Source organism: Calonectris borealis, chromosome 1 (assembly GCF_964195595.1).
Source record: "Calonectris borealis chromosome 1, bCalBor7.hap1.2, whole genome shotgun sequence".
NCBI lineage: Eukaryota > Metazoa > Chordata > Aves > Procellariiformes > Procellariidae > Calonectris > Calonectris borealis.
In genome coordinates this window covers 78220769-78359877 of record NC_134312.1, presented here as the reverse complement: position 1 = coordinate 78359877, position 139109 = coordinate 78220769, and the positions used below count along the sequence as shown (strand labels likewise).

The window sequence follows — 139109 nt, the reverse complement described above, 5'->3', positions numbered from 1 at the left end:
CCCTTTGTACAAGCGTGTGACACTGGTAGGTGTCGTCTAGATCTACCCGTGTCCCCGAGCAGTCCAAAGTACCATCAGTGTCCTGACAAAAGACCCCAGGTTGATCTTTTGTCCCACAATTTCACCGGGATCCTGACATTTTCTTTATACTCCCTCATACTCATGCTAGGAAGTTGTCATTGCCAGTAAAAGAGTGGGAAACAAGCTGAGATAAATCAACGGTAGGGAAAAAAAAGGACAAAAACACAATTAGAGGCACAAGGACACCTCACCGAGTCACAAATTGCCGGATGCTTCCACTGCTCCGGGAAAAATCCTGCCAGACACACATTCCTTGGCTTCTGCTGGTGGCCACTGTCAGAAAGGGGGGCTATGGGACGTGGGGTCTGACCCGGTACAACTGCCCTTACAGCTTTGGCTGCACAGCGTGCCCCTTGCGCTGCCTTTTCCAAACAGAAATTGGCTCACTGTGGACTCATCCTGCTCCTGAGTGATTAGTTCATGCAATATCTTTTCTTTCTTCTGTCCATCTGGAGAAGCCTCCTCCTCACCCCACTTTACTAAAATTAGTAGGAATTTCTGCTAAGTGCACAACTTTGTGTTCCTACTATTAAATTGCATGTCATTTCTCTTTCTGTTGTCCGCAGACTCATCCAATTCTTTCCATAGGGTATTCCAATCCTTTTCTGTTGTAACAGCAGGTCTTGGGTTTATGTCATCAGCAAATTTCATTAGCAGACTCATGTTTTTTGTGCCAAGGTCACTAATAAAATTTTAACTAAGATTAGTTCTGAGATCAGTCCCTACGGAACTGCATTAGTAACCTCCTTCCATCTAGAGTTCCCCTTTCAGCACATGCTATTGTCCTTACTTTTCATTTCTTACATTCATTCGCATCTCTCCATCTTAATTAATATTTTCTCGCATGGCATCCTCTCAAATGTTTTATTGAAGTCCAGATAGATTTGATCTACCATATTTGCATTGTTTGAGAAAATGATTTATCAGACAAAGATACTGGCTTAGTCTGGTACGTTCTATCTTTGGTGAAGTCCTGCTGCATTTTAACTAGTTTTTCATATACCTCCACGTTTTTAATTAGTTTTTCCTTCAGCGTTTGTTCTAAAGTTTTGTGTACTAATGAGGTCAGATAAAAGAGCCTGTAGTTGCTTGGATCAGTCCATTTTCTCACCCAGTACAAGTCCCACACAAAAGTCTGTAGACTTTTCAGTGTCTTTCCTGTGCTGCTGTGGCCACTAGGTCTGACCTGAAATTAAGGCACAGCATGCCTGTGATTGATTTTAGACTAACCCCTCAGGCTGAAAAAGCCAAATGTTAGGTTTTTTTACTTCAAAGCCTGCCTCACAGGTTTCTTCCGCAAAACCACGCGTTCAGATTGCCTAGCTCCCGGACTTACTTACAGTCATCCCTTTGGGATTTTATGTATGCAACCTGAATGCTCTGGCATTGCTTTGCATATACCTTTTTTCCATTTCAAATGCATTTCTTCGTGTTTGCATTGTTATTGTATTAACATTTTGTCTGCAACCCAAAAAGAACTGTTGAAGAACACTGCTTCTACTTTCCTCTTTATGAACATATCCAGTCAATGGATTTAGAATAAATCTTATTATTTTAACAGAAAATTATTTTGCTCGTCTCCAGTTGCAGCCAAATGCCACCTCAAAATGAGATGTAGAAGTGAAGCTCATGGGTAAATGAAGTGTTAATTTTGTCCTACAGAACCCAGAGAGAGCTTTTTCTCTAGCGTTAGTTTGGTCTTAAAAGAGATCTCGTTCCATGGACTTTGCCACTTTCTTAATTAGCTCCCAATTGATACGAGACTCCAGGCTGCTTTCTTCCAGATGGTGAAGACCAGGGTGAGGTCCTTGCTGAGAGCGACATTTAATTCCTCAGAGCAGTAGCACAAATGGGAGGGGAGAAGGCAAGTCCAGATTTTTGGCTGGACCGCTGTACTTCCATATCCTTCACCCAGCATGAAACTCTCCCCTATTGTATTTCAGCCCCTCTATGTGCTTTTGCATGTCCGAATAAACGGGTTGTTTAGAGATGGCTTTACATGGACTCCAGCCCACGGTACTGAGCTCAGTTTGTAAAAGGAGATTATCTAGAAATTTGGAAGAGGGGAGCTTCCAGTCACTGAGGTCCTCTCAGCAGCAAAATTCAAATAGGAGTAGTGATGACTGCAAGGACTGTAGGATCGTCGCTGGGAGACTTTGGTGCTAACTCAGCTGTTCGTCACCTCCTTTTGGCAGAACGCCTGTGCGAGGTGTATACCACTTGTCTTATTTTAACTGTGCTGGTAGATGATCAATATTCTGTAGGTAGGATCTAAAGCTAAGTATAGACTAGGCTTTGGTCACAGAAAGCAAGTTTTACTGATAAAACAGTGGAGTAACGTCAGGCTGCAGATTTTTACTTGGTAAAATATCACCTCTGTTTTCTCTCAAGGTGCAGTAGGTTTGCATGGTGGGTCTCTAAGATAAGACTCAACACTGAGGCCAGCTGACCTTATGCAAACCGGAGGAAAGATCAACAGAAACAGCAAGGTTATGTTTTCGAGTAAGGCTGTGACATCTCACTAGGCTAAGCTTAATAAGTCATGCAACCTTTCTTTGTTCAAAGTAAGAGAGTACTATATAGGAGAGTGTACCCAATTTGACTCTACCATGTGTACATATTCTAGCCTTTCATTCCATATGAACAAGAACCGAATGTATGCTGTTTGTCATCTCTAAATCTGTAATTTATATACAGGTTCACTTAAGGAACATAATTCACTATTATTCAAATTTGCTTTAGAGAAAGTTGCAAATGAGAGCCCTCTAATGCAAAATTACTTAATATGGGGCACCGTGTCTTGTTATTTATGATGTATAATGTATCAGTTACCACGATGATTGCAACATAAATACATAGATTCAGTGGAACCTCCAGTGTTCTTTCAATGTGTCTGTAATTTCTAAAATAGCAGTGCAATTCTACTGTATGGATAATAAAGCAAAAATATTAATTTAAAAGGCGAGAAGAAATTCCTGTTACACCACAGAGTAAAAAATAATATACATCAATAAAAAAGAATTGCTTGGTTTCTGGTTTTGTTTCTTTAATACTTCTCCCATTCAGGCAACTTGTCAGTGCCTTTCTTTGCTACAAAATAGAATTGAACGCCGAAGAAAAGCTGCAAATCGAAAGCAAGATTTAAGGGACTGAAAAGTTGTTTGAATTTTGTTTTTCCTCTCCATTTGCTTTCACACATGTTTATGAACTCACAGTTGGATTTCCTCAAACAGGAAATTCCATGGTAATTATCATTAGTGAGCTATGGTAATAGCAGTCCCCTGAATCCACAGGCTCTTTTCAAAGTCACTCCCTTTTAAAGGAAATAAATGCTAATATCGGCCAAATCCTCATTTGCTGGGTTAGTGTCACTGAATTTAGCAGCAAACAATTTACTCTGGCAAATCATCCATACTCTCGTTTCAAACAAGCTTATTATGAGGCATAGAGTAACTGCAAGAGTAGTGTGGTATGACCCAGAAGTACTACTGAAGCACTGCTGTACAAATACGTTTGGTGCTTTAGTAGAAAATGTAAACAAAAAGCAAAGTGAGCCTGGCTGGTAATTCCTGGAGGGCAGAGATAAGTAAGGATCAATGGGAAAAGATTACAGATATGGATTTTTCTGAGAAATACCTTCCGCAACCACAGAGTTCAGAAAGAAGCACACTGGCCCCAAGCAGTGGTCCACCCAACCGAGGCCCTGCCTCTCAATCCATACCAAATGTGTCAAAAAAGTCATGCGCTTTCTAGAAGGAAGACATTACAAAACCTGTCCCTCATGAAGATTTTAATGGAATCCATAAAAGATCTGGTCTTCAACCAAAGTGTGCAATTTAAATCCCTTTCTAAATTTTTAGCAACTGATGAATAATCTCAAAGTCAAGCTATTTTCATCATTTTCATCAGCTCTTGTCCAGAAACCTGTTCATGAGTTTCTTTCTACCTCATCTTTAGCACCTACCTGAATTACACATACGGTGACGACAAACTTAGCTTTCCGACATGCATTCATCAATCAGAGTTTGTTCCCAAGTTATGGGCTGAGAACTGGCTTGTTTCAGGTCTGCTGAACTGCTTGGATCTGAATTTCTACCAAAGCTTTGCAGCAGTTCGCATCAAGAGCTCCCTCTCGGTAAGCACAACTTAGAAGTGCGACTGTATAAAAAAGGACATTATTGTCATCAGAACAAAAATGAGAATAGAGTTCTCCCCAAATCAGTTTCCAATGCAAATAAAACAGCGAACTGTAGAACCAGCACATATGGCAGTAGATTTTTATTAATTGGTTAACAGCTCCAATAACATAGATGCCTACACATCAAAGTCATGTAAACAGAGCTCAATCACCATATGGAACTAGACCAAGATGGTAACGGGCAACAAAGCAAGGCAATCCTATTCATGTTCCATATGGCTTCTGTTGACTTCTATCTATAATGCTGAAACTTCTCTGTGCACTATTATGGAGTATCATGCTTTGCTTTTCAAAATGGATGTATGAAATTAGGAATCCAAGTGTACCATTGATGGCCCCAAAATACAGAAAGTTTGTAAAGAGAACTTAAACTGGATTTTTTTAATATGATTTTTTTCTATATCAGTGTCATGCTTGCTTGAACCCTACTTAATTTTTTTCTATTTGATGAAGATGCTTAAGCTAAATCTTACTCCACTATCAGGAGAGCCTCTTCTACACTAATGAAACAGGTCCTTTTGTTGTAGCACAACTATTGCAAAATTGAACCTTAGGAGAGAAACACAAAGGCTGCTGGCAGCAAATACAAGTAAAAGTATCTATTTACACATTCCTTTATCTGCACATTCCAAGTGTATAGGCAATGTAGATTACTTTCCTCTCTAGCAAGACAAATGGACATAGATTCTTATTCCACAGTGACAAGGCTAGAAAGACATAGATACTTTGGGGAATTCACTTGGGAGAAACAAATCACTATTGTGAAAAGCCTGATGCTTTTTCTGCTTTCAGCCTGAACATATATATCATTTGGAGCTAATAATTAACAGTTTGGATTTTTCAGACAGATGTGCTAAGTACATCTTTTGAAAATCAACATAGAAGACGGCCCTTGCAGTGTGAATTGCCAATGCAATGGAAGTGCTTTTCCAAGTGACATGGGGGTACAATCAAAGCACAGTGGCTTTCAGGTCCGAGACTCAGTGAGTAGGGGGAAGAGATGAGGAGAAAGCAGAAAGAAGAGCCTTCCATCTAGTGGAAGCTTTTTTTTTAACAGCTGATTCAGAACTGTCTGCAATTTAACAGTTTAGTCTAATAACCACCACTTGCAGAGCCCTGTGCTTCTATCACAGCATATAACCTACAGATTGGGATGCTCCACTGATACACGGTAGAGCCTCGAACCACTTTCTCACCTTCCTTGGCACGCTCAAAACTCCTATTAAGCAGTCAGTGTTCAAGTCTAAATTATTTCAGAAATGAGGTGCGGGGAGCATGGTATTGCCTTTATTTTTCTTCCTAAAATAGGAAAGTGATTTGAACTGCAATATCTGTTTGAACTTGGAGCCTTCCTTCAGAAATTGAGAAGGGCCTAGAGGCTGGCTGTTGAACCACATCTTTATATACTACCAGACATATGTCTCATGGTTGGTTTAAGTGCTACTGCCCACTCTTTCTGTCATTTTGATTTTTTAGCTGGATTGAAGCAAGTTTGATGTCTAGTGTCCAAAGTATGGAAAAGAGTAAGTGAAAAGGGGGAAGTTGCTGTTTGGGATGCACTGACTATCAAGCAAATGGGTTTTCCATCCTCCTACTGCTGAAAAATGAAACTTCTGGCAGCGGGAATGGCCTGCAGTGCAGAATGAAGGTGGCATCGCATGCAACTACCACAGCTAGTACCATTTCTCCGTAAATAATTACCTGCTTGAACACTTAATATTAGTGCCCCGCACGTAATTAATTTTGATTCAGATCTGGTGCCTTTCCTATGGTCAAGTCAAAAGAAGGTAGTTCTGCTTCTTTCCTTGGTGGTCTTGTGAACCTGAAGATTGTACCTGCAAAGGATCACCTCCACCTGGCAAGGCACGAAAAAGAAAACTGGTCTACACCGTAAAACACACACCACTGGGCTTTTGCCTCTCTCCCATCAATGACAGTCTTCTGAACAAAACGCAGCAGAGGACTTGCATGCTTCATTTCCCTGAACAGATTGATAAACCGCAGCAACACCCTAGCAGGTGCTGAGGTTTGAAGTCTCCCATTTGCCTTTTTTTTTTTTCCTTGAGCAAAGGCAGCTGGTGAACTATAGGGAAAATAGGAAACTTTTAAAGAAAGGGCTTAATCCACCATCTGAAATTCACAGAAGCATTAAGTCATTATTCAAATGAAAAGCTGCTTTTAGCCATTAACACATTTTTGTCAACAACAAAAAAGCAAGATGCTGATATGAGGGCAGATATGCGCATTCTTATTTATATGGTAATTGAATGGTCAGGGAGTTTGCCTGTTATTTTCCTAAGACATGGTATGCGTCAATTAAAACTATGTTGTGCTACTCTTCTAATGGAACCTGGCACCATTAAGAGATCTTTTCTTCTTCCTAAGATGTGATGGGGAAAGAGGCATTGAAAGTCAACCAATTTATGCAACCTACTTTGTAACATGATTGCTGGCTTTTGCCTTTCTACAGACAAAGCAAAATTAATAATTCTTCTCTGTAACAAGTGACAAGAGAATTATTTCTGTCTATCAAACCCCTCCTAAATAGGAGTAAGAATATTGCTTCCCCTCCCATAAATTTGCATATTTAGAGTGTTCTTAGTAAAATTTGGTGCGTTATAATTCAATGGCTCATATTCTTTGTCAATCAGGCTTCTTTCAAGAGTGAAAATATTTTTAAAAGCCAGTGTACAACTGCAATTCTCTTTCGTCCAAGCAGCACATGCTGTAATTCGCGGTGCAAAAAGCTCCGGCTTCATTTAGATGGGCAGAGTTCCACTGACGCTGGTGGTGCTGTGGTCGGGCTGAGCTGGGTCCAAGAAGTCCAGCAAGCTCCACTGCAAACGCACCATTAACAGAGATAATTGCCAGTGCTGAAGAAGCACCCTGAGAAGACATATCTTACTGTTGTATAAGTATTGTTTTAATACCCTTGGTTCATCACTCAAGCTGGAGCTGCTGCTTAGCGTTCAAGCCAAGGGAGCCATTTGTCACCGTTTTATGCCTGCCTGTCTCTCGATTTATGCAAATTCCCCAGGGCCTCGCCAAAAAGAAACCAAAAAGACAATCACTATCCATGGTGTGGGATTATTAGCATTTTTTGCTGAATGTGCTTACACATATGGCACTAGTTTTCCTACCCATGCAACCTCAGCCCAAAAAGGGACAAGTTGAGGTGCAGAAAGGTAAATACCTCGGTGCTATCAGGAATTACAGAGGTCAAAACTGTCATTTAGAAAGGGGTTTGAAGGGGTGGTTGTCGGAAAATGTGAACCACTCATCAGAAATTTGTAAAAGGTGAGTTGCTTAAATCTCAAAGTAGCATGTCTGGATTACAAAGATAATACAAAAGGACAAAGGTCAGACTCACAGGCTATCTAACACCCCTCCGCTCTGAACAAGTTTCCAGCATCCCATGAGGACACATCAGAGCACGAGCGTGGAAGACGAATTGCATATATACTTGGCATGCTAAGCACAAGACCAGTCCCTAAACACAGACTCTGTAATCCTGAAGGGAAGAATAAAATATCTTCCCAAATAAATTTGCACTAAATCTGTATGATGCCTTTATCCCATCACCCGTTTTGGCCATGGAACATCTTTCTGCAAATGTAATTTGGAGAAGGTTTTAGATTGGGAACAATGGGGTAGGGTGGTGGTTCTGGTTTTCTGGTACGCATGAAAAATAATGCAATATTTACAAAACCCAGTGATGCTGACATACAAGTTCTCAAATTTGGATCCCACCTGCAGTGCCCTAAAACATATTCTTTTTTTATTTAAAACAAAGAGGGGATTCAGAAGACAAGAAGCATTCATAAGCCAATAGAATATATGTACTTAAGGTAAATAACACAAGTTGGCCAAAGCAATGCTAGACAGTCTAATGATCTTGTAACAGTGCAACTGAGATAATGGCGAACTTGAGAGCATGACTGATAAGCAGCTGGACTAACATGGACGATATCTATAATCCATCAGTGAAGAAAAAAAAGGACCAAGAAAAAGCTATGCTGGACGCTGTGATTTTGTAGGATGAGGAGGTGCAGCGGAGGAAGTCTCCCAGTATATCTGCAGGTTGATTTGAAGCGTCCGGAGTGGTTAAAGAACTTTGGTCTTAGCTGAACACGTGATGAATGGAATTAGGATTTCGCATGCGGATGAGGTAAGCAGCCAATTAACAAGTACATATAGAAGATGGTGGTACTACTGCTGCTCTTTGTATTAACAATAGCAAGTCATACCCCAGCTAAGTTCAAAGGCTTATGGTGTTTGACACTTCTTATATGCTTAATTGGCAAAAATGTGTCCCAGGAAAATGACAGGTAACATCTTACCAACACTAAAAAATTGTACTGTTTTAGCTGTAATGATATAGTTATTGCAGGACAACTACCTATAGAAATGGATGCCGAAGGCGTTCTGCTCATGCACTACCATTTTCATCAAAGACCAGGATTCCCACAAAAGTATTTAGAGCTGTCAAAAAAACCCACATGGTAAAACAAAAGCTTAGACCAGATTCATGTATTGTCCCTGGACATATTCGAGAACCCTATTGGTAGTCACATGTACCAAAAGGAGAAAGTTCAGATTTAAGCTAGGCGAGTTAAAAAAAAAAAAAAAAAAAGAAATGTTGCACAGATTTGCACTGGGATTTGAATTCTCCCAAATTAAGGACTGTAAAAGTTTATGACATGTAAATTTTAAAAGCAAATGAGCATTATGCATTATTCTTGAAAACATTAATTCCAAGTTGCACACTATTACAGAAATATCCCACTTACCAATACCAGAGTTTTTCATAAAAAATTATATGAAAAGCATTTCATTTCATCATGATCTAAAGATACCACTGTGGAAAAAAGAATTAGGAAAACCCAAATGCAGGAGAAAAAAATATGAGTACATTTTGCTTACAGAAATAATAATATTTTTGATCAGGAAAAATAGGATATGCTAGCTGAGGGGATGCCAGCCTGCCTCCCCTTCAGTTCCTGAGGGAAATATATTTGTTATATACCCCTGCAAACAGGTAGAGGCTCTACACAAAGACAATGATGGGGCTTAGAGCAGAGCTGGATATTAGAGCCGATGTATTGGAAATAAGCCTGCTGATGGCTAATGCTCATCTGCAAGCGGGGTGAGGAGGCGGCAGGAATACAGCGATAGAGATTGTGGGCACCCACTGAAGTTTTCTATGACTGAAAATAATTTTCTATAACCAAAGAGCTCATGGGGAGGAAGGGGCTTCTGGGCCAGAAAAATGATTGCAGCTACAAAGCCTGGCAGAGCAGCGTGGGGGTTACACTTTATTCATAGGAAGGTTTGAGAAATCAGTGGAAAATGACAGGGAGTCAGAGAAAACAAAATAATGCCGTAAAAGAATTGAATGTTGGAAACAAGGAGTTTATGTTTTTTTCATGGACTTTTGCATTTTTCTTGCATATTTTCACTCTAAGCTCTTGCATGCACTCCCAGAAATCTGCCAGATCAGGCAGAAGAAAATGAAAACAACCCCATGTTCCCACCTCACCCCCGCGCGAGAGATTTTTTTTTTGTCCCTTCTGTTTTTACCCCAGGCTTTCCTAATGACTTATTTTTCTCATTCATCATGTATGCCATTCTGCCTGCCTCTTGTTCATTTATATGTCTCGTTGCGCAGCACACCTTCCAGGATACAGAGGTTGCCAGAGTGACGGTGCGTATTTCAAGGGTGACAAAAGAAGTCATTCATTTAAATAACACACCAAAACTTGTGCTGAATATTCCCAAACACATCAGTACTCGGCAGATAATCATTGTCCTTGACAGTCTCTTTGTAAGGATGTACCAAGTGAAGATTATTCAGAATAGGCTGTAAATGCAAACTGAGTTGTGTTTGAAAACCAGCAAAGTCGAGGCAGCTTGATAACCTATGGAGCTCCTGCAGTTATAAGACTCCATGGATCAATTTTTGGAATCCCTGGTCCCATTATAAATTCCACAAACAATATTCTGCTCCTGGATGTTAACATGCTGAGTGTAGCAAGGAATCAGTTTACAGAAGTCCCTGTAGAGAGGGCAATGATATTACAGGCATCTGTTGTATTTTCAGAAGCATTACGCTGCCTTTTCTCCGAGGGTTATTACTATGAACAACCACTGCACCTGAAAAAGCCAAAAGCGATTGGAAATAAACCAGGAAAAATTAAAAGAAGGTGTATAGTGCTTAGAAATTCTTTGAAAATCTCTGTACTCACGCAGAAACTTTCTGAATAAAGTCCCAAAACTACAGGGGAAATTCTACATATTCTATAGATGGTATTACTCAACCACTGCATATAAAGAAAAAAGCCTTTTTTTCTTTATATGCGTTGGAGGAACTCAAGCCTCGGGCTTCACTGTGCTAGGATCTTCACAAATGCAGAACAGAAGGGAACCAGGCCCACAAGAACTCACAATCTAAGAAACACGCAAAAATCAAGCAGCAAAGCAGGGTCAGCAGTGAGTTAGGCTATCTTACTAGAAGGTCTTCCAAACAGTGCAGGGCAAGTACCGTCTTCTAGCTCATCCTACGAAAAATCTCCAAACCAATACAGTTACGATCAAGTAACTTAAAAATACCTTTTGGCCTAAAGGAAGGCTCATCTGTGTGTCATACTAATACTCCTTATCTTGTATGGGTGCCTGCATTTTAGTGTATGATAGCAGTTTATTATTTTTTTAAGGTTGATTCTAGCAATAAAGATAGCTGGAGTTTCCAGTGATAGCAGATAACAACAAACAGCCTTCCCGGTAGTTGAATAGTACGTCTGGTGAAGATCTTTGCACAGAAGAGAAAGGATTTTGCAAATCTGCTTATGCGATTAGCGGTAGTTTTAGAACTCCTTATACAGTGTCTTTAGAAGCTGTAAGCTAGATAAAAACCCCAGAAAAAAAGGCCAAAACAAAAAGCAAGACTCCAAATTTGTGCAAATAAACCTTTCACTTGGCACTAAAATCTCTAAGCCTGTACAGACAATCAAGCATTGTGTGGTGAATTTCAATTAGATTTTTATTCAAGATTTGCCTAGTATGCTTTGATATATTTTCCTTGTGATACTTTACATTTGATCCATCTTTGCCAAAAAGAGAGGGGAATTTTGGGGCGTAGCGTGAACTTAGTACGCTTCTCTGTAAGCCCATCAATCAGTATTGTGTCTGTTGCCGGTTGGGTATTACTGCTAAATAATATATGCACATTAAGTCCTCCGCTTGGGGAAGTCATTAAATCTGAGATGATAAAAAAATCTCCAGATCTAGAAGTAGTGCTACAGCAGCTACTGCCCAGGAACTTTATCAATAGAAGAGAATTGATACATTGGCTATCTTGCCATCTCAAATTGCCAAAGAGCCAGCGCCGTGTGTGCTTCCACACAGAGCAGCTGAAACCCTTATAGAAGTAATTGGTAGCTCGCCAGTTGAAAGCTTAGGTCAAAATCAATGGCGCTGCTGGCTTTCTAGGTATTGCTGCTATCTATTGCTGTAAATTATGATCGGTCACCTTGAGAAAAGCACTGAAAGTTGAAGAACAGACCAAAAGCCTATTTAAGTAGCTCATCATCAATTATATTTAGACAAAACACCCTGTACTGAGTTCACCCATCTTTCAAGTAATTTAAGTAACTATGAACAGAAAGGGGTCTGTAATTATTTAAAGCTGAAGTGCATCCATCCTTCATACGTTACATAGATTCTAGTGAAATATTGGGTTTGTCCCATTCATTTATGTTAACACTTGGTCTCTCATTAATGCTTTAAAAGGACAAGACTCCACGTCTCTGAATCTCTTTTTCCATGTTTAAGATGAAATGTGATTTGCTGAGGACGCCATAGCTCGTAGGGGAGAGCACACAGGGCTAGAAATGGGCATCTGGCAAGAGAAGAGCGCTATCATTTTCATACTATCAATTTCGTTTAGCTTTGTTATTTTTTGGCAAGATACGGGCATAGTTGAAGTGACTTGTCCCAGGATGTAAAACATTAATCTCCGTTCACATATTGCTGTTCCAGGGATATTTGTTTTGCAAAGTAATCTTTAAAAATAGGAAAGTGAGTACCATGAAAGGCAGCATTATTCTGAAACCTATTTAAGAAAAGCAGATTTCTTTGCTGGAATTCATACTGCATCATTACTGTGATCAAAAGTTAGAGGAGGCTTTTTGATGACGTTGCAAATGCCTCTGCCAGATGTGAGAGGTTGTACAAAGTTGTTGCATGAAGTGCTGTTACAAATAGAGTGATTCTTAAACATTGGAGACTGTCGATTGCACTCATGTCAAGTGAAGCAAGCTGAGTTACACCAATTAGTGCTAATAATAACATCCTCAGCTGGCATAAAGTTTTTAATGAACATTAGGATAGCGGTGCCTAACAAGCACTCAGGGACAGATCCTTGCCTTGCAAAGTACTCTGCAGAACACATTTATAACCCCACGGGCTAAACAGACAAGGCGACGGCAAGCATCAGCTCTCCGATTATTACTTTTTCCTCTCATGGGTTTACTCTGGAGGTGAAGTGGTATATGGAAATCAAAGCAAAAAAGAAAGGGAACTCTGGAGAAATAAGTATGAAGAGAATAGGAGATAGGGTTTAAGCAACAGCCAGGTAACACGAAAAGAGAGAAAACTGAGTGAGAGCTGTTGTTTGTGGGCTCCTGCTTTCCCTATTTCTGTTGACTGCTGGCGCTGCCTGGCTCTTCCCTCTAGTGTTTCACCACCACCACGTGGTTGAAGGAGAGACTGTTGGATCCAAATTGCTGCCGAGTGCTGCAAGGGAACCCCCTTTCCCCACTGCCGGATGGGGAGAGGTGGCACCCCTCCTGCCATGCTTACCCCGCTTCTTTTAGCACAGCTGCAGAAGACGGTAATAGAGGGACTGCTGAAATGCTGCTGAAGTCTCACCCTAACGTTGGAGTAACAACCTCCGAAAACGAGTACCCTCGTATCAGCCAGACTGTGTTTCATTTTAGCGCGTGGCTGGTGGCCTCAGTACTGCAAGGTAGAAAGCATTGCTCAAAATTAAATAGCCTTCACTGGCGGGGGATGGCTCAGCACCTCGCTGGACTGAGCTCAATTTTGCTTTATACCAAACAAAGCCAGATGAAAGTAGAAGTCAAGCAGATCTTGGCCTCTGGGGTAATCAAATAAAATAGACTACACGCAGCTCATGCTACAATAGGGCCAGTAAAAACAAAAGTGTCAATCAGCTATTAAGGTAATATATGAGGAAGCAATCTTCAAAACTGAATTAGGAAGCTAATGCATGCATTTCCAGGAATGGGAATAAAGCATTTGCTGAGTAGTCCTCAACTTCCAGGTAAGCCCTGGAATTCAACCAGATCTCCATTTTCTAACTACATTCCCCATAAAACCATATAGTGTTAATAAAAAATAAAGAAGTAATGACAACATTTGTACTGCACCTTACATCTCAGGATCTAAAATTCACCATCTAGAATTCTAAAATTCTAATAGTTTTTTTTATGCCTCAAAAATGCAGTTTGTTTCATGTCATTATTATCTATTTCAGAATCAAAACTTATACATTAATTGAAGATTCTTTCTGTCAGTTCATATGACGTTATCAAATTATGTCTGGTCTGAGATTATTTCAATACACAAAATTTTGCTTTAGCATTTTGAGACGGATTTTTATCTTCAGTAAATCTGCCTCTGATTGTGCAAGGTCCACTAGCTGAATGCAAAGTTATGATATTGAGCTGCTAACCAACAGCGGGCAGAGAGCATCACTGTAGCTGTGAACGTTGCTCAAAGTCCAACATACAAATTTAAAAATACCACACAGTTCTGTCCATGTCAGGTGTCAAAGCAGCAAAGTGGAAATCCAGAGTCTGACACTCATTAAGAGCCTGTACTTTTTTTTTTTTTTTGGGGGGGGGGGGGTGTATGAACTGTAATCACAGCTATTTGCTTTGAGAAGAGCAAAAAATAATCTGCTGCTCTCAGCACTGCAGCTCATTGAATTTCCTCTCACGCACGTGCATTCACATACCCCAGCCTGACAAAGCAGAGTTAACACTGTGTATTTATTAAACAAAAAGATAAGGACAATTGAACTGATTCAGTGTTTAAATACGCCGTAACGTTTCGATGTCTATAAATCTTGTAAAACAAAGCTGAAAAAATTTAACAGCACTGAATTCAGTTATTTACACGGAGGCTAAAAAAGGCTCAGCTGCTATTTCCTGAATGCAAGGTCACAGGCACTGTGGCTTCAGAGGAGGAAAAAAAACTTGCAGGAGTGGGAAGGAAGCATCGTTTATTTGCGAGACAAGAATATATAGAAACCACCCTCTCGTAGGAAAAAAAAAATCATTTAAATTAAACTATTAATAACTACCTAGTTTATAAATATGTAACCCGGATCCTTCTGTCTTAATTTTCTTCCCATTTTTTGCTGTTGCGTTTTTAGCTTTCCTGTCTATAGTCAGGCCCCGATACTACAATGAAATCCAGAGCTCACCTTAGGCTCAGGCCTTTCACTCTTAAGTAGCTCATTTAAACAAGGTCTACCAAGATGTATGATTTTAAACATATTCAGTCAAACCTGTGCAAAAGGCTGCCTGGGTGCTTATTTTGGTTGAAACCAAGTTTATTTTGGTTCAGCTAATATGAGTTAGCCACAGTTTTGCACACTTTGCACTGGTCTGGCATAAACTAAAATAATGAAGTACAGCCAAAATCAGAATTTTAAGTGTTGGAAAAGAGTGTGCGCTTCAAACCAATAAAATTTTTCTTCTGGTCTACAAGACTTTGATTAAAAGGTACTAATAAAAGAGCTGGATCTGTGTTATTTGTATAGCTAATCCTTATATATGGGATATAGGATAAACAACAGCAAACAGAAAAAACTAACCCATAGAAAGGCTGCTTAGAGGCAGATAAACAATCACAAACACGGTGTCTCTTGACGGTAAAGAAACCTGCAGGAGTACCAACAATAGGCAATTCCTTTCGCTATTATTTTCAGTGCTGCAGCCTCTTTGAGATGCCCTTAGTGCTTCACAGTGATTAGGGAAATGGGGCACTTTCTTCACTTACCACCCATAAAGTCTTAGGAACCCTGGAGGAAAAGCTCCACAATCATGCAAATACAGAAGGAGGCATTTATGATCTTACTGAAATACATCATTTAGGCCAAAGAAGTTGAACATCTGCATATGCCTTAATATTTTTAAAATTATTCTTGGAAAAATGAAATCAGCAACATCCCCTTTGTTACAATACAAACTAGCGTGGCTGCCCTCGGTGCTGCGAAGGCACTTTCAGATTCCCCAGCAATTTTGTATGGTTGGTTTCTTTCTTTCTTTCTCTCTCAGGGGTAAAACAAAATAGTTATCAATGTAAAGAGAATCTTTGCTACTTTCCTATTTTGGGAGATTCCCTGCTTTGTGGTTTACATCCTCTATTCTCCAGTTAGGTGGCGGAGGCCAATATTGCAGAGTATATATTTATCTTTGTGCTTCCCACAAGCTGAGCACAGATATTTTATCACATCCATTTCAAATTAGAGTGTTTACGCATTTCCTTTCAGGAGACGGAGAGATTACCAAGGGCAAAGAATTGCCCAACAAAGTTCTGAACAGCATTGCTACTAAAAGGGGATTTTTTTGCTTTTTTAAAGACGAAGCGAGAGATGGAAGATGAAAGCATCTTACCTGCTTTGGTGATGAAAGGGAGATACAGCTTAAGAAGTTTTCTGGAGAGGAAGAAGCATATTAGAAGAGATAAATATTTCTTTACAAAAAAAACCCCACAATCCAAAACATTGCTGTGCTTCGACGCAGAGATCAAAACCAGGCCTGCCATTTAGAAAATAACTGGAACGGGTCCATGCAGGCAGGGAGCACTGGAGCCTCCTCCTTCGAGTAGGTTCTTGTATGCTCATGTTAGTGCTGGCGTGTTATTAGTGCTACTTAGGTGGAATTACTTAATGGAGTAAGGGACAAAGTTTTCCAAATTTCATCCCTGGCCTGGGCTTCTTGCACGCTTCTTTGCATAAACATCAAAGAATGGGATTTTCTTCCTCTGCATAGTGGCCATTTAAAACTTACTGGTTTCAAGAGAATCAGCACAGGATGAAAACCAAATTTTTTTGAAACTTCCACCATTATATGCCCTGGTTCATGATTGAGGAAATGTGTAAAATATTCTTTTTTCTCATAGATAACATACTGTCCAATTAGAGTCATGTCAAGGACTTAATTCTGTAGTTTATCAGAAATTTTTGTGAAAATTCCTCCAAGCTTAACGTGTCAATTTACTTTTTATTCTTAACAGAGCAACATAGCCCAACACTAGTGAAATTTATGGTTTGACCCCATTTCTGTTTCTGCTTATGCTTTCCCAAAGCCTAACCTTAGCCCATGAATGCCACGTTTTCTGTATTTGTGATGATTCATCTGACCATCTGGAGGAGCCTAGCAGCTCTGGATAGAAAGCTCTATTGGCTGATAAATCAATTTATTGTTTCCACACACAATAGTACTTGCCTCACCTCCAAAAGTCAAGTCAGCCGTAGTCCCTGAGCCAAAGCCCTCAGATGCTATGTACGTAGTCAGTACCATGATATCAGCTGGAAAATTAAAACATGTTTAATACAATCTGTTTTGGTGTCAATCCAGTTCTAGAAGGCTGTAATCCATACCTGAAGAGCCACAACCAACAGCTACTGGAGCCTCCTCAGCAGGGGGACCAAAGGAAGAACAGGCCTCTTGCTCCGCATTAGACTGAAACAGTTGGGGCAATTGCCACTCTGCTCTTCTTCACTGGATAGGAATTTTAGCTCGCTTCTCCCTCCCAAAGGACAGAATTCACACTGAGAAAAAAAAAACCCCAAAATCAAACCCTCCAAGTGATGAATTGTCAGCTAGTTCTTTGTGGTTGTTACTTGACATATAATGTAATACTGACAGAAGATAACTCTCCCTTCCCAGTCATTGTCAAAAGTCACTAAGCCGTTTTTACGGTGTCTTCTACCGATTCAAAAAGGTCTGTACGCAAAAGATGGCCTTACAGAAGGCTAATCCCAACACATGGTACTTTGCTGCCAAATATTTAAAGGGCAGGACAAAGGGCTGTGTAGCACATAACAGTAGAGAATCCAAAAGGGAATCAAGCTTTGATAATATCTCTCCCTCCCTGCAGTCTGTCTCCAACCCTGTCCCCCTTCTTGACAGTGTTATTTTATCTTTATAGAGTGCTTTTTATTTTGTGGAGATGAATGCCCAGAGACGAGCACCAGCGTGTTCAGGCACAAGGCACCAGGCATCATCATTTAACAGTTAGAAACACCGTGGCATTGCTCAGTAGCTGGAAGTCGATGAGTCAGCAGCGGGCGGCGTGGCGGTGTGCATCTCAAAGCTGTGCCTGTGCTCGGCTCTTTATCCCCCCTTACTGATGCAGCTAGAGCCCAGGAATACGGGGGAAGCTCTCCAGAGAGTGTGGTATGCATGGATGCTTTATATTACTCAGCCAAGTATAGTATGAGGCATAACACTCAAATGAGTAACGCTTCTTTGCTTAACACGGTAGCTATTGAATGCTCTATCTTCTCCATTCTGAAGCATCAGGTGATGCTTCTAGCACCTAGGCTTCTGGTGAAACCCTAATAATTTTAGTACTGAGGTGGGGGAGGGGCAGGGAACAAAACCCAGAAAGCTAAAAAGAGAGTGAAGGGCAATTACAATTTGTTAGAAAGCTTGGAAGAGGGAAAAAGAGTCCTTGCAAGAGAAGGGAAGAAGAGGATGGTACAGGAGAGGCTCTGGGTAGAAACATGCTACATGCACTAGCCCTCATGCACCGGCATACTCTGCCCCAAAATATCTCAAATTAGATTACGAACAAGAGGCTAAAAGGAAGAAATGACAAAAAGAAGAACAACGGAAGGAAATGAAATCAAATTGTCTTGGAGGTTAGCTGCTCTGTAACTCTCTTGTCCCAAAGGTGATTTCAGTTTTGGTCTTCATGTAGCTTTTTAGGAAATGTCTGTTTTCAGTAATTTTGGCTTGCTGATTTCTTAGAGATATTTTTACAATAAAGTGGGTCATGTAGAAAGATTTAGAGGAGAAATGTGTGGCTTTATGGAGGACTGCCAAGAAGAAATCATGGTTCTCAAGGACGTCCTGCTATTGCTCAAGGACACCATGCATAAGGTGACTGCAAAGAGGCTCAAAGTGGAAGCAGCATTTGGGAAGAGGCTGTGGCATTTACAGCTACATATCAACCACTTGAGGCAGAGTGAAGTATTTTGATGCCATGGCAATACTTGCCTCAGTTGTCCCTAAACTTCTTAAGCCACCAAATCACTTCCAGCATAATGATCTTAAGAACGGAGAAGTTAAAATAAAACATAACTCCATCTTTTTGCGAGCAACCCAACACTCCCTTGTCCATGCTAGCAGATGACACTGCTGCCTAGGAGGTGTCTGGACCAGGGCAGGTGAGTACATACAGGTAGCATGTACCTTCTGATTGCTCTTTTTTACATGGAGCATAGGATATATAGTGGGTGAGCAGAAAAAAACATGAGGGAAAAGCAAATGGAAGAAGTGCTTTCCAGCTGTCCCCTGCCCTGGTCAATCCATGCCTAGGTATACAAATGTGCCGACAATTTAGTCTGTAATCAGGTAGCTTTGGTAAAAAACAGTAGCAACAACCCTTTCTCCCAATTCTCAACAGTCACTAGCATTAAACAAATTGCTAAATGCATTCTGCTCGTGTTGAAGAAGGGACCAACTAAAGCACTGCATAGCTTAGCTCCCTTTCCTTTCAGCACTGTCTGCTTTGGCACTGGTATAACCTAGCATGACTATAACTTGGGGGTACTAAACATGGAATATTGGCTGATTCATCTACAAAGGCACACAGAAAGCAGTCTGAAGCCTTTGTGTCTTCCGTCCTTTAGATGTGAAGGGCTGCATTTGAATTACGGAAGATATCCCATTCACTTCAGAAGGAATTAACTACATCAGACCTTTGTGGACAGCTAGTCAGAAAATGGCCCTGAATTTGCCCCTCTGTCCAATTAAACTATTTTGCTTGATTTACTTATTCCCCATATACAGCAGAAATGAGGCTGTGTACAACTACTACTGTTTTGAGTTAGTTTTTTGTTTTGAAAGTCTTCCCTGGCTTCCTTCACATTATCTTAGTGGTATCATTTTTTATGCCAGGTAAGAAGTACTTAATGCAAAGTTTCCAGCTAAGGGTGGATTAAATCTAGACAGCAGAATCAGTGCCAAGCTAGAGTAATGCAGACAGCTTGATCAATTCACTTAAAAAGGAAGTGATCTGAGCACGATAGCTTTGTGAGAGAAAGCATGCGTACGGCAGGGATGAGAAATAGCTTGTAGACTTGAGGGCAATCCTACCAGACAAATGCATCAGTAGTTTCTCATTTTCAGCTATCTGAGGCACAATCAGTCACCTTATCTGACTTGTTGGTGTGGAACCTCTGGGAAAGTCTCAGGCTGGGTCTTATACTTTAAGGGACATATATTTTTATTTCTATTCAGGACAGAGCTTTAAAGCGCTGTCTGTAACTTTCAGGCAAGTAGGTTAAATAATACTAGGATCCATGAATCAAGCTGGGTTTCCTTTTCATAGTTGTTACTGATGAGGAAGAACATGCAGCTAACGTGATCGTGGGATTCAGTCAGTTCATCCCTTGTCTACCCCCATCAGCACTGTTGCTTGTTTTCAACAAGGGCCTACACAAGATATGATTTGGGCCCCAACTGTAGGGTATTGGCATTCTTCTCCCCTTCCTCTCAGTCAGCATCCTACTGTGTTAATAGCTGCCCTTTCACAAGACAGGGATGTTTCCAGAAACAGCGCAAGTTTTTTCAAGGTCATTCTTGAAGGATAAGCTCTCTGCAGCGGAGCGACAAGGGGGAGGAGGGCAATAGGCACCCCACAAGATTGTGGTGGGCTCTGTGGGATCCCCACGCAGTTAGAAATGAGATGCAGGATCCACCACCTAAGTTAGGCTGTGGCTCTGAATTGCTCCTTCTCTTCCACTGAGCATCCAAACCATCTGTGAAGAATAAGCATTTAACTTCCATGCTTTTGAGATACTGTATGAGCTCCTGCCCCACCATTGGTTTGCTTTAAAAAAACCCCTAGAAAATACTAAAGGAGCTTTACTATGTGTAAGTAAGGCATAACCAATATGAGTAGAAGACTAGATTCATACTTCAAATAAGTAGTTCCTAAGTACCATGGTCTCCATGGCCTTGATCTTCATTTATTAACTGGTGTTAACTAGTGACCTTTTGCCATGGTTTTACATCTTGTTTGTTTGCATACAACTAACCACGCAACTAAAATGTATCTCTTCCTTTCTCTCTCCTGAAATTGTTACACCTTAAAATAAGACTTAACTTAAAATGGGGGAGGGGGAGAAGGAAAAAAAAAAGCAAGTAGAATTAATCCGCTGATTTTCTTGAGTTGGGTTAAGAACAGGCGCAGGCCATACAGTTTTATTTGGTGTCACTAATTAGCAAGGTATTGACAATCTTTGCTCATTGGCCCTCGGATTCGTGGGATGAGGGGGAACTTTTTTCTTTAAAGAAACTTCATTTCAAACCTTCTATTTAACTGGGAGAATGTTTGCAGCCTGCAGCATTCATTTCTGTATCACTTCTTGCAGCTAGTCCCAGTGGAAGGGTGAAGAACTCTGTGATTTGCTCCGTTATTTCACCATCTCTAGATCCCTTTGCACATCCCCACACCGCAGTGCCACTTAGCAAGTATTACAAGTGCACTTTAATGAAAGGATTTTCTATTTTGAATCCAAGAAACCCCCAGCATCTGGGGAAAGAAAGCAAATACCTAAGGTTCTCTGCAGAGAACCCTCAGTCACACTTTTGGCAGTAGCGTTATAGGGGTCCACACTCCACCTATAAAATAGTAAGCAGGATGCTATTGAAGAAGAATACTTTCTAGTCAGAGAAAGCTTTTCCTCTGAGGGTGTTTCTAGGCAGGATGAGAGGAGCATGCTTTGGGGAAATGTGGTTGGAGAAACTCTTCCCAGAAACCACATTTCTCTGCAGCTGGTCTTCCTGCCTTGAACAAAATGCAGATAGCCGTATATGCTTCTCCCAGTTAACATCTGGTTTTGTTTTTACAAAGCCTTTCATGGTCCTACCCAGCGCCTGCCAGATATGGCACACACAGACTAGAATACAAAAGTGTTTCCTTCTCTGACTCAAGAACCAGATAATCAGTTTGAAGAACTTTGACCCAGTGCTGCTGAGAAGCTGAATAATTTGTTAGTCAGATTCCTAGAGAGGGAAACAGAGCCAAGACCCTCATTGAAGCACACGACATTTCAGAAGGCTCTGAAGACAAAAGAAATGAGAATTCAAGTTCCACATCTTGTTCCTCCCCCATATTCAACCATCAGACTCTGACCAGTTCCTGCCTCAAAACAGTCTTCACATTTATAAAGAAAATAAAACATTCTGCTGGGTATACCCACACATGCCTCCTCTCTATTAATGCTCAATGGAAGTAAAGAGATGAGACCAAATCCCTGCGGATTAGAAATCTTAGAAAAATCCCACTTGAGAGTTACTTGCTCTGCTCCAGATGAAAAACAAGCAATACTGCCACTCTGCTCTTTTTCAGTCTCTTTGAAAATCTCAACTTAAAGTATGATCTTATGTGCATAGCTTTGAGTTCACAGCGTGCTCCTACTCCAAGGCTTTCAGGGTACCTTACTTCCACTTGATATTCTGCCCCTTTTTGCATTTCTGATGTCTGGCTGCACAAAGCTTATCAAAGGGAGTGCAATCTGATGCTCCTGCTATGCTTTCCTTGTAAGGTCATGGATTAAACACCGCTGTCCTTGTTTGTTACAAGCCCTTTTCTCTAGTTCACGAGGTTAAAGAAATTCCATCACATCACTCACACTGTTAATTAGACCAACGTACAGCAAGTGCTTGAAATTAGAAGTATTTTTCCAAGTGCCTTCTAGAAAAACTCTGTTGTAAATTCCCTTGGACCTATGAAGCGAAGTGGCTTATGTGGGACCACAGGATTCCAGGCAGCCTAATGCTAGACCTTCATATGACCAGATCACTTAACCACAAAAATCCAGTCTGTCTTCTCTGTAGCTTCGTTAGGCCTGTGAAGGAAGCAGCAGGCAGGGATCAAGGGGACTGTGATTTGACTATGTGCTTGGCAAGGGCCGACTCCCTTTTTTGCAGCTTGGGTGCACCCATACAAGAGATTTGGGTCAACAGGAGATGTTCAGGTGGAGCTGAGCTAGGCCTGACCGAGTGGTTCTTCAAAGAGGTCCTTCATGACCTCCCAGGCCACATTACAGAGGGCTCCTGAGCTGCACTGAGCCAAGAGCCCTACCTGGGTGGCAGACACGGGGTGAACTGGACTGCTTCTGCTCTTTCAAAGAAAAGCAACCCCTGAAAAGCTCTTCTGTCAGCAGCGGTCCTTGCCATGGGCCTTGGCCAATATCCAGAGTTGGGGAGGCATTTTGTTGCAAGGCTCAGGATCCTGCTTCCCATCTTCTTCTCCCAGACCCCCAGCAGGACTCCTCAGCATTGGCCTTGCTCACCTCTTCACTGGGCATCTTTCCAATCACTGCATCTCCTTGGGGAGTCCTCAAGGATGACTGGACTCCATCCTTTTCAAAGAAGGGCTGTGTTCAGTCTCCCAGACAAGCAAAAACCTGCACTCCTGTGCCCCAACTCTGATGCTCTTTCTCCAGGAGGACCCAGAGCCACCTCTGTCTCCTCCAAAGACAGGGAAAACCTTGCCCTGAGATATCATGGGGCATTCTCACTTATGGCTGCAGGAGGTCGGACTGTCCTCCTGGAAGAGGAAGGCCTTCATTGGGAAAAATGTATGATGTCACCTCCTGAACTGAGAACAATGTTGAACACTGTCACTCCAGCCTGGTGAAAGCCGTTTGTGAAAGGTTTCATCTTGTGCTCTTCCTAGTTGTCCTCATGTGGCACAGGACAGAAAAGAGCCTGAAAAGGCTGTCTGCAAAGTGGATGTGCCGCTTCAGGTTTGGACCGTTTCACTTCGCACTGAGATCAGAAACTGTGCGAGCAACACTCAACATAGGCTCTGTCAGCCAAGGTGCCCAGGCACTGCAAACCTGTGGAGCTGGCAGAAGCATCTTCTGGCACTGTCTGATACAGCTGCCTTGTGCTACCTTGATGTGAGCCTCCAACGCAGCTAGAAAAAGGAGGGACTTCCGAAAGGGTAGAGGATCAAGATCTGATTTTCTAGGAATTAGGCTCTCTCCACTGATGGGAGCTCCTTGCAATTCCCTTACAAGTGTCCTCAGGTTTTCACTTCTCAGGGTCTCATTTGTGTCTCCCAGCTCCCTGCTTCATGCGTGAGCCTGGAGGACTGTGTGTTCACTGGACTATGAAACGATCTGTTCAATCGTTAATTTAGATAGGTTCTTTTTATAGCCTGGGACAAGCCCTTGAACTTCCGAATCGTTTTTGCTGGTTACTCAACAGGAATAATAGAAACTCCCAAAGGACACGATTAATATTACAGTGTGCCTAGGCTGCATGAATGCTGTCCCATGTTACCTCTAGATACTGTAAAATGGCAGCAGAGATCTACACCTGCCCTTGCCTTTACCTATACCTTCCTTCCCCTTGTGCCTAAAGATTTAAAAAACTGAGCACAATATTCACCTCCTAGTATATAAAGTATGTTGATCCAACAACATCAGCAAGTTAACTGTAGTTTTGCTTTTTAAGCTAGGTGTGCAAAACAAAACAGCCACTATGCTGTTTAATATATTACCACACTAATGGTGCATAAATAAATCACAAAACCTATTATCTCATGCTCTAATATATATATTAAATTCAGTCATTCATCAGACAAATATTGTAGACCTTTCTTTGTATCATAGCCAGGAATAGCAGCATAGAGCTTTTATCAACAATAAACTGTTAAACCTTCTTGCAAGCCTAATTGAATCATCCAAAGCATCCCTGAAAATGACTGAACAGTTCCATCAAATAGTTTCAAACAATCACAGAGATTTGGCAACTTGCAAAGCTAGGTTACCTCCTACCTACGTTGAGGATATATTTTTAAGATACAGATTCTTTTTGAACTCAGCATTTCCTAAGGGCATCTTAAATTACAACTCAACAATGACTGCGAAACTTAGCTTTCATGTTTGCACAATATATCTGGTTTTCAGTGAAATAAATACACATTCTGCCCTTATTTCTTAAAATAGCAATGCTGGAGTATATTGTACAGATAACCATTCTTGGATTCTCTGTACACACAAGTATCCCACTGACTTTCATTGGAGTGAAGTTTTTTTTTTTATTTAGTCAAGGTCTTGGGGCACAGTGATAGAGCAATGAATATGTCTTGCTAGACATGAGTTAAGTGCCTCAGTCTGAACTTGTTTGGAAGTCTGCCTTGCCTGAAGATCAGCTATACATGACCTAAACAGCCAGATGCAATGATAATCACTCCCTTTCTTGCGTGCTCTGGGAATTGGTGTCTGTGAGCTGTGTTGGTCCATTGCACCACCTGCAGCAAAGCAAAGCTCTTCACATATTTTCAGTGCCACTTCTCCCACTCCCACAGCTGTACCGATTCTGTGCAAGCAACCTTATATCCTCCTCATGTCTCAGAAAAGCCACCAAGGTGACTCATCAGTACTAAGGTTTTCCTTATCATTAAGGTTTTGCTCAGCTTAACAGAGTCTTTGATGGTGATCTCATTGTCAAAAAGGTTCACAGAGTTAATATCACAGATTTCAGACAAGCAATCAAGTTAACACTCATGAGAGAAGCAGCATCACCAGAGGAAAGGAGGTAATATTCTATGCTGAGCTGTGGGGTATGAGCGAGGCACAAATGAGATAGGACAATACAAAAAGCCAAGGCTAGACAGTTCAGAAGCACTGCGGGCACAGCTCTGGCACAGGCACACAGAAAGAAAGAGGACTAAGCACTTGGCTGAAATGCTGTGCCAGGCAGAAAGCACAGTAAAGACCACTGGTCTCACATACACAATTAGCAGATACAGACCTATGTGTTTTGAGAAAAGATGCTGTGAAACAAAGAAGTCAACCACATCATGGCTGAAAGCCAAACCTACCTTTTTCCTTCACCACTTAGAGGTAAAGTGTGCCATTTGAGCCCAGAGAGATAGAGGAGGCTGCCTCTCAGAGGCATGGTGCCTGTGAGCTTATTAACAGTATTTTGCATCCTGAAAACCTCACGCATGGGAAGGAACAAGAGACTGATTTGCTGGGGACACCCTTGCCCTCAGCTCTCGACACCATGCCAGCCCCTCCGTGCCTTTCTGTAACCTGCCCATTTGCTGTGCTTGGGACCCATGGAGGAGTCTGCAGGGCCTTCCCTGGACACCTTCTATGTGCCAGAGAAATGCCTAAACTGTGACTTTAAGGTGATGGGCAGGATATGAAACGAGCTATAGCTGCAAGGCAGCCAATCGAAAGTCACAACAGAGAGTCATGGTCCACTGGAGACTTATGACAACCAAATAGCACCAAGCCAAGACAAAGAAGGACCTAACTGACTGGATGACCAGAGACCACCAATATAAGCAGAAGTTGTGTCAGGTCAGGTTTGGGGAAGCTCCCGCAAAGACCCCAGAGGAGACCCGGTAGACTTGAACACTGATGGTAGAGAAGAGGTCCCTGCCTTGCAGAGTGCCTGAGGCAGAGGAGCTACTTGTGGGGACCCTGGTCCAAATCTGTAGGAGGGTCATCTGATCTCTCTGTAGAAACGGATCTTTCAGTTACCAAGCTTCAGCAGCCCTGCAGCAATGCCCATGCCTCAGGCTACTGGCTCCTGGGCTGGAGTATAGGGAAGTCATCAGCAACTCCAGGCATGCCTGGGGTTAGAGAGGAGGTGTGCAAGGTAGAAGCAAGACAGCTATTGCAAGAGCTACTTGCTCCAGTTCATTAAAAGGGCCTTCCACATCCCAGCTCTCCACATCTCAGGAGATGGCCCTGCTGTGACAGCTGTGTTGGGCAGCCTGGACTCTGCCTTTGTGCACTGCCCCTCTGCTTTTCTTCCTCTCACCAGGGTCTTTCAAAAGAGCAATTAGTTCTCCAAGTTGTTCAATCTTCTCACCTTCACCATGAGATGAGAGACCATGGAAGGGGCGTTCTTCTGAAACACCACGCAGCAGCTATTGCCCAGCTTATCACTGGAGTGTGCATGGCTCAATATGCCACAGGAACCAGGGCCTGAGGAAACCAAAGGGTGCTAAGGTTGTCTTGTTTCTCAGTCCCCGTCAGCCCACAAATGAAGACACAAATTTGATCAGAAACTGATTTTCTTGTAGCAAGCTCAGCATGTTGCTGCTGTTCTCTCAGAGGGACTTTGGGAAGTGAGAACACAAAAGGCCTTTTATATACAGAGCTGGCTCCTCCGCTCTCAGATGCTGCATTGCTTTCAGATGCATTTATTTGGAGCAATGGTGCAATCCAGTGGCCAGTTTGGATAGTAACACAGTAATACTGTACAAGCTCTAATCCACTGCAAAACCAGGAAGCACCCAAAGGGAGCTGCAACACCACTGAGCACTGTGGAGAAGCAGTGATGTCTGTCGATGAGTGGTCTTGAGAGATGCACAAAGGATCCATGTTTCTTGGCAGGAGAGGCTCAGGACTGAGCTGTTGGAATCAATAAACGGGGCGGCTCTTCTTTAGGGGCAGTAGGGCCCATCCTCACAAAACTGTACAACCCTCACTAACATTTTTCTGAGTATTATTTTCCTCTGGTGCTAAGCATAGGTGCTGCGCATGCTGGCGCCAAGCCCACCACACTGCTCTGGTGCAGAAAGCACGTCCCAGAAGAGCACCTGCACCCCAGACCAGGGAGCACACTGCTTCCACAACAGCCCTCCACAGCAAGGAAGGGTCCCACCGCCTAGAAGGCATTAACACTGCCACTGTCAGTAATAAATTAACACTTTAAATGTGCTAATTTTCTGAGGGCCAGCATCTGGAGGCAGGAATCTGGATTTATTTGATCTGTTGCTATAGACTAGGTATTTTGGCCTGGAGAGCACCTGGAGAGAGGCAAAGAAGTGGGCCTGCAGGATCCTTTCATCCCAACAGGAAAAGGTGTAGGCTTGATACCACTGCTCACCCAAGGACTCACAGAGGTGAGGCCATAGAAATCCTGCAGAAAGAGCCTGTAGAAATCTTAGAAAAATCTTAGTCTGAAGATTGACTGCTACCTACCAGTTGTGAGGAAGGACCTCCCCTCTGAGAATTGCCTTTGCAGTCCTGCACTGGGAAAATGTCGGCTTGTGGCAGTGACTTGAGCAAACCTTGCACTGCGTAGCCCTCCTGAAAAGCCTCTGCTGGAAGGGGAAGTGTTTATGCCGAGCAGACTCGTTACTCTGTGTAGTTTTTACATATGCTTTAGTGTGGAGAAGAGAGAAGAGGAGGTGCTGCTGAAGGAAGCTGTTCACCACTTTTGACCATATGAGATGAGAAATTGTCTTCTGCAAGCCAGGCTGCAACAGGAGTACCTCCAAGAAGCCACTCAGCTCTGGGTGCATCTCCTTGCCATCTTCACCTCCCTCATCAACAGACTTCTCGGCCATGCAAAAAGGAGCCGAAGAAACAGATCCTGAACCCCAACAAGATTATTGTGGTGTCTGTCTTTGTAGCTTGTAGAGTCAACAAGATTGGTCAGAAAGACAACAGCATCGAGGTTAATGAGGGAAAAGAGACATTCCAGTGGAAAGAGCAAACAGCATAGCCATTTTGAGTCAGTCCTGTTTACAGTTATTTCTCCCTTCTTAAACATGCAGCCTGGCCACTGGCACACCACTGAGGGAGCCTATCTCCTTACGTGAAGCCAGTGGTCAGCTTTTGACACAGAGTGTCCCAATGAGCTAGCTGGCAGGGTTACCATACAAAAGAAGAAATAAGAACAGTATAGTCATCCGTATTAGAAAAGACAGAGAGTTAATCCCAGCGTGTGCCAAGAGCAGAAAAGCAGGACTTCAGGTTTGATTTAAAGCATCCTCTGGGAAAAAACAAACAAGTAAAAAAACCCCACCCACCACACATAAATCCCTGAACTCCACTTAACCAGTAAGAGGAAAATACATGACAGTTTCAAGAGTAAGGAGAAAAAAAAAAGATATCTTTGTATGTATGGGACTGTTTAGCAGTGACTTGGTGCTATATTTGACTACTCCTACAACCTGAACCAAGACTGATACATCCGCTGTGAGCATTTAAAAATGAAACATTTAAACTGCAGCATTACCAGCCAAGAACCCCCGCGCACACACAACATTTAAGGAATAACTTTTGGAAGATACAAAAGGTTGAATATCAAATTAGTTCTTCAGCATGAGCAAATCATTAAGCGATTCTTGCTGACAGAAAATTGAATTCACTTGAATCTGCACAGTAACCATGTGCGTGGTCCTTCCAGACTGCACATGGAGGCATCAACATGCAGTTTCTTCCCCTGCTAAGTGTGGCATCAGTTTTCCTCTGTTTCTTCATCATTTGCTAATTCCAGACTGACAGGGCCAGATTCTGAGCTGCGCTGGGTGCTTGGGGTCTCCAGTTGCAGAAGACTCCCTGATGCTCCATGGAGAAACTTAGTGGAAGTATCTGCATGGATCCATACACTGTGGATGCATCTGTAGTACCTTCCAGGGCTTGACCCACACAAGGCCAATTTCAAAATATTAGAGCTGTTTGTCAATAACCAGTAATTACTTGTTTATAGGAAGTAGAAGAAAAAGAGGAGGCAGGGGGACTAGCACTGCCCCAGATGTGTTTGGACGTACCTGCATCTGACAGAGTAAAACTTCAAATGCCACCTTGGATCTTGGCACCCAAATGCCGTTTTGTGCATGAACAGAGTCCTTTGTGTTTGACCCAAGGAAGGGAGAAGTGAATTTAAAAAATAACTAACATCCCAAGCCTGTTTTTCTCAGCAATGTTCATCATTTCCCAGAGAGTGCAGCTGATCACCTTCTCCCTCGCTGTGCACAGCAGCAGCTGGGGAGTTGCAGGAACGTTTGTGCAACAAAGCCCTTTCCTCTCGGTCAATGTGCCCTGGAAATATGGAGTTTTCTTCAGAAAGCTTTTATCCACTTGAGTACTGCCTGGTTTGCTAGCGGTACAGTGTACTCGACTGCCACCACTCCTCAACTCCTGGAGTGGATGACACAAAAAGCAATTAAAAATAATTTTAAAAACCAATTTTGCCAAAGATTTGGAACATTTGCATGACAAATCAGGATTTAAATTGAACCAGTGAAACTGAAAATGTTTTCCATCCTGATCCTGACAAATTCCTCCCCTCACAAGCCCTATAAAATTCTCCACTCAGAGCTCTGTACATTTTTTTCTTCAGAATAATTTCTGTTTGCCTTCCTCCCTCGGGGAGGCTCGAACAGGGTTTAACAATAGGGACATTGCAAAGCTGGTGGTGCAGATACGGGGTGAGGTCTTAGCTGCATTTGAAGTCAGTTAAGTTTTGCTATTAAATGGTTTGCATCTAGCACCCACATGCCATTCTGCTTCCAATTTTTAGGTGCAGCATTTCCATTTCTATGTTTACGACTCTATCTTCGCATGTAAAGGGATTGCTTGTGGATACCCCAAGAGGCTACCAACTTCGCCAGCTTCCTCTAGTGCCTTACCATCCCAGATGATTGCATCTCCATGAGGTTTAAGAATGAAGTGGCTTAATAATTCACAGCAAATGGAGTATTTATGAAAGACAGACATTATTGTAGAGAACCAGAGAGCACAAGTACCATCCCTACCTGTATTTTAACATAAGCCTGAGGGTATGACCCAAACACTTATAAACTAGCAACCTTTACATCTGTGTCTGGGAAAAAACAGTTCAAGTGATCATGAAGAACAGCACATTATGATCTCAATTCTCCACAAAACTACTGCAAGTGGGCAGATAAATTTTCTTCATTGGAAATCAAGCCTAATGCCTTCCAGTTTTTTGATTGGAAGAGATGGATGAAGCGTGAAGCAGAGATATTTGCTCCTGGGGGGTTACTGAGTATATTGAGGACAGAACATGAGGAATTTCAGAGGGCCTAAACTATTTAGAGTAATGGGCAATAAGAAGCTTGATGCTGATAAGAACAAAGTAACACGGATTGAAAGAAGAAAAAAGCCATGAAGTGCTCAAAGCTCACGGAGTATTAAAGAGGTAATATCAGCTAAAGAAACAGAGCCTAGTGTCATTGTAAAACGTGTCAGTGAAGATTGCTGTTGAGGAGAAAAGCCAAACAAGGCATGTAGATAGGGAATGGATCATAAATAAAAATTAATTAGCATGTATAGACCTAAATCAGTGTTGCAGCTACATTAAAAGAATATGATGGTAACAAAGTTAAATACACAAAAGTTAGGGTTGCATTGCTAATTTACATTCAATCATTCTTCAATACGCTGCCTCCTCTCCTCTTGTTGTGCATGCTTTATCATGAAACTTTTAAGCAACAGACAATCCACTCGACAATTTAAAATGTGAGAAAGACAGATAAGAACATTATCCTCATGTTCTGAAGAGGTATAGAGCTATTAAGTTACTTAAATATATGCAAAAAGGCTGTGGAAGACATGGAATTAAGCCATCCCAGTTTCTTGAGTTCCAGCCCAGCAATCTGATCCCAAGACTAATCTTCATTGTAAAGACAACAATGCCCTAAAAATTCCCTTTAAATCCTGATTTCCAAACCCAGAGTTCAGAGGGCTAGGGCTTATAAAGGGAATACATTTTGAAATCTAGCTAAATCTCTGCCTAAGGCTAACTGCTTTTGCAAGGGAAAAAAATAATTAGGAAACACATATGTTCTGGAAGAGTTAGCAATCTTAAGGTGAAAATGCTGACGCAGACCCTCAGTAATAGAAATATAAACTTAGCCCCCTCATTTTACAAAGGCAACTAACAATAAACTGCTGGCAGGTTTATCAGCCCAGCAGTTCCACGGCTGTTCACACACCCAGTTTTCCCTTCCCTCTCCTCTGGCTTTGGCAGAGCATCCTGGCAGTTCCTCTCTCAGGTAAGCAATCCTGCTATAGGCAGGCAAGCAGCCAATTTGCTAATCCAATTATGCACTACAAGACCTGAGGGGTGCACCATTTGTGAAAGAATAGGCTACTTTCATTATTTAATTACTAGTCAAGTTACCTGCCTGAAGAACATTAACATGCCAGGGTAATTACGACATTGAGCTAGTGGGTCAAAGCTAAATTCTTTCTGCAGATCTCCCCAAAATGTGGCTTCTGAGGGCAATACAGAGGAGTAAGCAGCAGCTTTAAGCCAGGTGGGGGATTTCAGAGAGACAACGCATTAGCCTGACTCTGAGTCTGATGAAACCAGTCGAGTTTAAACATCAGTTTTGATGGAGCAACAAGGCCAACACAGAGCACCTGGGAGAATTCGTGTCCACTTGTTTGCAGTCCCCTGGGACCACACAAAGTATTTGAACCACTTTCTGGCACTCCTCTCAATAGCTTGGGGAGTTCAATCATTTGTTGTAACCTCAGCCCCTCAGAGATCCCTAATCCGTCGGTAACGTCAGAAAATGGGCAGAAACCGGAGGTCCTTCAGGCCCTACGGAGGGACTAGGAGACACCTTGGATGCCTCCAGCAGCTACTCCACAGCAGCTCTTCTCCACATCACCTTCCTGGGAAGGTGGGCTGGCGGCCAATCCGCAGCAGCCCAACAAACATCAGGTGGTCTGTGTTTTTCCGAAGCCTGCTGCCAGTTAAGACAAACAAACTGCCGCGAGCAGCTCTAACCTGAGTTGGATTTTAGAGGACACAATGGCACAGCTGCTTTCTTGGCGCATTTCACCCTGCGCCCAGCTGGAGATGCTGGCCTGCTCTTTGAGCCCCAAGCACCGTCTCCTCGCTTTGAACGGGAAGAGGAGTCTAAGAACTTGCAAACCACTGAGCACAGCAACCTGCTGCTGTGGCTACCACGCCACGGGAAGAGAAAGGGATGTTAGAAGGCTCTTCAAGACAAAAATATATTTATTCCCTGTTTAGAAGTGTATTTTTTCCTTTGTGGAAAGGTGCAAACAAAACTTCAATTGTAAACCAAGCATTTTATTCTCCTGGAAGGCATGGTGACAAGGATTTATTTATTATTAAAACAGCTGCGTATATTATTTGCAGCACTGCCAGCTCAACTGATATCTGGGTTTCTAATTCCCCCCCTCTTCCCCCCAAATTTTGGTACTTTGAGAAAAGTTCTAGAATGACATCACACCTCTGCAGACCAGAGCTCAAAAATAACACTAAAGGCTTTCTGACATCTTTATTTCCAAGATGTTTTTACAGGATATTATCCCAATAAAAGGCCAATCCATACATCTCTAACCAGAACTTTAGAGAGAGATCAGATATTTTCCTATACTCGCATGTTTGTATGGTGGCCCTAGAAGAAGGTGGCCCTAGAAGGTGGTGGCCCATAGCTCTTCTGTCACCACAACTAATGGTTCAGACAGTATCAGCAAGTGTGTGTGTTTTAGTCAAAAGCATTATCAAAAGCAGCTTGCCAGGAGCTAATTGAATAATGGAAAGTCATTTTCCCCATTTCTACAAAAAAAAAAAGGCCTCTATTTGGGCAGCATTATTTGCAGCCAATTATTCTGCTATTTCCAGTTGTGCTCCAGGGAGCTGTATTATTTCTCCACAGAGCTCAGCAGCTGTTCACTAGGTTAGTCTCCCTGTTCCTTTTGCTTGCATAACATTCACCCTGCAGTGCCAGACGACAGGAGCTGCGAGTGCTAACTGTTGCTCCATATTATCCCTCCTAGGGTTTTGGAACCCATCCCAACCAGGGAAAGAGCAGAGAGCTTTTGGATTGGGATAAAAAATGCCACAGTTTACCATAACAAAGGAAGGGTGGGGAGGAATAACTGGCATACTGAGAACGCCCCCTTAGGGACAAAGTGATAACTGGTGCACTGGGACACTGCCACGTAGCAGCATTTGAAAGCTGAAAGCCATCACTTCATAAATACATTTGGGCAAGAACCTGCACTATTCTCTTTGATACACATTTTTCCTTTGTAATGACTCCATGATTTGTCCCTAAGAAGACCACATCCCTGACTTGTCTGCATTGGGATTACTGGTAGAAGGATCACAAATTAGGGTAGTCTCACATCTGTGCAGCATTTAAAGTCACTGAACACTGGCACACTGGGCTTTGATTGCCCACACACGCCTGGCTCAGCATCACTCACATGATCTGTCCTCCCAGGGCTACGTCTGACTCCATGCCCCTCCACACCTTGCACATTCACACGCATGATCTTGCGACTACAAAGCAGACCTGCACAAAAGCTCAAAGCACAGAGCTGGAGCACAGGTCCATCTACACCTTTCTACAGAGCACGTAGTGCCCTCAGTCATGCCACTTCTTGGGGAACGAGTTGGTGGGAAACTTCATCTCTGAGGACAACAGAGACGGTGGCTTTCACAGGGATTAGCTAGACCACCACACCCAGTTTTTCAATTTACAGTCATATCTGCCTAAGTATTTTAATATAAACTTGAAGGAGAGACAAAATGCCACTCTATCACCACTGCAGTAGGGAACGTAGCTCTGACTTCAGATTTTCCTGCTCTTCATAACAAGCCTGCTGAGTTTATGTTTTCTTTAATTAAAAAATAGCCCTGAAACTGCAGTTTGAACCCTTAGAGTCAGAATGCATTTGCTCCATCTTTAGTCATTACCCCAGTAGTAGAACTTTAGCATAGCAGACAAAACACTTTTGCGAACGCCACATTTGCTAGCAGAGGCAAGTTGAGTTCAGAAAGCTCTAAACCACAGCAACAGCAGAGCTCAGCCTGTTCCATTACAGCATCATCAGGTTAACTCACCTTAACTGAAGCCAGTTGAAAGCCTCTTCATCCTAAAGAGGATAAATATAAGCCTTTTACTTCAGCTCAGCAGCACTCACAGAACATCCCAACACCTAACAACAAGTAATAAATCCCAACAAGGCGGAACCCAACTTCCTTAAATACTCATTCAACCCTATCACAGCCAGTAATCACAATTTTGGGAGTGGAGTGGGGCGGGGCGGGGCGGGGCGGGGCTGGGCTGGGCTTTGCTTTGCTTTGCTCTTCTCCCATTCTCCAGTGTAGTCCTGGTGAACAGGGCTTGGTCCGTATCTGCTGAAAAGTCTACGTGCTGCTAATGAAAGCTTATATTAGATCTTTCTGCTGCTAGAGCTTTGACCCTAAAAAGCCCACTTTAAGTGTAAGAGTTAGAAATGTAAAAGCTAGATTGGAAGTGCTGGGCTGCGATGCTGCAACGCTCTGGGGTAGCTGGTTCGCCACACAGCGCATGTGGGAAGGCGAAGCATCCAAGAACAGGCTTTTACAACAGGTGCCAGGCTGCCTGCCTCGGCCAAGAGGAAACACCGAAGACAAGACTATTTCCTAAATCCTGCTCCTCTTTAAGGTTTTCTGAGGTGGCTGTTAGGAATAGTCCTCTTATGTGGTCACTGTCTTGAACCCAATCTTTAAATAACCTTCTAAAACAGCTAGAGGAGCATTTTCATTCACTAGCTCCATGCATGCAAGGTGGGAGAGGTTAGTTCATTGCCAGCATACCAGGGGATTCAAGGTCTCCTATCATAGGGGAGGGCACTAACCATGGAAAAGCTCAGGTGGGAAGGGCCCTAGCAGTCCCTTTCTCTTCTCAGTTGCAACTGTGCTTCAATATTCCCCAGTAATTAAGTAAGCTTATGACTCTTACTACATTTAATGTTCCCTAAGGGAAGAAGGTGTGCAAAGGCCTTGATCCACCATGTTTTTAAAATTTTCTTGTAGGGGTTTGAATCTATCTTCACCTCCCCTGTGCTGTGTCCTTAGAACAAGGCTGTGGATACTCTTTTTCTCCAACCTAAATAATAATTCAGGAAATAGAACAGCGTTTGTCAGAAGGAACGAGGGTGGAGACTGAGGGCGCCAGCGTGGGGGCTTGTACCACTTTAGGACACTTTTGGAAATCCCTGATCCTGTCATATATTGGATCCAAGTTCAGTGAGACCTCCTCTCTCTCCTGTGGTTTGCACAGGGCCAAATCTGGCAACAAATGTGCCTTGAGACTGCAGGCTCATCATGGCCCACAGCTAGGAGAGGCTGGGCAAACACCCATTGGTAGCACCAACCAGTTGGTAGGAACCTGATAAACCTCAGGTGTGAGCGAGCTGCCAACATACTCAGCCCCATCAGGAGTGAAGTACTCCTGAGTGTGCCCCGGTGCACGACTGCGGGATTGTACAGGCATCCCCATGGCCAGGAAGCGGCCAAATGTGTGACCTGATAATCTGCAACTTTTAGGTGCAGATCCAGAGGGCTAGTTAGGTGTCTGCATCCTAAGCCGTTTCGTTTATTGGACCTCAAAGATCCCCCCAGGACCGGAGTTGCTCTTGCTGAGGGTATGTTCTGCTGCACCTGCATTTCTGCCTGTTGGTGTTAAGTACCTCCGCACTGACTCTGCCCCACATGGGATGGTCCCATCCAGGTGTGTTCCCTGGCTGTTAGGTTTGAGACTATTGGGACATAGAAGCAATTATTTATCTCTGTGTAGAAGAAACTTCTAAGTATGACCTCCCTGTAGGGGAGGCTACCCAGCTGAACATGCCAAACACAAAGAAGCAAAAGAGACACCAAACCTCTGCCTCATTTATGGGCCTCCTTCCTCAGCTGGCTTCTGAGGTTCTCAAATCTCTGTGTTATGGGGACCCTGCACATCTATCTGGAACCTGAAATCTCCAGCAGTGAAGCAGGGCAGTAGCAAAAGATTGAGCTCACACTTTCCAAAAGATCAAGTAGGAAGGCCAAAGGAAATTAAGCATCAGAAGTGGGGCCTTGAGCCTAGAACCATAATCAAAGCCTGGGGAAGAGTTTGGTGAATATTGGGGTCAGCAGTGCAAGTGCAGAGCGAAGCTGGAGAGTCCTTGAGCATCTGAGCTAGAGTGCCAGGCGCTGCCAGACCGAACTAATGACCGGTCTCTGCTGAGCAGCTCAGGAGTTACCGACTGACTCTCTCCTCCAGAGGAGATGCCTAGAATGGAGTGACCTGAAGTAGCTCTTTCTTCACTGTAAAGCCATCTGATCAAAAATCTATCAGACATCAGGACTTCTACTTCACCTTAGTATCATGTGCATCAATCCTCTGTAAAACCACGGACATAGCTCTTACAACACCATGTTACTGTGAGAGAGCATCAAAGAGCTGGGAGTGCTCAGGATGAGAAGAGCTGCAAGGTTCACACTCCTCAAATATCAATACATAATTGACAGTATATACATTACTATATTTCTTTAAGAATATAAACATATAATGAGGATTTCCACCAAGAGGCCCTATTTTTATTTATTTAGGAAACACGTAAGTTGAATTCTGCTGGAACCTTTTCATACAACGGATGCTCCAGGAGTCGACCATGCACAGATTTCTTGGAAGTGCCACGTTCAGAGCAAATTAACATGGCCTTAAAAGCCAGTTTCAAGACAACTCTCTCACAAACACAAGGTATTGGCTGTGAAACAGAACATGAGACATGAGGCATTGTGTGACATCAGGTAGCACATTTCTGTTTATTTGCCTTTCTTCAAGAACTCTAACTCGCCACTAGGCAAAGGAGTGCATACAAGATGTACAAGAAAAAGATTAAAAGAGACTTCTTTATCACTGTATTCTGTGGCATGAAGGCCCACAGCGTCTGGGGTTTTTTGGTTTTTTAAAAGGATATTTTTTTACTCTGGCTGAAGTGTTACAGTTCAGAGAACAACCTGCCGTCTACAGGAAATCTCTTGAGAAAATTAAAAGTGAACACAGCTATTTGCTAGGCTGTTTTACTGAATGAACATTGCCAGCTGCACTAATAGGATTTTACCAGACGCTTGTCAGCTGGTGAGCCCCTAAGTTTATAAAGACAATAGGAAATCTGACTGCAGAGTGATGGGGACAGGGAGAAGTGGTTGGAGTTTCTTCCCCCTCGCAGCAGATTCCTGTCTGCTGTAAACTTGTGTTTGTGTACTTCAGTACAGCTGTGATGACCTACAACAGAGGTTCTGCCCTAGACATATATAGCTTGTCCATAATCCGACTCAATGCGTTAGTAACTTTCATATATAATATTAAAACCCAAGATTTGTCTCCCAATGTCCTTCACATGATGCTCTGTCTGTTCACATCCACATTGTATGCTGATGAATTGGAACAGCCTCGGCCAAAATCAATAAAAATGCCTTCAGAATCAGAGTCCATCGACTCCAAAATCTGATCCACTATGTTCTCAGGGCTGGAAGAGGGAACTGGAATCAAGGAAGGGTCCCTGTCCAGCTCAAAAGACCTACGTGGGTCGTCCATCGAGTGGAAGAGTCCTTTCTGTTGCTCAACTGTGCTGAGTTTGCTAGAGCATTGCACTGAGCCGGTGCTGGGCCTCTCCTGGTCTCCTGACAGCGAGCTTTTCGTGGCTGTCATGGAGCTCTTGGAACCGTTGTCCATGATGGTGGTGAGGTTGGAGTACCCCTGTAGCTCCAGGCAGGAGGTCATTTCTGAAACAGAGTGCCTTCGGATGCCCGTTCCATTGGCAGCCATGCCCTCGGTTTCATACTCGGCCACTGGCGTCAGCAGTGGATTGTTGTAGCTTTTCGATCGCACCACGGGGTTCTTGGCAAGGATGTCACCCGATTTTGAACGCCTGAAGAACCGCTTCTCTGTAAACAGAGAAAGATCCAGAGTAATATCTACAAAGTCTCCCATTTTTGTGGTACTAATAATTACAAGTGTTCAAAAGAAAAGTCAAAGCTTGAATATTCATGAGCTTTTCTTGACTGACAAAAACTTTTTTAAAAGAATATATTTTGCTGGTTTTACAGATCCATAGGATTCAGATTTCCTAGATTTCTTTAGCATATTGAAGACCCCAAACATATCTTTACAAATAATAGCTGAGATGTCCTTATATTCATACAACTTCAGCAGCTGGAGTAAAACAGTAAATATTGTGGGAGACCTGATACACAATTGCAAATACTTTCTTTAGACAAGAACAGAAAGCGCAATTCTGTTCTTATTCAGGCTATAAAGGTCACCAGTAATTTCTAGTAGTTGAAATCTAACTTTTCCACCCACCCTGGGAAAATCAGGTCTCTTCAAATTTGGGGCACAAGGGTTAAGACAGGCAGTCTTACTAATAATTCTGGAAAAACTTAGATTCAAAGCATTGTTCAGAGACCACACAAGGAGAAAGCACCAAGAGTGTTTGGAAACATTAACTGGAGGGCAGTGCTCACAGCAACTTTTTTGGGGAACAAACCTGCACTCGATCTGGCAGTGATTGTATGAATGCTGCTGTTAACCAAGTGTGCTCTTTCCAAAGAATGAGCAGCAGGTGGCAGCAAGTCAGCACAGAGATCCACCACCGGTGGTTTAGGGCTGGAGCACTCTCTGGCAGCTAGATCAAAATGACCATCAGGCTTTTTGCAGACCTCAGTGCTCAAGATTCACTTGTGCTAAAAAACACAAGTGGTGTGAATAATAGGTCTCACTTTCGAAGCTTTCTTCCTGCTACTCTCACTTTGCCACCCCCATGAAAAGGGCACGGCTGGAGAAGGAAATCAAGTTACATTCTGGAAGTCAACCACACTGCATATAAATTGTCTGCTTTAAATCAGATGCTAGTATACGTTCCCCTGCAAACCCGCAATTTCCTTTACAAATGCAAGTCTCTTCTAAAATTATACTTATGTATAATTATGTGCTTACCTGGACACAAATTCCAATCATATGCTGTACTACTAAAAAAGCCAGTTTTTGTACTTAAGATTGTATTTTGCAGTTGTGTCTGCCTCAGCAGTGAAATCAGCTGAGCCAAATTCACTTTTTGACTTTTTCTTTGTTAGGAGTTTGACCTGGCAAACAGAAAAGATTCCCTGGGGCTGCCCTGCCACAAGAACTCTGGCTTTTTGGTCACACCAAGGCTTGGCTGGAAGGGAAGGCTGGGTGTGCTAGCCAGACAGGGAAGAAAAGAGGTCAGTGTCCTTACCAGTCCCAAGGATAGTATGTCACAGCTTTAAACCATGTTACCAAAATAGTTGGACACAACCAGATGCGTTAGTTTAAAAGCAGCAGAGACTTATGCACTCAGCTCCCTTGAGGTTCATTGACTATAGTAAGACCTATTCAAGGGTACTGCTACAGATCTACACCCCAGATCGCAGCAAGGGGAAGTGCCTGGTCCACCAAAACCTTCCTATCTTCTGCAGTCATGTAATACAACATTTATTTTCTAACAATCCATTCCACTGGAGTTTTGTTCTCTTTGGGTGCATTTTTTTCTGTCCTGACATACAAAAGCTTGTATTCACAAAATGTCAATTTGGGGCTCCATTTAAATGCTTGCGGCCTTTTAATGGTAAGCAATGAATACAAAGTAGTGATCCTGAACCATTTTCCATAAATAATTGGCCTCTATTTATTCACATAAAACTGATTTGTTTCTTAAACGCCTGCTGCAATACAACCATTTTTCCATTCAGCTTCAAGGGAAAATCAACTACCTTATTGACCATTTCTGACAAGCAAACAGATTAAACTGACTGCATAGAAAACACACAATTGAACTTATTTTCCCCTCTGTTTTCTCTATGCAAGCAGGCCTTCACAGTATTTACATTAAAACACTCAGGTACTACCACATTTCCTTTTTGATTTACACTGGTAGTATCCCCCTTGCATCTTCAACAGATTCAGTTACTACATGGGATATTCAAAAGATCTTCATCTTGGTCAAATCTTGCCTTCACAGAAGTCACTGAATGCTTCAGAGCTCAAAGAATCATAGAAAATAAGCTGGAAGAGACTCAAGAATGTCACTCACTCAGCCTCTGCCACCAGGCAGGACCACATTTACCCACCTTCCTCCTTGGATACCTATGTATGTGACATGTATATGGCGCCTCTAGCAGTGAAGATTCAACAGCCTCCAGAGGTGGTTTATGTGACATTAGAGATTTTTCCTTCCATGTAATCTGAATTTCCCCTGCTATGTGTGGTCCACTTTATTTTTCTTATCTCTAGCTGTTTCTAGAGAACAGCTTATTACCTTCCACTCTGCAGAAAGCTTTTACATGTTTGAAGGCTTACCGGTTAGCCTTCTCTAAGACAAATTCCTACTCTCTTCCCTGCTTTAAACAGCCCTGTATGATCTTTGTGCACAAATGAACAGACACTACTCAGCACTCTAGAAATGGCTTCTTGCTTCTTTCTCTCACTGTCCATAAAGCATCTTCTGTTAAAGCTCTCTCATTAAAAGGTAGAATGGAAATGCTAAACACACTCTAGATTCACAGATTTATTAATGAGCACTGTTATGATGATTTGTTTTCATCTTCTGGCACGGGCAAGTTTCACTGTGACTTTGCATATTGCAAAGAGCATGGCCTTAGAAAAGGAGCCTGACCGCGTTGCATCAATACTGGCAGTGTTCTCTCGTGTGGGCCCTGGCCCTGTGTGGACCGAGGTTTTGGTGAAGCCCTCTGTGCTTGTGTCAAATTGAGTCTCTGTTATTCTTACCCAAGATACAGGAAGAGTGTGTGAAGGGTCCGTCACTGGAATACAGACCGTATGTGCCCAAGTAAGGAGAAACGACTTTCTGGATCAGGGATTCCAGTTTCAAATAATCTTCGGTCACACCTTTCGACTCGTGAACCCCCTGAAAGAGAGAATACACCCAAGATGAGCACTGTCCCCTCCAACCACAAGCTTTCCTTGCTCACCGGGGCAAGCAGAGAGGCAGCAAGCATCTTCACTAAGTTATATAGCAAAGGTGCACCGTGATGCGATACTGGTTTGTTATTACAGCTGATTCCTCTTACTGTAAAGCCAAGAGATGTGAGTCGAACCAGAGAGACTCGCCACGCGGGCACAGCACAAATGCTCAGAAAGAGGCAGTAGCTACTTCCAGGACATTTAAATCCAGAAAGGTACATCCTGCTTAGTGTAAAGGCACTCAGGGAGGATGGAGGATGTGGTCTGTGAAGATGAATTCAAAACATCCCTGGAGTTTTTGTTATACTGACTTCCTGAATGAACTACCGCTGAGTGCTGCACCAGCGGCTGGTACCACAGGGTGTCACTGCCATCTAAGCAACGCCAACAGGGTTAAGAAAAAGGTGAAACAGAGACTCTCAGAAATATTTCTTCCAGGATATTTTCAACAAGAAATATTTATAGTGAAGAGGTCTGTATCTCTTTCCTCACCCTCTCCCTGGCACTTGCCATTCTCCAGGCAAAAGTCACATTATAATTAGCAGGGTAAGATTCACCCAGAGGCAAAATCTTTTGCCTTTACCTGTTAACTCTGCACTTCCACCCACAAATGGGCTTATAAGGCTGCAGAGGTGACAGGAAAACCCTGTGGAGCTGTAGTCTCCCTTCCACTTACAGCTGCACGTGTGTGCTCCTGCGTTGTCTGAGCAGAGCCCTGTATACTCGTGTAGGATTCCTCTTGCAACTCAAAGTAAATTCACATTTTAGTGTGTTGCTATGTGGCCATATGTTTGACATATCTTGTTGCAGAATTAAGATCCTAAATGTCATACTCAGCAAGAAGTTTGCTTGAATTTAGCAGAATTCCAGATTTCATAATCTGTCCCTGAGTTACTGTAAAAAGAAACGTGTTGGGATGAAAGCCTCCAGAGAGCAATATGCAGATCAAATGAGTAGAATTGCAACACTTCCTTCAGCATGTGAAAGGGTCCTGATGTTCAGGATGTATTTGCTGTTAAGTATGATTCACCAACCAGTGTTTATGGGTGACTATCAACGTGTTTGTGAATGGCTTACTTCACCTCTTGGCTGCTGTGCTGCCTGAATGCCGCTTGGCGTTACTTGATAAAAGTTTGTGAATGGAAAATAAATAATGGCCAACAGAGAATGCATGGAATTTGGATTCCAATTCAGCGGGTTTTAAATAATGAATAACAATCTTTAGAGATGTGCTATGTCCTGTAAAATTTTGGGAGAATATGAACATACAGGATGCTTTTCAAAACATACTGAAAAGTCATAAAACATCTGGCGTCCACTACAGCCGTGGCGACTTTTCTTCTGCTCTGCACCTTGGCACAAACGCACCGTATCCACCTGCAACATCCTTCCTGCGTTAGCCATTGTTCCAGGCCTTCCTGCAGGCGCCCGATGGGGCAGTTCCCTTAAACCATTTTCTCAGTGTGGAGTTTCTGTGAGAGCAAGAGTGCAACAGGCTGCAGACCATGTCCTGAACTTGTAAAAGAGCGTTTTTCCTGCATTTCTTTCTGCTGTGTTATTCAATGACAAACATCCTCCGGACCTCTACTTAACCAAATACATGTACATCCCAATATTCAGCAAGGACTATCTCAGCTTTCCAAACTCAAACTTTCCATATGACCTGAACGACACCATCACTTATTTTTGAGTTACCCCAGCTCGAGTGGCCCAGAGGAGTGTCTGCAGGCTCAGAGCAAGCTGGGGCCACCTCCGCCTGGCCGCAGCCCCTGCCCCAGCCCATGCCCAGTGACAGCGCTGCAGTCACTGCATGCTGCTTACGAAGGCAAATGTCCCCTGATGCTAAGCCAGCTGGTCCTTGCTGCAACTGTGTTGACATGACATGGCTGGGAAGTGTCCTGACCCCGGGGTCCGGGCTGTAGGCTGTCAAAGGTTGCGTCATGGGGTGTAAGGCAGCCCCTGCTCCTCTTCACGAGGTTTTAAGATCATGGCCCAGGAAGGATGTAGCTGCAGGTTCATACACCAGCCCATAGTTCATCAGTTCATAGGGGCAGGGGTGAACCACAACCCTATCTAAGAAAGTGGGGCTTTCCAATTCTGCGATTCTTCCAATTTTGCTTCTTTAGTGAACCCCAGGCATGGCTGGTACTGCACTTGGTGCAGCTGAAGGCAGCCAGAGGGGGGCTTGCTGTGGCACCAGTGCCTCCAAGCCAGCCGGGAGCGGGGTGCAGGGAACAGCAAGTCCACAGCAACAGGGTCTGCAGCAGCCAGCAGATCCCAAGGCCCTGGGGTGCCTTGCAGAGTCCCAGCTATTACTGCCTCATGGATATTAGCATCCAGCATAACTGGGTTAGAGAAGGGGTCTGAAACTGTAACTGACCTGCCAACTCTTGTTACCACAGCAGCGTGCAAACCTCACTTCAGAAGGTACTGTAATTCGGCACTATATGGGGCTGAGGGGGGCAAGGAGCTTCAGGAGGAAGGATGGACACCTCCTAAAGCAGAGCAGCTTTAGGCCAGGGGAAGCTTCTGTTTTGCTTCAGCTGCCAGCCTCAAGGGTGCATTTAAACTCTTCTCTCCACCGGAGGTTTCCACCCCATCCATTGTGCCACATGCGAAATCATTTGTTTGTGTGACACCTTCTAATTCAGTGGGAAGGCACTTCTGGTGGAAGTTTAGGATGGAGCAAAGTATGGTTATAAAGGCTTCCTATATCTGTATGTAAATAGATAGATGTATGTAAATATAGATATACCTGTATAGACATCTATACATCTATCTACATGGATATCTATATACACTTAAAGACACATGAGGTCCTTTTTAGACCCTTTCCCAAATTTGTAAGTGATTGTGCTTATAAAGGCAAAATTAGCTTTAGAGTAAAGCCAACTTGGGATTGTTACCCACATCACAATAGTTTCTAAAAAAACTGATGGCAGGACTTAAAAGTCACCAATAAAATAATTTTTAAAAGTATTTTCCTGTTGTTTCGGCAATTCATGGTTCTTCTTGTACTTACTGCTTGATGTCTTACTAGTTTGGTATGTCACTATATAAACAATAAAGCAAAAGTCAGATCTAGCAAGCTGGCTGCTTAGCTTGCAGGAAGCTATATCATAATTTGCACGAAAAAAGAAAACTTGGAGCATTATCAGTAAAACAGACACTCTACCCTTATCTTTAATGCAATATTTGCTCTGTAGACATGCAAAAACTTACTTTAAAAGATAACCGTGACCTTTCATGAACCCAATTTCATTTTAGCAGGAGAGTGTCATGATTCTCTGCAAGTGTTAGATGTACCTATTAAATTCCTTTCGAAGGCCTTGCCTGACCTATTTATTTCTCAATTGAGGGCCAAAACAGCTCAATATCAAATAGCTGCAAGTACCTTAGTACTTCTGGAAGAGTGTAGTTGCTGGATCAAATCCTCATCTTGGTCACACTGTTTTGAAATGCAACAAGAGTCACCTCATTATCTTTGGAAGGATTATAATGTAGTATTATGACAAGAGTCTGCCCTACTCTCAAGGAATGGATAATGGGGATTTGAGTCCTGAAGATGTGAATGCCGTTGCAAATGGAAAAGGTCTATACTCAGCATCTAGAAGGGAGACACGTATTTCTACATATAACACAGTATCCAAGTCCCTTACTTCATTAACTTGTAATTAAATAATTTGGAAACAAAGAATTGTATATTGTAGTTTGAAAGCATTAAAAGGACCCTATGCGCTACTATTTTTGATACGTAGATCCGTAAGCACTCCCAGAAGGGCCATATACCCTAAAGACTGCAGGTTATTGAGGTAGCTACTTTATGAAGTTACTGCCCCGCCTGCTGAACTGCGGCACCAGTCGTGTGCATGCCCCCCGCTGCTGCGCTCGAGTATGTTGCTGGAACAAAATGTTCCTTGTGTTTGGGAACAAAACCCGATGAATCAAAACCCTAAGTCATTCCAGCGAGAACGGATGCACCGAACCGCTCAGGTTTCCATTCCTGTTAATTTAGTAAGTTAACGACAAACTCCTACTGAGTTTTTAAAGGACACAAGGGCTTTATTTGAAAGCACAGGGGAAAGAATGAATTCGTCTTTTGGCACTGCTAATGAACAGATACGCTCAGAAGGATAGCGGGGAGTTTAGTAACCCCACGTAAGGCCACAGCCTCCTTTTTCAATATATAGGACTTCTCTAAACCTCAAAGTGGTCCTAAAGTGGAGGCCACTCCAGGCAGGCATTTAAGGACTTGAAGAGTCCTCCTCAAACACAACCTTAAAACCTGCCTAAGGCTAAGGTTTATAGATTTAACCTTCTGCATGCTGTACAACAAAGATGGATTGCTTTGAACATTTTTTTAATGAACATCTGTTTTAACAAAAAATACTATGAAGCCATTACAAACATTGTAGCTAAAAGTGTAGGCTACATGAGTTGCAAAGTTGCCAGACACCTAACTCTATTTTGGTAACATTTGCCACAATTTTTGTTACAAAAAAAAGTATCAAGTGTCCTTGCTTTATTTTACCATGGCAATGGAATAACCACAATCACAACTCTTTATTTCTATATCCTGTTATATTCATTTTTAATATCTTGTTCTTTTCTTCATAGGCAGTGAACAGTGATAGTAGCATGCAGGCGGATAGACCGCCCATAGATCCAACTCGGTGTAAGATGCAAGCCTGCCTGCAGCCTTTGCACCTGTGCAACTAGGCAGTCATTGCTGCACACTCCCTGAGGCTCCAGCTCCATCTTTTTACTCATCACCATAACTGAAATCCTTTAATTTTTGGTAAAAAAAGACACTTAAAATATAACCGGGTAGTATCAGCACTTCCAAACGAATGCTCTGAAATGACCATAAACCGCGCTGCGCCAAGCCCAGCCCATCGGGGAGGCGTTCAGGCTGCGAGTCACAGAGGAGCCCAGAAATTAATCATCCACCTCCCACCACTTTTCACCTAATGATGGCTACCTCACTTCCTCAGGCTCTGGTAAAAAACCCAGACATGAAGCAATCCCCAAAGACAGTCACAGCCATGAAAAAATATTTAGGCTGCTGATGGTCCGGTATGTCTCAGACAGCCCAGCTAAATTAGGACGCAGAGTTTTAGGCTTGCCATGTTTCTATAAGCAGATGGAGGACATCTTATGGATAAGACCTGACTCGTGAAACCCCGGCACGTGGCAAAAAGGGAGTTGGTTTTGCGTATCGTTTGCTGGTTATGCCTCTTGCTTCTCACCCCCAAAACTAGATGTGAAGCTGCACGTCTCCTTTTTATCTGTATTAGGGAGCAAAGAGGTGGCAAAACCTGACTGTTTTGGTGGCAAAAACTGGTGGCAAATCCCTGCTGTTAATAACCTGCCAGGGAGACCAGTAACGAAATACAGCCCGTGGAGCAGAGACTGCTTCTAGGCCACAGAGCAGCCTGCATCAGTTTCTGCCCCGTTGCTCTGTGAATTACAGCCCGCTTGCAAGTGCTTGCTAGCACAGCACTGAGTAGAACAAAGATGAAATTTTCTTCTCAAGTACTCCTGGCGGGCAGAGCAGCCACCAGCAGAAGAATGGTGTATTCACCACTTCATCCAACTGTCTTGAAATCTTGGGAATTGGTGGGTTACATTGACTAAAAAATGACTTACTCAAAATCCTGCAATGCCTCACCATCTTGATGGCAGGTGAGGCACCAGCCCAAAGAACTGAGCACATAAGTCACAATAGTTGGAGACAAAAAAGCTACAGCTAAAGCTACCATGTCCTCTAGCTATCAGGCACACCTGAAGAGGATGTCTCATGCATGCCAAGAGGCTAGAAATAAACCTAGCTTCTAGCTGTTCTTTTTGCTGCCCACTTCTCCTGGCTGCTTTTCACTGATGCTTGGCTCACGTTATTCCACTTCAGTGTCTTAGCTGGATCTCCATGCGGCCATCACTCTCTCATGCCTGACCCCTTTCGTTTTAACCCTTTGCTTTGTCCCCTTGACATCTGCTGTTTCATAATACCCCACATCCGTCCTGAGCTCCTCTTTCAGGCCCTGGGCAAGCGCCCTGTCATCGGCTGAGCTCCTCAGCTGTACGAGCCTCCCTGTATTCATCTTTACCGCAGGCTACTTCAGTTCTGGCTGGACAACTACAAGTTGCCTCAGGTAACCCCTCACTCATCTGTGTCTGAAAATAATCATAGATCACTATTAAAAACCAAACTGTTTTTAACTGACCAGCAGCAACTTAGTGTTTTGCTGAGTACTTATAAAAGGTCATAGGTCCTTTACAGTTTCCAGCTCTGACTAATAGCACCCACTACTAGTAACATCCAGAAATGGTGGTCTCACTCAGTTGCTTTTCACTTCCCTCTTCAGCACTGAGTGTTACAGGACCATTTACCTAATAAATTATACATGAAAAAGATATCTCCAGTGTCTAACTGTACCCTAACAACTGGACATAATGGTGGGAACTACCTCACCCCCACCTGCAGCCGTAGATGTGCTGAAGTATACTGGTCATTGATTAAATGGTGTAGCACTCAACTTTAGCTTTAATGTTTCAGCTGGTCAGCACGTTTACATGAGTAAGTACTGGTGTAGAAGATTGCCTCCTATTTCAGTTGGCAAACTGATGGATAGCTTTTAAATGAAAAATAAAATAGAATAAAATAAAAATAAAAAAATAAAAAACCAAAAAAAATCTGTCTTCCCCCAGGTCAGGGTAGGCAAAGCAAGCAGGCCTTCTGCAGCCAAGGCCGGCACCCTGCCAGGAGCAGACATGGCACCGAGGGAGGCACAGCACGGCTTGGTGCTTGACGTGGGAGCAGCTCGACCACCGGGACACCAAGCAGGAACAGCCGTGAGCCAGATCCGCGGTTACCAACTTTTGGACTCAAGAAAGGAGTAGAAGCCAGACTTCTAGATGATTTAATGAAGTCATTTCAGCAATCTTTGCTGAAGTCACTCTTGGTGAATTGATGACCCAGAAGAGCGAAGTTCTCTGCCCATGAGACAGGAAGTGCCCGTATACGGCTCAGCTCACGGTCAAATAACACACCCTGAACCTCAGCCTGCTGGGGTGTCCTCAGCCTGGGTCCGCTGGGGCATCCTTAACAGCTGGCCTCCACCCTGGTCTACCAACAAAAAGCCATGACCTGCTGCTGAAGCAGTCCTGACCTGGTGCTACATGAAACGAAACGTGCTGCAGGAAGCGTTTACAGGGCCAAGCCCAAACGCAAAATGAGGTCCTGGCCTCATGTACTGCCCTGTCTTAACCACACAGGAAAACAGCTAAAAAATGTAACTATTTTCTGCTTAAAAGCAGCAGATTCCTTGGAGGAAAGAAAAACGCATTAAGAAAAGCATTTCTTTCTTTAACTGGCAACAGGTCAGATCAATATGACTGAAAGAAACGCACATGCAGCGGCGATAATCTGACAGACAGTGGCTAATAATAGTTGCCCAACTACTCCCAGGGAAAACTGAAATTAAAAGTCACAGGACATACCACAAGGCAGACACAGAGTATCATCTGTAATGAAAACACACATTACTCAGCCAACACTGCTGGTAGAGAATTGATAAGGGTGTGCAGACTGCAGTGCACACCCTGGTAACCACATAAACGGCAAGATCTGCTTCTTATTTTAGTCAAAGAGATAGCAGCAGCCTTGTTTGTAAGAGATTTGGAAACCAGTGCCCTTACAGGCCATGACTACTTGTTATCCCACTTTGGCGCATGTAACACCTTTCATTGCATCATATCTAACCTTCTAAAACTTGAGCAACACAGAGCAACCTGGTCTCAAGGCAGGCATGAAATCACTGTGAGGAGGAATTGGGGAGAAATGGGCCATCGGTCCTTGCCATGTGCACCACTGGCAGCACAGCATGTGCTCCCAGGTATGTCATGGGTCACATTCTGGATTGAGGTCTGCGTTCCTCCATCTTACTTTGAATAGACACCTGCACATACTTAATATCATCTAATACATCATCATCTAATTTTTACTGATCTTGTAATGCTCACACACAAACCTACAGAAGCAAAGTTACGTTTTAGATTACTTGGCTGAGAAGAAGTTTCAGGAGTGGTCCCCAGATGTGTAGAATTTTTGTTTTCTCTAAAGCACTGTGGCATTTTCATTGACCAAGCCCACCCAGCCTCATGCTTTGGAGGAGACCACAGTGGCTCTTGGAGCAGCGACTGCTGCCCAAACAGCCGAAGCTGTCCTCCTGCGCACAGGTGTTCAGAGCTGTTGCTCCTACTGCACTGCGGAGCATTATCATGGGAGCCTCCTGCTCACATTTCTTCCATCTTCAGCTGACTTGTGCAACACTCTACTGAAAAACTCAAAGATCTTGCTCTTAGATCCCCTGCAGCAACTGCCTGGGCTCCAACACAAAATCAGGAAGCCCAAGTAGGTGGATACATTGGGATCACTCACCCCCAACTGCCCACTTTGTTCCCTGGGAGTCAGGCCTGCAGAGCGAATCCCCCAGTACTATACAAATGGAATTACATTTGTGGAGCAGCGTCTGGCCTCCATTTACACATGGAGTAAATGCAGATTCATGAGTAAACTCATGGAGGTATCAGATGTGATAACAGATTCTTCTAAGCCTTTGCAATCTTGACACCAAGTGTAACACAGCGCGTAGAATCAGCCATACAGTGTCAGACCGAAAGTTAACTATATTCAACATTTTCTTGCCAACAGTGATAGGAGAAGCGCATGGAAAAAAAAAAAAAGAGGAAATAGGGCACACTCAGTGCAGGCTTTCTTGTAGAATATGTTGGTGCTTCTGGCAAATAGTGATGTAAAAACTTGCTGCATGAGATTTTGCAGTAGCCCTTAAGCATAAACAATCTGTGCCAGAAATTACTTAACCAACAAGATGAAGATGGTCATCTGATTGATAGAATTGATAGAATAACTGGTTTCCAGAAATAAAGAACCAGCCTAACTACTGAATCCTCTGAACAAGGGAGAGGATGGACTTCTTTGGTACTTTCACTCAGTGCTTTCCTTGTGTAGTTGCAGCTTTCCTATTTATGAGGTGAGCGAGTTCAATGCTGAACTCTTCTGCTGTCCAATAGAGAAGGACCAGACTGTTGGCAACAATTACTCAGCTTAACTCTGAACATTAATTGAAGTTAGTGGAACTACACTGAGTGATGTCAGCTGGCGGTCCAGCCCAAACCAGAAAGGGTGAAAACATAAGACATGGAGAGAGTGATTAATTTTTCCACTTATATTGATGAAATCCTCATGTTCACAGAATCACAGTATGGCTGAGGTTGGCAGGAACCTCTGGAGTCATCTGGTCCAACCCCCCTGCTCAAGCAGGGTCACCTACAGCCTGTTGCCCAGGACCATGTCCAGATAGCTTTTGAATGTCTCCAAGGAGGGAGATTCTACCACCTCTCTGGGCAACTTGTGCCAGTGCTCGGTCACCCTCACAGAAAAACAGTGTTTCCTTATGTTCAGACAGACCCTCCTGTGTTTCAGTTTGTGGTCATTGCTTCTGGCTCTGTCGCTGAGCACCACCGAAAAGACCTTGGCTCCACCTTCTTTACGTTCCCCCTTCAGGTATTTATAAACATTGATAAGATCACCCTAAGCCTTCTCTTCTCCAGGCTGAACAGTCCCAGCTCTCTCAGCCTTTCCTCACATGAGAGATGCTCCTGTCCCTTTATCATACCCATGGCCCTTTGCTGGACTCTCTCCAGTATGTCCATGTCTCGCTTGTACTGAGGAGCCCAAAACTGGACACAGTACTCCAGGCGTGGCCTCAGGAGTGCTGAGCAGAGGGGAAAGATCACCTCCCTCGACATGCTGACAGCACTTTGCCTAATGCAGCCCAGGATACCATTAGCCTTCTTTGCAGCAAGGGCTCATTGCTGGCTCATGTTCTTCTACTAGCTTCAATGGGGCTCAGCGTTTCTGGAGGACTCTCCAGCCGAGAGCTTCAAGTCCCATAAAAACATTGAGTTAAACTCTGGGAGCTCACTTAGAGGGACCACACGATCAATTGATCCATTTTGAAGACATCTGGGTAAAAAGAAATGCCCTGCAACAAACTAACTGGGCGCAGAAAGGGGTTAAGGACTGGGAGTTTAATCTTCCTGCTCCTGCTTCTAGCCCAATTGTCTGTGTTTGCCAGGATAGAAAATTTCAGGTACTTACTTCCTCCTGGGTTTCCCTGATGATTCATGCCACTTTCATCCCAAGCAGACAACTCAGACATCTTTTAGCCTTTAGGAAACAGACTCAAAATAGGATCAAAACTGCTTCAGGCAGGGACTACATTTTGCTTTGTCCAAGCCTGTGTTGACTAAGCTGAACCTGATCCACTTAAACTATGTGTGCCCTCTTCCCCATGGGGGCTTCTCTGCAGCAGTCCAAATGCAGAACAAGAAAACGTGCCTGGGCTGGGGGGAAATGGAGGACACATCTTTGCAGACTGGAACAAGCTGGAATAAAGCAGTTTCCTCACTCGGAGGTATATCTCAGCCCGGTGGAGGTGGCTAAGAATTCATAATGGACTAATTTTCAGTAAACCTCTAAGACTATGCTATGTGTGTTCACAAACAGGTATATCTCATGGCGGGAGGAAATGTGAAAAGTAGGACTTGTACATCAAATTCTCAATTGCTTTAAGTCAGAATAAACCCTGTTAGATTAATAATTTTATAGTGGTTTACAACCACAGGAGGCCGTGCCCTATGCATTACATCTCCATTCCTAGGCACTGGCATCCTTTTTGCATGTGTTGGACAGGTGCAGCTGCACAATTCATGGTTGTATCGTTATGAGCCCTCGGTAGTGTTGCCTCACATTATTTTTTCCGCTCTTCATTTTATCCTAAGACACTGGCATACTGGTAAAGCCTAGAATATTTGAAGGGTTAAATCATGTCTTGTCTCATCTCTGCCTCTTGCTTTTCTCATAGCAACAGCATTCACGGGAGGGAGAGGCAGAGAGGCTTGCCATTGCTGTATTGACAGAAGTCAGCACTTCAGATCCCTGTGACTGCCTCAGAAATAAAGATCTTGTCATATTCACTTTAATCTCCAGCAAGTGCCAAGTTATGTCAATGTCAGCATGAGAAGCTGCTCTCTCTCTCTCTTCCTTTCATTGGTGGCACTGAGACACAGACAAAAGATAAGGAAGACAAAACACCCATACATGGTTTGTGTTAGGCTGGTGAGAGTTTTTCAAATGACTCGGCTGCAGAAAGATAGCAATAGGATTTTTCTTTCCAGAAAGGACCAAACACTAAGAACAGGCTAGTCTTCCCCTGACCCACAGAAATCTAATGTATTATTTTTCTTTAAACTGTTATTAAACATTTTATATGAGACTGCAAAAGACAAAGCAGAAGATGAAATCTGAAGATAAGTAAAAGATATGTAATGATTAGAAGTAAGGAAGTTACTTTGAGGCTTTAAATACAGTGCTTAGGATCCTGCAGAAGCTGAACAGCCAGTTTGCTAATAAAGAGTCACCAAAGATAATGGTATGCACTTCTGCCTTTCATAGTTTTAGGGCTAGAGGTTGTCTGATTGCCGGCTAAGTGACTCCCCTGGGCACAGAGGAGAGCTGCAATCATCTTAGTCAAATAAGCTAACGTGACGTCGAAACAACCCACCAAATGAATCTATGCATAGGTGAGTGTCTCTGAAGAGCTGTTTATGGAATAAATTTGAGCTGGATTTAGTTTATCTGCATTTACAAATGCTTTGGCACTGCCACATTACACTCATGGGCAAACACACACGTGCACGGAAGCGCATGTGCAGCCCCATGCAGAGATTACCCTGTGAGTTACCAAATAATTAGATGTGATGTTTAATGTCCAAGAGAATAAAGCTTCTCATTTCATTTTAGGCTCCCTCCTGAAGTTCTTGCTGATCTATACACATTAAGCTCATCTAACCTTGCTGGGGAATTGATGACTTTTAACTCTGAGCATTCAAGTCTTTTACCTAGTCTTGGCTCTGACTGTTTTCTCATTTCACACTTAATACAAGAAAATCCATCCTGCATTTATTTTCAGGTGGGTACTCAAACAGAAAAAAAGGATGGCAGAGCCCTCCCTCAGTGCATCCAGGCTCTTTTGAAGAGACATCTAAGAAATGCTTTTGAAGAGGTACAAACATTAACTTGACTGCTGTTACCTATTTGTGAAGATTTTTGATACTGCCTTTCACAGCCACACTCCCCTTTTAAATCATTAATGAACATTCATCCCTCAGCATCCTCCATGCTTCTTCATCCTTTGCAGGTGACTGAATCTACTCCACAAGTTTTCTTTTTTTCTGAAATAAACTCGAACAGACTGAGCAAACGTCAGCTGTGCCTTCTGGGTTTTTAAAATTTTTGCTGTTTCTGATAGTGACACAATTTTCACCACCAACAACTCATCCCTGTGAGGCACAAAGCAGCAGATCATCTCCAGATCACCTATCTACCCTGGCTTAAGAAGGTGCGTGGTTCAGTCACCACCCGCGGGCAGCTGCCTGCTCGGGCAACCAGCCACTCAGGACAGCTGCTTGCCCTCAGCCTGATGCTTGTGCGGGCAAGAAGCAACCCATCGGTACAACTGGGAACTGAGCAGTACACTCCTGAGCAAGTGCTTCGTGGTTGTTCTCTTCCAGAAGGACGTCAAGCTTCCATCAATCCCAGAACACATTAGTTTTGGAGCCCAGGTGCCCAGCAGCCTGGGCCTGCAGAATCCCTCCTGGCTTGCAGCAAAAGCTTTGCTGAAAGCAACACATTCCTACAGAACAACTCAATTTTAATAAAAAAATCCTTTGCCAATTCAAAATACTTGGAAAGTAACTGACTGGATCTAGAGCAGAAACCCTCTCTCAACAATCCAATGTGTAGAGGATAAAAAGGACACAAAATCTGAGTTTACAGCCAGAAAGCACTGAGCAGTGTACTTCCCAAATGCAAACAGTACACAGAATAGGGATGTGATCGTATGAGTGGCTCTAAAGGGCTGACGTACCCTCCTTTGTCCCCATTACCCATCAGGAACATGCATGCTGGCAACCCCCTGCTCTGGCAAAATTCAGCAGCATTCAGCAATTCTTGCAACAGCCGTGGTAGATCTACATGTAATGGAAACCTGCATGGTTGAAACCAACAGGTGCCCTGACCTACCTCTTGTAGATATGGCACTACTACGGAAACGAAAGTCTTTTTTTTTTTTCTTTTTTCCAAAGCTGACCGATGCTTTAACTTGATTTGCATAATATCACACAGCCATCTCCACAGAGCAAGCCTTCTCTTTGCTTCTGTTTTAAATGTTAAGAACACTGCTAAATATATAACCTTATTTTAGAACTTTTCAGACAAAACTACTGCCCAATTCCTCCTCTACTATACACGGGTTTTAGCAGAGCTGCATTAGCTTCATACTGCCTAAACATCTGTCCTCATATGATTCAGACATTTTGAGAAACAATGGAAATACCCCACTACATCTTCCAAGGTTTTGTTCTCTTCAAGTAAACAAGGAAACCACAAGAAAGGCTCATGAGTGATACAGGAGGAATGAGGGTTTTTTTTTTTCTTGGAGCCCAACAGGCAACCTACAACAAGAGGACAAGAAGGAGCACATTGCCCTTAGTCTCTAGAGGACATCTACACCACTAAGGCCAATGATGTATTATTTGTCATAAAATCACTTCTAGTATGTTTGTCTCCTTGTTTCCTTCTGTTCCCCATTTGTCTGTCCAGATACATCTACCATCTCTTACATCAGGCTGCACAATCTTTAGTGCAGAGACCATATTTTCATTGTGTTTATACAGTGCCTAGTGCATGAAGGCTCTTGTCTACCCACGCCAGCAAGAAAGGAGGCTTGGAGATACATGGAAGCCGGTAATAGAAGCAGCTGACAGCTCTTAGCTGCTCAAGGAGAAGAAATTTAATTGGTTTTATGTGAGAGCCACTCTGAGTACAACAGCTGTATTTTGCAAAATACCTTTCTGACAGATTTCAGACAGGCTAAACAATGGCTCATCCTCTTGGTGGCATCTGCTTGATTGCAGCAGGTTTGCTTTTTGCTTTGCCAGAGAGCACTAAAGCGCAATCCCTACCTAATGACTTCAAACCAGAGGCCTTTGGATCCATTTTGAAGAGCACGTGAGTCGGGAGCGGTCCCCTCCCCGCAGCCCTGGCTTGCTCCACTGCAGCTCTCACCCTCTTTCTGAAGGATGGTCTCTTCTCAGCAAAACCGTGCTGCCACGGCCAGCCGGTTTGCTCGCAGCAAAGCGGTAACGTACCGGGGACGCTCGGTGCGAGTGCCCATATGCCTGACTCGCAGGCACAACCTGTCACATCGTTGTCACCTTGCCCTGCAGAAGTTTTGCTGCAACCACCTGGTAGCTCACTGGAAACAGGAGAAGGCTCCCAAAAGATAATGGTTTAAATCAAACATAACGTGAATCCTGCTCTGTCACATGATTAACTATTTACCTTTTAATTGCCTGTAGTAATTGGGTAGTGGCAAGTTAATGAATTTCACAGTACATATCACATATCACCATGCCACATAGTTGTTTCTTCTGCAGCCACAGCAGAGCTAAGGGTAAGACTGTGAAATTACTGATAGAAGACAATTAACCCTGTCCACTCACCATGGGAGAAAAGGTGCCTCCGAGAGATTCGTTCAATTACTCGCCTGTCCTTTGCAGATTGCAACGCACAGCCTTTTTATTTTTGGAATACACCACAGAGCAGTTACCCTCTGCCCAAGTCCCCATGCCACCAGCCTGGTACACGCTGTCCCCACGGGGTGCTGGCTCTGGCACTAAAAACCACAGACTGGGAAAGGAAAAGCTTGGGGACGGGGCTCAAGTGGCATTGCAGAGCAGGAGCTTCCATACCCTTCACAACTCTTTCCATTCTCAATGCACCTTCTGGGGAGAAGGTGGAGGCTAGAACATTTCACATAATTTGTTTTAATCACCATGTCGGCTTCAATGGAAACACGTCTTCCCATAGTAATAAAATTCTATAGCATAGACAGAGAAACAGGCAAACACCAAAATGCCAGGAGAAATCATTCCTGACAGAGAGCGAACAGCTGCCAGAGTTGCTTCCAAACAATTCATACAGGAAACAATTCGTTTCGCTCCTTTCTAATTATAGGGGACTTTTCCACAAAGTTGCCATTCACATCGGTGTGGGCAAACCGCTCCATGCCTACTGCCAGGGGACAACCCCTTTCTAGGGCAAGGAGCACTGGCCGTGCCCCCGTCTGTCCCCAAACCAGAGACCACAGCCAGCTCCAGCTCCTGCTGCCTACATGGCAAATGGAGCTTCACAGCATCTGCATTTCCACTAGCTGCAGCCCGGGTCCCCATAACTCACTCAGGTCACCGCTGCCTCTGAGAGGACTCTGCAGTTCAGGCATCGCTGAGAGATGCTCGTCAGTCATGACCACCTAATGGGCCAGCGGCACAGGCAGCTCCCCCCGTTGTGTGTCCTGGTACTCTGCAACCGGCTGGGTCTTGACCCAGTTTATGGGCGTAATCGAAGATAGAAGGGGGAAATTGAGACCAGGGAAAGAGCTGCCTGCAAGGACAAACTTCCAGCTGTCCTCCATGTGACTAACACGCTCCCAGCTGCTTCCCTCTCTGCCTTCCTCCCTCCTACCCTGCGGGAAAATAAGATGGGGTCGGGGGAGGAAAAGAGTCAAAAGGCAACATATGGGAAGGTAAAAGGTGAAGAAGCAGCCAGCAAGATGATGGGAGAAGAAGCTGTGCTACCAGCAAGCACCAGTGTTCATAATCCAGCGAGCACTTGTGCAGCCCCGTGTTTGCCGCAGGAAAGGCTCAAGGAGCAGGACGAGAACGGGCACGTGGGCTGCCCCTGAAATCTCCTGGCAGAAAGCTGCTCTGCTAGCCCTGTGCTCAGCTGGAAAGCTTTAGGCAGTGAGAAGGCAGGGGGACCGTGGTACCTGCGCAGGGGACTACCCAAGCCACTCTGCACCCAGCTGCAGCTCAGGACAGATCTGACTGGAAACCCATGTTGACTCGTCTCCAAAAACCACGGGGAAACCCACATATGCAACACTATGAAAGAACCCTGCACAGCCTTTCTGTTGGAAATGTGACTTTTGCTGTTCTTCTCGGGAGCAGGGCCAGATGAATCCCAGCAGGGCAGAACAGGAGGTGCTGCACCAGCGACCCTGACCACAGCATCGTCTGACCTTGCTACCTGCATGGACACAACTCAGTCATGGAGAGCAAACGGTCCTCCCCTTTTGTGCTGGGTGCCACCACTGCCGTAGCTGGTAGATACCGCCCACGGTGCCGGTGGCACTGGGGACAGCTCTCAGGTCTGTGGTCAGCCATAACAGCCAAGAAGCAACTGCCACCTCTTGGGGATCCCCCCTGTAGTGCCCTGGGCAATTCAACAGCCACAATTCCCTGGTGGCTTTGTCTACCTGGGGACACTCAGGAAAATGAAATTATATTCACTAAATTAAGAACAGAAAGCTGTTTAGATAAATTGTGCTTAAGCCTCTGATGTAGAATTGAAGTGTCATTAAACTCGCCTCCCTTCCTACCCCTTTAATTCTCAGAATGAGTGTCCATACAGAGTTTTAATGAGGTTTAATTAATCTTCTTTAAAAGGTAGCTTAGATTAACTTTCTTATTTTCCCCCTGTAGACAACCTATGAATTACAGTATTAAAGCACCCTGCCTCAAAGGATTCTTGCACCGTGGGAACGTTTCCTGCTCAGAGTTTTTCAATAGTCAAAATTTCCATGCTATCTTTTATGCCAGTTTTAGTCTACTGGCCCAAATGGGTCCACAAAAGACATCTGTACAAACTAATGCAATTAGTTAAAATCTTCTCCCTCTTACTCAATAAAATTATAGCGTCTACAGGGACATTCTAATTCAAGTTAAGAATGATTTTACTGATTTAACTCTATTTGTTAAGGATTAAGGATTTGCTTACCAATGAACTTGTACTGGTTTTAATAGGCCAGTTTCATTAATGGAGGCAAACTCCAGGAGACAGACATATATTTTAGTAAGGACAACCTGGTTTAGTTGAGGTTAAACATGTATCTAACTGACTTGAGCTGAAACAACTCACACTTAGGTTGCACAATTATTGTGGGTTAAGGTAGTCTCGGGTGCCGTAGGCAGCAGCTACACTGTAACTCCATGCACGCCCACTCTAGCCCCAAGGCAAGTGTTGGGCAATTTGAAGGAGGACATATACGCACTTCTTACCTACCACAGTACAAGACAGCAAATGGGCAGTAACTGCTGAGCACCTGATGAATGGTAACAGCATAACTCAGGGCAGTCTAGACAACTGCTGCGGCATTTGACCGACTCCATCTGAACCCATACCTTTGGTTAACTAACTGGTATCCTCCACAGAAGTGACATTTTACTTAATGCGAGGTACTCTTAAAATGCACTACGAGCATACGCTCAAAGTGAGTTTGCACAATGCAAATTGCCTTCTAAAGCAATTGTTGTTTAATTGGTATGGACAAGGTTGTGGTCATAGAATCATAGAATCATTAAGGCTGGAAAAGACCTCTAAGACCATCGAGTCCAACTATCAACCCAACACCACCATACCCACTACACCATGTCCCTAAGCGCCTCATCTACACGTCTTTTAAATACTTCCAGGGATGGTGACTCAACCACTTCCCTGGGCAGCCTGTTCCAAGGCCTGACCACTCTTGCAGTAAAGAAATTTTTCCTAATGTCCAATCTAAACCTCCCTTGGCACAACTTGAGGCCATTTCCTCTCGTCCTATCGCTAGTTACTTGGGAGAAGAGACCAACACCCACCTTGCTACAACCTCCTTTCAGGTAGTTACAGAGGGCAATAAGGTCTCCCCTCAACCTCCTCTTCTCCAGACTAAACAGTCCCAGTTCCCTCAGCCGCTCCTCATAAGATTTGTTCTCCAGACCTTTCACCAGCTTCGTTGCCCTTCTCTGGACACGCTCCAGCACCTCCATGTCCTTCTTGTAGTGAATTGAACACAGTATTCGAGGTGCGGCCTCACATGCAGCCTCATGTTCCCTTGAACACTGTCTTTCTGTTAAGAGGAGGGACAAGATGCACATCTGAATTACTACACCATGGTGTTCATGAGACAGGTTCATATACAACAAACTACAACATTTTATCTTGCTTTCCTGGTTTTTCACTGCTTAAGGTTACAGAAGTGGCAACACGTAGTGTTGTCAAATATGTTGAGAGCTAGTTTTGGAGAGTACTGAATTTCAAAACAAAATCTGTTCTTTTCATATGGCAATGGACTTCCATTGGCCTTAGTTACAAAGAGGATCCACATGAGCGCAGATCTTTCAAGGTTCGTGCTGCAGAAACGCTGGCTGCGTTAGAGTTACTATTGAAAAAGCCCCCTGTCAGTCAGCCAGACTTACAGAATGGTTAAGAGCAACCACGCTCGCCCCCCATATCTCTGCCCCTAGAGGAAACACTTGTGGTGAGCCGTGAAGTCAGTGCCAGGTAGAAACACGGCTAAAAACATTATAGAGGGAAAATGTGGTTTCCCTCCTTAACTATAAGCCTACAGCTTGTAAATGGAAAACGGATAGCCACTGACTGTGACTGACTCATGTCCTTACCGCTTGCACCAAGGTCCCCAGCTATGGCAGGAGAATTGCTCTTGATTGACATGCAAGCAAGTGAAGGCGGTACTTTGGTTAGTACAAATAGTGTATTTAGCACTCCCACCTGGCCCCATCAGCTGAGCGAAGTGTCAGCACGGCTGTAATGTACATTTAGACCTTTCTGGTTCTCCTGTGTTGCACTCAGGCTACTGCTGCTACCAATTTTTTGAACTCTCCAGTCAGTTCCCAGCTTCTTGTCTCATCCTCGTTGACACAGCACCTCCCAACCTGCTTGAGGCAATACCCCAAGATGTAGATGAAATAATTCTAGCATTTTTGCTGCTTCCATGCAGAAATGATTCCCAGCACCAGAAAACTAGCACAATAATAAAAACTATATGAAGAAATTAAAAATCAAATATGACAAGTACCCCTCACTAGCAAAAAGGTCAAGATTTTCTTTCAAAAGGATCTTCTTCCTACAACAAATGAATGCTACGCCTTGTTAAAAATCATGGCAACACAAATTCTTTCCAGGATAACAAACCTGTGTCAATTTAATTACTGCAAACTGCACTTGCTGACAGAGACAATAAATAAGACAGACGATATTGCTTAGAAGCGAGCATTGTTTCTACAAAATAGTTTGAGGTGTAAATCTTGAGGGCCAGATTCTCAGTTTCACCTATATCAACACAAAGCAATGGAGGACTCTTCCCATTGTGTCAGGCATTGTCCCGGCTGTAAGATTTCTTACCTGACTCCTTACATGCCTATGGGGCTGATGCAAACAACACAAACAAGCCACCCTTTCACCGGAAGGAAGAAAACACATTTATGCACAACCCAGGGGAAGCACAGGTTTTTGATATGGTGATTTATATTTAAATAGGGTCTACAATACATTTATTTATGGGTTTCTATTTTTTGTGTCTTATAAACCAGGAATTCAGGAAAAGGTAGAGAAATTAAAAGCACGTTGAAACCTCACGCCCACACCACTTTGTTCAACCGATGCTTCAGGTCTAAGAGACTTAGTAAGACAACCTCTCAAAAGCAACGACCAAATTCAAAACCCTATGGCCATAAAGAATTGACCCCAGTTGACACACACTGCAGTGTTACAGCAAATCTGTTGTTCCACAGGCAGGACCCTGCAGTTTTCCGATAGCAAAGGGTATTTTGTTTTTAACCACTACACTGTCTTTGGCTTGCTGTGTGGCTGCTGAGATGGAAAAACAGCACACTCTCCTCTTGCTTTCAGCTCTTGCAATGTGCCTTTCCACCCCTTTAAAGTGCAAGGAGCTGAACCTATATTTAGGAAGTTTCCAGAGATAACAAACAGATCCCACCAGGCAGTCTTATGTATTTATTTTGTCCTCCTTTACAGAGAAAGACAACAGGCAAGGGAGTTCAAATGAAGCTCAGAGAAGCCAAAAAGGAAACCACAGGTTTTATTTTTCTCTTCAGAGCTTATGTTTAGTGAGGCCTCATCCCTCAGCACGGGAGGTATTGTGCTGTGCTTTTGTAGGGTTTTTAAATACCTCGGGTCACCCAGAGAGATTCTGTGAATTCAAATAATACTGATGTTAACCGAAAGATGCAGATAAACACTCTTTAATTCTTCTCTTCCAACTTTCTCAGACCTCAGGAGAGATACCTGGAGATAAGATGTTCCAGTTTCAGTGGCAAAGGTCTTCTGTGACAACATGTTTTGGGAAATAAGTCAGATTGTTTATCCTTTGGTGGTAGTTTTGCTCTCTTTAGTTCACAGAGCATAAGGGAGAAAATTCTTTTCTAACGTCTCCTTCTGTTTATCCTTCTCCCTCCAGCTTCCTAATTCCACCCAGAGAAAGGTCATGGAGGCAAGACTGACAACTCGGTGTAGTTACGTGAGCTCCTGTGTATCTCTCTGTGCTCAAAAGCAGTTTTAGTTCTTCTTTTACTTCCCTCAATCATGACGCTGCTCTTGAAGGCCCTAAAAGGAGCATCCTGGAGGCACTCTAGCTTATATTGCCTATAAACAGCCACAAAGGATTAACATTTTGGTTTGTGCTTTGTAGCTGGATCAGGCTACACCAGCAACAGAAAGTTTGAGTGGTATAAGGCCCTTCTTTCACACTATGGTAAAACTCCCACTAACTTCAACAGCATGGGAATATCACTGCTTCCCCCAGTTCTGGGGGACTGCTTCTTTCCCAGTAGATTATTGGTTTGTAATTAGTCCAGGTTATAGCACGGGTGAGATGCAGAAGTGGCTCTACTGGATTGGAGAACCTAAGTCTAATAATTAACCTGAGGAATAATTTCTGATCCTTTAAATGAGGGGTATCTTACAACAAAGCTTCAGATATACAATCTGCTATTACAATACTTGTAACAGCTTTATCCCAAAAAAGGGAGGTTCTTCCTTCCTTCAAAGAGGGACTGCATAGAGAAGGTATGAGACTTTCCTGCACACACCCCCCTCTTTAAAAAAAATCTTTGCTGTCTTAGATGCAAAGAAATGGAGGTATCTGGCTCTCTGGGCAAATTGTGAGGTACGCGTCAGGTTGGTGATCCCTTCTGTCCCAATGTATATCCTCTATCATGTTACTGTATGCCAGAGGACTGCTGCGGGTGCTGTGTCACATGCTAGGGTATTAAATGCATGGGTGGTAGGCATACTTCCAGCAAATAGTTCACTGTGGACAGGATGAAAGATTTGATGCAAAGAAGGAAAATCAAACACCCAAACAATGAAGTAAGGGGCTCAACTTCATTTCAGGCCCTTTGATTCAGGAGGTCTTTGGCAGGGGCTGTTTTATTCTCCTTGCCAGAGTGTGGCCAGCTGAGCAAGCAAGGAATGTGTGCAACTTGCAATAGGTCAGTAACTTCACAGAGGTCAATGAAATCACTCATATGCTGAAGCCAATTAAGCCAGCCCACGCTCAGGTAAGACGTGTGCTTACTGAGCTTTGCTAAATCAGCACCTACCTCCTGAGTAAAGTCCAGGATTGCTGCAGCTTCCGTTTCCTCTTTAAAAAACTTCCCTTCCCCTCCATAAGGAAAGTGTCTTCTCCTGACAAAGTGACAGAGCTCTTCCCCTACACCATGACAAGCTAAAACATGAGCAATACCAGATACACCCTGCATTAGTTACCAAATCTCTGCTGCTTTAATCCAGTCTAACAGGACAGACTGGTGCATGTCAGCATGGGCCTTTGTCAACCTGTGACCTTCAGCTGACATTACAGCTGCTGTTTTGAAGAACATGACCTACTCCTTAATTATGTAACACAGCTGCACAAGGCTGTCAAGGACAGAAACGGGGAAACTTAGCGCCAGGTTCAACAGTTGGTCCAGGGTCAACATCACTAGACTCATCTTCTAGCCATAGGAGTCCGCTCCAGTGTCACAGAGTCTGTTACGGAAGAGATATCCACGGTAGACAGAAATAGGGATTAGACAATGTTCACACCAAGATATCGTCTCTCAGTCTGGGAAATCCACGCACACAAGCCCACCATGTGCTCTTTGGACAGTTGAATTGTTATCTCTCTTCCAGCCCTGTTCACATGTTGAGTTAATCTAAGTCAAGGAAATTCCATTATTATGCCATAAATGTATAAAATTTGCTTTTGTTTAACATGACATTTGAGTTTGTGAAAAAGCCTTTGCTCCGAAATCCAATTATTGACTAACACTGCTAAGCATGTAAATAGCTCATTCCCAGATCCTCTTCTGACCTTTTCCTGTAATTTCCATTAGATTTTAAACCACAAGTTTGGCAGAGCTATTGCTGTGAAAGGACTTTCACCACCCCCACCACACAACCATAGGTAACATATTCAGAAATAAACACCCAGGGGCAAACTCCCTCTCACTTCGTTATTGATTTCCATCAACAGCTTTGCAATGAGAATGGATTTGGCCTTTTACCCTAAACAGGCATCCACCTTGTTAACACCTCTGGTTGTTGAAGAAAGCAGATTTGCAAAGAAACCGTTTCTTGTAGCAGTAATCCTGGCAAATGACTCCACATCACCTCCTATGAACTTTCTAAATCAAGATGTTATTCAGTTCCCAGCTCACCACTGAATTCATTTGAAGCCGGATCTTGCCCATAGCCAACACAGACTCTTTAAAGAAGAAACCACAAAAAAGCTAGCAGATCTGTTAGCAACGACACTGCTGAAGCCTGATTTAGAATGGACAGTTTACCTTCCATCTAAGAAGGGATGAGGCCTGATAGACAACCTTCCTGTGATTAAGGTTTTTTGTGATGGTACCCCCTCATGTGGAGTCTCTGGTGTCTATCAACACAGCTGGTTCACAGTTCAATTATGTGAATTCTTTGATGTCTCATTATGCAGTTAAGCCCATGCTCCAGTTTTTCCCTGAGGTTCCTCTCCTCTCTCCAGACACTAATTTCCATGAAACTCCTAGGAATCTTAATATCTTCGATATCGCTGCCATTGTGCCACAATCAGCCTGCAGTTTCAAGAGGCATTTGGCAAGTTCGAGGTTAGGGAGAAGGGAGACAAGGGGCAAGCAGGCAGTCCTATCGCATAAGCATCTTCTTCTGAGAAAACTAGGTTAAATACACCATTATACACTCCAATAAATGTACACTGTGATAGCAGGAGTGAAATACCATTTCTTGACCCAGCAGAGAAAATTTTACTCCTTGATCCATTTTCATCACTGGCCTTTAGATTATCCTGCTCTTTAAATCAATTTCAGACACAGAACTAATTCATACGGTGATGAGGAGCAAAGACTCATTTTAAGTGTGAGAAACTACATCCTTTCATTTGCTGTAAATCTATGTGTTTATTAAAAAAAAAAAATCACCAGCCAGGAAAATCTCAACTTCCTCACCCCCTAAGAATCGACTCCTGGCTCTCTCCCTCCCTTCTGCCTCATCCGCCTTCTCCTCAACACAAACTCATGCTTTTCTTTAATCAAACAAAAAAAAAATCTTAAGCAAAAAAAAAATCTTAAACTTGCCTTTTGCTTGGAATTCCTCTTTTTGTTTCTCCTCACTACTACTACAAAGAAAAAAAAAAAAATCTAACACTGAAGGCAAATACCAGTATCTATCTGGTCTTAATGTTTTTGTATCAACAGCTTTGATAGAATTTGGTTCCAGTGACAAATATGACCATGATTCTACCATAAACTGCATATTCACTTTGTTGCCTACTCCAGATGTGAAGCTTCATATCCGGAACTGCTAATGCAACAACACGCAGCATTTCATGGAAGTCATGTTATTACCACACACACTGGTCTGCTTGCAAAACTTCATATTTCAAGGCCCACAGTTTCAAAACGAGTCTTTACTCTCAGACACTCTGGATCTTAAGGCATGAAATCTGAACCTCTACAGTCTCCCTCTACAGTCTCTACTTTTAGATATTAGGAACACATTTAATTGCACAGAAGCTCTGGCATTCTGGGTAAGAAGTTTTCAATGAATGAGCAAAATCAGAGACTGTTTAAGAAGACTTCAGCAATACAGTACAGAAAGACAGATAAAGAAGACAGCCTGAGAAAAGTAACGAATTTACCTGGAGTATTAACAGCATCTGAATAATAGAAGGTGGAACTCTGGCTCTGGAACGTGATAATGCATCTTCCAATTTAATGTTGAGGGTAATTATATTCCTAAAGTGCAGAAGAGCCAGCTGCCGAACCGAGGGCTCCTTCCCCTTAGAAATAGAAACAAAACAAGACGGATTATGAGCAGTGTGAAAATGAGTTTCAAAATCCTCCATCAAAATTCCTTCCTCCAATTCTGAGGGAGTACAAAAATGGTAAACCTGAATGAAAAGCAGAGGAAACATAACAAAGGACACAGAGCAGCCTACAAATCTGCACAGTGAATTTGATTTGGCAGTAATGATCACTGCAGACAATGACTGAGTTTGACTGTGTGTGAAGATGATGAGGGATTGGGGTAGGGTGTGGGGGATCGTACTTGAGCACAGAATATATATGAATATTTTGTACTTTAATAGTAATGAAATGTATCATATGTTTTAAAAAAAAAAGAAAAAAAAGGAAAAAAAAAGGCAGGGTTGAAAAAGGGTTAAATTTCCATTATTTGAGTACTGGCTGAATACTCTCTTCAAATTATGGTGGGAATCCTGACTCAGCTCACCTGTGGATCCTCCTTTTCTCTACAGTTTAGGAGACTTCACTATAAGGTAGAACCAGACCTGAAGTTTCACATTGCATTTTCAAAGACATCTTTTTGCAGTTCAAGAATCACTTCTCACTGAAAAAAATCTCATCTGAAGAATACAATGCTAGCTCTGCCTGCAGAGATTAACACCACTTGCCTTATACCTGATGAGGAGTTGTAGAACTGTTCCCATTGCTGGCACCAGGGCTTTTTTCCTTGGCTATATATGGCTGTACATATATAGTCTTGCCTGCAGTTCTGAGTACTGCCAGCCAAATATTAACCCTCCTAGAAGGGCTGATATTCAGCTGGTATTGGCTTACCATAGTTTAGAAAAAAAAAGCCTGACCCTACCCCACCCATTCCTTTCCACTTTATTAATTATATGTACTGAAGTAAAGAAGGGCAAATCTGCTTCAGTTGCTAACGAATAGCATTTACAAAAGCACATACGCACCAGCTGGGCTTTTGGAAGTATCCTTAGAACATCAGGCACCTAGATCTATTTGAAATTACATGGGGTGTGGGGTTCTTACCACCTCAAGGCTCCTTTGAAAATTCAAGCAATTATTTCCACCTGAAAGGTGAGGAGACTTGTGTTGCTAAATTATTTTCAAAGGCAACAGTGAAAAGGGGTATTCAGTGCAATTTTCAAAAACATCTGAGTGAGTTCTAATTTAGTCAAGTCAGCATGGAAAACCAGGTTGAGAGCCTATCTCTATCTCTAAGTTCCCAAATGCCTTGGATTTAAATTATGTGGCACTTTTATAAAAATCTCCCATTGTGTTCTAATAGGTTTTTAATACCATATTATGTCTATCATTTTAAAGTTTCTACTGGTATGACACAAGTCAATGGGTGAAGTAGCCCTGTATGTTTTTAGAGCTCTTTTCTTTCAGAATCAAATTCTGTGTAAAGTTGCAGCTTTACCACTGAATTCAGATTTCATGCCTGTAATTAATTGCAGATGCAAATGGCAATATCGATAACATTTGGACGATCATTTTAGGCATGAAGACCACTTGGAAAAATGGGAGAAGATTTCCAAAGTTTCCCCAAATATGTTTAGGCACCAAACTCCCACTAAAATCTGTAGGCATCTAAGAGCGACTCCAGAAGGTCACTTATACCTACCTGGTACAGATTTCCTTGGGACTTAAGTGATAAACAACACTCTGTGGTCATCACTAAGTTAGAAGAGTGAGCCTCATCCAAAACAGATCAAATACCTACTGTGGATTTAAAATTACTGGAGTCAAATTCTGTGCTCATGTGAACTGGTCTAACTTCACTGACTATTGCTGTTCATTTATAGTAGCATAGAATTTGATCTCGGAAATACAATTCCTTTTCAAAAGTGGAGATACTTCAGAGACAAATTCACATCGCAGAGAAGGAAATGTATATATTTAAGTCAACACAGCTCTACTTATTTCAATGTGTGCATATTTCAGTTTATCATTTGTAACCTTTTTTGACTTTTAGTGTGAGTTGATAGAAGGACTAACCATCCTCTCTGCACTCCATGCCTGTTTTCATCTTTTTCACTCAAGCACTTCAAACCGCCGTTTGCATAAGTAACTTCTTTGCATGACATGACTGTACAGAACAGCTGCGCTGGGAGGTTGGCCCAAGGAGAGAGAGTTAAGGATTGCATCAATCTGTTGATGAACCAGTAAAGTTGCTTTTTCCAGTTTTTCAAGATTCTATAGTAACAGAGTAATTTTTCACCTGCACAGGATAGAAAATAGCCTGAAGCATGGGCAGGACATCACTGAAGAAAAAATCCCACGTTTCAGCTAAGGTATCCAGTAGTTTCTGCCCTGCAAAAATACAAAACAAACTAGTGAACAGTTTAGGTTGTAATCAGCTAACTGCAAAGACTAAAACACACAGAAAACAATGTGGATCTGCTATGATACACAAAGATGAATCATATAACAGCTACTATTAGCAGTATGGATTTAGTATTCCTTTCACTGTATCGGATCATTCGGTATTTGTGTCTTTTCAGATGACACATCTAATGTTCTTAGTAAACTCAGAAACTTTGAGGTTAAGAGAAAAACCCCGTGAAGAATAAAGAATAATAGCTCAGGTTACCTCCTCCTGTTCTTGCAGTAATACCTACTGGACAAGACTGCGGAGGAGAGCAGTAGGAGAAGGACACAGCAGGTTAAATGTGAAAACATTCCTGCAGAGAAATCTCCCCCCACCGTGCTCCTCTCTGCCCTCTAAGCCATAAGCCAGCAGAGCAAACTGTGCTCTGTGGAGATCCTCCACAAAGCATCCCGTCAGATTGATCCCTTAGCTTCCTCGTATCTCCACTTACGTAGAAAATCTCACCCAAGATCAATGGAAAAAGAGAATGGTGTTGCGGCTCTACCTTTTCCTGTAACTTTCAAAGGATGCAGTCAAAACCTGCTATGACGTGAGTTCACCATGGTCCTCACAGAGAGGCCACCTCCCTTTCTATTCCCTCCCCAGCTGCAGCCACCTGGAAGCCTCCCCAGTGGAGATCAGAAAAGCTCTGGCCAGGTCCTACAACCAAGTTGGACACGGAGTTCCTCACAGAATGTTTTGTAAAACACAGAGGCAAATGCAGGAGCCGAGATCTACGGGAGAGGAAGTCTGGCTCGATAGCTGGATGCTGGCTTCAAATCCCTGTTCCCCGAAACAGCCTGTGTGACCTTGGGCAAGCTCTTTAGCATCCCTGTGCCCCTAACCCAACTGTGAAAGGAGAGCAATGCCACTGCACCTCCACCAGCAAGTATTATGGAGATAAATACATCAATGATCACGAGGCATTCCGACAAGACAATGACTTATCAGGAAGCAAATTCAATAGCAATCAATCAATATTACTATTGGTGTCAGAATCAGATACTATTCTTAATTTTTGTATTAGAGCATTACTTAGGGCCTCAGCCAGGGAACATTTTGCCCAGAATTACACACACATCACAAAGACACTCTGCATGAAAGCATCTACACTCCAAGTTAGCAAGTGCCAATCTTTATATGGGATACTTGATCTCCCTGCATTTTTAAGCATATGACAAATAGCACCAGCTCTGGCCCATCTGCAACCCCTGAATTATTCCTTGGTTGATGACTTTAAGTGCTTTCAGGGACAAATGTGGATCACCATGCTATACTGCAGCTGCTGGCTTGTGAACCACGCCAAGGTCTTCATTTCTGCACCACCAGGCAGGAGTTCTCTCTGTCTTACACACTCGTGCACAAGACTGAAAAGGGTGTTCCTGGTTTCAATTTTTTAAAAATTTGTCTTGCATTAGTTCTAGTAAAACACAGCAGGGAACCAGGTCCAAAATTCCTAGCAGTTGTAGCAGTAATAATAATAATAAATACTGTTGCATTATAACCTCCTTATGCTAGTGTCTGAAACATTAAAGTGTTTCAAAGATATAAATCCAATCACGAAGGAGAAGCCCAACCACTCTCTGCCTTGAGGGCAGAGTTTTAAAAAGAGTTAAGTACGTTAGTTGCCCACAAGTTGAGGTTAAGTGGAAACTAAGCCCTTACAAATCTGCCTCCAGATGTGCGTGCTGAACATCGGTCCTTTTCAAATCTTGCTGCTAGAATTGCATGAAGTCAAATTACCCTGTTGAGATAAACATGCTTTTACTGTCGCACACTCCTTTCATCTTGTGGGCAGTTTGTTGTGTGAAGTGATGGATTTCTGTACAGCAGCTCAGAAAGGCTGCAGAGTTAACTGCCTTTCGCCAGGCAGGCCTTTTACTGGGGGCCGTGGAAGAACTCCTACGGTTTGTTGATGATGAGCGTCTTACACATGGAGGAACGTGACTCCCGCATCCTTTCAAAAATATGTTTGTTTTACTGTCAGGCAAAGATCCCTACAGTTACCATAAGCATTTGCCAGATTCCAGGAAGCTGGGTTACTCTAAATGCTCATTTTAATGAAGCACAATACAGTCAATTTTGTATGACATAAAAATGCCTGTAGTACTTTTCACAGTGCTTCTAAAAGTTAATTGAAACTCCGGGGGGGTGGGGGTGGGAAATCATCATTTCAAAACAAAAGCTAAGATTTTCAAGACCTGCTGCAGGACAAAAGCCCTCCAAAGTGTGCTCTGAAGTGATCTTTTTTCTCTTTTGAAAACTTCAATACCAACTGGTTAGGGAAACTCAAACCACGGGATGTGGGACAACCTGAGATTTGAGGGCAGGACCATTGCTGCTGCAGACCCAGGAAGGGAGCCCTGCTCAGAATGGGAGCTCCCAAGATTTCCATGCTCCCAACTTTGTCTCTGGTGTTTTGGGAGTCATGGGGTCACTGACTACAGGATGGACTCTGGGGTGCTGCTGCCTCGGCTGCCAGGAAACCCAAATTCCAGCCTTTGGAAACTCACATCCACCAGCAGCTCCCCAGGCAAGCTAGCAGAATGCTGTCTGTCAGAAAGACCTCTGCCTCTGAATGAGATTCCTAAAGTACAGCTACTCTCCTGTAACTTGCCAGTTTTAATGAGCTGACATTTCCAAGGACGGACTTGGAAAAATCATGACCAATTTAATCCTCACCTTACCATCATATTTTAAGGGGCAACCACAAAATGATACACCAAATTCAAAACCAAAATAAACTTAACAGCTTGCTGAAATTTTGTATTTGCTAAACATGCTCCTGCATTTGAAAGCCATTTAGTGGTCTCACATTTCAATTTTTCATCGCAACTTTGATCTCAATCATCAGAGATAGTATTTTTGATTTTCAAGCTAGTAAAACCAGAAGAAAAAGGGGTTGGACTTTGGTAGGTCTCTGCATCTAATTTGCTGATTTGATACTTAAAAACCAACTTCCTTTGTGATTTACAAAGCAGCTATGAAGGCCTTGAGATCCTTACAGCTCTCTCTGTGCTCTCCAAGTTGTTATTTTATATAACTCAGGAATTCTGTGTTCGGCTTAGAATAGTTTAGGTACTTTTTTGGGGCTATTTTTTTAATGTGAAATTTGTTCTCTTCTTGCAGTGTTCAGGGCTATTGTCTTTTCATCAGAAAAGCTGGGTCCCATAGCACCATCTTAATCTGATCAACTGTACTGTCAATAATGAAAGGTCACATTTAGGATTTATAGATAGCTGAAACTAATAGAAACGGTTGTCTCCAGGCTACTGCTTAAACAGTATATTTAGACTAAGTGGTATTATGACTACAGCATTTCTTTAAAATTGCCTCAAGACTCTCCCCAAAGATCTTCAGATTGTTTACATGGGCAATAATTCTTGAAGATATTCTGAAATCATTTCACCCTCTGATGACATATAGAATCATAGAATCATATAGGCTGGAAAAGACCTTTAAGATCATCGAGTCCAACCGCAAACCTAACATTGCCAAGTCCCACTAAACCATGTCCCTAAGCACCACATCTACACATCTTTTAAATACCTCCAGGGATGGTGACTCAACCACTTCCCTGGGCAGCCTGTTCCAGTGCTTGAAAACCCTTTTGGTGAAGAAATTTTTCCTAATATCTAAACCTTCCCTGGCACAACTTGTATGCCTACATCTAGGACAAAACAGCATATTTAACAGCACATCTAAATGCCACACAATAGCACAGGACATGAAATGAGGGTGACTGTAAAACGACACATCGGGTGGTTATCCTTGATGTTTACTTCCAGAAGGTGACACCTCGAGAAGGTGCAGACAGACAAATGGAGCCTTGACTGTGAAAAAACAAGACAGTGTCCGACCTCATTTATGTAAGCATGAATCCAGAATAACTCTTAAAACAACCTCCAGCATTTTTTTGGACTTAGCCAGACGCTTCAACTAACTGGGATCTTAGCGCTTATTTTTTTGTTTATTAAGATATCTCACTCTATTTTTCCACTTTTCTTAACGTTGAGCAGGCTATAATTGAAGGAGAAGGAAGTGTCCATGCTGGAGGTAATCCTTCCTTTACTCCCTCGCTGCTGCTCTAGGCAGTCACCTCTCCTTGATGAGAATGGGAACACCAAGGCAGGACACAACAACAGACTGCAGGAATGAATTGATACAAACTCATCTATAGTCCTGGGAAGACAGTGGAAAGCATGACACTGCCTCCAGAATGCATTTGCTAAAACTCCTGTGACAGACAGACATAGCCATGCTAAAATCCAAGTTACCTTCATAAAACCGGATCTTGTCCCTTAGGATCACCATGCCTTTTGTGAGCAGCTGATTCTGTAAATAAAATATAGACTACCTTTACTCAATTCTGTACTTCCCTACGGCCATCATATTTCACATTTTTTTCATTCTTAACTTTTGACAATGAAGGAGGTCTTTTATTTTAATGATCAATCATCAAAGGACTCCTCCTGTGTTCATCCTGCTTAAATCACTTGGGACACTTGTCAAATGATGATATAATCACCTACTGCTTTCAGGATACAGCACGTATTTTGTGCAGTACAAAGTGCTTCTCAAACTTCAAATGGCTGACCCACAAAGAGAAGCAGAAAGAATACTGCTTCAATAGACAGTGTGTACTTACTACTGAATGTCTTTCCTATTAAGTATACTACAACGAACTTAACTGGTTTACACAGGAACTTAGATTTTAAGTTAAAAGAGAATGTCTGAAGTCTACTGAAAGACAGCAATGTCATAAAGAAACACAGTGACTGCACAAATCTATTCCATGGCTTGGGCTTTCACTATCTAACTATATATATATATATATATATATATATAAAAAAAAATCCAAATCTCACTAGTGCATAAATGACAGAAAACAGAGAAGTCAGTGGACAAGTGGACATCTCTGAATGGTTTCAAGGGGCTCCAGATCAGCATTTAGAGTGGGTGAAATGATTTTGCTCAGTAGCATATAACGAAATCTGATTTAAATGAAAGAAAATACACGCCTACCTGTAGATATTCCGTGAAAAAGGATCCCAGTTCTGTTTTCAATAACTGCCTGTTTTAAAGAGAATAAGAAAAGGATCTGTGTAACCAACAAATCATATTAGCTGTGCACTGCATGGAAAAGGGGAAGTCACTAATAGCAAAATATTTTCATATGAGCACAGAGCCTGTCAATAATGCCTAACCAGAAATAGAGCAAACAGGGTCAACGATACTAAGACTTCAACCAGCATTTCTATGTGTTAAAAGATAATCTGCTGTGCTTTTAGATGGCTCAGTTGCACAAATACATATGAAAGGCAATTGAGATCTGACAAAAAGAGGATGCTTTCCATCCTATATCTAACCCTTTTAAAAATGCCTAAGTTGTTCTCCTGCCGTGCCAGGGCTTCACTGGCGCCTGGCGTTGCAGACATGGGAGAACTCCTGGCACTCTCTGCCCATCCATGGGCCTGAGCCAAAAAATGAGCACGTGACTTGGCTGACGCATTCAGAGCTAAATCATCCCCGTCCCGTGTAAGGTTGAAAAAAAGAGCCGTGACAAAATGTTTCGAGAGAAACCTGAAGCAGGATGATAATCTGCGGGTTTTGTTGCAGGCATGAAACTTGGCCAGTTTTCATTGAAAGGGTCATGATCTTCCAGCCAGGAGACCCATGACAGCTGAAGTTTCATACAGTTTCAATGAAAAAGCAGGTAGTTTAGCTCTGCCTTTCATGATTCCTCTACACTAAAACCTACAAAGCAATCTCAGAGAGCAAACCAAACTCACATGCAAAAAAAATCCCACAAACAACCCTCAAGTTCAGAAACTGAATTCAACCCGATCCGTAAGCCCAACATTTGTATCCAGATAAAACTCACTACATTGCTAAAGAGCTGTATGTCACTTTAAGTCTCACATGTGCTAGATGTACTTCTCTGCATTCAGGTCGCTATTTAGATGCATAAATGAGAGCTCGGACCTTATGAAAATGTAGCCCCAGTCAGGTTTTCTGAACATTTGCAAATCTGGCCTGGAGCTCTTTTGAAAACTCGTCCCTGTGTGACCACCGCAGGTCCCATGAAGAAATGAGGTCAAATTCGACTTAAAATCTAAACACCCACTTCAATTAGGGTAGTTATGTAAATGATATATTCAGTAGCATGTTATCATCTATCCCTTTGGGTTATGTCTTTAACTAACAAATAACTAATTAATGAAATTATTTAACTAGTAAACAAATACACTTCTGGTTTAAAAAGTCCAGCACATCCCTACGCTCCATGAAAAGGTCTGCAGGAGTTGGATCTGATGTTTTTAACACCACATGCTTCAGCACAGCCTCTCAAGATCTTCTGAAAGTTCAGGGAAAGGAGGAGCAGGTCAATCTTTAGGAGGCCGAAATACAATATCTTATTTATTTATCCTTAAGCACATGTCCACGCTGACCTCATAGCACTTTGTGGAAACACGAGGCATAAATGAAACAGAAAATAAACAAAAGGAAGGGGGTTTTCAGGTGCTCCTAAGCATCAAAATCCTTTTCTGCTAGAAACCTGATTAATTCAGACAAACTATCTATGGACAAAAATTTTCAAAGCCAGCTCAGGCTATAGCTGTAGGTCTCTCATTGCCATGAATCGGCATTGTAAGGCTAGCCCCCTTGGCATGCTGTTGCAACACATGGGAGAGGACAACCCTTGCAGTGCCCTGAGACTCCATCCTCAATGGTATCCACAGACAAGCCCTTAGCAGGGGTTAAAACCCACCTCCCATAAAGATTGTTAAAGTCTTAAAGCCTTAAGAGTACGTCAATGAGTACGTGGATGCTGTGGCCAAATCGTGCCATGCTCACTCAAAGTGGGAATTTAATGTCCAAGTGGTGTGATTTTTTTCTGGATCTCAAGCGATGGCACTAAAAGTTTTTCTTACCTATCTTGAACATGGATAGATAAACCATTTTTAGGTTAAAATAAGAAGAAAGTTGCAGTTTTGAATTCTCTTATGGTAGAGACAATTTATTCCCAGATATCAATTTGTGCCACTGTTTCAAAAAAATACTGATACTTTATGCTGACAGTTTTGCTTAATTTTCTACCCTCTCCTCAAGCTACCAGCTCTTTGAAGCCTAGTCCTGGATTCCTCATAGTCTTGAACAGGTGATTTGCAAATACCTTCTCTTTTCATTTTGTAGGTTCTACTGATAATTCCTGGCATTTAGGGCAGGAAATACAAAATTATGTTCTACTTATCCAATAACTAGCCCTCTGATAAAACAAAATCCCACCACATTTCCATTTTTTCAGCTGTGAATGAACTAAACAACCAGCCTGTAGTTATTATATGCACCGGACTGCATCACACCAAGCAGCACTATAGCTACATTAGCATCTCTGTTTACAGGGTGGAAGAAGAACTGACAGCATAATTAATGCAACTTGCTCTTTGAATCCCTAATAATACAGATAATTCACGCTGCTTAATTAATTTCTCGTGAAATAGTGAGGCCCTCAGGCCACATCAGAACACTGGTGTATGATGTTCTCTGTACCCATATTCCTTTAAAGGAGATCCACAACAAAACTGGATCCAAGACATTGCTTGCCTTTTTTTTTCATCCTTGCTTAATTTCCTTTAACAAAAATCAGTTAGGTTGTCATCTGTCAGATCCTGGATAATTCAGATTACCGAATAACTTTATCTAGATATGTGGACATCATGGTGGAATCCAGGTAAAAATCTGATTAAACCTAAAAAAGATCCCTGATCAGGTAGAAGTGCATCTTATTTTGAAGCCAGTCATTTTGCACTCTTATGAAGCTTGTATACTATTGGTATCAGGTCTTCATTGCCTGTTTAATGACTTCATAAATTCAGATGATAATATAAATTCACATAAAATATGCTAAAATAGCTCCTGACTTTTTTGTATCTTCCTGCTGCCACTTCTTTCGTTCATTTTGAAATTAACTCTTGCAACGTTACTCAGAATGGAAAGTCTAACATTGTGTAGTATCTGTTAAACAAAGTCAAATGAAGCAAATGGAAACAACTGACGTTACTGGATTTCAACTCTTGCTACAAAAGAGGAAATACCACTAAAATGTGCTTTGTTTGCATCAAATCAGTATCCTGAAACTCAGAAAAGAGGCAGCTATAAATATGTATTAGCTTTAATACAGGACATCCTGCCTCCACTGTGTTTCCCTTTCCTTCTTTTTCTTCCTTATTTACAAGTGGTGTAAATAAACACTTTGAAATGACATATGGTGCATGAAATGAAAAAGGAAAAACTACTATATGATTACTAATACCACACACATACATCATACTAAGAGAAACACTAAACAGTAAGTATATGCATATAGATTTTTATTACCTGACTTTTGAATCGATACCCTATTAGATCACCTAGTAAGGGTTCAGAAGTAGTAATGTACAGGACATACACTGGTGATACTCCCAGTTACTCAAGTATCTTCTTACCACCTTACTGTACTTCATTAGCTTTAGCAGAGTTACTCAGGAGTTAAAGCAATATGAAAGAGACTGAAGTCACACACTGATTTTATTAGTAGTAGGGCTTCTGAGCACTAAATAACTCCATATCTAAGGCCACTTTCTAATGGCAGAGGAATGCAAGAACGGTGTCAAAAGGCATTGGTGTAAATGAGTGGCAGCTTTTATGAGCCAAACCTAGAAGAAAAGTAAATGGTAGTATACAGATTTGTACCCACTGATGTTTTCTTAAATAAGCAGTGCATACATCATCAGGGTTCAAAGCCTTGAGATGTGTGTTCAGAAAAGGAAGTTATACATATTTGTTTGCACGTATGTGACATACAGTAGCTGAATATACGTGACATTCCTGCGTCAAAACGATGGTGTGCAAATATTGCGGGCATAACGTAACTATTCAAATATTTACACTTGGTCTGTGAGTCAACTTGGATATTCAAGGTTTAATTATGAAAACTATCCCAGAATCTGCTCTAATTAAAGTGGTAAAATAAAATAACTTCTTTTACTGTTCTGTAACTGTTGAAAAAAGTTACTGATACTAGCCAATTACCTGAATGCTTCCACACTCAAATTCTGCCCAGTGGAAATAATGGCTATTTGTTTCTTTTTATTTATGTACTTGTGGGGAAAATGCATCTAAAACAATCGTAAGGCAAATATATACTTGTTCCACTTCTGAGGTCATGTTTATGAATCAGGTATTTTTTGCATTCAATAACAACATTAACCCAAAGAAAGTTAATTTGAATTAAATAACAATAGTAGTAAGCCAGATATTTTTGGTATGTGTCAAATCAGTAATTTCTTAGTTAGGTTTTGAGCTGAATTTAAGCAAGGCAAAAGGGCTTCAGCTGCAAATAGTCAGGAGGCCCTAAAACATTATTGACTGTGGTCAGCAGTAAAATGAAGCACACAGCAGGAGTGCTTCTGGAAAGAGGCTGTGGCTGGACATGTGAACAGGCATGTTTAAAAAATACCACTACCCTGCTCTCCTCTAGAGACAGATCTTTTGGCTGTTGTGTCCTCTTTGCCCACTCACAGTTTTCTCATCTTAGCTTTTTTCTATGAATGAAGCAAGCAGGATGCACATGAGAAGCTTCACAAAAACAAACTCAGAGTTGCCACCGAGAGGATGGACAGCTTTTGGCAATAAATTAGAAGGCTCTTCAGGCCAAGTTGGAGGCAAGAGGGAACAACCTCAAAGCAGCAGTAGACAAGAACCAGTCTCGAAAGCCACGCTGCATCTCACCAAACGTTCGCTCATCCCATGGGAGTTACACTGCTGATGCCTCATTTACGACAGCAGCTTTCTAGCACAGTCTAAATTTCACAATATTTTGTCCATCAGCTCAGGCATGAGTCACCAAGCGTTGTTCTCCAGGAAGCAGAGCAAAACTGAGCGATGAGCCTATCCTTACCCTAACAGAAATGGGCCTATCATGCGGCAGCAAAGCCCATCATAAAATGGAAAAAAAAAAATCAGTCTATTTGTAGTCAGTTTGCCTGTTCGGCTGCCTGGGATGTTGTAATAAATTCAACACAACTATATTAGCAAGCATCATCATGGTGCAGGGTTTATACCCAGGTAAATGAAAGTAAAATCTGTCATTCAGATAAAGCTGAAGAATCCTAACTGCACTTACAGTAATAACGATCAACCATTATTCCAATAACTAACTCAAAATGATTGATGGATCATGCTAACTGACAACCATCCTAGAAAAGCTATTCTTTGTATGTCATTTTCTCCCCAGAGAAGCAAGAAATAACTGGAGAATAAGTTTCTTTTAATTTCAAAAAGAGAGAGAGAGGGGAAAAGAGAGATCATGGGCCAAATGTCATTCGCCTGCGTTTCTCTGAAGATATTCCCACAATTAAAGTAATCAGACTGGGCCAGCTATCCCAGACTGGGAACGAGACAGGGACAGACAATCCCAGAACATCTGATATTCTGTGGATTTTGTCAGACTCCAGTGCCCAGACAGAGTGGGAATAAGCAGCAAGGGAAAGGGAATTATTGAGGCTCTTATCTGAAGACAGCCAGGGAATGTAATAAGCTGTCTGTCTTTTGTAAGTGCAGCTTCTTTTCCACTGTTTATTCTTCAAAGTGTTGGGACAAATTTCTAAAAGGAAATCTGCTACCTTGCCCTTGTCAGTGAGAGAGGGTTTAGTATGTAATAATAAGTGCTAGAAAAAGTAGTAAAAAGTAAAGTGCTGTAAATCCGGATATCAGCTTATCTCTTGGTAAACTATTCTTTGCAACTGTAACTTAAATAACTCAAATGGTAGGATTTTCACCTTCTCTTTGTTTTTTTTTTTTTTAGGAAAAAAGTTCCCATTATACACCTCACTGGTCTATATTTAGTCTGTTGCGAACAGTATCATCACAGGATGAGAAAGAAATAGGAACCTTAAACTGCATTACTCAGGTCACTGTGCTGACAAGCAGCTTTACAACATCTACAGCATATTCAGCCTCTGCCAAAGGAGCAGCTAGATGTAAGGGACCACCAGGCAGGCCATCTTTCCTTGCCATGTCACACTGAGCGCTTGGAGGCTTTACATCCTCCACAGATGCAAGGGAAGTACTTCAGAGCTAGGCCTGGCACCTATGGAAAGGGCAGCATCATTGCAGTGGTGTAGGGCTGCTTTACTAGAGGGGTCCGGGTTTTCCCTTCCTTAGTTTCAATCCAGTATGTCAAGACAGACTCTGAAATAATCCATTCTCCTCACAGCTAAATACCTCCTCTGCAGAAGGAGGAACCCAGCTCTTGCTACGCAGTGAGGTGTTAACACACATCAGCAACAGCTATTCACTGAGACCAAATTGACTGTACTGGTTGAAACTACCACTGGGAAAAAAAATCCCTGTAATACTGCTGCAGAAGCTTTTAAGTGTGAGTGCTAGCAAACAGTACTGTGCACGCTGGCTAATAACACCATGCACAGAGCCGAGTCTCTTACCTGACTCCTTCATTGAGGTTGTAAAGTTCATGGTCCGGGAGACCCTTACGCTGGAACACCGCTATTACTCCATTGTGGATACTGAAAGAGGATATTAGGAGTCATTAGCACCCGAGCATATTTTAGAAGGGTATCGCTTCCACAATAAGCCTAACATCTCTGCCTAGACACTGCAGGACCTTTATAAAAGTCATAGACAACTTCTGCTACCCCATCCCAGATGCCTTAAAGGGAATTATTGTCTAGAAAATAGATGACATCTTTGAAAATCAGTTCTTTTCGATTTGTTCCAACTTAGTAACTTCAACAGTTGCAGATCTGAAATCAGTAATTTCAGAAAACTTAGGCTTATATATTTTAAGTACTTTAAGTATATTAAGTATAACTTTTAATATTTTTAATATTTTTAAGTATATTTTTGTCTCTGTGGTTCGAACCACAGAGACAATTAACAGCTTCATTATGAGATCAGTGGTGATATTCCCAGCATTGTTGGCATATGTTTGTCTGAGCTATGGTTACTTGATTTCTTTATCAACAAGTCAGCATTTATCCAGGATGGATGCTATATCTGAAGTTTAATCCACAAATATAGCATCCCTTTACCAGAATGGAATCTCAAGAATGGTTAGTTCTTTAAAAAAAAATAAAAGAAACACTGGACAATTATGAATTTTAAGTCAATTTAACCAATCTCTCATTCATTTTCAAAAATGAAACAATAGAAAAGGAGCAATTGGTTACAAAGACTGTTTCCTATTACCACTTACTCATTTCTCAAAGATTTACGCTCTTGCTCCAGCTAAAGGAAAACCAAGGCTGCGCTGAAAGAACAACAGGTCTAGAGTTTCTAAGGCAGACAGCAAGAGAGGCAGCGATGTGCTAGGCATAGGCAAACATCTGTCCTACAAAAATGCTCCCTTTTCATTTTCAGTGCCATTTGTAACTATTCTGCAAGCAGATGTTGCTTAGAGGTGGTGACTTTCTGCTGCAATCAGACGCAAACCAAGACAGGATTGAGACCACAAAATTCTCTAGCTCAACAGAAAGTCACATACTCAATAATGTCCGTCCCTGGGGTGTATGTCCCCCATAAATTCTAGGACCTGCCAGGTACTGCAGGTACCTGACAATCCACATGCTTAGCAGGGATGCTTACTGGTCCCATGAACTTAACAAGACTGCACCTCAAAGGGTTACTGGAATGAGTATGTGCTTCAAGATGAAGCCCTGAAATGCTCCTGAAATACACCTGACACAATTAGCATGATGACACATCAGTCTAAATCACCGAGCTTAGGTCTGAGGACAAAGGTAAAGAAATGCCAGTGAAAGGTGAGACCAAACCCGTTCCAGCATTAGTAGAAGGGAATAGAAGTCTCCTTCCCCTTCCCCAACCCAGTGCCACTTTTTACAGCCTCACAGCTTTGACTCCAAAAGGAAAGAAGACTCACGTGGTCCCTCTGTCTGTCAGCTCATCCCCACTCCTCCACTCTTGGAACCGCTTCACAATTTCTACCACATTTAACTATGGAGTGGAAGTCCCCAAAATATTAAGGTCTTTTAGGTTTCAGTTGGGGTCGAAGGAGCATCTTTTAGTGACCAAGAACAAACTGCAGGGTGAGCTCAGCCTTTATTCAACATGCTCACAGATGCTTTAGCTTCCTGACACTAACACACAAGAAAGCAACCTTTATCAGCTCATACTACTGCTCATACTACTGCTACTCGGTTTCTAATATGACTGCTTTTACTGAAACAACCATTCCCACTGCTGGCATTGACTGCACCTTATTTCACTTCTGTCTGCCTCAGATACCCCACGTGTAAAATACAGATGATGACACTGACCACTAAAGGGTGTTTTAAGACATATTTATGAAAATATTAGCAAAAGCAATGAGTGTAATTATCAATAGCAGTATTACATGCCATCATGGTCACTGCTTTTTTCTTCTTCCCTCGCAACCCTCCTGAACACAAAGGGAAAATACAGATTTTGGCATGTGCCTCTTCCTATTCAATGTTGCACCTGAGAAGGGGAGATGACATCTTAAGGCTTATTAAAATAAACCACAGGGCAGAAGTCTTCCTGTTCTGCACTGCCTCTCATTCTGCATAGCACCTCCCAGCCTGTATTCAGCAGGAGCAAGGAATAGTAACGACCAGCCACAGAAGTGCTCAGGAGGTGTATTTGGGGTCACTGACTTAAATTACACCCCTAGAACAGCTACTGAAAAGATCTTCCGAGGATCAGAAGCTACAGCATGCAGATCCCTCCTGGGGATCTGGTTTTACCAGTGACTCTGCAACATCATTTTTCAGAGCTTTGCAGCTGACCTCCCTCTGCTCACAACTGCGCTGGAGTCTGGTGCAATGGAGCCGCAACCAGCTTCAGAGCTCTGGAAAGCAAAACCAGGACCAGATTTGCCCATCCTGGAGGTACCAGGATTTGGGGTTGCCCTGTATTGTGAAGAAGAGCTAAAGGCGATATCTGTTCATAAGGTCTCCAGCGGGAGAAAGCCTGATTCCTACTGGTGGACAGCCTTGGTTGGCTCAGGGCCAGATCCAGCCACATACAACTGCTCCCACTGCAAGGGGATGTCACTGCAGGCGCTATGCCAGGCGGCAGTGGAGTGTGTGTGGGGACCTCAGGCACCTACGTTAGACCTCCCCAGGTCCCTGGTAAGACAACCCCTTTCAATGCTTGCTGGGAGCAGAGGACTGGGCTGGAAGGTAAAACTGCCACTATTCACGGAAAGATTCGAAATGCAGGTGCACAACAACGCTGAACAGCAAAGACATGCGCTGCTAGAAAAGCTCAGCCACATTCATCTGTGGAAAAAGGAAATTAGAAGTGGCAGGTGAAGGATATGACCCGCTGTGGAGAAATGCACAAGCGGATCAAAATAGGAACCATTATCCTCTTCTCTCTTTTGCTCCTTTGAGGACGTTTCCAAGGCGTTAAGCACTCCCCCCCACCACGCTGATCCCCCTCTCCCCCCTACACCCACGTGCACACACATACACTCGTGATCTAACCCAGCTTATTTTGGCTGGCTTAAACAGACACACTCAATTTACGATTATTTGAAAATTGGCAGCTAAATGTCTCTGGTATACAGTGAAGCAACTTGGATATTTTAATATTATGAGTAATATGTGAAGTACGATTAATGTAGTGAATAAAACAAGCAGTCTTTACACGCTCTTCTGATTCGGAAATGAACTTTGCAATGTTCCCTGCCAGCCTTCTGCAGAGAATGACTAAATATCTCTCCTAGAAGCCAGTGTGCTCTCCCTCCTTCTCTCTGGCACTCCTTTCTAAACGAGGGGGAGGTTTTCTCTTTCCAGCTTAACAGGTCCATTATTATTTCTCAAAGAAATAAGAGAGAGCAAGCTTTTTTAACAATAACATTTAAGTTATTGCCCATGTAGTAGAACTGCACCTACATAAAACATCCTAGTGGTGATCTTTTAATCTGCCTGGGATCTTCCTTGTAGTGAGGGACAACTGCCTTGTTCGGAAAACAAGACTTGGCCCTGCTGCGTTGACCAGCTGCCTTTCCTTCCTATCGCAGACAGCAGCGCTTGCCTGCAGGGCGCAGGCATGCAGTCCCAGGCTGCAGGCGGTGTGGGAAGGCCACTGTGATCTGCCCCTCCACACTTGCTCAAGGAGCAACAAAGAGGAGTCGGAATAACCAGGATGCTATCAGTGGCATAAGCTGGTGTCGGGAAAATAAAAAGCTAGCTTAAATCTTCTTAGTTACCTTAAGCTAATGAAAAAAACAAACCCAACCCTTGCTTAAATCAAAGTAATGCTATGGTTTCTATAATGAGTGATTGTTTAAAAGGGTTTAGTCAGAATGGTACAACCTTTTGGTGTAAAGAAAATCTGAGCTGTTCCTTACACACAGAAGTCCTGCAAGATGCTTAAGGTGGCTTGTGCCCGTGACCAGCCTCCACTGAGGCTTAAGTCAATAATGTATGTAATTAAACTTGTATTTTAATAGTTAACCTGAATTGGAAATCCCTTGTAAACTCCCTTCTGTAACTCTTTTACAATATGAAAGTTAATAATGGGTACACTTATGCACTGATATTACCCTGAACACCTTCCCTGTAGTTGCTGTGTGTGTAAATGTGTGCACAAGAACACAGCACCGCAGAGGACACAAAAAAGAGCCCAAAAGAGACCAAAAAAAAGGTCAGCTCCTGAATTGCCCATGTTTAGTACTGAATAAGGTTCCAGTCCCCAATCAAGACCAGACCTCATACTGTAAGTCCAGGGTTATAAATGCTTCTAGTTTGCTGTATTGTACCAACAGATACATACCAACAGATATAACCTCCTATTCCTGCAGTGCTGCACTTTCTCCTGCTTAAGGAAATGAGCAATTTCTGACACTCCCCCACCAGTATCTTCTGCTGGAACAAGGGGGACATGGAAGCTCTATGCACCTGAGCAGCGCATCTTTGAAACAAGCTACAGCTACCCTTACACCGCGAGAAAAGGCAAATCTCTGAGTTACAGGATTATGGCATTTCTTGAAAGCACAACACCAATTCATTAGCCAGCTCCTCAACTGGTATGAATTAGGGTAAATTGCTGTGGCAGTATTATTTAACCTGAGTCCAAGCACTAAGATACATTGTGCTGGCACCTTTTCGTAAAAACATACACCATGGGTCACTCTTGATCTGAAGACTATGGCTAGAAGATGACATTTTGAGAGACCAGCAGCGGGGCAGAAAGAAGCCTGGGAGGAGGCTTCCCACACGTCAGGAGGTGGGCAGGGAAGAGAGAAGCATGGCTAGAGCAGGCTGGCTGTAGGAGGGGAAATCAGGATCGGACAACTGCAGAGACCAGGTTTTTTTCGGGGGTTTGCCTTTAGAATTAAGACAAGGCAACTCCAGCAATGTATTGTTGGCCACAGATTGCCAAAAGAAAACTACCTACAACCAAGGTGGCACTCACAGCAAAAAAAATCAACCCAGCAGCTAAGAAACTTGACTTCTTTGGACAGACTACTCATCCTAGGTTTGCTCGATCCTTCAGAGGAGGCGGCAGCTCCAGGACTGCCTATTTGGCCACTTGAAACATGGGGAATGACAGCTCCAGCACACACAGCGCAGACCTTCCCCACCATTTGCTTTAGCACGAAGGGATCTGGAAGGTGTAAATCCTCAGAGTACAAAGTTGGATGCTCACTGATGGCACTCCCAATCAGCCTAACAGCATGAGTGCCAGGATGGGGAGGGTGGGGTTTATTATTCTGATTTTTGCATAATAGAAAGCCACTGCCTAAGTAGCTCGATACCACCAAAACGTACATTTCCCTTGAGTCACTAGTTGTCCACCCAGACACTACTGCCTTTGGTGGGGGGGGAAGGCTGGCTCCCCCCAGCACTGAAGTACCACCCCTATTCTTTCACTGATGTTTTTAAGAAGCCAAGAAGGAAAAACTATTGTGATTAAAACACTGGTTTCTGCCAGGTCAGAATCAGTGTGTCCACAGAGTTGAGGAACAACAGCAAAGTTGGGCTTGCAAGTCTCTGTCTGAATCCTGATGTCCTGTTTGCTTTGACCGTCGCCTTGGCCCTCCCAGCTTGGCGTTTCCTGGCAAAGCAGGTGGAGTGGCCCACGTTTTCATTCGTGCACAGCACGCAGGTAATTTTGGCTCTCTAAAGCAGTCACTACCTTCATGTAAACAGTATGGGTGAAAATATCATTGCATTTTTTATTTAGTGTTTGCAAATGCTCCAGGTGAAGTCCATGAGCGAAAACAATGCTGTGTGAATAATCACACCCTTGTGAGTACTGGGTAGTTAAAGGCAACATTTTCATTTTCAAAAGTGACTAAGTGACTTATGGCTCATTTCCTCTGGACAGTTACGGGAATAGGTAATTAACAATAATTAACCTGATATACTTGCATCAAAACCTCCTTGAAGACACCCTCGCTCCAGAATAAAACCTCATTTTCCTGAATTAGCTTAATCCAGTCAGGAAGAGCCCATTTTCAGCACAGCTTCAGTCCAGCTGCAACTCCACAGGCTTTCCATGAGGCCTTGACCTTTTCAAAATAAGCTTGCAGCTGCTAGACCACTTACGTTTCTGAAATTTCTACCCAAGGTAAACCAATCTGCAAAGAGGGATAGGCTGCAATTACGCACTGGATCATACAAGCGAAAATAAGCTGGTCTGCAAAACTCCGTCTTCATAGAGTTTTAGAGGCATTAGTTCACCACCTTTACCAACTATAAACACTATTCTTACATATGAAGAAGTTGAGACAGACAGGTGAAGGGACTTCCCTGAATGTTACCAAGTGTTAATATCTCTACAGAATGTAGGACTAAGGAGATTTGGCTTCCAATTATACCTGCATTCAAGCAAGTATAAATATGTCTGGAGGGCCACGGGGAGCAGCAATTCTCCACCACCACCACTTTCTGTTACTGTAGTCAAGGCTGGCACATGCTCCATGGTGCAGTGGTGGCTTGACCAGCTGGGAAGTCCCCTTTACCCCCCCGTTCCTCCTCCCCGCCCCGTAGCTTGGCTCTGTCTGCCCCCCATGCACGCACATGGCCAAATGCTCCAAAGAGGGCTCCAAATAAAGGGTCAGGAAAAAGAAGGTGATCCTCAGACAGGCAGAAATATTTCAAAATATTTCTAAATAAACACTAAATATTGGAAGAAAGAAAATTTCCAAGTAGAAGTAGTAGATAAATATGCTGGTCTGGAATGTTTTCACTAGAAAAGCCTCCCTGTGATCTGAAAAAACATTCATTTTTAATTAGAAGATGAAATATGGTTCCCATGACTGTAAAAATTACTTTATAGCAAGTTATTGTGCTTATTACAAGCCTGTAAAAATTAGCCCAAACCATAAAACTCTTTCCGATTCTGTATATCTCCTTGGATTTACTGCTGATCTCACTAATTTCACAGCCATCTCATCTGTGTTTTCCTTGCCTTTTCTTTGCTATCTCCTACTCTTTCATGTTTCCGTGAATTTTCCCCATTTTCTTACTCCAAAGAGGATCTAAGTGCCTTTGACTAGAGGCTTTTCCATAGCACAACTCAGACAGTATCAGCTCCTGATTAGGCAGTCTATGCTAGCTCAGTCAGAATGAAAACCTTGCGATGGATTTTATTTGCTCTGAGAGGGGCCCCCCTGGCTTGCAAGCTTAAGATTAAAAACCTTGGGTTTCTCAGTCCAATTCGTTTAGTCAGCATTCAGCCCTCATTTTTTGCCTGAAGCAGAAAAGGAGGGGAGAAAAGGAATTGAAGACAATGCTAGTGAAAAAATCTAAGCTATTTTAATCCAATGCAAATTGTGTGAGCTGTAACGAAACTGTATTGTTCCACTATGTTGCTGTTGGTTGCTAGTTAACGTGCACTGCCGGTGTGTTGCTGTACAGATCTTTTGGGGTTCATGGGAAAGCAAGCTCAAAAAAGCCGTGATATAAAGTCTAATTTGCATAGTAGCAGACAGTAGCTCGGCACCGATTTCCCTTTGATCTAACAGTGTCAAGAAGTTTTACAGCATTTTAGTTGGAGATGAAGGAAAGTTATCAGGGAGGAAGAGACCTTCCCCACTAGCACTGAGTGCTATGTGCTCCCTGCACACTGAACCCTGCGATTAAGCAGTTTGCTCTCCCTCGGTGTCAAAAGCAGCAGGCATCCTCTGGTATAAACAGTCTGAGGGCTGAGACCAGTCTGAACAGAGCGGAGGTGGCAGAGGGGATGTCGCTGGGCAGCCAAACTGCAGCCACACACAAGCTAATTGCAGAAAGGGAGCCGCACATCCTCCTCAGAAAAAGCCCGCGGTGACGGAGCTGCTACCTTGCAGAAGACCCCACCAGGAAAACTCTGGCTTGGCAGCGTTTCAGCGCAGTCCCCAGCAGGGCCGAGGCAGCATCCTCGCTCCACCTCAAAGGGCTGACTTTCATTCAGCACGGGATCAGCAGTCCCGTGTGGGGCAGGGCCTGCCGCAGGGTTGTGCTTTACCTCTCCCCACATCAGTTCTGATGAACTTGGTTCAAAGCCTCTTTCAAAAGCAGATACACACATGCCACACCCAGGCACAGCTGCTAACATTAGGCAAGAAACCAGCAGACATTTAAATATAGAACAGCCAGGCTTGGTGAGAGGGAAGAGCTCTGCTGGTGCACCTCGACTTCCTTGATCAGCAATCTCTTACGCTCGATATTGCACAGAATGAAAGAGCACAGGCAATCCTTTCGTTTGGAAGAACAAATATTCCCATAAACCAAGTATGGTATGCTAGTCCTCTGTTGGGGTGTTTGAATTTTGCAGAGGAAAAATAAAAAACCTTCCACAGCCCAAGACTTTCAAAACCCACCCGAGATTCCTGATGAGTCAAAGTTTAGACACCCAGTTTGCGACACCGACGTTACAGTCTCTCCAGGAGAGCTAAATACCAACTCCTTCAAGACCAGACCCTGTTACAGATGCCAAGATGGACATGCACTGGTGATAGGCAGAAGCTACAGTGGGTAACTTCTTAATACAACTAATCCAACATCATTTAAGCCCTGGCTTTCCTGAGGATAAGCTGCAGTTTTACAGCCTATAGAATAGCCGAGTTTCTTAAAACCAAGAGAAGATACGAGTCTTTTTGTGTCTGAAAGAAGTATTACCCTCACTCTCTCTCTTCTGCTCAGGAGAAAGCCCTGCACTATAAAGTAAGATATAAAGGGCCTTCTGTTTGCCCATGTAGCACAACCGGCTCGTCATCTGCATCACTTGTCATAGCTTTAGGCAGCTGTTAGCACAGGCATGCAATGCCCACTTGACTTGCCACTGCAGGTAGCACCTGCCTATGACCGCACGACAGCCGCTCTGCCAGCACTGCCAAGGCGTTTCAGAGGCACGTGCCACCAACGGCAGGGACGGCCTGGCGATCCCTGCACAGGGAAAAGGCAACCCACGGCAGGAAAGCACAGTTAGGCCTGAGTTCACGCAGAGCGTTGACAGGGTGATTTTCGGACACCTATTCCAGGAACAGGCGATGGGACAGTTGTCTGATCGTCTGGATGAAATGCGCAGAAGTCTAGCTCGTTGATAAGCAACCACTTATGGCCAGAGCTATACCTGTCCTGTCTGAATTAAAAATAACAAACTCTTGCTCCGGCTCACTTAGGAAAACCCTCTGGTTTGAGTATCAGCAGCCCTTAAGCCTGGAGCTCTCCCGCACCCAGCAAGCCTGGTGCCTGACCTGCTCTCCATTCGCATCCAGCTCCACGGCTCCCTCCCCACAAGCAAGACCTGGAAATGCTAATCCCTGCCAACAAAAGCCGTCAGCGCACCATCACAAAAGGCTTTGGGGACCGTATTCTGTCACCTTGGTTCACACCAAGGAGTATCTTACTCCCTGCTGCTTCTCATGGGGCTACTGGCCAAGTGAAACCCCGACTGGCACAAGCCAAGGTGGCCCAATCTAACCTTTAATTAGCACCACCATCCAGACCTCGGGGGCAACTCCGAGTCACATAAATAGCATGGTATTTGAGCAGAAACTCGGTCTCTTCTGTGACTGGTACAGTTTCAGTGCTTGGTGTGCCGCTGGCATTAAACAACTAATTCATAACACAGGCATGAAACCACAAATCGAGTGGTAAGAGGGACAGAAGATGTGATACTTTATAATTAATTTTTTGTGCTCAGAACTCAAATACCTTTAACAAATGTGTCTATACTTCACTGGTATTTTTCTTCCTACACCTGTACCACCATACAATTATAAAACATTACATATGATGCTTTCCAAGCTGTGATCCAGGAGATGACATTTCATTTTCAAAAAGGACATAATATAATTCCTAACAACTTAGAGTCTTAGCTCCATCTTTAAGAGTGTCACCAAAATGGTCACTAAGATGCTTTCCGAATATCTGTGCTAAGTGGCACATTCTCAACGAAATGCTTGCATGGGTTTTTTTTTGTCAAACAGTAATAAAATTCAGATGTATAAACACAATAAAGAAAACAATCAGGGCTTATTTTTCCCTGTCCAAAGTGCGTGTGCTTGCATGCGCACATGCACACACACAGAGAGATATTTGTATTAATGTGAGCAAACTGAGTAGACTTTGTCATATCTGTACCAACAACCAGCAATATATATAGTTATGCAGATAAAAATAATATATTTTAATAGTTGTGTATATGTAAATTTTTTTTAACTAAAATAAACCAAATCAACCTCGAACATCTAGACAGACACAAAGACATATTTGTAGCTGGACCCTTTGAAATAAGTCCTTGTCCATCACAAGGAAGAGCAGGCTGAGCCATCTGCAGGAAAGGCTCTTTGCTATCAGCCTTCAGAGAAAGGTTAACAGCAACGGGAACAAAGCCGCTCCCGTCTTTTACTTGAACGCGAACTCCGGTACGTGTAGCGCACCAACACAGAAGCTCGATGTACTGCAATCTTGCCGAGCTGGGTGCAAGGCAGCCCTTCCTGCAAGCTGCCGGAGCAGCTACCCGCACGTTAATCACGGCCATGGGAGCCCGGAGAGGCTGCAGGGGAGTCAGCACATCGTGCGAGACCTTACCTGTTCCAGGTAGCGTTGGAGCAGGCCCGTCGCTGCTGGGTCCCCCGCTCATCCAAGGCTGCCTGCTCTCTCTTGCCCAGATCACTGAGGCTGGGCGAACTCATGAACTTCAACCTGCGAAGAGTCCTCATGGTCAAATGTGTGTTTGCGCGTGGCAGCTACAGATACACCATCCTGTTTACACACACACACGCGCAGCTGGAGCAGCAGCAGCGGCAGCAGCAGCAGCAGCAATGCGAGCAGTTCCCTCCGTTTGCTGTTCAAAAAAGAAACTTAAAAAAAAAAGAAGAGAGAACCAGTCTCTACGGAGCACACCTCTGCCAGCAAGAAAACAAACCTTTAATCAGATCAACTCTGACGTCATCAACTGTGGTTAATAATTTCTCCAGTCCTTTCAAAAAATAAAAGTCGAACTTCTAGCTGCTGCTGCAGCACTTTGAAGGGGCCCCTTGCAACCGCAGCTGCCCCGAGTGCGAGGGCTTCCCCTCCCCCTGTCCCTGGGCACCACGACCCGGGAATCTCGCTCAGCGCTGCGGCAGCGTGCTCCACCTGTCGTGGGAACTGCTCTGCTCCTCCAGTGGCTTGGGGGGGTCTGCTAGCATTTCTCAACCTCTCCCTCCCTCTCTCTGCACTCATAAATGGAAATGAAACTGGAGGGCAACGGACAGAGAAAAAAAACCCCAAGCAACCAATACTGACGTACTGAGACTTTATTGGAAAGTTTCATAACTGCCTGTGCCCTGCCACGTTACGACACTGCACACACGCGCTCTCGCTCCCTCGCTCATACATATACATACACACACTCCCGCACCCCCTCTCTCCCGTACTCCCTCTCTCCCGTACGCACACAGCACAGCCTCATGGCTCGCCTGGGAGGCTGCTTTGGCTGGAAGTGTCACATAAGCCACAAGACGGAAAGTATTTGCAAGCAACACAACTGCAGAATGAAAAGTGCTGGTTTGGGTTTTAGCATTTTGCAGAATTTTTGGTGGTGCATAGAAGAGGCAGATGCTTTGTCTTTCTCTGCCTTTTTTTTTTTTAAATCGAGATAACAGCTGCACAACTCGGGGCATACTTAGTTTCTACAAAAGCCCCAGGTGTCTTATCTTCAAAGGAAAAATCTTCTTTCTCTCTCTGACTGCAGCACTGGAGCTGAAGGATATGCTGCTACAAGACTCCAGCCCATGCTTAGCTCGTTGTCACTCACTTGCGTTTCTGTTTTAAATTCAGGAATGCCTGGCTCATCTGCTGGCAAGTAATGTAACAAAACAGTGATTAGCTTTCTCAGAAAATAAATTGTTTGCAATAGACCGAGCCTAAGAACTGCTCTTCTGTCACTACGGCATTGGTCTGCAAATAGTCTGGTAAAAGCCACAAGGGCTCCTTGCAGAGTAACCTTCCACTCACTGGAAGGGTGCTGCACTACAGATGAACTTATCCTATCTTTTTTTCCCCACCTTTACTTACTCTTTTCATCTGTGATAACCTATTGTCTAGATCTGGGCCATAGTTGGATTTGTTTGTGTCCAAATAATATGGCAAAGCATACATTACAGGAGAACTGAATTTCTCACTGTGAGATCTGCCCTATGTGCATCATTTACTGACATATTTTAGTAAAAACTGATTCCTCCCCCCCAGTCGCCCAAACTCAGCTAAGCTTATTGCATATAAATATTTACTTCCAAAATTTATATTTGATATTACCTGCGAGGGAAGTAGTTGCAGAACTACCTAGGGAAATAAATCCATTTTTACCTTGTGCTAGCTTTAGCAGCAGCAGTTTTATCCAGCTGCTTGGATTAGCATTATATTGATTGTCCTTCCCACACCAAAACCCTCAAGTATACAAAGGAGCATCACAGTAGATGGCATATAACATTTCACTTTGGAAGGGACCTGCAGCTCCACATCTAACCTATGTTCAAAGACATCGCTATCCCTGGTCTCTTCCTGATGTTTAAAGCCTTCAAACAAACGAACAATAATCCACTATGTACACAGCAGCAAAAGGAAAACAAACACAACAATATATGGCTGTATTCTAAGGAGTGAGATGGCTTCTACAGCGTACAAATCAGTGACCAAAAATAGATGCAGCAGAACACTGCTTTGTTCAAATCGGATGAAAGGCACTCCATCTCTGTGGATAATACAGACCAGGAGAGCAGGGGAGCACAACTCGGTCTGAGCTTCTGCTGAGGGCTCAGATAAATGTGCGTCTACCCTGTTAAGTGAAACAACTAGTTAGATAAACCTGTGGCAATATAATTCCATCTAATTTCATTTTCCACCTAGCTCAGTCGCTTTTCTGCTTCTCACTTGCTGCAAATTTGATAGGCCTTGCAAAATGTTATTATACTGGATTAAACCCTTGGAATTTTTAACTCTTTGATCCCTCAGCAGCACCAGAGAGTTTATAAACTGTACCCTGATGATGCCAGTATGTCAGTAGCCACACAATAATGTTTAATCTGCTTTTTTTTCCTAAAATCCTCAACTTGCTAATTGACTGAACCCAAGGACCTGCTGTGTCAACCTTGGATATGAAAGACAACATTGCAAAAAGCAGTACTTTGCTTTCCCATAAAATGCCAAATCCCAAGAGAAAAAAAAGGACCTCTCTTTGTCTGTATGTTGAAATATTACACCTATAGAAGTCAGACTATTTTTATGCCACCCCATCAATCTCAGTAACCAGTACTAGATCCAGAGTCGATGCATGCACAAAACACATGGGAGAGGCAGCATTCCAGTTTCCTGAAAAATTTCAGATTGAGGTAACAGAGGACAGGCTTTCGCTATACTTCTTCCTCCTTCCTACGACTCCACCTGATCAAATGTTGATTTATGATAAAATAAATCATTTTCAACAAGGGTTACCTCCACCCATAACTACAGAGTAATACTTCACATTTACATTGTGGTGTGCATCCACGGACATCCTTGACTTTCACAGCATTCATTAATTCAGCCCTGAGCAGTTCTTGGGTATGAAGTAAAAGATACGATCCGCACTTCAGCGTGGAGAAAGGTGATGTGACTTGCCCAGACCACCCCGTGAGCAGGTGGCAGAGATGTCAAGAGATCCCAGGACCTCCACCTCCCGTTCCAGCACGCTACTGAGGGGATGCTGCAGGGACTGGGTAGCTGGGGACTCCCTGGGCCCAGGCAGCCGGAGGGCGACGCAGAAGACAGAGCTCCTCGCCAGGGTTTGCGGTGCGGCCGTTCCTCTGTAGTCACTTGTGAAGAGAGTTGTCGCAATACAGCACTGCTTCAAGATCGAGAGGCTAAGCGGCAGAGATTGCTCGCTATTGGTCATGGAGAGGGATAAGAGCACTGACCGGACTAATTGGGAGGGAGGGGAGGACGAGGGATTGGCGGGGGCCCTCCCGTAGGCTCAGTAACGAGCACTACAAGCTTCTTAAATAGAACAACTGCAATCAGCACATTCACAGAGCCCAGACTGTAAAGTACTGTTACATTAATTCATTTAATCCCAGCATGCTGTACATGATGCTAATACCACTATTTCACTCACAAGAAACCTGCAGCTCAAAGGTTAAGTGATTTAATCAAAGCCACACAACCACCTCAGTGTGGAAGGCACATCCAGCCCTAGCTCCTGCTCTCTCCCTTCCCCTCCAACGTCTCTCCTCATAAAAAGAGGCCTGTCTCTACTAGAAACCTTTCTTTCATCTGTGGGGCCCACATCCTGCGGGTGACTGCACGGCAAGTCCCGGAGCCGCCACAGTGCCGGAGATGTAGGGGAATTCTGCTCACCTGGACTTGCTTGCTATCTTGAGGCCTAAAACAACGTACAGGTACATGATTATAGGCTGACAGCCCAAGAGGTTTTACGCTGTTATTACAAGACAACGTTAGCATGCAGATCCAGGACCTCATAGCTTTTAAAATAATAACCCAGGGTAACTCTGTAGTTACCTACTGGTATGCCTGTAACGTTCTCACTGGGAGCTGTGGTTTAAAGATCACATTGCTGCCCCTAGAAAATGTTAAACAAAACCCAGGCAGACCTCCCCAAGCAGACACTTGGTTTCAAAAGAATAAGATTTGCTTTAAAAAAAAAAAAAAAAAAAGGAAAAAAGCCTACATTTTATTTACGTGATGCTATGTTAATTTTTACAGTACAATTGTGTTGTCTTCTTACAAGTTTCTTTTTGAGAGGGGAAAGGAAGCAAAAAGTAACGTTGATGAATGGGAACATGAAGAAATTCACAACATATGAAATACATAATAAAGCTGCCAAATGTTCTGACTGCTACGGGTCAACGTGTCTTCAGCTACACCGTTCTGCTACTGCAATGACAGGTTAACACTGCAGCGATATTGGTGCCAGTGGGAGGATATAATCAGCAAGAGAATTTGCTATCTCAGCTTTATTCACCAGAGCTTTGCCATGTAAAAAACAACTCAATAAATATAAATTTTAATTGAAAAAAGAAAAGAAAAGCCCTCTACTTCACGTTATCTCCCCTCCGCTTTTGGAGAAGAGAGCAGAAATCCCTATGGAAATGCTGAATGGTGTACGCTCTGCAAGCAAAGAACAAAGAGGTAAAGTGTATCTATGGCAGAAAGGAGTTAAAACCCTCCCTAGACAAATGCACTTTAGTTTTTCATAAACCACACCACAAAACTTAGGGCATGCCTCAACACATGCCAAAGCTCAGGAATTAGTCTTCTGAAAAACCACACTTCTTAAAGGCACAGCACGTCCTGCTGCGCCAGCAGAGGAAGGGCAAGGCGGGAGGGAAGAAGGAGATGTGAGTATCAGGAAAAAATAAAAGGAGCAGAGGGGGAAATAAAGTTACAAACCTTATGACTCATCTTTGCTACAATATCCACATAAAGCTCCTTTATCGTCAGAAAACAAAGAATAAAGAGAATAAAGAAAGTATGAAACCAAGCAGGCACTATTTGCACCCTTCCCCCTCCATCCCATTGACTCTCTGCAAGTGCTGGAGATAAAGGCACTCTCAAGGACAGTTTCTGCCTGTCGTTTATTGAGGCTGGTCACAGGACAGCCTTGGTTTTGCTAGTCCTTTGCTTTATTTCTGCCCTCATGGCAGCCAAGCTCTGATTTATAGGAGGGGACCTTGGGCTTACTGGGCCATCTCCCCAAGCTCTGAAACATCTCCTGTGTACTCCCATACTTCTGCATCCTGTGACCAATAGTGCCCACATGACCACAGTTGCCCCCTTTAGACAGAGCTGGGGTTTCTGCTCCTGCGACTGCATGTAGGACTCACACACAGGGTCTCTTTGTCTTTTATGCCGTGAAAAAGAAGAAATGCTCAAGACAGTATCTACCTCCTAAGCAAGCAGAAGGCGACACTTAAGAAGAGTCCTTTGACTACTGCTAGAAAGAAATTATCTGCCCCCCTTGCCATTTCTGCAGTAACACCTGCAAGCGCAGTCCATCCTACAAAGCTTCAGACCCAACCTGCAGGCAGCCACGGCTGCTGCAGTTCCACTGCCTGACTTGGAGATACACTGGCTTGCACCATACACGCACACCCGTAATCACTGCAGCCTGCGGAGGATCACAGCCAATTTCTTGGACCTTCCCTTCCCAGTTTTGTTCTGTGTGAGGCAGAGCATCACGAATGCTTTCTCAGTGGAAAGAGAGACCTGCATCTGAGCAAAGGACCATCCGGACTGCAGCAACCACCCGTGTCTAGTTTCTTTTCACAGTTTTTTGCTGGACAACATTTCTTATCTGTTCACTGACTGAGCCTCTCAGTCTCCCCACCTCACTCCCTTCCTTCTTCTCCGTCACCCTTTGCTCTTGTGCTCCCTCTTCCTTTCTTGTCTTTTTTGGTTAGCTAGCTTCCTCAGGCAAAGTTTTTAAATATAAAGAAAAGGGAAAGGAAAAAGAAAAAGGAGACCAAAACACTGGTACTAACACACTCTTCAGCTGGCTCTAAGGGAATCAAGTCTTCATCTTGCCTGCTTGGACTATGAGCTCTTCTTTAGCTCTTCTTTACCCTTTTGACTCGGTGTTTGTACTCCAGCAAGCAAAACAGGACCCTGAGCTCAGAATAAGTCCCCAGTCACCAGCCTAATCTAACAGAGGTCATGAATCTAGCAATACCTGTAAGGAAACCTTTGCTTAAAGCATCCATGAAATCCCATCCCCTTTGCCAGCAGCAGTTTTTGGTTTATAGAGCATAACAATATAAGCAGTTATTAAAATACAGTAGTCAGCTAAACCTTTTATCCTTGTCCTTCAGGAGATAGGAATTAGGAGAGAATTAGGATAGGAATAGGCTTGTTACACCCCCACCCAAAATATCAACCTTTCCATCAAATGGCAAATCCCCTAGCTTGCAGTATCGTCCCTCATTATCACTTTATAGGTTCTGGGAATGAGCATGATGGTTATGTTGGAAGAGTTGAGGATCAATTCTCTGGATTACAGGACGTGCGGCATTACCACCTTTTCTACTCCCATCACCTCCAGGGAAGGAGGTAGGCTTCCAAGCATCAGACGTGCCTGTTCCAAGTTTCACTGTTGCCCACTCACCGAATTCACAACCCATTGCAACCAGTGTATAGTCCAAGGCAAGCCCACAATTTTGCTCTTAAATGGAAGTCAAACCTACAACTGTGATTTAGAAAGTAAGGTCTCAGAGTTCTGATCAATAAGCAAATCAAATGTTTAAAATATTTTGTGCTCTTATTACAAGATCATGAGATAGTGGAAAATTAATCTTACAAAGTAACTGAGCTCATAACACATATGACTTTTTTTCCTCCCTGAGCTCTATGTGAATTCTTTCCTAAATTGCCTATCTTGCATAATTTTAATTGGATCCCAGAACACCATGACCTTGGTGCAGCAGCTACAGTATCTCAGTGCTGTCTTCTACAGTTATATATGGTACAGCGCCTTCCAAATCTGTGAACCCTGGGAGATCAGAATTGTGTGCTGCGCAGTGCTATTTTTCTTATATCCAAACATTTCTGATTCAAGGTCTTCCAAGAAGGCTCTGATTGCCTTGGAAGGTCACCAAGATAAAGAACCCACTTCAGTAACTAGCTGAGTTTCATATAAACTAAACTGGTGGCCAGCTGTTAGTTATGAGTGATATCCTGGTTTTACTCTCAAAGCCAGGATATCGCTTGTGTGATATTCTCTCTCTATGAGAATGTGAGCATGGCTGGAAACATGAACCATGCCTTGTGATTACTGTCACCTCCTGTGCATAAGTCAGGGAGGTCACTTCAGTACTGAGCAATGCAAGAGACAGCTCTGCAATTTTGGGGGATCTTTGACTCTGGTGGTACTACGCTGCTGTTACTCAAACGATACTATAGCTCTCTGGAACAAACCTTGTAGCCCTGTAAAAGTCACAAAAGCCTGGCCTTCAATACTAATGGATTCTTTCAGAAAATTTATCATTCTCCCTTGGCATCACAAGGATATTTTTCTGAATGGAAAAATCACCAGAGAGATTTTAAAGATAATAAAAAATCACAACATCTAGCTGTGTAGTTGGACTCTGTAGCATTCAGTATGGTGGAGCCTTCATCAGGAACTTAAAAATGGGGACCTTTTGCCATCTTTTCATACACACATGCCAAGACAGTCCCTGCAGACTGATATACCGGGCAGTGGAAAAAGCAAGGGTAAAAAAGGCCTTCACCACACAAATTATTTTACACTTGTACCTTTAAATCTTCATTTTACCAGGTCAGCAGGCCCAGCACTATGATCTCCCAGTATGTATCACATCAGTGTTTTCTCAGGATGCTCTGGGAAATAACTTATCTCAAAGGGCAGAGCGCTGAAATTTTTAGACGCCACGGCAAGGTTTGGAAAAACTCCTTTCAGTGTCCAGCTCATTAGCCAGTCTCAGTCTTCAATCAGATATTAACATGACATTACCGTTTGAGTTATCAGCTGGAAAGAATGCCTCATTATTGAGGAGGCAAGGCAAATTCCATTACATTTCCTTCTAGAAAACATTTTTTTTTCCCTACAAGGTAGCAACAACTAGATAACTAGTTGAGGTACTCCTCCGTCCCTAAAGTCAGCATAAACACCAGCCTCCTCAAGCTACTGAGGGATGCAGTAGAAGAAGAGGTGTCATTCAGAAGGTTTGTGCGTCTTCAGCAGCTTTGTGGTATCTTTCCTGTCTCTCTTTCCTGATGAGTCCTGCTGCTCCAGCTTTCTTGTTCACCAGGCTTCCTTTAGTCATTTCAAATGATCTGTTCTCCAAACTCAGGCTATATTAACTTTTTACTGCAAAATAGTTCTAGTTCTCTAAACATATGGAAAACTAAAATTCCTTTTTTTTTTTCCCCTCTGTCAGAAAACTGCTGAAACCACAAAGGTTTTAGGCTTCATGGCATCAGGAGCTATGAGCCATCCAGGTTTTTTCAGGCTTGCTGTTCTCAGGCCAATAGTTTGAAAGCCCACGCAGACTGAGCTCCCTCACTCCGAAGTAGAAAGGTTGAAGGACTTATCTTGAGCAAGGCTCCTAGATGCTCTGCTGGATCGCTGGGATCCTGCTACTGAAAGCCCTGGGCCGTGTTTCTAGGATGCACAGCTCCTTCATACAGAAAGCCGTAGGCCACGTAGTGCCAGGCTTGCAGCCAGCACTTGCTTGAATCGCTTCCTGCGGCACATACTCCATTTTGGGAACGTCATTGGAAAAAAAAAAAATAAATTGAAAACCTTTCATGGGCAGGGAAGCCTGGACTGTGGTGAGCTCCACGCTCAAACCTTTATCTCAAGTCATTTTAAGATACTTTGGTCTTTATAAATAGGTTGGTACCAGACTTCACCAACTTGACATCTTCACGGTGAGACAGGGTGATCGCTGAGGGGAGGATCACAGGAAGACAGACAAAGCTCGGCCTCACACAGAAACTGCAGCCTTTGCTCACCGCAACTCTTAAAAACTGACAAACCCGTTTGTGTCAGCCTACTTTTTTTTTTTTTTTTTAATTTCAAGCCCTTCTGAGCCACATGCCAGGTTTCAGCCTGATGACACCTGAAGGGCCGAAGACTTGAGGTGATGAGGAGGCCAGGGAGGGCGGCCGGGTTAGGCCCGTGTGTCCCCCTCAGCAGCGTGGGGGCTGCTGCGGGTGGTGCTGAGCACCCCCACCCACCAGGTGCGTGGGGAGGAAGCCCTGAAAACAGCCATGTAAAACACAAAAAAAAAAACAATAAAAGAGGGACCGTAACGTCTGTGAAGGCATGCTCCCAGGCACGTTGCTTTTAACCACATTTCAACTTTTTGACAGAGCCCCTCACGACTTGTTACCGCCTCCTCCGGGCGGGATGCACGTTACCGCTGCCCGACCCGAGGAGACGCTGCCAAGGAAGCCGTTTTATTACTGCTCGCCAGAGGCGATCGATCGATCGATCGCCCCACGGGTCCTGCCCGCCCCGCTCCTCGCCCCCACAGCGGGAGCGGGAGCAGGGCGAGGAGTGCCGGCCGCCGCCGCGCCCCCTGCCGGCCGCGCCGGCCTCGGGGGCAGGCGACACAAAATGGCAGCCAAGGCGGGCCGCTGGGACCCCTCCGCCTGACGGCTAGGCCGGCGGCCCCGTGACAGAAACAGCTTAACTCCCGCAAACATTTATAATCAACCGCTGTTCTGTCACGTGTGGTTTTTTTATAAAAGATGTCCGTCTTTTGGTTTTCCAAATGGCATGAAAGGGGCAGCAGCAGCATGGCAAACGTGACAGGCGGGACCCGTCCCTGGTCCCCTGTTCCCTCAGGCAGCTCGCAGGAGCAGCGGCGTGTGACCCCCTGTTTAGAGGGGGACAAAAATCTGAGGCCAGTACCCCTCCTTGGTGGGAGATGCTTCCCATGGGACACTCTCGTGTCCCTGGCAAGCAAATAAAGCCTCCTTGCCTCACACTTTTGCTCTGTTCTCCACAGCCCGGCATCGAATGGGGGGCAAAACAGCATTATTATGTTTATAAGTGCTGCTTTTCTCGTTCTTGCTCTTCTGAGCCACAGCCACCACAAGCGGTGGTGGTGAGGTGGGGGGGGGGCAAGGCACACCGGCAGCTTCAAACCAGCCAGGGCACCCGGGCATTTCCAGGCGGCCACAGGCCTCCCCCCGCCCCGCTCCAGGCGCCTACCTGAAAGGCGGCCGTAGCGCTGCCAGTCTTCCAGTTTTGCCGTTCATCTGCTTTTCACCAGGACACACATCCATAAAGCTTTAGTCCCTGCTGTGGTATTTTGGTGCTTGCAAATTGTAAGGCACCGGTCAAAAGATAGAGGGAAGTAACCTTTTTTTTTTTTTTTACCTTTTTTTTTTTTCCCCCTAAGACTCAGAAAGGTCAGATTTGGAATTAATTTTGTCCTGTGTAATGTTTTGGCTTGGTTCGTATTTATTCCAAGTGAGTTCACCCTTTCTACTGCAGAAATAAAAGGTCATGAAACCAGTAAACTCTCTCTCTCCTAAAAGGGGTGAATCTCTTCTAGGGAGTGAATCACCAATGAAGTGTACCGGAAGAAAAGAAAATGCAAAAATATATTCTGTGGGACTGTCATCACAGCTGGGTGCAATTATAAAATGCACAAGGGCACTTTGAATGCCATTTGCTTGCATCAATTTTTAAGCTGTCTGTTTAATTTGATTGATGAACACAGGGAGAAAAAGTAAAAACTTTTTACCTTTTTGGTAAAAAATAAAAAAAAATTAAAAAAGCGTCTTCCTTTCTGCAATATTTGGCTATGGTAAGAGTCAGCACAAAGATTTGGCCAGACTGGGAGGAGGGAGGAGGACAGGGAAGGGAGAGTTGAATCACTTCATACATAAAATAAATCTAAAACAATCCTGGCCCTCAGCTAGTACTCCGCATGTTAAAAAGGAGATATGTGTGTATGTGTATGTATGTGCGTGTCATGATGTTAGTTTTATTAGTCATCTGTTTTAGAGATTGGCTCCAACAGGAACTTTTGGATCGAGATTTGAACACTGAGGAAGGAGAGTATGCAGAATTGAACTTTTGACTCAGATTGGCATAAAGATAAACAGCTTTTTTAATCCATGTTTTTGGTTCATTGACTCCATTTGGGTTTCCTTGGTTTTAGTACAAGAATTTAGCGTGTCATATGAAACATAAACACATCTAAACTTACTCTGCTGGAATGAAATAGAAATTTTCACTGTTCATTTACTGTAGTGCATTGCTTCCTACCTATGCTTTCAACAGAAAATCTTCTTGGTTCAAATGTTTTGAAGCATTTTTTTTTAAAAGGCAAAAGGCTTTCCAACTGTACTGTTAGTACCCAGTAGTGTTAAAAAAAAAAGTATAGGAGCATTAATTTTTAAAGACTGAATCCTTAATACTGTGTAACAATTTTTCCCTATGAGAGGGCCAAAACCAAAGGGATCCAAAATTATTAGATACTTTGTTAAGTCCTAGTTAAGAGGTTTAATGAAAATGTGACAAGGACCCACTTGCATTTATCTACATACTTTTCTTACTACTTTATCAAGAAACGCTATCTAGCCTTCAACATCAGGTGCTGAAACAGTCCCATTTCAGTTCAAAAGCAGAACACAAGTTCTAAAGAAATAAAAAATAATCAATTTTCAAGACCACATCATGATTTTTTGTGCCTGGTATATGATTTTTAAGGCCTTATTTTGGTAATCCTTATTATTTAACTTTTGGAAGATTATTCAAACCTCAGTGGAGTGACCCGTCCTCCTTTGCTCAGCTCTATGAAAGTTGTTTGGGTTGCATTTGTGTGCAGTTGGGGAAAAATGAGGAATGAAAGATACTATTTTCATCTTTCTTTACCTATAGCAAAATTAAACGTAATAAATGTAAGACTTCAGCTGTTACATAGTTGATGATAGTTATTTTACATACAGTTAGATAAGCAGATCAATAGATGATAGAATATTTATGCTTTTATCTACGCTTTACTACTGCCTGTATTTTACTGAGATGGTAAATAAGTAACAGGGAGAAAATTGGGCATAACATTTGAAATAATTCCTTCCTTTTGATTAAGTTCTCCGTGAGAGCTGTGAAGAGAGGGGAGACGCTCGTGACCGCAGTGACAGCAGCATAGTGACCTGGGAGGTCAGAACTGGAAGGTGCAATTAAGACACTCTTGTGATAAAGTTCAGTCACTCTAGCTTGGCCTTTCCATTTTTTAAGCTCATTCAACACTAGCTACTAGGAAATGGGGTAATGGCCATCAAGAGTGGGATGTGTGAAATGTGTACAAGCAGAGATGTACAGGAAAATCCACGCCTTATTCTGTAGTTGCTGGAGAAAACTGGGCACATCCAGGGTGCACTTCATCGCATCCTATAAAGAATATTTAAAACTGGTCAGGTAAGTCACGCTCGGAACATGCCTGTTCTCTCCACCAAGTATAAAGAGAACATAATGTGAGTAGTTCAGATAGGGATATAGTATTCCAAGCTGTAAATACCTAAAGTTAGATGACATGAATGTCATCCCCAGTCTCTTACTGCCTGGTTGATCATGATACAAATGTAAATAATCTGGGATCCAACTAATGAATGTCTCACTTCCTCAAGTACGTGCTCTGACTCTAGATGAAGAGACCTTCAGGAGATGTCTTTGGTTTACAAGCTCAGTTGGTATTTCAAGTAGGGAGATATTAAATTAGGAGTATTTCTAGGAGAGTCTGCTGCTTACCAAAGGCATTGCGGGATTGGAAGAAAAGGGCAACGTGTGCAGCCTTCGTGGGACAGCCTTAACAGAAAGGCAAATGGGATTTGCTGGTTAAGAGCATTTTCTGGCTAGGGAATCAGCTGAGATTTTACAGAAAAGTTGAGCTGAGAGTAACACCCACTCCACCAGTGGACAAGGAGAATTAAACAATAAGTAAAGATAGCCAGGTTCTCCTCTTTGTATTGTAGGAGGAGAAAAAAGAGAGCAAACGAAGAGTTACAACTTTGCGAGGAACTTCTCATAATACTAATTACAAAAAGATTGAGCACTTATCAGCTGTGACACAGTAAACATTGCTAACCTCCTTCATTATCTCAACACTCTCCTCTGACTTCTGTCTCGTTGTGAGCACAGCAAACATTACTTTGCTGCTTCTGATTAGGCCCCTGCTATGCCAAGGCTTCTGTGTGTGCTGGGTTTGAAACCTTTGACATTTCCATGGAATAATACGGGACTCTACACATCCAGAAAGTAAAACCTTTGTACAACCATTTACAAAGGCCATGGCCCGCAGATGTAAAGTAATGGGGGCCTGAAACTTTTAATACGTGTTTTCTATCGTCCCTGTTACAGCAGAACCAGACTCCTAAGACCTTTAAATTATATCATACCATAATGAAGAGCAAATAATAAATGTAACTGTGAAAATATGCACACTGTTGGAATATAAAATTTGAATACAATGCTGCACTTAAAACCTTAAGCATCACTTAAAGTCTATTATATTGCCAGCAAGTGAGAAGTTACGGCTTTTGCAATGAAAAAAACCCAAGTGGTTATAAAATTTGCTGGGTTTGCAGCAGGCAGGAAGTGTTTTTTCATAAGGCATTGGTATTTCCAGTCAGCCAGCACTCTGTCAGGGTGGTGGAAGTTGCTCAAGGCATAATGTCTAATAATGCCTCCTCGTGTGGTGGGAACTCTGATCTGACTGTCCATCATAGTAAGGTTACAGATTACACAGCAATCTATAAACAGTTTACAATGGGATAATTTGCAAATGCTCTACTAAAAACAGAAGGCATACACATGTCTCTGTTTACTCTGAGGGGCAGTTACAATACCAAGAATAAAAAGTTTAACAACGAACAAAAAGATGGAGCGTTCACAGTGAACTTTTCAAAATACTTCAGTGAAGCATTAGAGCAGCTTTTAGTTCTGCTGGCAATGGCTGAATCCTCTGAACAGCAGTATTTGGAGTTGCTGCTGACAGAACTCATGTTTGGTTACAGATTAGTTGGTAGACTGCTAACTTAGTTAACAGCAGACATGGATACTTGTTTTAGAGAAGGTTGTAAAGTTCAGGAGCAGAAATTTTCTGGGTATGCATGAAATAACGTGGGCAGAGGTAGCAGGGATTTCCTGACTGAGTTATACTCAGATTCTTCCCTCAACTTTTCCAGAGAAATCACTTATAAGGAGAAGAGCAACGCCCACACCCATACTCTTCATGACCTGGGACTACCAAGTTCCCGTTGTACAATGCACAGCTGGCAAATACCCCCTCTCTGCTACTGGTGCTGCTAACTCACTTCTCAGGGAATCCAGACTGGCAGTAGGTAACAACACTCTGGAAATCCTTGGGGAAAAAAGTGCAGTGCAAATGAAAATTATTTCTCTCACTTTTAAACATCTGTGCCCAGTTTGAAGACCAAGCTAAATTCTGCTGTAGGTCACTGCCTTCCACTGGATTATGGTGCAAGGCCCCAGTGGGAGCTGCAGATTATAGGGGACCATTTACCCAGGCAGCTTGAGATGAGACCAAGTAGCCACTGTAGCAAAATCCAGCTACCACTGCAATGAAGTAGCATGGAATAGGCATTCCTGTCATTTATGACTCGATACAAATTGGGAAGAAAGCATGCATTACTGCCAAGTAAATCAAACCAGAAGTTTTCAAGGGCGAACCCTTTAGAAAAGACCTCTTTGCTTAAAAGCCACAGAAAAAAAAGTTGAAGCCATGCAAAGGTTAGATTCTGCAGCTTAGTGATAAAGTAAAGAAATCTTTAAAAGAAAATAAGTCCCTTAATATGTTCAGAAAGAAAATTCTTTTGGAGGAGGAAACTGGCAATTGTTTTCTGAGAAAATTTCTAAGTTGCTTTGAAAAAACAAGAGGTACTACATGCGATGATAATGTTAAAAGAAAAACAGAACAACATCAAAGACAGGTTAAGCACATTTACTTTCCTTTCACATAAATGCACACACACACCCCCATACACACTCTCTGTTAATGACTACCGTTTACTGAAAGTGATTTCAAGAAATCTGTAAAACTTCCTCCTTCCTAAAAATCTTGAATCTCAAACGCGGATTCAATTCTAGCAATGATTATTAAGGAACTCTAGAGGGTTGTGCCAGGCACCTCTGCAGAAATAGCTGCAGCTGTGTAAGATATTACTACCACTCAGCTGTTCGGTGCCTCTTCTTGCCACGCCCACATATACATCAATCATATATAGGTCATTTGAGAATTCCTCATATGCATCAGTGCACAGTCAGCCGGGGTAGCTTAATCTGTTCCTGCAACAGTTGTCTGACTAAGATCTTGGAGAACAGTATCTGAACCCTCTCATTCAGCTCGAGGTCGCCGTGGTGGATAACACCCCCGAGCTTTTGCATCACCCATTCTGGCTCTCTACTTCAGGGCTTTTTTTCCCAAGGACACAAAGTTATTTAGAGGCTCCTCTCAGAGAGCAGAAATTCAAGCAATTTTCTGTATTGCTTGCTCACAACCTTGATTCAGCTGTAAATAGATTCACAGCTGAAAGTCCATGCTTACCATTTTTTAAGCTGCACTAAAGCTAGAGGGATGTAGACTGACATGAGCTGATGTTAAAAATCCCAAAGTACTGCACTGTTATTCAGATATTTTTCTACGGCAGAAAATACAGTCGGTTCTGTGGGAAATTTTGGAAGGGAGGTGTTAACCCTAGTGAGTCCAACAAAACAAACTCTCCAGGTGTCTGAAATTGGAAACATTTTCCAGTTGCAAATAGTGTTGCAGAAACATATGCTTACCTGCCAAAGGGAGAAGAAAACAGGACTGAATAGCAAATAGGGAAGACACTGCAGCAGGTTTCCGAGAGTCACATGAAAATTCTTGACAGGCGATACAATTTGGTTGAAAAAAGTCAGCCCCTTGCAAAAAAGGCAGCTCTGCAACAAAAGATGAACGAAAAGTAGTATTGCACACATTGCTATTCTACGAATTGTTTCTCAAGAGTGCACTAATAAGCTCATACACGACACATGCAGAAGTGAAACAAGTGCTGTTCCTTCTCATCACCGATGGAAATAAACATTTCTTCTTGCACTTTTCTGTTTTGTTTTCTTCGGGGGGAGCAACTCCTTGACACCAACGCTAAGAGCTATACCTATCACTAAAGAGGGTAAGAGAGCTTCCATGAGCACATCTGGTGGTGCATCTCCCCCCTCCCCTGGGCCGTTCCACGATTTCAGGATTTCCCGTTGGGCCTTGGCCTTTGTGTCAAGGGGCCTTGTGCCCCCTTGAGTTGGGCAGTTGCGTGTCCCTTGACCGTACCAGGCCCTCTTGCGTGGCTAAGGGGGGGAGCGGCACTGGCCGTACCAGGAACCCTGTTGCCTGGCCAAGGTGGGGAACGAGAGCGGGAATAATTCGTCATCATCCCCTGACAGCCTTGGAACATTCCTTACCTGGACCGTAGCTCGAGTGGAACGGTACCATTGTTAGTGTTCCAGATTGTGGCCAGGATGGAAATTTACTGATGACTAAAGCCAATAATCCTGCGATCCTATAAACAGCAGTCCTAAGCGAGACCCTTTGAGCTCTCCTGGACTGCAGTGGGCTGCGGCCAGCATCTCCCTCCGAGTGGGACACCTCTCAGAGCTCCCCAACTCTCACGTTTGCAAAGTTCGGAGGACCGTCGCTGAAAGCTGACGACGGGACCTGGGCCAAAACCCTTCACTCCTTGAGGCTCAACCCTCACCCGCTGACAAATGCCAAGACATTTGAAGTGAATATTTCACTGAACTCGAAGGGAATTTTTAACAGGTATACCTTTGTACATTTATCTATCTTTGTGTCCGTGTGCGTGCGTGTGTGAATCGCTATCAATACCCGATAGCAAGTATAGTATAAGTATTGCCATCTTGAATCTGTAATTAAGTCAATGTAGTAAATTCTATTGACTCACTTTGTAAATGTTAAATTAGCTAATGATTAAGTGCTGCTAAAATCTTGTGAACCACTTTAAACTGTGAATGAACCTTAGACTGCTACTAGACACACATAATCCCTTAGACATAAACTGTTGACCAAGTCTGGGACTAGGAGTGGATCTAGCCGCACCTAAGCTCCATCAGCAGTTTAAGAAAGCAAGGGGGCCCACCCTGAGCCTCGTGACTCATCGAGAGGGTCTCCCTTACCTTTTTGTGTCTTTGGTCTCTGTATAAATCATTCTAGCTTGATTCTAACTTGATTTTCCTTTGTATGTTTCATCCATGTAATAAGTGATAGAGTGAACCTTGCCACTGAACTTTGTTAAGTCGCACTTTTATAAATTCCTATAAACCCACTTTTTGCTAATACCTTTGACGGTGATTTTTTAAGCGACCTAAATCACTCATTTGTGACAGCACACACAGTGCAAGTAGTTTTGTGTTCTAGCACTAAAGGTGACAGAAGAAGGTGTGAAATATGCTGCATGATCTGCGGTGATCATCTTTAGAGAGCAGCTGTCCTATAAGGCCCAGAAAAGTCTTAAATGCATCATTTAGAAATACTGGAAATTCTTTCTTTAGGGCTTCAAATGATGGTTGTAATATCACTGCCTGTCCTGAGCTGGTCTTGAAGTGCCTCTCCAAGATGACTATTAAGACAATAAACAACCCCAGAGTGGTTATCTTGGTGCAGCACAGAATTTATCATTATGTGACTTCTAACCCCAATACACACATCTTCATAATTTAGAGATTTTTTTTTTAAATCACTGATCAATAAATATAACACACTATTAGGAAAATAAATAAATAAAAAATATATACATACACACAGACACAGCGGTATTCACACACATCCGCATCCACATTCTGAGTACGGTTCTTCATGCCTTGCACTTGCATAGTCATTAGTACCAGCTCTAACACACTGCTAAATCTAACTAGGAATATATAGATCTCCTTTTTGACTCAGTTTATTCCGGGTACAAACCGCTCTTGCTTTTGTTTTGTGGCATTTCATACCCACTTTGCAAGGATGTAAATAACTGCATGTGTTTAAAAATACATATTTTCAGGTTAATCTTTCCTGCTTTTGAGAGAACTAAGTAATCCCCTTATACTCCCACCTTTTGTCTGCTCTATGGGTGTGAGCTTCATTCTGTTACCACTTATTTTAGTCAGAGGTGTTAGTTTAAAGAACAGTGTTGTGCGAAGTCAGTGCATTTTGACTGCAATGCGTTAAGGAGCGCACACATAAGCAGCTCAGCAGACAGCCTGCAGAATGGGAGAAATTATCCGCAGCTTGTAGGCTACAGAGCCATGAATTGATATTTTTAGTACCTGGGGGCAAGGTAGGGAAAGCAACCTTTTCAGCGACACGCGTGCATCTGGGAGATGACACATGAACAAATTTGAAGTGAGGGATGTATAGCAAAAACACAAGATAGGAGCATAGTACACTGGCTATAAACATGCTATACCAACAAAAACTCCTGTGGACACAGCTAGACGTTGTACCAGCATACAGAAAACTGCTCTGAGCAAAGCAAGCTGCATCAGAGTAGAGCTTTCTTGACGTAGCTGGGTTTATATTAGCATCTGCCAAAACTGCTGGAGTGGTCAGGACATTGAGGTCTTCCAAAAGCCAACTGATCTCAGCTGGAAGTGGATACTATCAAAGTACGTATCTAATATAATAGGCCTTGTCATGAATTTTGGCTTTTTTCCCCCCTCCATGCTTAAAAGGCAAATTGAAGAAGATTTTTAATCTTCTAATTTAAAGTATATGAGAAATCCCACTGATTATAGACAGATATTATTACACAGATAGAATGTGTAATAATAGCTATTTGGTTCTCAAAAGATTAGATGCTTATCAGTATGGAAGTAGTGTTTTGCTTGGAGATCCCGCTTTGACATTTCTATGCTAGCAGATAAAAAAAAAAATCCTCCATTTTGCCTATAATCTGTGATAATCTGATTAGCCAGGATAATAAACCAACATCACAGTAATATTCTTCAGGATTTGAGGGTTATTTCAGAATAAAACTCCACTGCATTTTTTATTTAAGTCGACCTAACTTTGATGATCAAAGCTCAGCTATTCCGTCAATGCATGCATGAAGTATAAATTATTATTTTTTTTAAACTTGTGAATTACATTTATCTTGCTTTCATCTAATATCCTGTATATCTTAAACTATTTATAGGTTGAGGGGAAAGGGAAAAAGAGAATGCCTGAAAAAAAAAACAACCCATGATGCTATTGTACAGAAGTTCCAGGAGACCGTAATTAAGAATATTCCCTGCACCAGCTAAGCAATCAGCATGTTATTTTGGCAGGTAAAGCAAATCAAGAATTCATGTAGCCTTTTGTTATCAAGTACTAATACCATGCCTTAAACCAGGCATTTCCCAGAGGCAGAATTTCAGAACTGCTTTACAGTTTTCTCAGGCGCATACTACTTACCTATGCCTCCGCCTTGCTGTAGGGAAAGCAGCAATACACGTTTCTGAGGGGAACCATGCTGAACAACCCAAAATACTTTTGCAGACATAACCATCACGTTGTAGCTTTAGAGACCTCCCGATGACAGAAAGAAACACGACTCCAGGGGTTTTTGGACCCCAAAAGCTGCCACAAATCCAGACTCAGCTCAAACTGCTCTGAGCCACAGGGCAGTGTAATTTCCTGGTATATTCTGTGTGTGTGAGGCAGAGGAGAAAAAGGTGTAGCATGGCTGGTGATGCCGCTTGAAAGGACAGCTACTTTGGAATTTGCTCAAATGCAAAATGCTACTTCTGGCAGAGAGGCTAGTTGTCCAAATACTAGTGAGCATTCAAAAATACCGGGTAAAACACAGGATCATGCATCACAGGTGCATTATAAATAATACATTAATATAATTGCCCTCCTTTTCTAAGTGACTGTACTTTAACTTACTTGTGAGTGAAAATTTATTTTTCATACAGCATGAACTTGCTCAGCGAAGGGACTGTCAGTTCCTCCTCAGGACCAACAACAAGAGCTGCTGTACATCAGTATTTCAGTGGAGCTGACACAGTTGCCCCACTTACACCTACTGCTTAGCCAGCTACGGCCAGAGAAATCAATCACACGGACTCTAATTTCGGGTATTATTGCATATGTCTTTCAATTCAGCTGTGAGGGCCAGCAAATAAGCTCTATCATTTCAGTGACTGCAGTCTACAAAGGTGCAAGCCAAGAATCAACACACTGGCTGGAAATGGTGATTGCAATTAAACTACAATCAGCCTGGCAGGCTGACGTGATGAAGGTCTGTCATGTGAAAACCCACAGCAGCACCATTATGGACCCTTTTCTACTCAAAGATTTTAATTTGGGGCTGTAATGACCGGGAAGCATATCAATGGCTGGAAATTGCAAAGGCTTGGCCACTACTTTCAGAGTTTTGCAAGCTCAGCTCAATCAACCAGAAGCGTGGAAAAAAGTGCATGGGAAGAATTAAGTGAAAAGACATCGATATAAAACGTACCATCTGTACTCTTGGCTTTATTCCTTGAGTTTCATAGGTGTAGATTTTCCTTAGGGCTATCTAAGCCTTATCTCAGTCTATGAAGCAAGTGGCCTTTTGTGCTCTTGGCCTTCCCTTTCCCAGCCACTTAACAAGCCAGTCTACAACTGGTCCCAGCAAGCAAGGCTACAGGGTTCAGCCTATGCTATATCTGGCTTCCCAAGCACCTTGGTTCACTCTTCTTTCAGACCTGTGAAAGATTTGCAGGTATAAAATATTTTTTCTTTTTTTTGCCAGAGATAAAAAGATGGCAGTATGTCTTCTGGGCGTTACTTCCCTGATCTTTCTCCTTTAAAAAAAAATTTCACTTTAATGGAATTAAAGCTCATACCGTAAATTCAAATTATAACTAAAGGATGAATTCTGATGAATTCTGGCTACAGAAATAGATAGGAAAGCCCCTATTGACTTTCCCTGGGGCAACATTGTACCTCAGACAAATAATAAGATTGTTTTTAATGCTGACTTCTCATAGCTGAATTTTTTTTGCTGACAGTCTATTTCTGTTGCATGTATTGCTGAGTTTGTTTTCTGCTGCAATTTGACACTTAATCTGCTTTTATATCCCTGAGGACATAAATTTATGAAGATAGAAACCTAAAGGCGATAATTTCTCCTGAAAATCCTTCGTGTTACTCTTAAAAGAAGTCAGATGAAAAAGTTAAAGAAAGCTCTGCATTAAAAAGTGTCAAATTTAACTCCATGGAGACAAAGAAAAAGCTAGAACATACCAAAAACAAAAATGAAACTTTAAGGGGCTAATTACAGGATTAACCTAGTCTGAAAGTACCAAAAAATCTCCCCTCTTATCTCAGATTAGGACTTTCTCCACATTCAAAACTCCTACTTAAAACCTCTCCACACTCAAAACTCCAATAATTCATATTTAAAGCCTCTCTCATATACTGAATCGTAAATGTAAGGACTAATTGATGGCATGGACAACTGGTGCACAGATTACTGCAAGTGTGCTTGCACAGACGTAGATGGTGATGCTCCATTTTGCAAAAAGCGCTTTGTGAACTGGATTTCGCAGCACCCCAAGTTTAATTCGTATTCAGCTAAGTGAAAACATCTTACAAGCAAAGCTTGCAAATGCAACTGCATCACTGCCAGCGTTTTAACGCTGCAAGCAGGCTGTGAATTTAATCATGGAGGCAGATCAGTAACACATTTTCCAAGGGGTGACTACGACTTAACAAAACAGACAAAAAAAAAAAAACCCGATAGCAGTGGTTCTGGAATTCATAAATGTCTTTATAGACTGAGATTTTTAAATCTCTGCACTGCCCTGGCTCCGCTTTAATGAAAATTATAGAAAAAATATTGAACAATTTCAGCAGGAAAAGGCTGGAAAATCCTATTCATAACGTGCATCATTTTAAGCTAAATTCATATTTGATATATTAGTGCCTTGGTTTTACATGCTGCCCATTTACAGGTCTCTCATGAAAGTCAACATCCCACAGTGTTTCAATAAAACATTAAAGCTTCAGGTAACTCAGGGAGAAGAGTCCTTGGATAGGTGAACGCAGCATGACTAAACACTAAAAGTCCCCTGTGAACTTTCCACAGGCTCTTTCAGGACGAAACGGAAAGATCTCTCCTTTGCTTCCATTAAAGCACTCAAACTCATGAATTTTTGAAGCAGCATTTGAAGGGTTTTACTGGGAAAGGATGCAGTGAGTGTAAAGGAGAGCATTTTGGAAGAATTTCACTTGAGCACCCGCTGGGTCTCCTTTGCTGGCTCAGTCACTTTAGGCAATCTCACGGACAGGGACTGTCAACTATTTTACCCCTGTATTTGAAAACCGAGCAAATCCAGGGCAGGATTTTTTGCACAGCAGCCTGGCGCTCTCTCTGCAGCAGCATTGCTCAAAAAAAAAAAAAAAAAAAGGCATTCCCCTTCAGCTGCCTTTGCTTTTGACTAAAATACCAGCATTTCTTATTGGCCTCCTTCCTCTTCCCAAGAACTGCGGGAGGTGGAAAACCAAAAAGGGAACATTTCAATTTGTCTTCCTATTTATAAGCAATTCCTGCACCGCGGGGAGGTCCTGCCCACAGCCATCCTCACGCCGGCCCCTCTCCGAGCCCAGTGCTCAGCCTCTGTCTGCAGAGGTGCCAGACCACATTTAAGGCAACTGCTTCTGAAGCCTACGTGAAAAACATCCGCCTTGAACAGTAGCTTCCTATTAAGAACAACAGCAACCCTCTATGGAGAGTTTAAGAGACTGATGGATCCTGGGCAACTGAGACTCATAACCAGCTTAGAGAAACAAATCACACCCTTCTCAGCCGATCCACCGCTCCCGGCACGGCCAGCGATAAGCAAGCTTTGGAAGAAGCAACAGGAGAGGGAGAGGCAGGCATCTGACAGCAAAGCAGAGCCAGAAGTGACTTCCAATGCAGTTAGAATTCAAAGTCTCCATGGCAAAAAGGAATGACAAGGTCACAACCCACAAACCCCCTTGACAATTTTATCCCTCTCTTTTCACAAACGTGTAGGCTTTGCTGGACTTGCCCTAAGGCCCACCAACATTAGCGTGGACTTCTCCGCTCAAACCACCAAGATTCGGGCTCAGCACCTTTCAGGCATACACCAGAGCAAAAGCCACTCGCATTTCTCTATTTTTAGAGCGCGGCTGGGGTTACCTGTGGCCACAGCAGGGACAACCAAGCCTAACAACGCCAGCATTGGCACCCAATTAGAGACATACGCAGGACCCGTAGCTGAGCTTTACAAGAGATGCTCACAAGGCCCTGGCTGGAAAACAAAACTTTGGTTGGGTGGCATGGATTGGGCAAAAGGAATGTCAAACACCGTAATTCTCCATTTCCAGGATCACTATGACTGCAGGGGAAAAAGAAGGGGGGAAGAAAAAAAAAAAACACAAAGAAAAAAAGAGAGTCCTATCCTTGCATGGGTAGCACTCTACAGTCATGCATCCTGAAAGCAGAAGTAATTGCCACTTGCATTTAATAATGTGAGGGAAAAGGGAAAAGAAAAAAAGAAAAAAACAAGGGAAAAAAAAGAGTAAGCAAGCAGTTTATCCTAAGCTCATTACAGAGTTTTTCCAAGTCTGGAAAGATAAATTTAAGAAATTATGACACTACCACCCCTTCTGCCCCTTACCCTGCTCTAGCAAAGCAAAGCTGGCAGAGATGTGTTATGCTCGGTATCTGTTTCTGTGCAAAAGGCAGTGGTGTCAGCTCTGCTGCCAAGGAAGGTGAGGTTCCGGTGAAGCTGCCAGACACAATACTAAGATACTTTTTGCTCTACCAGCCTTACAGATTTTGAAGAAAGGTAGCAAATAGCTGGAGGCAGCGACTTCTTGTATTTCCTCTGACGTTTCTACTACACTCTCAGACTCAGCTTCTGACTATGCATGAGACGGCAGCTGCTTAGTCAAAAGCTTCGCGAGGAAACCCAGTAACACAAGAATACAGCTCCACAGCCGGCATCTGCTGCCACTCTCAAAGCAGGTACTGCTGCCTGAACCCCTTGAGAATAAAAGGAGAAAAGGATATAAAAGAAGTTTTTGACTCCTCTCTAGTGAGGATGATATGCCTGGATAGCAGAAGATAAACTACTGTTGGGAGAAGACAGACTGGGTCTCTTATCTCTCAGTTGCCAGAGTTTGGGGAGATGTGAATGTCGGGCTTGGACTTACACAGAAGTCAGCAAGTTCACGGCTCCATCGATCATCCATAACTGAAACCAGCCAGAGGCTCGATCAACCATGGAGCAATGTCAGGACTTGGTGTGCTGGAGGCAGTACGTAGGGGAGGGTTTTGTGGGAAATAAACTGACTTCAAAAAAGAAGAGGTCAATAGAAATAGCAGTAATTACAGGACTACCATAAAAAGCACCTGGATTCCACTCAGCTATCTTTTTGTGCTTCTGCCATGAATAATTTAAAGTCCTAAAGCCCAACATTAGGGGGCTGTAATGGCACCCCATCATCACCTCTCTGAACAGTTATGAGAGAGACACCTTGAGCCTGTAAACAATATTCAATTTTTCAGTAATGACTAAAGCACAGAGCTGTTCTTGGGGATTAACAACTGCCTGAATGGTACTTCAGGCTCAGGAAGGGACACTTGCCAGTGACTAATCTCTGGAAAATCTCTACGATCATTAGTAATACCAGGAGAGGAAAACCAAAAATAGTGTTGTGCTGGCTTTTTCTATATTGGGTACACAAGGTATTTTTCTGTTGATGTCAACAGATACTGGATCAGGATCCAGGTTGTTATGAGACCACCCTGAAGAACCTGTGGCTCCGGGAGAGGAGAGGTGCACTCCACACACCTTACGCTGGCGGAACTCCTCAGACACCTCTTGAGTGCCCGACTGACATTTCAAGAAAGGTATCTAAAGCCATTCACAAAAGCACACTACATTCTTGGTATTTTTGTTTAGTTTCGAGTATTTGTTACCTTGAAGTCCATGTTTGCCTGTTTTCCACGTTTCCACAGCAATTGATGCAAAATACATATTCTTCACAAATAAAGGAGGGCATCTTCCACATGCCCCTGGAGATGGGACTGTCAGAAACAGTGCAGCCCCAGGTAGCAGATGGAGGCCCTGAGCTAACAAAGCTTTTGAGCACGTCCTTAACTAATTTTAAGCACAGAAGTAGTCCCACTGTAGCTCTAACTGGCCATTCCTCTTTGCTTCTAGATAACCTTTTAACGTTCCAAAACTGATCGTGCTGCATTCAGAGGTACAGGATTTGATCCAGAAAAAGCATGCATACTGGAATTATATTTGGCTCCCAAATTCTGGGAAAATCTTGGGTGGAGAGAAGGGAGAAATGAGAGAAGAAGGAAGAGGATATTGAAGGTTTTTGAGCAGCTAGAGGCTCTGCCTCCGGGTACAGTTTATTCTGACCAGGCTATTTACTAGTATTAATCTTCAGTGGTTTGTGTTCACGATGCAAGTCATTTGGCTGTCTGCACTGGGTGGAGAGACGGCAACCTGTCAATGGCAGAGCAGCTGCGCGAGTCCAAGTGGACAGATGGCGAGGAGGCAGCTCGATTCTCTCCTCCCTGTATTTCCCTCCTATAATTTTCCTTCCTTTCCCCCCCGCCCCTCAATTCTTTCATCAAGGGGAGGGAGAGCTACTTGGACCTCAACGTGCTTGAAGAGCAAATTAAATTTGCCTTCTAATTACTTCCTGAGTCTCTGTACTAGCAATCTGTCCTCCCCCCAGACAGATGGCAACTGCTGCTGCACAGCTGGTCTGGCACCAGCAAAGCCAGCAGATGAACGGCAGGCAGGTGTGATGATGGTTTGGCTAGCCAGCTGCAAAGAAATCAAGGAAGAAAACACAGCCTATCGGCTGAGGAGAGCTAATTTGGAAGCTGTTTCTGCAGGATGGCTGGTGGTTTAATCAGAGAAAAATCTAATATATACTTATCCATTAAGACTTAGATCATGCCAGTTGACACTGGGCATTTATCGGAGGCCTGAAGGAGGCTGTAGCATCCTCACTGGTGCTGGCCCTAGGTATCTTCTCACTCCAAGGAGTTCTTACCAGACATTTTATTTTTTATTAACTTAGAATGGGTATACATATATATGTGTGTATGTATATATACATTTTAAGTGTCTATTTCCATGTCCTTATGTAAAGTCTAATACAATGGTTCTTCTAATAAGTTGCTTAAGTACAATCACGATCAAATAACTGCAACAGCAGCAATATCACTAAGAGTCTCCCTTCGGTCATTCTACAGCCAGAATACGATGTCACTTTGTGAACCGTCATGGCACTGCTTTGTCCCAACCTGCCACTGTTGTGAGCATACAAACATGAAAGCCTCAAGACCATCTTGAGGGCTAAACTGGTATCAGCTGAACTGAAAAGGAACATCCTTACTACAAAAAGGAGAACAAAAAAAAAGGAACCTTGATTCATCAATAAAAAGAAAAACCTAAAACTTCTTCCCCATTCTCCTCCATTTGGCAAAAGCAATGAGTTATCCTGGACTACCCAACTGGTTCCCAACTTGGCTAAAGTTCTGCACAACTTTAAACTTTTTAAAATAAGACCCTTTTCAGTCTGGGTGGTGTCTTTTTCTTCCCCATTTTAATTTGCCAGGTTGTCCTGAGAGACTTTCATTGCTATGTCTTCATTCCTACCGAAATTTCCATGACTGTTGAACTTTTCACACATGAACGGATGGATGAGTGTGTTTCCAGCAAAGGAAGAGTTACCACCTGCCGAGAGACCAAAGGCAGCCTGCTACCTGCACAGCGCTCTGTGAGCTTTGGGAGCATGTACCAAGACACACGGACAAAAAATCCACTCATAAATCAAAGTCCCAAGTGTTAGCCTCTCACCAGACAGAGGAGAAGAAAAATGCTGCTAGAAGAACAATACTGGGCAATTTAAAGATGAACATTTTGCAAACTAACATGTTATCCAGGCTCACGGGAACACTCTAGTTCTGCCAAAACACGGTTGCTAAACTAGTGTTAAACGGATTTATTTAAACTGGTCTAAGCTTCTGCTTAGATACTGTCACACTGTCACAAACAGATCCCTTTGCAGGTGCAAGCGGAAGGGTTAAAGCAGTCACCAGTTCAGGGATCCCTCCTGTCTGGGGCAGAGGAAGAGCAGCCACCCCAGCACTAAGACAGCCATCCTCACTTAAGCATCCCCCATTCGCAGTTTAACCTGAGCTTTCTGATTTTGCCTGAAGCGGGTCAGGGAGTGCTCACACAGTCTATTCTGCGAAGCAGCCACATGCAAGACTAACTGCTGGCAGAGGGGCAGGGGCAGTATCAAACAGCTGGGGCAAAGGGGGGCCTCTCCATATTTTAAGTGGAAGCAGCAGTTTGCGAAGTGGATGGCAGTGCAACATCTTCGCTGTGCTTTATCTTTATCATCCAGCAAAAGCCTCAATGCAATTTTCTGCCGGTGCAAGAAGAACGCAAACCTACAAACTTTTTCAACACTATTTCCACAACCCTTTTGTAAGCAGGTAACAACCCTATGCAAGTAGGAGTCATTTAAAACCTGAACAAAACTGCTTCTTCAACAAAAGATTATATAGTTGGAGAATTTTCAAGCTTCCATGAAAACAGAGGAAACACTGGAGATCTAGTATCACAAGTAGTTGAAGGGCAACACAATTTAGATTTCAGATCCAGCAGCACAACCCAATCAGAAGATCTTGCTACACGTAAAACCAAACTTTGGGAAATCTTATGAAATTACAATAGCAAAAGTTAGGCGATAACCAAAGAGAAGGAAGAATCTGGGTATCAAGGCATATTGTGGAGCTTGTTGCATCTGTGCTGGTGGACAACATTGGTTGGTAAGTGCTTTGATGACGAATTTCCCTGGAGTCTTGTTTGTCACTGTTCTGCATTATACAGAGACACAATCATCTGTGTGGCGTTTATAATGAAGAGGGAGAGAGAGACTTTTGCAAAGGCCACAGTATTTATACTGGAGCATCAGTTATTCCACTTATGCAATAAAAATAAAAAAAAAATGAAAAAAAAAAAGTGAATCAGAAGAGAGATCCTGAAGAGCGATGGCCAGCTTTGGTAGCGCTTACCTTCCCCAAATAAGAAACAGGCACGTACAACAGGGAGGAACCACAAGCTGAGGCACGTGGTGGGTGGGTGACTCTGAACCTACCCTCAGCCGGCGTCTCTAACCTTTACCAAATGCTATCGCTCTATCTCTGCTGAATTAGCGGCGAGGGAGAGCACCGCTCCTCTGCTCGTTCACAGCGGGTCGGAGAACAATGCTGGAAAGCTGCCAAGGGTTCAGACGCAAAGAGAACGAAGAAGGGGAAACCCCCAAGAAACAAACCCCAGACCTGAAAGCTGCTCGAGAGACTGCACAAGCCTAAGCATCGTTTCTCAGACTTTTTATTCGGGGAAAACTCTCTCCAAGCTTCAAGGGCAATTGCACCCCCATAAAAATTAACTACAAGTCAGACAATTTTTCCTCCAAGCTTTATCGAGCAGGCTCCTAAGCATCTACAAAATAGCATTAAAGTAGTTGTATTTAAGGATTTTGAATTATTACTTGTTGGGGTTTTTTGCATTATTTTCAAACTGTGAAGCCTCAGTTATAGACTCACAAACCAAAATCTGACTGAGGTAGGTGCTGTGGGAAGGCAGCACAAAAAAGATAATTAAGCGCAAGCAAAAACAGAAGCATATGTTCTCTCGGGACATGTTCTAGGCACAAGCATTCATGGGTAACTAAAGAGCAGTGAAAGCATTTCCACATAATCTCATAGCAGCAAGCCAGACGACTCAAAAACAAGCCCCAAAATTCCTCCCTCTTTCCCTTCATTTTCAAACGATGAGGGAGAAAAAGGCTTTACAAGATGCCACAAAAGGCCGGCGCACTCCATTTATTTCACGCTGAGTTGGTATCCGACTGAATACTGAAGACCTCACCGAGACGACTGTAAGGCAGCGGACCCCAAGGAAATACGGTCCCCGGGTCATTGGTGCTCCATTCCCCATGCAGAGTCAATGCAACTTTTTTTACTCCTCAGCACTCTATTTAAAGGTAATGAAAAAATTACTTCCCTGCCTCAAAATTAATTCTGAAGCCTCAGAAGAAGTTGAAAGCCTACTATTAATATTAAATGATTGCTATAAAATCCTATTTTTTTTCCTTCCGTTTGTATACCTTATATATACACCAGGAATGTCTTGGTTTTGCTGAAATATTCGTGGGATAATGTTTGGTAGCTCTCATCCACTAATTAAAGGGCAGAAGAAGAAAGACAGTCCTCCTAAAAAGTTAGTTTCTGACATGATAGTGATGCTGAAGGAAGTGGAAAAAAAATAATACACAAATAAAAATAGTCCTCAAAAGTGAAAAACAAAATCAAAGACAAGGGAACGCTCCCTCCCCCCCAGCCCTCCCAAGTGCATTTTCTTCAGTGATGGAGCGGTCTGCAGGCAGGCCTTCAAGAGCTGAAATAATCTGCTGCCTTTCTAAGGTGATGGGATTTGACCAGAAGCCTACCAGAAGGTTTTGCTAAAGAAAGAAGAGCCCCTCTTGTCTTGCCTGACTTATTACGGTAACAGCTGGGCTGGATCTGACTTTCTATAAAAAAATCAAACAGAAATAAAGAAGGGCATAAGCCTACTTTGTTTCCTTTCACAGTAATTTTCAAGTCTTGAAAACTTGGGTCAATCCCCATTATACATATTTGTTCCTCATTTTTACCAAATTTGACTTCCACGTTGGGAAAAAGCTGAGAAAAAGGAGGCGGCCAGAGGCTGGAAGAGAACGCCGAATCGCCTGGAAAATGAGAGATTAACACAGATGCCTTTGTGTTCACAGAAAACATACAATGAAACGCGACAGCGGAGAGCACTGCCAGGGAGCCACGAGAGCACAGCAAATAAGACGCTGCAGCAGTCAGCCGGCAAACGCACCAGAGACGGGGATTTTGATTCAGGAAAAAGCTGTGCTTGTTTCTATTTGAATATAACTGTGGAACCAGAGGACTCTCCAGGCTCGGTATCCCCCGTACGAGGAAGGCTCTTCCCCCAAGAAGGTGTTAGCCAGACTGGCTCTTTAAAATAAACAGCTGGAATATCGCCCAAAGGGCCAAACACAAAGGGGTTTTGGTGGCTGAACCAGAATTAACTGAAATGAAGACCAGATTTCTGCTCTCCAGCAAGGATGGTGGCTTGACTCGGTGAGCTTTAAACTGCTTTTGCTTCAGGGAGACTTCACGTGGCCCAGGTTTTCCTGGGAGGGAGGAGAGAAAACTGGAAGGTCATTTCCCTTCTGTCCTCGTCCCCTGCTGCCACTGTCCCCCATTGCACAACCTTGCTGGAACAAGGCACAAGGTCGTAGCTGCATCAAGCCGTCTCGTGCCAAACGTCCATCTTCCACTTGCACTGCATTTCACTTAGGTGTACTGAGGTACAGCAGGGCTGGCAAATCTGAAGTTATTCCACGCATAGAGGCTGCAGTAAATATTTCCCTTGTATTTCTTCAAGTTTGCAGTATTTGCTCTTCCACTTAGTAGAAACTAAAAGCCCCCAACATGACCTACTATCCTAATTCACGTGGTCTTATCTTTTAGGCTGTTGCACAGCTCCATTCAGTAAAATCAGCAACAGATAAACATAACCCCAGAGAGTAATAGGTTTATTGTAGTAATTTACAGTTCTTAAATAGAAGAAACTGAAAAGTAATCGGAGGGGGTGGGGAAGAGGGAGGGATGGGAAATAGGACAGCACGCAAGACTTGGCTGTCAGCGCTGCAGGCATCGGCTACAGCATGAGATAGTTCCGTTTGCATGGAAAAGCCCCAAGGAAAAGGGCACTTGGTGCTGCCTATAGACCGGATCCACACCTAAAAACTCAATGCAAAATGAATCGATACCTTTAGCTACTCTAAACGCACAGGCGTTACTGACTTCTCCGTTCTTGTTCACATAAACCCTACACTTAGATTTCTTACTCGAGTGCTCTCCCAGAATTCGCTCAACTCCGTAACACGACAGCATAAGCCCCAGTTCATCACACCCCGCTCGGCAGCTACAAAGCAGGCCACGAGCACCGAGATTTGTTTGCAACAGCGCCGGACTCACCATTCCCAGATGCCTCCTGCCACCACCCAAAGCGCCACAATCCATTTGACTTCCTCTCGGTGGGTAGAAAACATAATAAATTAAGAACTAAACTGAGTGCTGGTCTGAGAGGGACCTGCATCGCTAGCACGCTAAAGGTTTTGTAATTTGTTTCCAAGGTAGTGGCTTTGCTGTAGAGTCAGCAAAACAACAAGGTGTTTTTAAAACATAAGCCAAGTGAGTCTCTCAAATTCCCCATGACTTTGGGCATCCTGACCAAGGGCACCACCATCTTTCAGCTTGATTCCAGCACACCATGCTGTGTTCCTCAGAGGTCAGAACTGCCTTCAAATTCCACTAAATCCATTGTTATTTCCTATTCTTTAATCTATCAGTTTAATAAAGCTGCTCCATTACTGTCTCATTTGTAGAGGCAGGTAGGAAACTGTGCAACACCGCAGATGCAGGAGTTTAAACAAAAAAAAAAGGCAGTGGGGGGAAGAACCTAAGCAAGTGGATTTTATTTGCTTATATCTGGGATCTCTGAATGCGTGCACGGAGCTGCTGGGGCCAGCCACAGGAGTAGCAAAGCTCCCTGTGCCCCTCCAGGAGGAGTTCTCCTAATCACTGTGGCCATGCCAAACCCCAGCACGCCTCTAGACTTTATATGGGATCACACAGTGGTAGAGAGTTGGGTCATACCCAAAGATCAAACCACAGGGGATCCTGCCCCATGTCATGTAAATATTGCTCAGTAGGACTCGTGGATAAAAAGCCATTCTGAGCTCTTCAGGACTCTGCCAGATACATCTCACCAGGCTTTGGAAAGCTCAGGTTGAAAGAGTAGGAATCTCAATAGATATGTCAGCCGTTTCATTGTTCTTCACGACTATGTAGCATTCCTCACGTTCCCTATGAGAGCATGAAGCAAGGAGCCTTAAAGGGTACGTCCTAGCCGTGTAAAGCCGTGTCCATCCTTCCTAGCACCTGCTGGTGATGGGATCACCACACAGAAGCCATCCAGAGTCTGTCTGGACATGCCTTCTCCTGGATCAGAAGAATAGCAAGCCCCATACGCTTTTTCCACCAGCTGCACCAATACAAGAACGGCATCATCTAGTACCTGGCGTATCTTTCCAGGAGCCACATTCCACGTAATGCCTCATACAAGCTTACACGGGGCACTAGAGACGACACATTGCAAAATGTGCAGAGCAGTGGCTTCTGTTTTAAGAGCAGCAGGTCAGCCTTCATGCTCGGTCTGTTAAACATCATGCGTCTGCACGTGTATCTATATATGTCTGTGTACGTGTAAGCACCTGTATGGAAAACCAAAGGAAAAAGAAGGAATGCTTAGAAAAGAGCCTAGTTCCGTTAACTGCCCTCTGACATCCTCAGGCTCTGCCTCTAAACCTCTGCTGCCCACAAAATCACGCTCCAGGCTGTAGCCTTCAAAGGGTACAGAGTGCTCCACATATGGTAGTTTGCGCTCAGCAATGCAACAATTTGTAATTTCAATGTGCTTTTATCGCTCTTCCTGCCATCCCAGATTTTAGGACCTGCAAGGAACCTCTCTAGTTTTTGTGGGAGAAGCAGAACATCCTTCTTCACAGGATAATGTGATAATAGAATATCTTCATTTTTAGTAGTGGTTTTCTTCTCCCGTTGTTCAACACTGAATAGAGAAGCTGTTGAAAGAAGGCAAGCAGAGAAGATGGACAATAGGAGGGGCACACTCGCCTAAGCATTCATTAGCCCATTTGCTTGAATGAGAGGAAAAGCAAGGCAAAGAGAGGAAAGAGCATCACATTTTTGCCTAAGCATACGGATGAAAGGTAGGCTTTATACACTTAAATTCTTTACAGCTTCCAAGGCTTCTTTTCGCAATAGTGGTGCTCAGTTTTCAATTGTTTTCCCTAAGCTGGAGATAGACTTTCTAGGATATCTAAATGCTGCTAAAATGGCAACTGAGAGTCTGGAGAGGTCTGAGTACAGATCAATTAAGAGGAATCTCCCTCATTTAGTCATAAAAAGAAAGTGTTGATGTAGAGGGCAGGGACTACGCTTTGATTTGTGTTTGTACTCTGCCTAGCAAAAGGTGGTCTTAGTTCCTCAACCCAAGGGTTTAAAGGCAGGGGGAAAAAAAAAAATCAAATCACCAATAAACAATAGATACTAAGGCAGATAAATGGGGGACTGGAACTATTTGTTAAATAAGCATGACTAAGGCCACCAGAATTAGCACCTACAGGACTTTCCATATGCTACAAAATAATTATGAGGGCCAGGATTAAAATGTGAATGATCGAGAAACCTTCATGGGAATTCAAGAAAGACCTCGATGTATTCAGAGGAAGAGAATAGCTCCGCAATTCAGTTGCATCTCTCATTAAACATTGTGAAAAACTCCATGAAAGGGAAATGAAGTTAATTGAATTTAAATCAGCTAATAAATATTCTTTTGGATACTTTTTTCCCGTCAAAAGAGCAAAAAGGGATGATGCCAGTAATGTATTATCCATGTTAAAAACTTGACCTTAAAGACAGCAAAAGAAAGAGGAATTTACTGTACATGAGTACGCTAAGCATAAATCTTGCATCTTGTTCCTGGCTGGGACCATTCTTCAAATTAAGTCTTCTTTGAGAAACTTTGAGAAATCCTTGATCACTGTAACAAGGTATATCCAGTGCTGTAGATGGGAAAAAATTATCTTCTAACCTCCATTAGTGTTTTCTGTCCTGTCTGTATAATCGCAGACAATTCTGGTAGTCATACAAACACATACTTAAGCCTGAGTATCCCCAGGAAATTGTTTAATAATGATAAATGAACAAAAGTCATGCAGAATAAAATGGAAAATCGAGTCATGCTGGAATTATACACTACAGAATTAATTTGGGAAGCATGCTGTAATGCCAAATTTGATCCATGCAAGTGAATCTCAAGTTTTGGCCAACATCTGGCTTCTTATCTGAACTTTCCAAGCTGCTTCTCAGTTATACAAAACTGGCTTGGATATTTTATGAGAACAAGCGCTCTCTCAAATTTTCCAATGCTTTCTATCTTCAGGGATGCCAGAATTACCACAAGAATGTCTTTTTCCTGGCACTTTGGATTGGACTGATTCAGACCTCACTGATAGGATACACTAAAGGATAATTTATACCAGGAACAATGCTTTATTTAGGAGTGGAGGTTTTGTTATGCCAAGCCAACCCAATCAGCTGTTTAGTCTGATAACCTGCTGACAGTGGCCTTTGCCTAGTCCTCCAGAGCAAAAATTTTAAAAAATTTTAAAAACCCCAGAACAGAATAAACCCACCACAAAACCCAGCAAAACAAACAAGCAAAACCATGACCACAAAGTCATGGTAACCACCAGTGGAGCAGTCAGGAGTGAATCAAGACTCTCTGTGTGTAATTAGTGCCTGTACTTTAAAAAGTAATTGATATTATAAACCCAAATCACACCTATAATGCAGACAGCAGTGGGTGTTCCTCTTATAGAGACAATTGGATGTGAAATTAATTTACTCAGTGGAATCAATGAAAATCACCAATTCAACCCGTTTGCTGGTATTTGTCTACATCAACATATAAACAGTTAATCAAAGGAAGAGAAGTGGCCCTCCATTCTTCCTGCAGAGAGCCCTGAAAGAATATTTTACAGAAAGAAAAATTAATATAGTGGTGAAAAGCAAACCAGCAGTACTGGCTTACGGAAGGGCTGGATGAGCAAATCCAAGCTGGGTTGATGCACTTTCTGGAACACTGCTTAACTTCTCTCAGCTTTCTGATTTCCTCTGCAAGCAAGACAACAAAATTTCATAGTTTCTTTTCTTCTGACTTTCCACTTCAAATGGACAACGCAGGAAGCAAAAACCTGGTACCAAGTCACCAGACGAGGAAATTTTGGGACTCAAGTTACGCTTAATTCAAGGAGAGTCATCCTTAAGCCAGTGTTGTAAATGTTAGTCAATGTTTTCCCTGCCTGCCCTCCAATAAACCAGTCATGCTGAAGACAGCCAAACTGTCTCCAATTTTTAAAGCAGCCACTATGAATCAGAATAAAAACATTCCTCCCTATCTAGCAACAACATACCATCTTGGAGCACTTATAACTCCACCTGTTCTGCAGTAAGAGCATGTCTAATTTATAGATTTTGTCAGAAAATTGTCTGGTTTATTCTGGGATACAAGAAGAAATCCAGTGGAGGAAAGATTATATGTTAAGACATCAAACCACCCGGGAGAGGTACATTATCATACTATCATACATCACACTATTCAGTGGTCTCTTTAATCAGACTTTTCATGAACTGACCCACCTCGTATCTGAAGAGAGGAATGGGACAATATCACTAGGGTACAGTAACACCATAAAACTAATTAAGTTCAAAACTGCAACCTCTTTATATTCTTGGAACCACATTCTAAAAAATACCTTAATCCCAAAGAAATTGATTAAATCCAAACATAAGCAAACATGAGATCTTGGACTGAAGAACTGCTGGAGCTGATCCAAAGCAGCAGTCTCTCCCCCGACTGTGGTGCATTTTGGATCTCGGCCCTCGGCCCTTCTAATCGGTTTGTGCATCACAAACCAGCAGCAGAGCTGCACACCCCTCTGAAGTTGCTCTTCACATTTCGGCAAGTACACAATGTTGTATCTATTACAGGACTCGGCAAAGAAAGAGCTAAGTACTGTCCAAGAATATCCTTCCTCCCCTCCCCCCCCCCAATAACAGCTGGAACTTAAAGCAGGAAAACATCCCGACCCTGTTGCTTTCTAGCTTTTCCTCAAGAGGAGAATTCACCATGGGTCCAAGGACACAAAATAACAGAGTCAAGCAACATTTCTAGCCCAGCCTGCTGTGCTCACTACAGGAAAATGCCTTCCATCACATCCCTCCTCCCATCCTCCCTCAGCGTGTGACCAGAAAGGCACATGAGATGCTATAGCATTTGTTTTACGGAATAATGGCATGCATTTCAGCTGCCAGCAAGGTAAGTGTTCATCTATTTCCTGGATCACAGGCTCCTATGAACTAAAGATGGAATAAGATCTATTAATTCATCCAGTCCATCTCCCTCCCTATCAGCACCTAATCCAAGCTAGCAGAGAATGACTCTGTTCCTTCCAGCAGACCACACAGGGGAGTTCAGAAGTTGACTCCCAGCAGAGGAGTTGGCCTGCTAACTTACGAGCCTTGTTTCTAAAACCTCCACCCTAATCCCCAGGCAGGGGAGATGTGACCCTGAGCTGCCAGCCCTGCAGAACATTTTCCAGGGCTCTCTATGAGTTTTACAAAACCCCAACCAACAATGCTACCAGCGTTTTTCATGGAAGATTATTTAGCTTCATTCCCTAGAGAAGCTTTTCTTGATGTTCAAGTTACCTTCTCTTTTGCAGCCCACTGAGTCTAGTTGTACCCTCTTGCAAAGGTTAAGTGATTCTCTCTTGACTACCTACACCTGAAATTGTTGATATCTTTGCTTCTTAGATAATCTATCTATATTAACCATTTTTAATCATTCCTCAGAAATCAGTCCCTTTGCTTTTTCCCCTCCCTCTCAAACTTTCAAAGGGCAGGTGTCCTATATTTAAGCCAGGGAGCCAGATGCATCCACACTGCACACGTAAAGCCTGTTATTCTTCCATTCAGAACCGGGATATCACAGACAACTGAGCTGCCTTGTATTACTGCTTCACTGCAGCAAACATGCCTGACCACAGCCCCTTGATTTGTTCCAGCCCTGTGACTTCGCATGTGCTCTTTCACACCCAATACACACATTAAACCATCATTCATTTTATTTTCCTGTTTCCATCCCTCAGTCTCCTCAGATTGTTCTGCGCCGTCAGTCTGTCTGCAGAGGGACGGTTCATTGCCAATAACTGCAGGCACCCAAGTTTTACACATGAAAAGGTAAAACCCACCGAGCTCTTCTGATGCCTTTCATGTTCCTTCCTCAGTTGTCATCATCCTGGCTTCTACATCACACCACCACTGAGCATAAACACATTTTATTCTTGTACAGGAGATGCATAACCAAGTTCCCCAAAAGGGCTGCTGCTTTGGCTGCTCGCACAAGCGGCATAAAGGGTACCTCCCCCTGGTGATACCCAGTATCTTTCAGATCACTACTGCGCCCTGAACCACTCATCAGTCTCCCAAGCAGAATGAATTTCAGCCTAAGCATCACGCGGGTGTATATTGTGGCTAGGTGATGGCCAGGAAGGGATTTGGGGTTTACAGTTCCTCTGAGTCTTCCAGCAGCCACAGGGTAATGTGACAGAAAGTAAACATCTTTCAAGTGAAAATAGCTCGGAATAAAATTGATGTCCCTTTTTTTTTCCCTGCACCTGTCTTTGTTTCGGATCCATGATCATTACAAGAAACAATCTTCAACTCAATCGTCTGAGTGAGGGGATGCCTGGCATCATTATGTGGCGTTTTCTGAGTTAGCTGTCAGGTTTTGTTTAGCATTCTGCACCGGCCCTACAGTTTGACTTGCCTGGAAATTTTAAATGCAAATGTATTTGCAGAGTGGCATGAGAACAATATCAGAATTTTACCTCACACCACAGCTCCTTGCTCAGCTCCATTCGACTCCCTTTTCCTCCCTGCCATATACACAGATTTCGCAGCTACCAAGAAAAAGGCTTAAACAAGAAAATCTTTACCCATTATTTTTCCTATTGAAAGACATTCCCTGGCCCTTCTGCTTCAACAGACCTAAACCACAGTTTAAACAATGCTTTAAAATTGCTTAAGACTCCAACTTGAGGCGTAGAGCAGGCACGCCATTTCTTTAATAGCAGGGAATAACAGTATTTAATTCAAATCATCCCCATACAGTATTTTCCATCTTCCAAGGGCTAGATACGCACTAGCTAATTAATCACTGTGTTCTCCACACCTCAAACTCGCCAGTCTTATCCTAAGAAACCAGGGGGAAAGCAAACACCACCGTGAGGACGTGCTTCTGGACAAGCATTTGTCATTTTCTCCTCTTCTTTGTGCTCAGTGTCAATGGGTCCCGGGCCACAGATGTAGGCAGATAATTACCAGCTCTTATAATTCAACAGTTCCTTGAGAGGCTGCGGCTGGGGCTATCAGAGACAAATTTTCCATTGACCTTAATATGAAAGCATTTTTCTAGCAGTGATGTCGAAACACTGCTAAATGATCACAACCAGACCTAAGAGCTTTCCTTCTGGCGCAAGGATGCTCTTGCCCGTGCGTGGGACCAACCACTTGTGCAAACCTAGGCACAACCTGAATGTAGCGCAGCAGTTTGCGCTGAGCTACATGAGATCAGAATACGTTCCAGAAATTATAGTGCCACTATTGCGCAGCAAGAAAAGCTTCAATTTTCCCTTTAAAGAACAGCTTTTTGGTTTGCATTTGTGGTTTATTATCAAACGCACACGTAAGAGTGATACTTTAGAGGAAAAGAAAAAAGTAGGCCAGAAGGTCAGCCAGTACGAATGGTCAGAGCCTCCAGCTCTGGACCAATCTACCTTGTTGCAGTTAATATCCATTACAATATTTAACTCTATTGTTGAGACGGGAAATACTATTTTTGGACATTACCTATTATTTTTGTTCAAAGATTAAGTGCCACTTACAGTTCTATTATCGATCTTGCATTTTAATATGTGTATTTATGGAGCTGTTCATTAATCCCACTGGCTTCTACATTAAAAAAAAAAAACTAAAGTCATTTTACTGGCTTGCTTTATTGTGGCTACATTTTACAACTATAACTCTATCTGCCATAAAAATTAAAAGGAAAAGCCTCTAGAATGGAAATTGGGGAGGTATGACTGTAACCCAAGGATCAGATTCTTTGAAGTGGCTCAGGGCTTGATTTTCTTAAGTGTTGAAAGACTCAGAACTTGGCTTACACAGATACATTTCCCTCAAGGTCCCCCAAAGAACTTTGGATACAAAGGTTTGAGAACTAACAAGAATGAACTGAAAATCTAGAAATTTACTCTGGAGCCTAAACACAAGCCTAGGAGTGTTCAAAATCTGGCTCTGTCTTGGGTGATGAGTACTTTTGGAAATTCCTCTTACACTGTCTCCTTTGCAGTGCCTTTTCTACTGCATATCCACTGGGAACGCGTCTTAATTCCATATTCCTTCCAGAGTCTTCCCCTAATTAGATTATTAACGAGAAAAAGAAAGATGAAGCATTAAGTTATTCAATCAATGGTGTATATTATAAATACGAAATCCCTGTCAATACATGTTTCATAGTAAGTCACATATTAATAGAATACCATAGAGAAACTAGAGTTACATGCAATATTCAGCTGACTCCCAGAACTAAGTTTTAAATACGCTATTCTTTGGCTACGGGAGAAGTTATGAACAAAGAAGAGTTTTGCCAGGCAGCACCACAGCTCTACATCCAACTACGCCCTAGACACCAAGTGTGTCCATTATTCTATAGCCGGCCTATATCGAACTATTTCCTTTATTCAAATTGTAAGAAAGCTGCCTAATCATCACCTACCATTCCTCTCTCTCCCAAAAGCAAACAGGCGTGTGAGACAGAAGAAATGAAAAGCACTTATTTTAAATGAAGCATCAAAATTTAGTTTTAGACCTATCTTTCCATTATTAATCAACATGCTGGTAAACGCAAAAACTGATTGTTTCCTGTAATTTAAAATGAAATGCTTAAAAATACGCTGGCTGGAAATGATGAACATTCGAAAAGCTAAATCATTTCCTCAATCCTTTTTCTAAGGCTGTCTCTCTTGTTGCTTCTACAATATTAAAACACTGGCATACTTCCAGCTTAATATATTCTTGAAGAAAACGAAGACACCGGACCTTTACCAACGATCACTTACAAGCTGCCAAAATTAACAGCGACTGCACGCACACACAAAAAAATTGAAACGGACAAGCCCATCTTCTGCAAAAGCCATCAGAGATTATACACTTCAGGGTGGAAACATGCAAAATCATTCTGCAAAAAAAAAAAAATATCTTACTCATGCATATAGATCTTACTTGTGTGAATAAGGCTTACAGCAGTCAACCCACAGGAATCACATTTAGAGTCAACTCCAGTTACCTGAGAGCGCTATTTCAGACTGTAAAAAAAAAAAAAAAAAAGAGATGCGTCTGCACAAATACTCATTTAACATTCATGTAGTGTGCAAAAACTGCGAGCCTGGGGTCTAGAATTAGCAGAAATCATCTGAACGGCTACGAGGGCTGTTATTTTATCGCACTTCACAGGCATAAACAAAGCCGGGAGCCCCCCTCAGACCACGGGGACCGTTCCTCCGCCTCACTAGACACCCCCGGCTTCCCACCGCCGCACGGCCCCTGGCTGCCCAGAGGGGTCCCCGGAGCCGCTCCCCAAGCCCCCACCCGCCAGGGGACACGCCGCACCACCCCCGCAGGCGCCGTGTCCGCCGGGGGGACGGGGACAGACCCACTTTCCCTTCCCCAGTTTTCTGGGGCGAGCCCCAGGCTGGGCACAGACCCGGCGGCGGCGGCAGCGCCCGGTCTCCCCAGCCACCCGCAGGTGCCGGCCCCGCCGCCGCCCCCCCACTCACCGTGCGTGACCCCGGCCGGCGCCGCCGAGGGAGGGAGCCGGGGACCCAGCCCTGCCGAGCGGGGTGGGGGGCGGTCCGGCGGCCCCGCAGCGCAGAGCGGCCGGTGCCGGTGTTGCCGCCCGGGGCAGCGGCGCGATGCACAATGCGCGGCCGCGGGAGCCGCGCCGGCGGAGCGGGGCGGGGCGGGGCGGGGCGGGGCGGAGAGAGCCGGGGCGGGGCGGGGGGGGTCGCGGCAGGCGCCTCGCCGCCGGGAGGAAGCCAAAGGGAAAACAAAACCTCAAAAACCCCAAATCCACCAAGCCCCACCCCGGCCGCGGACCGGCGGGGAGCCCCGAGCCCTCCTCCCCGCTGCGGCTCCGCCTCTCTGTCGCTGTGCCCAGCCTGGCTCCGCAGCCCCCTCCCCCGGGGATGAACGGACGCCCCTTCCGCGGCGGGGTCCCTCGGCGCCGGGTCGGGCTCGGTCCCCGCGGCCTCTCGCCAAGTCGGACCCGGGCGGGGCCCCAGTGTGTGTATGGGCAGCCCCTTCCCTCCCCGCCCGCGGCTGCTCGGTGGGCAGGGTCCCCCCGGTCCCCGCCGCCCGGGAGCGGGGCTTGGCGGCGGGTAACCGCGAGTGCCGGCGCTGGCTGGTAGCCGAGCGGCGGCCGGTTTGGGGCAGCTCAGCGCTGAGCTCGTTCGTGCTGCCTCCGAGCTGTTTTGCGGAAGAACCGCCGAGGCGCAGCCTGGCTGATGAGCCCCCTCTCCGCTCCAGCGAGCTGCCGGATTGCGGCTGCTGAAGGGGAAGAAAAGGGAACAGTACGCAGGCAGCGAATCCAACCTTTAATTCCTGCCAGAAAGGGGCAGATTGAGGCAGGAGTTTGATGGAGGCAGGAGTACAAACGAGCCCGTCCACGGGTGTCAAGAGAAGGTATCATTTCTCGAGGAGAGCCGATGCTGCTCCAGGCGCCCCGGTGCCGGAGAAGCTGGAAGCCCACTGGGAAGCATCACGCCTTGTGCCAGGCATCGGCCCAAGGACTCGCGTGTGCAGAGGTCCTGGGTGAGGGTTTCGCTGGAGCATGAAATCCCGTGCAGAGATAGCGTAATGCTGGCTGAAGTTTGCTTTATGGCTGTGTATCAATCAAAACCTGCGGTTTTGCCTGGTCTGTAGTTGGTAGTTTTGATCTGAGTTATGGGATTTAAAGTACACCCTGCAGGGATTTAAACCAAAGGAAGTTTTATACAAATCAATTCCACCACAAGTTTCAGCCACATCAAATCGTAGTTCGTTTGGGGTATCTGGCAGGCACGCTGCTCTTGTTTCCTACCTGCTTTGGCTGTCCCGCCTGAGGGAATGACAGTGCCAAGAAGCAGACTCAAATAATGGCTGTGTTTGGGTTTTAATGCCACAACATCATGTCACAGTACCGTAGGCTTCAAATACAGTACCGTAGGCTTCAAAATATGTGGTCCCCTGATCTCAGAAGGGGCTGCTTATGCTTCGCTTTCTTCCTGTTTCAGTGGAAGCTGGACATCAGTGACTGTATTGATTTGATCCAGTATGTATTCAGACTATAATTACTTTGCATGGTAACACTAGATGAAGGAATCTAATAGAGGAGAAGTAAGGATCATAAAACGGAGTCCTCCTTTGCAGTGTTCAGGGGAAATTGTTACACTTTAAAAGCAATTAATAAAGTACACCGTTGCGTGTTTTCTGACTGCAAAGACAACAACAGCAGTGCATGAGTTGTCACTGGGTATATTTATACCTGCAGAACTCATGGTGTCTTTTGCTATTAAATGGTGAAACAATCAAGTTCATGACTAAGTAGTCCAAGAGTCATGTAACCTATAAAACTATACTCCTGCATAGAAGAAAGCCATGATTTCTCATGGTCAGCTTAACTGACCCAGAAATCTGGGGAAGACAACTTTGCCCTTCTAAACCGCTGGTGGAGGAATGAACGGAATGTCCCTGATTGCCCTTTTCCCTGAATGCAAAGAAGAGTTAATCTGAGGATCAGGGAGCAGTTTCTTCTCCAGATCTGTCAGGTTTTTAAACAGTAGGTCTCTAGGAAAAATTAAAGCCCTTGGAAGAGACATTTTCATTACTATCTGTTTTCTTTTAAGTTGTCTCCATTTTAGAAAACCTAAACCGAATGATTAAACCTCAATCAATTAACATGCAAAGGAACCTGAGTTGGGTCTTCGATCCGTAAGTGTTACAGAATCACTATTAAACAATGCTTTTTTGGTAGGAATTGCTATCTGAATTTGTTACCAGAAGCGTCAAATACATTCGTTTATTTAACAAAGCAAAAACGTACAGGTTACATTCTCTGTGGAAGATTTCTGAAAGCTTTGCTTTAAAAATTACATACTCCCTAGCAAGCATAAAAATGAGAGAATTGGTACTTACAATTGATTTTAATAATGACTACCAGGATCATAGCTACAGCCAAATGAGCAAAGTCTCTGCACCCCTCCGCAGCTCAGCTGACTTCCATCAAAACTAGCATGGGCACAAAACCCCTTCTGTTAGGAACCTCTTATGGGATCAGAGCCTCATTTTGCAGTATTCATTTGTGATTACTCTGGGTAGGTGAAATACCACCCTGATACGGTATCTTGGTGTGAGAAATATTTAGTTATGCTTGGTTTTCACAACAGGAAAAAAATACCAAAGGGTTCAAATTAATCTCAGTGCCAGATGGAGTAACATCAGTCAGAATACTCTCAAATCCTTTGCTAACAGCCAAATGCATCCAATTGCTTCAGAAAAAAAAATCCACATCACTAGCAACATCTTCCTACTAAGGTCTAATCTGTATACTTACGCTTTTACTAGTGTAAGTACAAGAGATGATGGGCAGAGTTCCATACGGCATAGCTACACTGGTAACGGTTCTAACATGGAGACAGCAATAGTTCAGAGAAAGCGTCAACTGATTTTTTTGCTCCCCATCTATTCAATACCGATATAAGTGCATCAAGAAGCAGACTAGGAGTGTGATAACTGTAGTCAGGCCAGGTGCCCAGGGCAGCAAAACAGTCTGGTGCAGAGTTATCCACACATAGGAACTGTTAATTTTTTCCCTGTCTTAAAGGACACAGCCAGAGAGAAAGCAAGCCCTCTTTAAACCTGTCTAAAACTAGAAATGATCAACCAAAGCATGCACAGGAAGGCAGCAGAAGCCAAATCAATAGGCAGCTCAGCCCCGTTCTCCGTCTTTCTGTTCCTCCCTTCCTAGATGCCTGTCCAAAAGCGTGCTTCCAGCAAAACAGGAGGTGCGTGGAGCCAGCTGGCTGGGGTGGTGATGCAGGAGGATCCCCTCGCTGCTCTTCACCTCCTCGCAAAGATGGCTTTGCTAGCAGGCTGCGTGCGAGAGCTGGCAGGGCACCCTCACCCTGCAAAAGCCCGAATTGCTGCCTTGCAAGTACGCTCTTTGTCGGCTGTCGAGGGAGGCAGAAGTCTGTACGGCCAGAGTAGGAGGTTTCTCTACCTGAGGGAGCTTGTCTAGCAGAGGGTCTGTGCTAAGCACCAAGGTAATTATGCCTCGCAGGAGGGGCCAGGTCTTGGGGGCTACCCTACTGACAGGACCTCATCTAACTTCCATCTTGCTTCGTTTTCCGGCACCAGGTGACCAAAGGGAGCAGCAGCATCGCACACAAATAGACAGAGATGTGGTTAGAGCCAGCAGCAGCTTTTAAGTTAGATCACCATGTTTAGGAACTCCATTTTCCTCCCGTGGGTGATGTCACCGAGAAGACTTGATTAGATGGCAAAAATCAACTAAAATATTTGCAAGGAGCAGGGCCACCCCCGCCAGCAATGTTAATCACCAGGGCAGCCTGAGCTGCCTCAGCAGCAAAGGCTGAGACGAGCAGCGAGAGCAGCCTGCATAAGCCGCGCTGAGCCGGGCTGCCAAGCTCCAAGACGGCTCTGCAAGAAATGCGGTCATCCGTGTGTTGTTGGAGACTCTGGTGCTCATATTCTCAGGCTGCCAAAGAGACAGGAGATTGGTAAAGTTAATTTTAAGCCAGCGATTCCTGGGGCCTAGATACGCTGAGGTGGCACATTTTTTAGGTGTCTCAGCTATGGCAGCAGAAAGAATATGTAGGGCTTTTGGAAATGTAGAGCATTAGCTGTTAGCACTTTTTTTGGTGCCCTCAGCAGTTTACAATTATCAGAACAAGGGCAAACCTCTTGCCGCCTGAAGTAAAAGCTGCACAACAAAGATGTGGATGGAAGGAAATTCGCACTAGAACACGCACAGGAAACCACAGAGCTGCAGAAAGGATGAGTTAATGGAAAAAGGTTGATGTCCTGATACTGGGTAAAGGCTATGGCAAACTACCAGCTCACACTGTCGAAGAGTATGACTGCCAGAGTGTGTCCTCAGTTAAGCTGTAGCATGCCCACTCCAGGCAACTTCATTCCACAGATATTACTGGAGGCAGTAATTGCCCTCCATCTGCAAGAACAATACCTCGCCAACCAGTCATTTTTCTAAACAATGAAGCGAGAGCACAGAGAAAGCGCAGTTTTCAGCAGCTGGTTAAAATTAATACGAGGCCGGATTTACTTTATTGCACACAGTTATGGGTTTTGTGTGCGCACTTGTTTTACATGCCCCTGCTGTTGCATCTCCTCAAATTACACAAGGGATTGTTGTTAGAGGGGCTGAGGATGGGAGGCTCAGGGGAAGTGAAGATGACCCATAATCACAAAATTTTAAATAGGGCTTGTAGTACAAAGGTACAGTTGCAGACAGCGGAAAAGGAAACCTACCTAGGCAACCAAGCCGTAGTAGATGATTCAATAACTTTCTCAGCTATGGGACAGCTGGGATAAAGGCCTCTAACTTCTGATTCTTAATGCAGCCACAGGACTTTGGCTTCCTTCATAGCTTAAGGGGCTGAGAAGTGGGATGCTCATCTCAGCCTTCTTCCCACACCCCTTCTCTAGCCGCAAAGTAATTACCACCTATTTAACTTAGCATGGGAAGCCTTTTCTTTATTGCTTCTTGGCTAGTGAAATTGCTCACTGTAGATGTCTTTTTCATCTGAAAAGGAAAGATATTCTCCGATTAAGGGTGCCCTCAGGCAACAGTATCTTACATTTTTTTATGAGCTGGTTGATTTTTGCTATCAGCCTTAGATAAAGCGAGTATTTAGGGAGGGAGTGGAATCTGATTTACAACATAAGGGATAATAATTTCTTTTTCTGTAGTGTCTTTTATCCAAGAATACCAAAGGCTTCACTAACATTAATTAATTAGCTCCCTCAAAGCATCCAGTTGAGACACTCATAGTTATTTTGCAGAATAGCTGCAATGGGTAAAACACCAAAATACCTGTAAGAGTACTTACACCAAAAGAGATATAAAAGCAGGTATGAGTTGCTGAAGGGCACGTAGCAAATCAGCGATGTACCACTGATATGTCTTAGACGTCCTATATCCCATCTCATATTGCTTCTCGGTGGTCCAGGAACTTTCCAACCTCAAGGTATCTCCAAGTGTTCTGGTAAGCAAAATGTAAGTACAGCAGCAGGTGGCTGCCACCAAGCATTCAGCATACACAAACAGGTTTGAACGCCATTTTTTATTTTGGAGTTGTTTTGGCCAACATTGGAGGATATATGAACTAAACCAGAGGTTTCAACTTGACAGCAGAGAAGGAATTGCAGTTTAGCTGACATTTCAAAACCCAGCATCTTTGATGATGCAGTTCAGTGCAGCGTCAGCCCTGAGCACAGTTACTGGTAGCAGTACCGCAGTACTCTGCGGAGATGCGCTGGGATCTCTGCTCTTTTTGCACTTAGCATTGCTTAAACACACTCAGGTGAAGTCTGTCAGGAGCCCACAGTCCCGAACCCACCATCCCAGAGACAAGATGGTTATGAACCACAGAGGAGAGAGAGAGAGACTATCCTTCCTCCTGTTTTTATCTCATCTTGTAAACTCACCAGGATTGGGTAATCTTCAAAGGAAGCTTTCATCAGGAAGAGTGTCTCAAATCCAGACTAAAACTTTTGATTCAAATCAGTGAGGCTGCCCTGAGAATACGCAATGCACCTGAGGACTGAAAACGCTTGTCCAGGATGCCAGGGACCCAAGTTCCCACTTTGATTCAAATGTTGAATTTGCAGGCGGGTCTCCCACAGCTCCTGTAGCAGCAAAATTACAACTGTGACTTTGGCTGCTCGAGGGAGGACCTGTCTCTGTCTTGTATTTGGAACTATTTCATTTGGTGTGAATTGTTCAGTGTGAACCGGGCAATGAAACAGGCTCTCGGCCAGTGACCTTCCTTTTGGACATCAGGGAACTGCGCAGTGACGACATGAATCGTGGGAGTGCCTCCATCCCTAGCATATGAGATCCACCAGCAAAAGCAATCTATCAAAGAAACTATTGCTGCCCTCTCACCCTATTCCCACCCCTGTTGGCAAGGGCTGCGGAGAGGCTCACTCTCCCTTCCCGTGTAATAGGGCTGCAGACACCGCTGTCCCCTCTGTCCCTCCATTTCTCAAACCTTCCTCGTGTTCCACATAGGTCTAGACTGCCCCTGCCTCTCGCCGGTCGGCAGGTACTGGGACTCTCCCGGCCATGTGGAGTATCTATCTGATGACTTTCTCCAAGCAGAACAGCTCTAACAAGAAAAAAAAAAAGATAACATTTTGAATCTTGAAAAGTGTTGCAGGAAGAAAAATCTGTGTCTGCACTGCTCTGCTGCAGGTACTGCAGGGAATGATGCAGGGGGTTTCTTAAATGTCGTGCTCTTGCCCTTCTGAATCAGTAACTCGCTCTGGTCTAGAAAACGAGGTTATAGGACTTCTCTGGCCATCCTTTCTAAGATTTTAGGTGATGAATAAATTGGGACCACTGTTTATTTCACCACTGGATCCAGTTCAACAATTCCTTCCATGACCGTGACGCCATGTAGCGCATTTACCTTGCTACTAAGCGGTTGCCACACTCCGTGCCAGTGCTGGCTGCATTCCCCTAATTGCAAAAGTGATTCCTATACCTCATAATATCATTAAAAGTTTAAGTGCTAAGGGTCTTTCGTCAAAGAAGAGGTGGTACATAACTATCATGATTAAATTTCTCAGGACAAGATACTCAGAAGTGAGTGTGAAATGACACAGAGACTTTAAGGAAAAAACGTTTGGCTAAAGAACCCACACGTATCATTTACAGTGATTTCAGGTTCTTACAAAAATATTTTCATTTTAATATTTTTCACTTTATATTTTCTGATGTGTTTTTTTAAACAATTTATTACACTGCTGAAGCTCTTCCTTAAGAGAGTCTGTTTTCTCTTTTTAAGTACTGTTTTTAATACCCTGAAGATCAAACTCACAGTAGTCCTATGTAACATATTTTAGAATATTAATAGCAGCACACCAGAAATGTTGTACGGAGTAATAATATCTTCTTTAAATTTCATATACCAAAATTACTTTAATAAATAACATTACGAATCTGATGCTGGACTAAAATTAATAAAATTATAATTCATACGTATTGGCTCCCTTATACCCACTGTTGCAACAGTTCTTTCAAAAACTCTACCATTACCATAAAAAGATCCAAAATTTCTGTCAGACTCCAAGAGCATATCCTATTTGTCTTTGCACAGCCACTGCTGTTTCCAAATAAAAAATGTTTGATCTCTTTTGATGTATCCAGATACATTGCTTGCATAATGACTGGCTGCCCAGGACTGCTCAGATCCGCTCCATTTCATTTATACTTTGGCTAACACTTGTTTGCAGCAGCAGCCATAGCTGACCTTTCTCCAACAGCAAATACAAATTAACTCAAATCTTACCTATTTGTGGGTTAGGAGTTTCTTGAGTTTAAACTGCTGGCCTCTATTGGCTACATAAGGAAACGGGGTGTCATTACAGACACCTTTATACAGCTCACTTCGGGAGGGAGGGGCAATAGAGGTAGACTGAGAAAATTTCAGCTATGCTTGAGCATTATCTCTTGTTGGGAATGGCTGAAGACTTTGGGAGTTGTGCAAAACAGAATGTCAGTAAGTAGTTTGCTACTCAGTCAAGATCCAAAGTCTGCAAGTTTTATATTTTCAAAACGTCAAGTGGCATATCCGTGTGGATAGGTACATACATAGGTATGTAGCGTTCCTGCTTAAAGGACATCTTCTCTATCATGAGCAACTCAGCTCCCCGGTCAAAACATCACGACATTTCCAAAGAACAGCTCTGTGGAAGAGAGACCTACCAAGAAATATCCTTGATCATGGAGCAATGTACAGTCATTAAGGAGTTTTTCTTGTGGATACCTTGAAGAGAGACAGTTCAAGGAAATTTAAAAGAGAAAAACATTTATCAGTATGGAAAGATGAAACACCTCTGCAAATAACTGGAAGAAAGGCTTGTGTGCTACCAGAATGGTAAACACTGCCTATGTAACTCGAGTCCTTTGGAGAATGCCTTTGCTCCGATAACGCCATTATCAGGCAGACAAAACATACACGGGTACAAGTATAATAATTCTTTCTGCTTTCATCTAAATGGGGCTTTTCAATCTCTTTTTAGCTGTGCAATTGTAAAGCCT

General features: G+C 43.3%; 1 protein-coding gene across 3 annotated transcripts; it reads right to left on the bottom strand.

Annotated features, from left to right (window-relative positions):
• Positions 1-36937: 36937 nt before the first annotated feature.
• PRR5 (proline rich 5) lies at positions 36938-130686 on the bottom strand. Of its 3 annotated transcripts, XM_075161890.1 has the most exons (11): positions 130543-130686; positions 129989-130071; positions 105639-105776; positions 89909-90022; positions 79322-79402; positions 72858-72906; positions 72110-72167; positions 67683-67774; positions 65335-65475; positions 40952-41090; positions 36938-38091 (listed from the first exon to the last, which is right to left on the bottom strand). In XM_075161890.1, the coding sequence occupies exons 4-11, from the start codon at positions 90010-90012 to the stop codon at positions 37541-37543; spliced, it is 1215 nt and encodes a 404-aa protein (XP_075017991.1). In that variant the 5' UTR covers positions 90013-90022; positions 105639-105776; positions 129989-130071; positions 130543-130686; the 3' UTR covers positions 36938-37540. The 3 variants fall into 3 exon arrangements, with proteins under 3 accessions (XP_075017991.1, XP_075017999.1, XP_075017979.1); XM_075161898.1 differs by lacking the exons at positions 105639-105776; positions 129989-130071; positions 130543-130686 and adding an exon at positions 90246-90521; XM_075161878.1 differs by lacking the exons at positions 105639-105776; positions 129989-130071; positions 130543-130686 and having other exon boundaries at positions 89909-90167.
• Positions 130687-139109: the final 8423 nt, after the last annotated feature.

Bases quoted from the DNA above. Each gene is read 5' to 3' on its own strand.
- PRR5 (XM_075161878.1), bottom strand. From the start codon at position 90,039: ATGAGGACTCTTCGCAGGTTGAAGTTCATGAGTTCGCCCAGCCTCAGT. The intron at 72,168-72,857 runs GTAGGCGTGTAT...TTTTATTTACAG, and splicing joins TTTTCACGGAATATCTACAG to AATCAGCTGCTCACAAAAGG. The intron at 65,476-67,682 runs GTGAAAAATTAC...TCTATTTCTAAG, and splicing joins CTATTTTCTATCCTGTGCAG to GGGAAGGAGCCCTCGGTTCG.